Genomic DNA, 144,179 nt, shown 5'->3' with positions numbered 1-144,179 from the left:
CGCAGCTCTGTATTGGCATGAACCGCATTTTGAAGCTCATCTTGTAGACGCAATAACTTGGCTTGTTGTTGATTCTGTTTTTATGAAGAGAGAAGAAAGATTATATGTATTAAGATCACAACACAAGAGTTCTCAACAAACCTTAACAAATTTTGTGGTTTTATAACAAGTACGAAATTTGAATAAGAATGAAATGATAAAATTTAGCGCAACCGACTTTGGCCGACTCTGTATCCACTTCTTTATTAAATTTAACAAGTAAAAAAGCTAAAGTCGGGTGTCCCGACTTTGAAATACTCTGTACATATGTTTACAATAATTATAGAAAATAAAAAAAATTAAGAAAATAAAAAAAAAAATTTGATCGATTTTACCTCTCTCGGTATTCGAACTCACGTAAAGGGTGTATAATTGCACATTTACATAGCAATTGCGTCTGTGTGAGTGTATGTATGCCTATGCGCATCTATTCGTGTCTGTGTAAGCATTTTCACAGTCAACCAAACAGCAACATCAACAACAGCCGCGGGCAGCGCTTGAGCAGCGCTGCAGCAGCGCTGCATCAGCAAATATATTTATGGCTATAACTTCTTGTTAAATCGGTCTATCATAATGAAATTTGGCATACGGACACATAATAACTAACTGGGGGTATTTCCAAAATTTTAGTTCGAAATTCCAAGAATTACGGGAGTTACGATTTGCGGGGTAGAGGGGGGAGGGAGGGGAATTCCAAAATATACATTTTCTGCGTATTCACATAAGGCATCTGGGACTAAAAATTTGGTGTTCCTAGGTCTTATAGTCTCCGAGATATAGGCGATTATACGAATGGAAAATCGGGAAAACCCCCATAGGGGGGAAAATCAAAAAAATAAAACAAACTCGTATAGAATACACACATAACGCATCTTCGTGCAAAATTTGGTGTCTCTATCTCTTATAGTCTCTGAGATCCAGGTGTTCATACGGACGGACAGACGGACAGACAGACAGACAGGGCTAGATCGACTCGTCTCGTCATGCTGATCAAGAATATATATACTTTGTGGGGTCTGCCACGCCTCCTTCTGCCTGTTACATTTTTCAGCTCCCGCAAACCTAATATACTCTTGTACATTTCATGTACAGAGTATAAAAAGGTCCAATGGTATAGTTGCACTCGTTTGGCTACTATTCATATGGTTAATTCAGGTAATTAAGTATTTAGGAAAATTTTATTTTACATTTATTTATTATAAACCGATCGATAAAAACAGAATGATAGAGTCGAGTGGGCTCAAGAAATTTACAGGAGTATATTAGGTTTGCGGAAGGTGAAAAATGTAACAGGCATGAGGAGGCGTGACAAACTCCACAAAGTACACCGAGCCCTCGCTTAACACGACATCTTTTAACACGAACTTCGTCTAACACGATTAAATATTTGCTACCTTTTCTCTTTTAATACGATGAAAATCTCGATCTTTCAGGATAGAAGTTTAAAAATATTTAAAAAAGGAAGCCTATTACTGTAACCACCTTGTCTCGGTTAACACGATTTCGCTTAACACAAGGTTTTCTAGGAACGCAACTCTCGTGTTAAGCGGTGTACATAGTATGTACATATATGCATATATTCTTGACCAGCATGAAAAGACGAGTCGATCTGGGCTTTCAGCCTGTCGGTCCGCATGAACACCTGGATCTCAGAGACTATAAGAGGTATGTACGTATATGAATACGCAGAAAATGTGTGTTTAAGAATTTTCCTCCTTCCCCACTCTCCCGCTATTCATGATTTTCCATGGCTCCTTTAATTCTTGGAACTTTTCAATTATACCTGTAGTTTGCGATTATGTGTCCAAGTTTCATGTAGGATACAGAAAATTATAAGTAAGATGTGTATACATACCTCCTCTTCTTGGGATTTAATAGATTTCTGATCGCTTTTTTGTATCTGTTGCTTTTGATCATGACTGTCCAGATTGAGTTCCTCGTAAATTTTGGATATTGGGGTCTGCTTTTGCTGTAATTGATGTTCCGTGTTAAGTAGCAGCTGTACACTGGTAACATTAGGCAACTCTGGCTCCGACTTTATTCCATGGTGGTCGCTCTCCTGAAGCATCTTGACCTGCTGCTCTAATTCTGTTATTTCCATGCCCCTCTTTTTCAAATTCGCCGCGTACTTCTTAAGCTTTTCTCGCAGTTCTTTATTGCGCGCCTCGCTAGCCTCATACGCTGTTTTCAGCTCGTTCATTTGAGCTTCCAGTTGCACTTGGCGTTCGGAGAGCACCTGAGACTTATTATGCTCAGCATCAAGCTCACTTAGCGCTTCGGCACGCTGCTCCAAAGTCTCGTAGAGCTCCATGATATTCTGATTCAGTGAGTCGATCGTCTCCTGCTTATTTGCCAACTCAATTACTTGTTGCGATGCTAATGTCTTGTTAATCTTAAGCGCCTCACGTAGTTTACTGCACTCCTCGGCTAGAGCCGCCTCTTCTCCTTCACCCTCACTTCGACGCTGCTCAAGCTCCGCCCGCAGTGAAGCCAAATCTTCATGGCACTGCTGCAGCTCCAATAGTTTCATATTGAGCTTGTGCTCACTCTCACTGTACGCCTCAATGAGCTGTTGTTTTTGCTCCGCCACCAGCGTTTGCAGGATTTGCATCTCTGCTTCATAGGTCTCGTTTTTGCCCTCGAGCTCTCGGCGTACGCGCGTCAATTGCTCCACTTGCTTTTCGTGTGCCATCTCCTTCTTGTTCAATGTGTGATCGAACTGTTCCACTTGCAACTGCAACTGTCGCAGCTCATCACTCTGCTCGGTCAACTGTTGTAGACGTTCTGCATGGGCATAGTTTGCTTCGCGCAGCTGATTGCCAAGTTCCTCGACCGTGACCTGCAACTCAGCCACTTTTAATTCCGCCACCTTTTGTTGCCGATCTGTTTCGATCTGTGCATCATACGTTGCAATGGCCAAGTGCGCAGGCAGCGGCTCAGGCTCTTTACTATCCTCGTGATGATCGCGCAGTTCACTTAACTCTAGTTGTAGCGTCGCCAAAGTTGCCTTAAGTTCAGCATTTTGTGCCGTCAGTTGCTCGTATTCGGCCAGAGCCTTGCCATTAGGTGCGGTCACAGCCACTACGGTCTCAACTACTGTGACCGTTTCCACTGCATTGCTGGCCTCTTTTACCTTCTGCAGTAGTTCTGTCAGCTGGGTATGCACATTTTTGGCCTCTTTGGCCAACTTCTTGGACACATTGAATTTAGCATTACGATCGTTGGCCTTGCGGTAGGCCTGCAGCTCACTATTTAATTTACACAAGGATCGTTCGCACTTGTCGAATAGCGCGGTGCCTTCGCCACTGTCAAGGGCAGCCACGACTTCTGAAGATTTTTGCATGGAACTTAGCTCTTGCGTGAGATTGGACTTGCCCGTATTGGAGTCACTGCTCAGCTGTGATTGAGACATCACTAGCAGCTGCTTTTCTCTCTGCACATCTTCAAGCTCTTGCTCTAGCTTGCTTTTTGCGCTCTCCAGCTGCTGGGCCTCGCGTGCGTATTGCTCCAGTTTGGACTGCAAGTCCACGTTTTCTGCATTGAGGTGCTCCATTCTCTCCAGTACCTCGCGTCGTTCCGTTGTGAAGAGCTCTATCTTTGCTAACAGTTCAGCACCTTCACTCGCTTCAATGTTTGTGTCCGTTTGCGTTAGTTCGCTGACAAAACTTGGCAGCACCACAGCATCGGGCACACTACCATCGTCCTCCTCAGTCGGTGGCCTCTCGTCGCCCTCACTAACTGGTCGTCGCTTATTGAAGCGCTCTAGCTCAGCTCTTTCCTGTTGCGTAGGTCGCTCCACGATCTCAATAGACTCCGCTGAAGATGATGATTTGCTCAATTTCTCCAGCTTATCTAACAGCTCCATGTTTTCGTTTATGTAGTGCGATAGCTTCTTGTCTAGCTCCTCCTTTTCATTCTGTAGCATTTGAATCTTCTCCCTCTGCTCTTGCGCTTCGGATTCCAACTGTTGGACGCGTTGTGAGAGTTGTTCTTCTAATTGCACTTCACTAATCTCTGACTCCACGCGTGCTGACTCGCTGCCCTGCTGAAGCGCTTTTAGCGCTTGTTGCAACTCTAGTTTTTGCTCCTCAAGTAGGCGGATAGTTTCTTGTTGGGCTACACCAGTAATACTGGGCGTAATCTGCTCATCCTCCTCGCTACCATTGTTATCGTGCATTTGCACCAGCTGCCATTGGCCTTTCTCATCCTCTAGCACGGATACGCGTTGTTGCAACTCGTTATTTGCAGCGGTAAGGCGCGACAGCTCCTTGTGGAGCTCGCTGCTAGTTTTGAGCTTCTCCATTTGCTTCTCAGTTTGCTTGCAGCGCAGTTTAAGCTTGATGTTAGACTTGTTAGATTCGTCCAGCTTTTGTTTTAACTGTTGTAGCTCCGCCTTGAGTTCCTCGCTGGCCTCACTGACGTCTATGTCGGAGGCGGCAGCTAAGAAAATAGGCTTACTTTTAGTACTTTGCGCCAACTTCTCTTCCAGCAGCCGCAAATTAACATTGAGCACATTCAGTTCGGTTGTCTTCTCGGCCAAATCTTCCTCTTGGGCATTCAATTTTTGTGCACGCACTTCTAGCTCCACACGTTGCGTCTCTATGATAGCTTCTAACTCAGCCAGGCGTTCAGAAACCATGGTATCGGTTACGTCTAGCTTTGCACTGACATTGGCCGCATTCTCACTACGCAGTTCCTCATGCTGCTTCTGTAATTGTTCAAGCTTCTGTTCAAGCTCTTGCACTTGCTTGGCCAATTCTATGTTAACCTGCGACTCAGTGCTGCTGGAGGATTTGCTACTTTTTTCCTGCTGCGGCTCTAGTTCCAGGTTTTGTTGCTTTTCTTGTAGTGCATATAAGTCCGACTCCGTGGTGCTAAGCTTCTCCTGTGCTTTGCACAGTTCTTCTTGTAGTTCACGGCGCGTCGTCTCCAGCATGTCGTTTATATCTTCAAGCTCACTATTTCGCAGTCGCGTAGCAGCAATCTCATTTTGCAGATGCGTGTTGCCACCGCCGAGCTCAGAGGTTTGGCGCAGCGTCTCTAAATCCTCGTTCCTCTCCGTGAGTGTCTTTTGTAGTTGTTCCTTACACTGCTCTAATTCTTCGATGCGATTAACTTGCTTTGTTAGTTCGTTACGCAGCTCGTTAAGCTCTTGAGTCAATTCCTGCTCTTTGCGACTTTGTTTCATCTCATTGATTTTAATTTTGTTTTTCAACAGCTTCAGGCGCCCCTCGTCAAACTGCTCCCCCGTCTGCTGTTTCAGTTGTAAATCTGCCGCCGAGCGATGCCGCGACACTGGTACATTACCGGATGGCTCCGCCGTGCGCAAATCCGTCATCGAGGAGCCCAGCTCACCCGTTGTGCTAGCTAGCGAAGATTTTACGGACAACAGAGATTTTGCAATATCTCGCTTGCGCTGTTCTAGCAATGCTCGATTCTGTATGGTGCGTTGGGTAAGCATTATCAGTTTTTCATTGCCAGTGACCAGTGGGGGAGATGCTGGCGATATGTGGCTTCCAGCAGCATCTTTCGTTTTTGTTGTTATCGGTGTCGAAACATTTCGTTGAGCCATTTCGTTAAGAATACAGTGCGAGTCTGTCGATTCATTTCGGCTTGTACCTGAGCGCCCCTTGAGTACCGTGAACTTCTGTCCTAGTGATTTCAGCGATTCCATAGAGTCGCTCATACTGCTTTTGCGGCGACCACCCTCGGTTTTTCTGAGGGCCTGCTCACGCAACGCCGAAAGTCGTTCCTGAGGATAGTATAGTACACATAGGAATCATAAATTTTCTGGATTGGTATTCACGGTTACCTGTTGTTTTGACAAATTCTCGCGTAAGCTGTCCAGGCGCCCCTGGCCACTTCCGCCCCCAGATGTGATAATCGAAAGATTCTGTAAAAGAAATCACATTTAGTAATCTCCTCAATACAACCAAGCTAAAATATCCACCCACTTGTAACAATGACAAATCTGTGGAGCTGCCGGACACACGAATTTCATCCACATCGTCGTTGTTGCTCAGATCCTGCTGAAATGTCCAAGGTAAAGAGATTGAACGATTTAATTTTCCATTTAAGAATTTACACGACATACGCACCTCAACCATGGAAAAATCTAGGGAGTTTTCCAGGCCAGCATCCGTGGTATTATCTTGCGACATTCCGCGCTCCAGTTTACAAACAAATAGTACTAGCTAAATACCAGAAACGAAGAAATAAACCAGTAGCTACCTCCAAAAACATGCGTGTTTAGTAAGTTTCGTGCTTACTATCGTCATTGACTGCAGTTTGGGGAAAAGGAAAAATGGCTAAGTTATCTGAATGCAAATGATGAGGGCTGTTTGTGGCATAAGAAATTTAGAAATTCGTGGCACTGACGTGTGCGACTTCTTCGTTGTGTGAGTGCACGACCTGTGGGTGAGCCTGCTTGAAGCAATTATTTTGTAAACTGAGGCTGATGTGCAAATCAATGAACACTTGATGCACCTCGTTGAACCATAAAAAATTGCACACGACGCGGACCATCCCACTTGCAGTAACTTAATACTATTTACCAATTATTGTATATCTACCAACAAACACTAAAATTCCATGTCAGCAGTAAGTGTTGACTAAAGGGAGCAGTGCTGCACAACTCATATGAATACTCTCAACTCAGCTGTTTATAAAAAGCTGGGAAGCACTGAGGTGAGTAGAGTTGCCAGTAAATGAAAGTACAAAAATGTCTCTAATTGATGTAGCCAGACTGAGTTGCCGCACTGTTAAATTAATTGTAATTTACCCCAAGATATGGTCCGTTAAAAAATTGAAAAACTGGGCGGACGGATAATTAATTGCGCGTTATAGGTAGTGCGGTCACTTTCTTACACAAAATGATATTCAACAATGATCGTTTATCACCCGAGCAAATCAAGGCCTTCGCATAGTTTATTGTTATAATACACTTGAAGGCTGATTTATATTTGATACTTTACCCTGTAAGATTGGAACAATTTCAGAGCTATCTTTCGATTTTATATTTTATTAGTACACTTCAAAATATTGGCTTGAACTTATACAAATATTTATTAGGTTATTGTACAGAATTTATTTTTGAAAAGTCCAATTGATACGGCGTACATACTATGTGTGTATGCATTTTCAGATTTTCTGCTCTCAGTAGATTTCGCCACACGCTCAAATAGTTAAGTGGACCTTAAAATTACCCAAAATAATGTACATAATATGTAACTCTAAAGACAATAGGCATGATTGAGTGTCTCAAGAATTTGGTTACACATTGAAAGCTTCAGAATGACTATATACCCTGTACCTGAAGAGTATATAAATATGTATGTACATGTGTATATTCTTAATCAGCATGACAAGACGACTCAATGTATAAATGTCCACTTATCTGGATGAACGCATGGATCTAAGAGCTAGAATAACAAAACTTGATATTCAGATTCTCCTAAGCCCGAAAATGGACTAGTTTTTATAGCCTGTACCCAAAGGGTGAAAGGCTATACTAGTTTTGTGCGCATGTATGTAACACACAGAAGGAGGCGTGGCAGACCCCACAAAGTATATATAATCTTGATCAGGATGAGAAGACGAGTCGATATAGCCATGTCCGTCTGTCTGTATGAGCGCAAGGATCTCAGTTAGTACAAGAGCTAGGATAACCAAAGTTGGTATCAAGGTTCCTATAAGCCCTAGGCAGAACGAGTTTGTTTATTTTTTCTGATACATCCCCCACTCCCCCGCAATTCGTATTTTTTCTTATAACTTCCGTAATTCTCGGAATTTAAAAATCAATTTTGGTAGGTACATCCGGTTAGTACTAATGTGTCCGTTTCATCATGATAGGTCAATTCTGAAGAAAGTTATAGCCATAAGTAAAATCGCTGCTCATGCGCTGCCTGCAGCTCTGTCGGCAGCGCTGCCCGCAGCTGTTGTTGTTGTTGCTGCTTTGGTTCAACTTTGTGCTGCATACATACACGCATATAAACACGCATAGGTACGTGATGTAAATGTATGCTGTTTAAACTGAACATAAACATGTATTCTAATTTAATTTAATTAATTATTTTAATTAATTCATTCATTCATTTTTTTTAATAATTTAATTTTTTTTAATTTTTTTTTTTAAATTTTTCCTTTTTGTGGAGAGTACAGGCTATTTTACTGTCGGGCTTGCTCGACTGTAGCGTTCTATCTTGTTTTTTCTTGTGAGGTGAGCCCACTCGACTCTAGCGTTCTTTTTTGTTTAATATCGTAGTCAACCCTAGCCTATATTTACGAGCTTTAAATAATGCATAAATTATTTATGAGTGCACCAACTAATATCAGAAGGGGTTCAATTAAGTTTATTTTAGCTGAAGTTGGTGTATGAGAGGGAGCATTGTATACAAGAGTCGAGTTCGCGCCACTTTAGCGTTCTACTCGTTCACTTAAGCAAAATTTTCTAATTTCTATGTTTAGTAAATTAATAAAAACCCCGTTTATTATACATACATAAAAACAATTGTACAAAGTTACATTTCAAACAGCGTATTAGCACACCTATCTTTGGTTACAATAAACAGACTAGACCATTGAAAATAGATTATGCTAATTGTAGCTTAAGTTGAGCAAATCTTCGAGACTAAGGATACAAAAATGATAGGTTTAAATGATAATGGGCCCTTCCTCTCCGCCTTTCTGTAGTATTTCAACTTTTCATGGCATTGGATCATTTCAGACCTCCGTGTTTGTTTCAGTGTTAAGCATGCCCACAATGATCGTATGATTACCCCGTTTTGCATAGTCCAGAGCAGAAAGTCCTAACATGTCAGTTTCTTGTGGGTTTTCCATAAAGGGAAGCAAGTACTGCACCACCTCCAGAAACCCATGCAAAGCTGCCAAGTGCAACGCTGTCCGACCTGACGGATCTGGTTGTGATAGATCGGCGCCTGCACACTGATAAGATTGAAGCCGCTTTATCGAGCCACGCGCAGCCGCCGCACATAACTGCTCTCCAACGGCACGAGAGGACCCGGTCAAGTGGGCACCACAACTGATCAGAAGTTCTATTATCTCCTGATTGTCGATTGATATCGCCTCCAGAAGTGGTGTGCGATCGTAGCGATCGCGTATGTGTACTGAGACACCATTGCGCAGCAATTGACGCACAATCTTAACGTTACCCAGTTGACAGGCCAAGTGGAGCGCCGTGCGGTTGTCATGGTTCACGCCCGACAAATCTGCACCATACGTCTTTAAATTATTGATCTTTTTTATGTCACCGTCGACAACGGCGGCGTTGATCATGGCCGGAAATAGTGTGGCGCCCAGCTGGTCTAGCTCTTGAGGAGAGCTTAGGTGGAGTGAACGTGCAACAGCATCGACAAGATCATAGTCCTCCATTTTTGGCGCTGCCGTTGTAGTTAGTTCTCCACGAAGATTCGTTTGAAGCATCTGTAATGCCAAACAAACGCAGAGGGGGATAGACAGATTAAGTGTGTGTGTGTGTGTGAGAGAGAGAAAAGTTGTATGACACTCACCTGTCTTTTGACATCCAGTGTCCACTCCTGCTTTCCAATAACATAGGCCAATTTAGACAGCGCTGATTCTGGAGTCATGTCATACCCCGGAATGACGCCAAGATCAAAAAGCACTTTTCCCGTATCGTAGATTTCGGCAACGGACCCGGTCGGGCACTGAGTACAGTTGACAATAAGCACCCCACGTGCAGCAGCCGCACGCAGTTCCTCAATCAGATCATGACGATTTGATGGCACATTACCAGATCCAAACGATTGTAACACAACACCTTTAATTGGCGGAGCCAAAAATGCGCGGAACGTGGGTAGCGATATGCTTGGAAAAATCCTAAGCAAACCCACGTTTTCGTCCAGGTCCAAATGCACATTAAACCGTTCCACACTGCATGGTCGGAAGATAAGGCGATAGTCCACATTCACATTAATACCAATGCGCGCCAGTGGTGGAACATTGGGTGAATCAAAGGCGTCTAGCGCATTCGAACTGACCTTAACTGTCCGATTGCCTCGCATCAGTTTATTACCAAAAAAAACGCACACTTCAGGAATCACGTAGTTTCCGGCTATAATAAGAGCTGACGTGAAGTTGTCTTTGCCGTCAGTTCGTGTTTCGAAAATGGGTATTTGGGAGCCGGTTATGATGACCGTTTTTCCGAGATTTTCCAGCATGAACGACAATGCGGAGGCTGTGTACGAGAGCGTGTCGGTGCCATGAAGCACGACAAAGCCATCGAAAAACTCATAGGATTGCTGTAATACATCAATTATAAAACCCATGGGCCATTAGTATCATGCAGCGATGTGGGATGCAATAGAATGCAGAAACATTGATGTAAAAGCAATCCATAATTATAATTTTGAAGATAGAGTATTCACTTTGAAAGAAAGCAGTATATTTATACCCTGTACCCAAAGGGTGGAAGGGTATATGAGTTTTGTGCGAATGTATGTAACACGCAGAAGGAGGTGTGGCAGACTCCACAAAGTATATATGTACATATATTTTTGATCAGTATGAGAAGACGACTAGATATGGCGATTCTATTTTAAATGTATTCTGTTGAAATTGAACACTTATGTGTGTATGCATGTGTTGAATATTTTATGTTTAAAGAATACATTTTTTTAATAATTTTTTTTTTTTGTGGTATTTAAGAGTTTAGCCCGCTCGACTTTACCATTCCTTTCTTGTTCAATTTTAAGATAAGCTAACAAAATTAGCAATCTCATACAAACGTTGTAGATATAACAACAAAAAGTTGTACATAGTCTGGGAAATACATATGTACATATATAAAATTTGGTATATAAATACTAGTATCTTCAATGTGCAGTGTATTTGCAACATCGGTATGTTATTAAATCGTGGAAACATAAGTACTTCATACATACGGACAAGGCCTTCAACCACTTCTCTTTCTGTGCATTACAAACGCAAAACAGACGAAACTTCTGAATATCTATACAAAAAAATATATTTTGCGATTTTGCTCCCCAAAATTGTATAAAAGAGGTGAGGAACTACTAGTTTTATTTTAACCTATCTGATATCTTGTGTGACATATATAACTATTTATTGAAGCGTATGCGCAGCGGACTCACATGTATGTCCTCTGCGATGCGGGCCCAGTCATGCATGGTCATGTTGCTTGAATCCAAAAGGGGCGTGTATTCCGTGATCTGGTAGAGTACCCGTCGCGTTTCGCCTTGCACGTAGGGCAGCACCAGTGGCGCCATTGAAGCAGAGGCGCCAAACCGACGCAGCGCATATTCCTCATCATGGATGTTAGGGTATTTTCGTATGCTGCGCACCAGCGCATTGGATATAGGGGCGAGAACTAAATGGTGCAAAATTACTGCAGGTGCTAAATCGCTAGATGCATCATCCACTTACCGTTGCGCTCGTTGCGCATCATGCCAATGGTGCCGCCAGTGTAAATAACGCGGACACGCGCCTCCTTTACATCCTGCCCCACTAGATTGCCATCGCTCACATTGCGTCGCATAGACGGACTCTGCAAAGTGGGCGAGGCGGGTACCGTTCTGTCCATCGAGTTAATGGTGTTAAGCCGCAGCTTCGGCAGCTGCTGCTGATCGTTTTCGACGGCAGGAATGGGTATGGGCTTCGCAGAAGTAAGATGCGGGGACTGGCCATTGGCGTGCATTTCGGTTTACGTCTGGTGTATGTGTAGAGAATATTGTTATAGAGGTTCGATCATATATTTTATTCAAGAGATAAGACAAACTGTTATGATGAAGATTCTGAATAGATTAAGTGTTGCTATTTACTTAACAAATTGTAAACCATGTGCTAAGACAGATCGCACTCCACAAGTGTGAATATAGTACACAAACATATAAATACATACATACATACCTATGCACATACATATATAAATGTTCATACATACAAAAGTGTATATATATGTACTTGTTTTGTTTTCTAAACTAAAAAATACAATATTTCCAGTTGCTTACTTAAGGTGCACGTGCTGTTTTGTTTTCGAATACCTAAGAATCTTAACAACTTTTTCAACAACTTACAATCGGCAGCTGACATTCGACAGTTTATTTTTGTGCGCAAGTATTTCGCAAGCGCCTTGAATGTTTACAAAATAAAATTACGCACTCAGAGATAATATAAAAGAGTTAGTTGGAAACTGTTTTGCAACGTTGGTAGATGTGTCCATTATGTATACACGGATATATCAACGACTTACAGTCTCTTATTACCTTAACAATTTTCGTTAAGTTCTACACTAAATATAAGTACATTTAATTCACGCATATTATTATTGCAAATGAACTAGGGTGTAATATCAGCTGGTAAGCAATCGGGTTATCAGTTTCGATTATATCGATGTTTTTGAATTTTCTCTAGATGCGCGGTGTGCCTCAAATCGGTAATAGGGATGTAAGTCGAAGGGAAACATCGATGTTGATGTACATCGATGTCTCGTTATAAAAAATCGATGCATGGTCGATGCATCGCAAAAAAACATCGATGATGTTTTAAAAAATTAACTTTCCATAGAAAAAAAGCTATTATTAGGGAGCTAATCAGCAGAGAAGCTTGAAATAAAAAGTGTTTATATATCAAAAGAGACTGTCATAGCATTTTACTTAATGTTGTTAATCAAAATAGTACTCGTAATATTGACTTTTGATGAACTTGTATGGCTTACTTAAAAAAACTTATTATAACAGTTTTTAAAATAACGACGCGTTGCAGCTACACCTCTTAGGCATATTAAGTGTGACATTACATACGAAAAAAAGAAGATCAAATACTTAACAATCTAAAATTTATATTATAAAATACACATTTTAACGAAAACATCAAATAATTTATGATATAAATATACATACCATTTTCGGTAAGCCACACAAACAAAACATGAATAATGTTCGATGTTTGGACAAACATCGATGGATCGACGATGCATCGTTAGCAAAAAAACATCGGAAAACATCGATGCATCGTGGTAAAAACATCGTCGATGCTCGATACATCGATGTTTTTTTACATCCCTAATCGGTAATGCATAGTTACCAACGATTTTGAAACAGTGGAAAGAGAACAAAAGTACATATTTGATATGTATAAAATATTTTTTAAGTAAATTACGCTGTGTTGCTGAGAAAAGATTAAAATACCTTTCCATCAAGCCCATTTGGACAAATGAACTTGGAAACAAAACAGTATACAAAAGTATTTTAAACAAGAAAGGAATGCTAAAGTCGAGCAGGCTCAACTCTTAAATACCCTGTACCACCCACAAAAAAATATATTAATTTAATTTAATTATTTAATTAAATTAACTTAATTAATTAACAGCAAATTAATTTAATTAAATATAAAATATTCCATGCATGCATACATACATTTACATCAGAATCGTGTCTATTCGTGTTGGTGTACTTGTACATACAGATGTATGTATGTGTGCATTGGGCCTGGTTCTGATCAACCTATCATAATGAAACTTTACATACGGATATATAATCACGAACTGGATGTGTCCACCAAATTTTAGTTTAAAATTCCAAGAATTACGGGAGCTATAGAAAATCTTGAATAGGGGGGGAGTGGGGGGTGCATCGGGAAAAATGAACAAACTCGTCCTTTCTCGGGCTCAGGAGAATCTAGATACCAAGTTTAGTTATTCTAGCTCTTATACTTTCTGAGATCTTTGCGTTCATACACACAGACAGACGGACATGGCTATATCGGCTCGGCTTGTCATGCTGATCAAGAATATATATACTTTGTGGGGTCTGCCACGCCTCCTTCTGTGTGTTACATGTACACTCGCACAAAACTAATATACCCTTGTACCCTTTGGGTACAGGGTATAAATATATAATATACCCAGGAGGTGTCCGAACATTCGCGCTTTACCAAATGAAAGGGAATAGTTTTAGCCACCTGTTCTTGAAAATGTATGTATGTACATATGTACTATATTGAACATCTAAATCTAAAAATGTGCTTTAATATCTTTCGATTGACATATCGACCTCTCGATAGGTGCAGCACAAAAACACAAGAGAGGCAAACATTCTTTAAGAAATACACCAAGCCGAATGTTCTACCAAAAATGGGTCCACCTAAGAGTGGTGTCCAAATAAAACAGATATCATTAAGAGAGTTTTCACTGAAGCGGATGTGGTGGGGTGGAGAAAGGACTCAAGTATCTTTTCACAGTGAAGGTGAGCGATAAGATAAGTGTTTGTAAAATTCGAGCTCCCAAAGGGGGAAAACACGCTCCAAAGTCCGCATTTTCAACTGATCTACTTCAAACTTAATATGTACGTATGTACGTATGTACATATATACATACATACATATATGTATAGTACTCTGAAAAAATACAAAGAAGTGGAGAACCAAAAGCCGGGTGTCCCAACTTTGTAATTATCTGTACATATGTATGTATGTATGTGTAGAATATCCATAGAAATCTAAAAATTTAAGAAAATTGAAAAAAAGTAACAAAGTTTTACAAACAACTTTTGTTGATCGTGTGTCTTTGTGTCAGCATGTGTGCAGTACAGAGTTGATCAAAAGCAGAAACAACAGCCCTGGGCAGAGATTACATTTATGGCAATTAGAAAGTTTAAAGTAAACATGAATGGAATGCTAGAGCCGAGTGAAATCACACCCAAATAACATTTACGCATGTGGGTGGGCTGCTTTAAACTAAGGTGCTTTAGCTAAGATGTTCCTTGCTCCGATTTGATAGATTTAAGCGTCACTTGTGTGGTTCACTATTTAAAAATGTCTACTTTAAAGATAAAATAGTTGTCCACTAAGTGGACAACAACTAATTGCACTTTAAATGTCATTTGTTGCCTACTTCTACGCTGCCTCGAAAAGAGTTCGTAGTAACGAAAAGCGACCACTACAAACCCTTGTATTATTTCCAAAAATAGAAAGCCCTTTTAATTTTCAAAAATTTCAGACTAAAGATGCAAGTTTGAAATGGTTTGTTTTTTATTTAAATTAGTGAAAGCAATACCTGAATTTAGTAAGTAAAAATATCGCTGATCTATTCAAAATCGGCAAATGGGCCACACTGTTTACGTGCACATAAAAAAGTTCACGCTTTCGACCATAAGCTGGTAGCTATGAATTTTGGTGGCAGGCAGTGGCAATCGATTAGGGAGGGAGTGACGCATCAATTAGAGAATGACTTGAGGCTTTATTATTACACCACAACCGTTTTTAGTAGACTGGAAAGGTGTCTGTTTAGTCGAGACACAACCCATAAGCCGAAATATAGTAAACTGGCTCCTGATTCTGTACACTTTGTTATGGTGAGACCAGGCTCGACCATTACACACCCTGTACTAAAAATTGTATATAGGCGTGTAGAGATTGTATATGCATAATGCTCATAAATGTAATAAATAAATATAAATAATAGCATATGTATATATGCCGTACCACACCTTCTACCTTATGTTGCATACACTCTCAACAATCTGAAATGCCTTTTTAATTCGCTGGCTACAGGGTATCAACTCTACGAGTGGGTGGAATCCGCATCTCAATGGAAGCACGATATCTGTCCTGTATCCCCTTTCTTGGGAATTATGGGGAATTCAAATGGAATGATGCATTAAATTAATTGCAATGGGGTTTCTTCAAATTCAATTTCAATTTAATAATTCTTGTTTAGAAATGGTGGAAATAAAACTAATAAAACAAGACTTAATTATGGAATGATTCAATAATAAATTCACGTTTAAATAACTCTTTTAACCCCAATTAATTGATTCAGAAAATCTACTTTTTGAGAATGCTAAGAACAATTATGCGAGCTTCCATAATAAATAGGAATTGAATCCTACAAATACAAACGCTCCACACATGCTTATTTTATTAATATTTATTTGCGGCACATAAAACAATTATGTCGTTCATTTTCACCTTTTAAATCTTGTTGGACGGATCTCTCTTTTTTGAAATTTTATAGTTTCTGTGATCTACGGACGGACATGCAGGGCTAAATCGACTCGTCTTGTCGTGCTGGTCAAAAATAGATACACATTGTGGGGCCTGCCACGCTTCCATGTCTTACATTCGTACTAAAAAGTATACGCTTTTACTTTTTTAAAAAGTTGCCTTGTTTGTAAACAAAGTGCTGGTTCAATTTCTTAAACAACGGCTCACATGCCGCCCATGTTAACAATTGCTTCGTCTTCAAAACGAATTTAATGAAAATTAACACTTAGAGGATGCTCACAAGTTGTCTCAGATTTTTATCAAAAGTAAGTGAGCAAATAGCCAAATTTAGAAAGTAAGTTAATAGGCTCCAGTTTGTTAATAAATCGTTTGTTCCTGTGGCAATAACTTGTAAAAGCGTCTTTATGGGCAATTTATTAAAATGAAATTTTAGCAAATTTTAGTCCGTGTGTGATGTTGGCCGTGAAATATTTGGTGGTTTTTTCTTTGGTAATTATTCAGTCCAACGACGCAGATTCGCGCAGTAATGCACAATACTTAAATGGTGGCCCAAATGGTATCTATAGGCCGATCGGGCGGTAATAAGTCACGCTTGCACGATGTGGACTTAAAATAAGTCTCCCTCTCCTAGCTAGACCATTCATTAAATACAGCCATTTCAAAAGTATTTTGATGATAAGAATCAAATTTATTCAGAATTCAAACAGTCAATTTTGTAGCTGTATAAAATATATATCCTTGAGCCACATTTCTTTAAAAAATTAAATAATTGAAAACCACTTAAATAAATACATTGTTAATGCAAAAGGCCTAATTATAAGAAATATTAGGTAGTACGAGTAGCTCAAGCAGATTGCTGGCTAATGAGCAAATAAAAACAATGTTTATTGGAAAGAGTCTTTCGTACTTCATTGGCATACGAGTACACATGTAATTATACTATATTATGAGTGGAAGTGTGATACCCCTTTCAGACCCTGATGCATCGATTGTGTAGGTAGGTTCTGCCCACAATATTTCCATTTATATTTAACGAATGTTTATAAAACAATGCCTTCGTTAGCTCACCGTAGGATTGTTCTTGGTATTATGTTCCTCCACAAATTGTTGGCGATTTATTTTAATATTTTATTATATTATTAAATAATATTATAAAATAAAATAAAGATATTTAATAATACAAGTACAAGTGGTCAGAGACATTATAGACCTAACAGGCTAAAAATATAGTAATTACAGAAGGAAAAGTAATTCTACTTTACAGCTAATTAAACATAAACAGAAAGAGTAAAAGGGAAATCTCCAACCCGGTGGGGGAAAATTTGAAATTTTATTCCTCTATGCTTTTAGGACATATTAATTTTTCTGTTCCTTTCAGGCCAAAAAGGAACTTTCTGCCATGCACAATCCTTTTTGAGTATTATGCTCTAATTATAATACTTTTTACTTTTTAATCTCAAGTAAGCTCTGTCTCCCTTTCTCTCAATAAAATCTTCTATTTTCAGCTACCTCCGGCAGAATCACTGATCACTACTGCTGTGGGTACGGGCATAGCTTGCCGGACTGGCTAATAAACCTTCCCCCAATTGATCAGTGATTCTCCTCCTTTTGTCTTTTATTATTTAAGTAACTCAAGTTTAATTTAATCATACTTTTTATACTTGTATATCTCTTATTGCTATTTTTTTGTTAAGTCTCTGACTACTCTCTGCTGTGAATCGGGGCATAGCTGGCCGTTTGGCAAATAAAATTCCCATACCGAGTCGGATTCGTTATTAGAAATTTTTGTTATTTCTATAGGCTTTGTTCTTCTTTAGTTTTAACTAGTATAAGTGTAGTATTGTTTTGATTTTTTTTGCACATTGACAGCTCTGTTTGTCTATATTTTAAAACAAAATATAAATAAAATAAAAACGCATCGATTATGTATTGCTTACGTCTGTTTCTCACATTGTTCCGCTTTACCTTATAGTACTTGAACACGAGTGTTTTTTTCGATAAACTTTTCAGCTTTGACAAAATGAGCTGCAGAAGTAAGAAGACACTTCAAAATATGAACAGCGAAAAACAAGAGAGAACGCTACAGTCGAGCAAGCCCGACAGTGTAATACCCTGTACCCAGGTAAACTTCCGTCACTGAGTTATATGCGCCCATAGCAGCAGCAAAAAGAGGAAGAAGAAGAGCGAACTTGTTGCTGCAGTTTGGGGAGGTTGTACTGGCGAGAATTTGTTTGGCTAATAACTTTTCTTAGAATTGACCGAATTGAATAAAATTTTGAACAACAGTAGACAATTATATATAAATTATGTGTGCAAAGTTTGGTTTAGGTAGCATTTGAAATGTGGACGCTATTGACGAAATTCTGTAGCGGGGGAAGGGGGGGAAAATTCCAAAAAAAAAAAATAAACTCGTCCTTTCTCGGACCTAGGAGAATCTGGATGCCAACTTTGGTTATTCTAGCTTTTATAGTTTCTGAGATCCTCGCGTTCATCCAGACGGACGGACAGACGGACGGACGGACGGACATGTCTAGATCGATTTCTCTCGTCATGCTGATTCAGAATATATATACTTTATGGGGTCGGAGATGCTTCCTTCTGCATGTTACATACTTTGCACAAACCTAATATACCCTTTTTACCCTACGGGTACAGGGTATAACTAGGGAAAAGAATGCATTTTAAATTTTAAACAAATTTAAGGTTTGTTGCCAAAAATTACTTTTCAGCTAAAATAAAAAAACTAAAATTAAAATTGCGAAACCTCGATATTGAGAATATTTTCATAAAATATAAAGACCGTACATATATGTACATACATATTCATTTCAAAAATCAGAAAAAAATTCAGTAGTTTGGCGCGGGGTCTGAAAGGGATACAAACTTATATAAATTGGAGTACAAGTAAATCTCGCTATTTTAATGATACAGTACATTCAACTACATAGTATGTGACAATGTACACCATATATATGTACATATATTTACTTGCCTCGATAACATCAACCCGTAGCTGCAGACGCCACTTATTTCTGTTCTACGTCCACTGATAATTTTGCATGTCGTAACTTGTTTGTTTACGGACTGAGAGTGCGGCTGTAAACTGCGCTCGTTTACACCTCAAGTGTCAATCATGTTACCCCAAGCGCGTGCCGTGACGCCAAATGCGGCAAGACGCTCTCTAATCGACCAGGCACAGTTTTTGTTGGCTAGGTGACAAGCTAAGGGCTAAGGGTGTAAGGGCGTAAGGGCGGCGGCGGCGGCTTGGGATGTGCTTGACAACGCTGACAGCTGTGCGAGTCGTCGTCATTTATACTTCGCTCCAACACAGTGGAGGCATTGGCAACATATGTAAGTGTAAAGTGCGCACAAAAGAATTTATTTAATACTCACACACACACACTCGCGCGAACACGCCCAGACGCCCACACAAACACTTGCGAAATATGCCGCTGCTGCTGCTGATAATGATGGTTTTGCTGCTGATGACCCACAATAGAAATGTTTGTAATAATGTTCGTCAGCAATACCAACAACAACGACAACGACAACGACGACAACAACACCAACAGCAGGCAGTCTATACTCGTAGCAATGACAAGGCAAATAACATACACACATATAGTAAAGTAAATGGTGTGGGAGAAGGACCGAGGACTTAATTGTGCTCCATGCAGCATTCTGTCCACTCTACGCACAGAGTTTCCATCCCACCGCCCAGCTCAGCAGCGAGCCACGTCGACCACCTCGCAGATTTTGATTGACAGACAAGCGATACTTGTTACATGTGTGCATGTGTATGTGTGTACGAGAGTATGTACTTTATGTATTTACAAGTATATCTTATATGCAAGTTTTTAAATATCCAGATTGTAAGCAATTGGCCATTGGTGACATCTAGTCGGAAAAGAATGTCAGTCAGTCGAGAGGAATATCAAATTAAAGTCGGTCGAGTCGAATCGTTCTCTTCAGTTAGTCGCATCGTTTTCTTCAAGATATTGCTTCCATACTAATCGCGTTTTCGATAAAAGCTAACTCAACTTCTGCTTCTAACTTTTATTAGAATCGACCGATTAGAATATATGTACATATATAGAATATATACTATTGGTGAGTAATAGTGATGAAATTTCCTAGTGGGTGGAGGGAAGGAAAAATTGAAAAATAAAATAAACTTGTGTTGCCTAGGGACCAAGAGAGTCTACATACCAAGTTTTTTTAATGTTCGCTTAGCCGTTTCCGAAATCCAGGCCTTCATTCAAACGACCGGACGGGCAGACGGACACACGCAACGTCCGTTTTTTCAAACGATAATATAGAGGCCGCCAAAACCACAAATGTACTTGTATAAAACGGGGTTTCTCTGCAACATTGAATAATATTATAAATCCATTTCAAAGCCTGTTCAGAGCCCTTTGAAACGAGAGTGGTATGGTACAAGAGATTGATTATCGTTAGCTATACATGCTCGTACAAGTATTTTCGAAAGTATTATTAGCTAAATATGTTAAATAATACATATATATATATATATACCAAGTCCAGAAACAATTATGCTATACAAGACCAAAATGCAAAAATCCACATATTTGCTTAATACTTCTCAACGGATAGTCAGATTTTGACCTCGAATACGTGTAGGTCGTTGGATGTGGAATTACAAAGATCTTGATCTTATTGTATCTATCTATACATTCACAATACTATAATACTTACTAATACTATACACAATAGTCGATTTTCAACATTCCCATTGCTACATTTTGTACTTATTGTATCTATCTATGCATACACAATACTATTCAGTATGTTTAGTCTAGGTCTTTTGATATTAGCCTAATGTATTCTCATTATAATCAGGTCTCCGTTTGCTAATATATTAGAGAAAGCCACGCTTTCCCAGAAGTAAGAAAACGGCCGGTGAAAAACGGTTCCCCTAAATGACATCCTAATTATCGATTTAATATATGTAAGTATTCAGCATCCTCATATACTAGTGGGTGTACCTTGCTGCCTCGGGCTGTAGTTAATTTGAACAATATGCACACCACTCGGTCGTCTACGAGTCTGTGTCGCTGTCTCTATATATTTACAGGCTACTAAACAGTAATCGGGGCCACACTCCGGAAGTGGAAATGACTTGAAAATTTATTGCATTTGCTGTCGCTGTTGCTGTTACTATTGCTGTTGTTGTTGTTGTTGTTATGATGCTGTGCCGGCTGCCGGCTTCCGGCGCATTCATTCGCCAATCGTTTGACTGCCTTTGGTTGCTTGTTGCAGCCGTGTTGTCGTTGTCGTTGTCCATTCCAGCCGTCGATGTGGCACGGAAGTGGTGTGGTAGTCAATTGGCGCTACAAAACACGCGCGTCAGCCGCCGCCAAAGCTGAAGGGAACGACCTGGGCTCAGATTTGCTGCCTGAGTCTGCTGCAGGGTGAACCGGCGATTGCAAAATTGAATAAGCCGCTTCAATCTCAGAATGTCTATGGCTGGGCGGCACAAATTTACGGCGGATGTCTGGATGTCGCCACAGACTTCCCATACATAGGAGCATGCTCGTACATGCACATTCGCGTATAGTACATACCAAATAGTATGTATGTGTGTATGTATGTACTTGTATGTATTTGGTATGCATGCATGATTGTGTGTGTGTGTGTGTGTGTGTGTGTGTGTGTGTGTATGTGCCCGGCTAAAACACTTCTCCACGTTGGCATGGATTGCATTCCTTGTGGAAATGTTTTGACAGAATCCCGAAAACGAGCAACCAGCGGAGATTTGTGTGGACGGGATGGGGTGGGAAAAGTGGGGATGGCGGACTGGTGATGGGACCTGGAGTGCATTGAAACGTTTTACTGCTCGTAAAAATGCATTAAATTATTTAAATTGCAAAGCAAAACAGTTTGGTGGTGGCGCGGGTGTGCCCCCCGCACACCGTCAACCCAAACATACACACACATTTATGAGTCAGCTCAAACGTGCACTTGCAGCATAAGGGGCACATACGAGTATAGGACTTGGGGAAACATCTTTGACATCGTTCGACCACCGTCTCGGCGTTTTCATTTGTTTTTGGCTTTTCTCTTCGCCAAGCTAAGCGCGCAGCTTTACTCTGAAATTCGTTCTGCGACATATTTGGGCGTGGTTGTAAAGATTATATAGAGGGAAGGAAATTCCAAAATACAAATTTTCTGCGTATTCACATAAGGCATCTTGGACTAAAATTTGGTGTTCCTAGGTACGAATGGAAAATCGGGAAAACCCCCATTGGGGGGGAAGTGGGGGAAAATCAAAAGTCGATTTGATATAGCCATGCCCGTCTGACCGTCTGTATGAACGCAAGGATCTCAGAAAGTATAAGAGCTAGAATAACCAAACTTGAATAGAATAACCAAACTTCTCCTGAGCCCGAGGAAGGAAGAGTTTGTTATTTTTATAGCCTGTACCCAAAGAGTGAAAGGGTATACTAGTTTTATGCGAATGTATTTAAGAGGCAGAAGGAGTCGTGGCAGACCCCACAAAGTATATATATTATAGATCAGGATGACAAGTCGATATAGCCATGTCCGATTGTCCGTCCGTCCGTCTGTATGAGCGCAAGAATCTAAGGAAGTATAAGAGCTAGAGTGACCAATCTTGGTATCCAGGTTCCCCTGAGACCTAGGCAGATCAAGTTTATTTTGTTTATTCTGATACAACCCCCATTCTCCAGCAATTTATGTTTTTTCCATAACTCCCGTAATTCTAAACTACATACAAGCATATAAGCACGCAGGGACACGATACTGATGTAAATTTATTACTTTATTATTATATTATATTTATTATATTAATTTATTATTTATTACTACCGACCAACGCGCGGACTGGCGCCCCTATAACACAGAAGACATGGGCGATGTGATCCACTTAATAGTGGCAATTTACTTACGCAGGCGTCCCTAAGGGTGCTCCTTCAGAACGGAGTTGGAACACAAAATGGCGCGAGCGCTTTTGGAGCAGTGTAAATTCCTTTTGTGATTCGGAAGTCATCTTAATTTTATTAATTATTATTGTTGCGAAGAAGCGCGGCCAATTGTTTATCAGAATTAACACGCTGTCACTAACATATGGGAACTGATTCAATTTCCTCAACGGCCATAAAGGATTTGCAATGGGCACTTAGGCCACGGAAATGACCGAGCTAACCTTTGTCGCACTAGAGGGTGCCTAAATAGAAATGGGGCTCTGGCGGCGGAGTAGGGGCGGCATATCCCCCATCCCTCCGAAAGAAATCTTATGTCATTCTCTCCGTAGCACTGAGCCCAGTTACGTGCTACATATGGTATACTGGAAGCCCCTTATTGTTTTGACGATTCGAGCTGACGATGTTGGTATTCTGTTACCTAAGAACGTAGATTGACGCCCTCCCGAAATGGCTCGTAGGTTAATGCCACCATTGCCCCCGTATGTATATTTCTGACTAGTACCGATCTGGCTCTGAACTTTGTTTCCCATAAGAAGGGACAAAGGATCCCCAAATGATTTAAGAAGCCCTACAGGGCATCGGTGGGCATCGGTAAATGGAGGCCAGAGGCATATCAACCAGCTTGTTAAAGACGAACTGGCCAAGCTATTGCCTCTGTAAAAGGCGGCACTCCCCAGAGTGGACGAACACTCGTGGTCTTAAACTGCTTGAAATCTTCGCAAACATGGATATCTTGCACAGCTGCGGCTGGCATGCAACCGCGCGAGACGACTCGCCCAAAGACACAGAGGCGTTACCTTCCCAGCTAGCAGATTTTAGGAACGGCAGAATATCCCTGAAACGAGCCATTCGCATTAGCAAAAGGGACTGCTATCTTGTGCTATGCGATTGGGCAGACCACGACCCGTGGGGAAAGGTGTATAAATCAGCTTTGAAAAGAGTCAACGCATACAGCGTTGCACGCCCATTCCAGGAGACAACTGTGGTATCAGAAGCCGAAGTACTTGCAGTAGCAAGTTCTCTAAAGGACAAGGCACCCGACGCAATCCCAAATCGGGCGTTTAAGCTGGCACTAGTGTTGATCCCAGCAGTTTTGCAGCACTTCTTGAAAACTGCCTGAAGTCAGGGGTCTTCCCGGACGTTAAAAAGCTGTTATTGCTCCCGAACCCAGGTAGACCTCCTGGTGAGGCATCATCCTATAGACCAATTTGCCTGCTGAACACGTTGGGGAAAGTGTTAGAGAAGCTACTGGTGGACTAGCCCCAAACCAATATGGATTCTGCAAGGCGAGATCAACGATTGATGCCATCGGTAAAATGGCCGAGATAGCCTCCAACGCTAAAACAGGGACACTCTGGAAGGGTGCCACTAAGAATGTCTTATGGTAACGCTGCACGTAAAAACTGCTTTTAATTCGGCCGACTGGATATCCATACTCAACGCACTTGGAGAAAACAAGGTATCCCCGCGTACCTCTACCAATGTATTCGTAGCTATTTTAGCAATAGGGTGCTAATGTACGAAACGTCTTATCTTCAACAGATCCTCTCCTTTCATTCCACGAGGTCATCCACATATGGATGGTTTATAAGAGGCCGGTGTAAAGAGTTTTAACGCTCTCTTTTGCAAATACAAGTTTGTGGAAATGTCCACGCTGCTCTGCAAGATTGAGGCGTGCCTTAATCCAAGCCCAATCTCTCCTATGTCCGAGAGCTCAACTGACCTGCTGGCTCTTACTCCAGGTCACTTCCTAACTGACTGACTCCTTCTCCTTGGAAGAGCCAGAAATCAAAGAGGGTGCAGTCTCCATTTTCAACCGCTGGCCGCGTCTTAAGGCAACAGTTTTGTTTTCGTTGGCAAATACCTTAAAAAGCTCCATAAGCGCAACAAGTGGCAACAGCCCGCGCGGAATCTCCAATCAGGTGACATGGTGGTCATCAAGAAAGATAACGTTCCACCCAACGAATGGTGCCTGGTCCGTGCTCAATACACATTTCCTGGCTCGGATGGCATAGTCCGTGGCATCAAAAGGCTATCGTAAAACTAATCCTACTCCCGATCGAGGACAGCTCCACTGTCCAATTACTAATATTCATAACGTCCGTCTCCATGCATAATTGTTTGGTTATTGCATGGCACCATGCAACAGTCGGTCGCACGAGAGCAAGTGTCGCTCAGTAGTGGACTCGTTTCGCTGCCGAGTCTCTCGGGGAGTCCATCATCTCCGTAAGTGTTAGCGCTTCCTTCGGCTGAACGCGGAAAAGCGGCTCCGGGCAGTGCTGATCAGTCAGTATTGTCCCAATTGGCCCACGAGCAATCCGGGGATGATTGCCGGAGCGGTGACCGCTGTCGCATCTATGAGGGAGACAACCACACCTTGCTCCACATGCGCGAGCTCCTAGCTGCTCGCAGTCTTAAGACAAACAAAGCGCCAGGTCCGGATGCAATACCAAACTACGCCCTACACAGCGTCCACGCCGCTTCAGTTTCAGCACTAGTATAGTCGAACCAGAGTGCATTAGCTGCATATGCTAATATTCGCCATCATCATTTTACATTATATTCCTATTTTAAACTATATCATATATATTGGTACCGTTATCAATAATAAACATTCTATGATACACAAGATCACATACATATGTACAAGTACACTATAGACACGATTCTGATGTAAATGTAAATGTATGTATGCATGTATGGAATATTTTATATTTAATTTAACTAATTAATTAAATTAAAGTTAAATTAATTTCATTTCTTTTTTTGTGGGGTGGTACAGGGTATTTAATAGTTGAGCCTGCTCGACTCTAGCATTCCTTTCTTGTTTATTTTCTATAATTACTTATTGTAAACATATGCACAGAGTATTTCAGTCATTATTATTTAAATCTTATTCCAAATTAATTAGTCGTAATTGATTGTTGGAATTTTCTATTGCTGTAACACAAGCTCTTGATACTTAAAAATTATTTTCTACTTTTTAGTTCGGTTTGCTATTAAAGCGTATTTTGTTAGTTTTTTAAAATATAATTTATTTGAATATGAATGTTGTGTGTAAAATGCGTGTTTCTGCGTTTGTAAATCGCAAGAATACATTCACGGAATAAGCTTAACGCCTAATGTTTCCCAGAACTCTTCAGAATACATTTGCAGCATTGTTAGCTGACACAACCGTTTAACATGTGTCGCCTTTTTTTGGCCCGTCACTTCACGATCACGTAATTCGCTGTAAAAATACACGAATCCGTATGAACGATGAAATTCTTCTTTGTAAATCGAATTATTGGGAGAATGTCGATATTTAATTTATGATTGTATAAATGTGTATATGGTAGTCCAATTTAAAGGACTGATATTATTGTACATATGTATATATCAGCGATGGGCACGTAGTGGCTCTTTGGGCTCTTTCCGTTATGTTTTGGTAACTGGCGACAGCCAGACGCACAAGCAAAGTACCGATCTCGAGCAAACTTACAATAACAAAATACACGCAGTGTTGTCGCCAGCCAGACGCACAAGTAGAAGACCGAACTTACAAACCTATCGTGACAGAGTTTACAAAAACAAAATACATGCAGTGCTGTCGCCAGCCAGACGCACAAGTAGATCGATGCAATAACAAAATACACACAGTGTGTGTACTGATCGCAATACCCGCTGACGGTCACTTTTGCACTGACATTCAAAGTGTATTGACAAATTATAAATAGTGTTTCAGTAAAACTTTTATGATTTTCGTCAAGTTATTTACTTATAATCTTATATTTGATTTAAAACTGACAAAAGTGTGTGGCAAACAGTATCCATTATTAACATCTTCAATGCTTCAATTAGAAGCAAGTTTTGCCAGCACTTACATACATATGTGTGCGAAGCTGCATTTTCAAACATTAAATATATTAAAAATGTTTATAGGAATAAATTAAGTGACATAAATTTATCAGATTTATTACGAATTGCTTTAAGTGAAGAGGAAATAGACTTCGAAAAATTATTAAATGAATGTTCATAAATGTGATCAAAATTTTTTTCGGTGTATTTTTTTTTTCCTAATTTTTTGCTCGCAGTTTATGATGTTCTCATATCCCAAACGGTAGTTTTTGTTGTAGATGTTGTTGTAGGACTCCCAAACCACTAACCATACAACATATAGATGCGTCATTTCATACAACGAAAACGTCCCATCGAAATTGTTAGCGACAGCTCCCATAGCTGTTCGGGTATTTGCCGAATGGGAGCTGTCGCACTTCGGCTATGAGCCGACTGGGAGCTGTCGCATTCGTGCTCTCTGTGAGCGAATTTCATTTCATTCGCAGAGAGGCAGTCAACAGAGACGGTCGGTTCACGCCGCTTATGCTCTTTGTATGTGTGTGTGCACATATATACATGTATATGTTTATATGTATTTGTGCATTTGGTCTTTTGCTGTTTGCGAGCAGCAGCTTCAATTTCGTTTTCAGATTTTACCTGCTACATGGGCATGATAATTTCATACACTGTTGCCATATTTCTGTCGCATTGTATTTTTGGGATGCGAATGCAAGTGAAGTTTGTCAATAGTGTATGGGTTTCTCATAATGCCTATAAAAGCACACATACATACAATTACATACATATGTATGTGTGCAAATGTTGTGTTCATATGCAGACACTTCATATGTATGTATGTATATGAACGCGTGGCAGTAGCCTTGACGTTGTCATGACCTGCCTCAACTTATATTTATGCACAAGCATTTTTGTTGATAGACTATTTCTTATTTTTGTTTGACTTGCATATTAATTACAAAATATTTGGTAAAAATGTCAATTGGCATTTAAATCAAATTAATTCAAAAATATTAGTTTAAAAATATATTATTTTAATATAATATATTTAGTTTAAAAATATATTATTTTAAAAATGTCGGTTGGCAATTGGCCGATATTTAATATGAAAATAAGTACATTTAAGGGTCGCAAAATGTGGTAAAATTTGTAAAACAAGTGTAATTAAATAAATAAAAATACATATATGTTTATATGTATGTATGTACATCTTTTGATAATTTAATATATATTGTTTTTTTTTTAATTCGCCGCTCAAATTTGTTACCGATCTAATATTGTATATGAGCAAACATATTACATCGGTTGAGTTTAATCTCATCATGTCCAAAATGTTGTACATGAAAGTCTTGACATCAACAACAGTATCTGGGAACTGTGCCCCCGATGAAGATACTATGTTGATTAACATTATACAAGACTGTGGGTCAAATCAATCATCATCAGAGCTAACATCTTCTGAAGATGATGATTTGATTTTCATTGATGACGAATTAGAATTAGAATTGGCTATAGAAGCAACAGATTTGAATATTCAAGACGCTTTCAATGAGAATGCTTTGCGTTATTTTGCAGGGTATCTCTTGCATAAGCTCTTGAAGAAACACGACTGCAAAGTGTGTTCAAATCTGTTGAAACCGTCCGATGAAGTCCTATGCACTTCCGAGTATTTAATACTAAATAAAAACTTCGGTTACGTTAATAGTAACCTTAAACTTATGATGATTTTTTTACTTTAATTAAAATACACTTTGATGTTTTTAAACGGTATTTCGAGACAAAGTCTCACAGATTCCATTTGAAAAAAACAATAGTTCAAAAATGCGTATTCATTACATCAAAGTTAGATAAATACGCATGCTGGTTTTCAGAGTCTGGTCCGTGTTATAATCACAGAACTCAATTGCTTAATGAGTTCATTTTGATTTTAATTAGAAAAAATTTTAAATGGATAACAGATGGGATTGCTGGTAGTAAGAACTCCAGGGTACCTTTAAATAAATTAAAAATAATTAAGCAGTAGAATTTTTTCTTACTTTATGTTTAAATAATAGCAAATATTAAATATTTACATGTTAGTTAATACACTAAATAAGGTAATATTAAGTGGGGAACATGGATTTGACTTAATTTCAAACACTTATAAATAGTAATTAAAATGTTATGCATTTTTGAAATTAAGTCATTTCAAGTCGACTCAAAGGTCCTATTAATTTACGACCCCATTAAAATGTTGATGGCCTCCACGTGGTGTTCTCTGGATACCGATGTAATATGTTTGCTCATATACAATATTAGATCGGTAACAAATTTGAGCGGCGAATTAAAAAAAAAAACAATGTATATTAAATTATCAAAAGATGTACATACATACATATAAACATATATGTATTTTTATTTATTTAATTACTCTTGTTTTACAAATTTTACCACATTTTGCGACCCTTAAATGTACTTATTTTCATATTAAATATCGGCTAATTTGCCAACCGACATTTTTACCAAGAACATAAATCAAATAATATATTTTTAAACTAATATTTTTGAATTAATTTGATTTAAATGCCAACTGACATTTTTACCAAATATTTTGTAATTAATATGCAAGTCAAACAAAAATAAGAAATAGTCTATCAACAAAAATGCTTGTGCATAAATATAAGTTGAGGCAGGTCATGACAACGTCAAGGCTACTGCCACGCGTTCATATACATACATACATATGAAGTGTCTGCATATGAACACAACATTTGCACACATACATATGTATGTAATTGTATGTATGTGTGCTTTTATAGGCATTATGAGAAACCCATACACTATTGACAAACTTCACTTGCATTCGCATCCCAAAAATACAATGCGACAGAAATATGGCAACAGTGTATGAAATTATCATGCCCATGTAGCAGGTAAAATCTGAAAACGAAATTGAAGCTGCTGCTCGCAAACAGCAAAAGACCAAATGCACAAATACATATAAACATATACATGTATATATGTGCACGCACACATACAAAGAGCATAAGCGGCGTGAACCGACCGTCTCTGTTGACTGCCTCTCTGCGAATGAAATGAAATTCGCTCACAGAGAGCACGAATGCGACAGCTCCCAGTCGGCTCATAGCCGAAGTGCGACAGCTCCCATTCGGCAAATACCCGAACAGCTATGGGAGCTGTCGCTAACAATTTCGATGGGACGTTTTCGTTGTATGAAATGACGCATCTATATGTTGTATGGTTAGTGGTTTGGGAGTCCTACAACAACATCTACAACAAAAACTACCGTTTGGGATATGAGAACATCATAAACTGCGAGCAAAAAATTAGGAAAAAAAAATACACCGAAAAAAATTTTGATCACATTTATGAACATTCATTTAATAATTTTTCGAAGTCTATTTCCTCTTCACTTAAAGCAATTCGTAATAAATCTGATAAATTTATGTCACTTAATTTATTCCTATAAACATTTTTAATATATTTAATGTTTGAAAATGCAGCTTCGCACACATATGTATGTAAGTGCTGGCAAAACTTGCTTCTAATTGAAGCATTGAAGATGTTAATAATGGATACTGTTTGCCACACACTTTTGTCAGTTTTAAATCAAATATAAGATTATAAGTAAATAACTTGACGAAAATCATAAAAGTTTTACTGAAACACTATTTATAATTTGTCAATACACTTTGAATGTCAGTGCAAAAGTGACCGTCAGCGGGTATTGCGATCAGTACACACACTGTGTGTATTTTGTTATTGCATCGATCTACTTGTGCGTCTGGCTGGCGACAGCACTGCATGTATTTTGTTTTTGTAAACTCTGTCACGATAGGTTTGTAAGTTCGGTCTTCTACTTGTGCGTCTGGCTGGCGACAACACTGCGTGTATTTTGTTATTGTAAGTTTGCTCGAGATCGGTACTTTGCTTGTGCGTCTGGCTGTCGCCAGTTACCAAAACATAACGGAAAGAGCCCTGGGAGCCCAAAGAGCCACTACGTGCTCATCGTTGTTCTAAAGAGTTAATTTCCCAAATAGCAAGTATACTTGTAGTCAGGGTTCGTAAAATGTGCTCGCAACCCGTTTGGACCCGCGAGAAATTCTGCTGCAGGTTTTTTCGAGTCGCTGCCGACAGAGGCGGCGGGTATGATCGGGTCGTCTGGCAGAGGTAACGGGTCGTGAGGGTACGCCGTGCTTCGCCGCGGGTCGCTGTCGACAGCAGCAGTATCGTACGAGCCGGTCTGCAGAGCGCTCGTTCGTGGTAGGCAGGCATATGTACATATGTATGTGTGATGTGCGAAATTTGTATGATGGTATGCTTCTGTGTATATATTTTTTTAAGGCGAAATGTGCCCGATATCTTTCACTCTGTACCTGATGCCTACTCCGTTTCAGCTTGACCCAGCTGTTTTGCCTACGACTTTTTTACCTATATACTCCTATACCAATAAAACCTACAGTCAATTCGTATACTTCATTCACATAACATATTTTAGTAACAAGTTTATTTATTTGCAAATGATCTTTTTATTTCCTATAGCCAAAAAAATCGAAAGACATTCATTCTGAAATCTAGTATCAGGTACCACTATGCAAACGCAGACAAATCTGCTGAGTGAGGCTATAAGGGATGAAATGCATCGCGCACATTCTGCCTTGAAATATATACACACGACCCGATCGTACCCGCGGCCTCTGTCGGCAGCGACCCGAAAATACCCGCGGCAGAATTTCTCGCGGGCCCGAACGGGTTTTGCCCGCATTTTACGAACCCTTCTTGTAGTACAATAAATACTATGTATGCCGGGTACACTCTCAGTCGTCACTTATCTGTGCGCTTCCTCAGCACGCGGCACTCACGGTCGTGTTATCCCAAAAAAGCGGGACGGAGCCTGTCCCGCGCGACACATTTAATTTTGATTTAAAAATCGGGACGTCCCGCCAAAATCGCGATGTCCGGCAACGCTGATATGTACATACATTTTTTTCATGCAGGCGCTATCTACCTATGTATGTACAAATGTATATATTCAATTTTTAAGTTCAACACTAATATGTAGGTGTTTTCAATTTTAAATATGAATGTTGGGCCTAACGCTGAATGACTCCTAGAATTATGCAGAATACATTCGTAGCGTTGTTTGCTGCCGTTTGTATTAAACGGAAACGGCAAATCCTTGTAAATATGCGATCAGCTGAGACGCTAGAGATGGACATGTGTCGTCTTTTTTCTGCCCGTCACAGCGCGATCACGTAATTGACTGTAAAAATACACGAATCCGCATGCACGGTGAATGGATACAGAAATTTCGATATTTAATTTATGCTTTTATACTGTGTATGTGCTTTATTGAGTCAACACGAACACGCACGAAATTGGAATAGGAAACACGACACTCGGGTCCACGCAGTGCAGCGATGTGCCACGAAAAATAAGAAGCACAAACTTTGCTCCATTCTGTTTGTGTCTCCGAGTGTGTCACTGTGTAAGTGTGATTATGTGATGTCCCAATTTGTTTGATATTTTGCGTTCTTTGTTATTTATTGTTACTGCATATGCCAAGTAAAAAACATAATCTATATTTCGAAAACATTGAATGCCACTTCGTAGATATAGTTATGATGATTACGGATACCAAATTTGAAAGTAAAAAGGGTAGGTTAGGTTTGTGCAAAGTATGTAACATGCAGAAGGAAGCATCTCCGACACCATAAAGTATATACATATATTCTGAATCAGCATGACGAGAAAAATTGATCTAGACATGTCCGTCCGTCTGGATGAACGCAAGGATCTCAGAAACTATAAAAGCTAGAATAACCAAAATTGGCATCCACATTCTCCTAGGTCCGAGAAAAGACGAGTTTATTTTTATCTTTTTATAGCCTGTACCCAAAGGGTGAAAGGCTATACTAGTTTTGTGCGCATGTATGTAACACACAGAAGGAGGCGTGGCAGACCCCACAAAGTCTATATATTCTTGATCAGGGTGAGAAGACGAGTCGATATAGCCATGTCCGTCTGTCCGTCTGACCGTCTGTCCGTCTGTCTGTATGAGCGCAAGGATCTCAGTAAGTACAAGAGCTAGGATAACCAAAATTGGTATCAAGGTTCCTATAAGCCCTAGGCAGAACGAGTTTGTTTATTTTTTTTGATACACCCCCCACTCCCCCGCAATTCGTATTTTTTCTTATAACTTCCGTAATTCTCGGAATTTTAAAATTAATTTTGGTAGGTACATCCAGTTAGTACTAATGTGTCCTTGTGCCAAATTTCATCATGATAGGTCAATTTTGAAGAAAGTTATAGCCATAAGTAAAATCGCTGCTCATGCGCTGCCTGCAGCTCTGTCGGCAGCGCTGCCCGCAGCTGTTGTTGTTGTTGCTGCTTTTGTTCAACTTTGTGCTGCATACATACACGCATATATACACGCATAGGTACGTGATGTAGATGTATGCTGTTTAAACTGAACATAAACATGTATTCTAATTTAATTTAATTAATTATTTTAATTAATTCATTCATTCATTATTTTTAATAATTTAATTTTTTTTTAATTTTTTTTTTTTTTAATTTTTCCTTTTTGTGGAGAGTACAGGCTATTTTACTGTCGGGCTTGCTCGACTGTAGCGTTCTTTCTTGTTTTAATTTGTATTCTTTTATTGATTTTAGAAACAAAGTTTTAAGTCAATCGGTTGAAACATGTGGATTTTAAGAATAAACTTTGGAGCTCGAATTTTCAAAAATCCTAGTACGCACCTACACTATGATAGGATACTTGAGCCCAAATTTCATTTTCCTAGCTTTTAGCGTTTGGGCTGTGCGTTGATCACCAATCAGACAGTCAGTCAGGACAAACTGTTTTATATATATAGATAGAGATGTATGTCTGCCAGTCCTATATATTTCTTGCACATTTTTCCGCACGTACTACTTACTTACTTATTTTTTGTAAGTCCCAAAGGGTACAAGGGTATATTAGTTTTGTGCGAGTGCACATGGAACACACAGAAGGAGGCGTGGTAGACCCCACAAAGTATATATATTCTTGATCAGCATGACAAGCCGAGTCGATATAGCCATGTTCGCCTGTCCGTCTGTCCGTATGAACGCAAGGATCTCAGAAACTATAAAAGCTAGAATAACCAAACTTGGTATACAGATTCTCCTGAACCCGTTCGATGCACCCCTCCACTCCCCCCCCCCCCCCCCCCCCCCCCCCCCTATTCACGATTTTCTATAACTCCCGTATTTCTTGGAATTTTTAACTAAAATTTGGCAGACACATCGAGATAGTGATTATATATCTGTATACTAAGTTTCATTATGATAGGTTGATCATATGTACAAGTACACAAACACGCATAGACACGATTCTGATGTAAATGTATAAAAAAAAAAAATTTAAATGTATGTATGCATGTATGGAATATTTTATATTTAATTTATTTAATTAATTAATTAAATTAATTCGATATTTAATTTAAATAATTAATAATTAAATTAATCAAATTAAATTAATTAATTAATTAAATAAATTAAATATAAAATATTCCATACATGCATACATACATTTACATCAGAATCGTGTCTATGTGTGTTTGTGTACTTGTACATATTAATAAAATTAATTAATTAATTTCTTTTTTTGTGGGGTGGTACAGGGTATTTAAGAGTTGAGCCTGCTCGACTTTAGCATTCCTTTCTTGTTTTAATCTGCAGTGATAGGGAAAGAGTCAAGTCACTATCATAAAATAATTTTTGCTTAGCTGTTCTACTTTTCTGAATCCCTGCAGGTTTGTCGTAGCACATTTTGCTATTGTACAAAACCCGGACTGAAAGATTTCTTGATATCCCTGAGACTTACATCCTAAAATGTTCATATTTTGTACCTTAAAATGGTATTTGGGTATTTTTCACACAATTTAAAACAAGTGAAAACGCTAAATTCATACATATTTAATAGCCAAATATCGATACGATATATTCAAATAAATTATTTTCATTCTTTATATATGAGATCAATATTTTTGTTGAGAAATTTCAACTTATCTACGATTCTGCTCTTCAAGGAGCTTCTGTGATGAGTAATAATTTGGCCAGCTTTACTAAAAGTGCGTTCGGAGGAACATGATGTTGGTGCATTCACCAGGTACAACTGATAACTTGTGCAGTGATACTTTTGTGTATGTCACGGCGCCGTTAAATGCATGGCATAGAAGTCCTAAGTGCAACGACGTCAATTATTATTTGCGACGTAGAACTGTTGTATGAAAACAGTTGGTTTAACGAAAATCTGATTTCGAAAGGCAAGTCGATTGAATTTGTAATACAAAAATAACTTACTAATTGTTTTAATTATTTGAGCAGAAGATACCAAATGGGACATTAAATTGCTCCTAAGCCTATACTCCTATACTACGCAAAAAGGCAGAATTCCGCGACCCAAAGCAGAAGAAAACAAATAAAAAAGCTAAAGTCGGGTGTCCCGACTTTGATATACTCTGTACAATAATTATAGAAAATAAAAAAAATTAAGAAAATTAAAAAAAAATTTTGTTGATCCATTTTACCATTCTCGGTATTCGAACTCACGTAAATGGTGTATAATTGCACATTTACTTAGCAATTGCGTCTGTTTGAGTGTATGTATGCCTATGCGCATCTATTCGTGTCTGTGTAAACGTGTTAGCAGTCAACCAAACAGCAACATCAACAACAGCAGCAGGGGTATTTTTAAAATTTTAGTTCGAGATTCCAAGAATTACGGGAGTTAGAGAAAATCGCGATTTGCGGTGGAGAAGGGGGAGGGAGGGAAATTCCAAAATATACATTTTCTGCGTATTCACACAAGGCATCTTGGACTAAAATTTGGTGTTCCTAGGTTTTAAAGTCTCCGAGACATAGGCGATTATACGAATGGAAAATCGGGAAAACGCCCATAGGGGGGAAGTGGGGGGAAAATCAAAAAAATAAAACAAACTCGTATAGCGTACACACATAAGGCATCTTTGTGCAAAATTTGGTGTCTCTATATAACTTGTTAAATCGGTCTATCATAGTGAAACTTGTCATACGGACACATAACAACTAACTGGGGGTATTTGCAAAATTTTAGTTCGAAATTCCAAGAATTACAGGAGTTACGATTTGCATGGGAGAGGGGGGTGGGAGGGAAATTACAAAATACACATTTTCTGCGTGTTCACATAAGGCATCTGGGACTAAAATTTGCTGTCCGTAGGTCTTATAGCCTCCGAGATATAGGTGATTAAACGAATGGAAAATCGGGAAAACCCCCATAGGGGGAAAGTGGGGGGCAAAATCAAATAAATTAAACAAACTCGTGTAGAATACACACATAACGCATCTTTGTGCAAAGTTTCTTATAGTCTCTGAGATCCAGGTGTACATACGGACAGAAAGACAGGGCTAGATCGACTCGTCTCGACATGCTGATCAAGAATATATATACTTTGTGGGGTCTGCCACGCCTCCTTCTGCCTGTTACATTTTCAGCTCCCGCAAACCTAATATACTCTTGTACATTTTATGTACAGAGTATAAAACAAGATAGAACGCTACAGTCGAGCAAGCCCGACAGTAAAATAGCCTGCACTCTCCCCACAAAAAAGAAAAATTAAATTATTAAAAAAAATGAATGAATTAATAAATAAATTAAATTGGAATACATGTTTATGTTCAGTTTTAACAGCATACATTTGCATCATAAATACGCATAGGTGTTTATATGCGTGTATGTATGCAGCACAAAGTTGAACCAAAGCAGCAACAACAACAACAGCTGCGGGCAGCGCATGAGCAGCGATTTTACTTATGGTTATAACTTTCTTCAAAATTGACCTATCATGATGAAATTTGGCACACGGGCACATTAGAACTAACTGAATGTACCTACCAAAATTGATTTCAAAATTCCAAGAATTACGGAAGTTATAAGAAAAAACACGAATTGCGGGGGAGTGGGGGGGGTGCATCAGAAAAAAACACAAACTCGTCCTTAGGACTTAGGAGAACCTGGATACCAAGTTTGGTTATTCTAGCTCTTATACTTTCTGAGATCCTTGCGTTCATACAGACGGACGGACAAACAGACGGACGGACATCGCTATATCGACTCGTCTTCTCACCCTGATCAAGAATATATATACTTTGTGGGGTCTGCCACGCCTCCTTCTGTGTGTTACATACATGCGCACAAAACTAGTATAGCCTTTCACCCTTTGGGTACAGGCTATAACAAGAGAGAACGCTACAGTCGAGCAAGCCCTACAGTAAAATAGCCACAAAAAAGGAAAATAAAAAAAAAAATTAAAACAAAATTAAATTATTAAAAAAAATGAAGTAATTATTTAAGTAATTAAAGTATGTTTTTGTTCAGTTTTAACAGCATACAGTTGTACTAAAGCAGCAACAACAACAGCTGCGAGCAGCGCTGCCGGCAGAGCTGCAGGCAGCGATTTTATTTATGGCTATCACAATTGACCTATCATGATGAAACTTGGCACACGGACGCATTAGTACTAGCTGGATGTGCCTACCAAAATTAATTTCAAAATTTCAAGTATTACGGAATTTATAAACAAAAACACGAATTGCGTGGGAGTGGGTGGGTGTATCAGAACAAAAAACTTGACCTGCCTAGGACTTAGGGGAACCTTGATACTAAGTTTGGTTTTTCTAGCTCTTGTACTTCGTGAGATCCTTGCGCTCATACAGACAGACGGACGGACGGACATGGCTATATCGACTCGTCTTGTCATCCTGATCAATAATATATATATTGTAATATAATATTGTTCCTTTATATCGTTCCGTTTTGTTGCTGGTTCGGTGTTTTCTCTTGGATTTTCATGATCATATCAATGTCTTCAATGAAGTCTTCGATATCACCGTTATTTTACCCTGTACCCGTTGGGTAAAAAGGGTATATTAGGTTTGTGCAAAGTATGTAACATGCAGAAGGAAGCATCTCCGATCCCATAAAGTATATACATTCTTGATCAGCATGACGAGAGAAATCGATCGACACATGTCTGTCCGTCTGTCTATCTGTCTGGATGAACGCAAGGATCTCAGAAACTATAAAAGCTGGAATAACCAAAGTTGGTATCCAGATTCTCCTAGGTCCGAGAAAGGACGAGCTTATTTTAATTTTTGAATTTTCCTCCCCTTCCCGCGCTACAGAATTTCGTCAAAACTGTCCACATTTCAAAAGCTACATAAACCAAACTTTGCACACGCAATATACATGTATGTACAGTTATCTACTTTAGTTTGACCAATTCACTTCTGTTCCCATCAGGCCCTTTGAGCAAAGCGACCACACGTGGCCGCTTCCACTCTTCCGGGAAGTATCCACTTGCTAAACAGCGGGAATACAACGCTGCCAAGTGCTGGGGGATAGCTCTCCAGACCGCCTTTGCAACCGCTCCAGTGATCCCATCCAATCCTGGCGATCGCCTGCTCCTCAACCGCGCAATACATGCAGACACCTCCGAAACCTCGAGAGCTGGAGGGGCAATTTCGGCAATGGCTATGGGAGCTCTGGACTCCGCAACTGGGAAAAAGTTGCGGAGGAGCACTCGCGCACAATCGTTCCACGAAACGACTGTCTCGCCATTGGCCCGAAGCGACCCTATCTTGGCGTTTCCTCTTCGTCTGTTGTTGCATATGCGGTACACATGTCCCCACGGGTCGTCCCTGTGCTCCTTCACAAACTGCCTCCAATCATCCTCCTTCGCCTTCAGTATTTACTTCTTGTACTGAGCCAAGGCAATCCTCAACTCAGTAGCAAGAAGCCGCTCATCGCCGTTGTGATGACGACGCGCATACTGCCTCCGGCGTCGGATCCTACTCACCCGTCGGCGCATGTCGTCCAAGTCGGCCGTCCACCAGTTCACCCTCCGAACTGTGCTCGTCTCACGGCGTCCTATCGCCCTATCGCACGCTTGGTGTACGATAGACCGTAGGGCCGCTACCTGCTCGTCCATCGGTGCGTCTGCCGAGATCGCCTCTGCTCCTCCGATGACCTCCTCGTCGAACAGTCGCCAACGCGCTCTCGCGAGATTCCAGGACGGCACAGGAGTAATGGTACTCTCAAATGCGTTCTGGGGTCCAGGTGTCACCACAACAGAGATTCTGTTGTGGTCACTCAGGACCCACTCGTCTACTCTCCATTGGTATGAAGCCCACACCAATGCTGCGTCATTGGCGATTGTGACGTCGATGTCGCTCCTCCCGTTCGGTCCATCGAACGTGAATACATCGCTGTATTCGTTTAGAGCCCCAGCACTACGCCCCGTGATCCACTCAGCCAGCAGCTCACCCCGCTGTTCGTTTAAATGTCCCTGATTCACATCAGAAACTTTGCTAAACCACAGGGGGGATACTGCGTTTGCGTCGAGTCCGAGGATGGCAGGCGTGTTGCTAGCGCGCAACAACACTTCATCCAAGTAGCCTAGGTACGGCTCAATATCCGCTCCAAATTGGCAGTATACGGAGGACAGGTAGGCTGTGCCAAAGCCACCCGTCACTCTCACGCATACCCCAAGGTCCGTTGTCAGGTCCTCCATTTGGACGCACACGATGTTAGGGTCGTCCACAACGATGGCCGCCTTCTTCCTCCTATCTGCGTAGATTCGCATACTGGATGGCAGTCCAGTATTGCGATCCAAGTGGGGGCTAACACAGGGTTCCTGGATCAGAGCGAAGGTGTATCCAGAATTCCTTATCCTAATCCCACACCCTACTGTCGCGTTGCTGCATCTCGCACAGTTAGTTTGCAAGACACTAAACATTTTAGTGCCTTGCTTGCACCCTTGCTATGACAGCAGCATAGATCGGACATGCCTCCGAGAGCGTGCGATGCCCCGAAGGATGCCCTTTCATGCGGCAGTTGCAGCAGTCCGCCGGCTTTTGGCATTTGGCCGGTCTGCCCACATTGACGACACGCTGTGGTTGCGTTGCATTCCGCCACCTTGTGGTTGAAACTCATGCACCTATGGCATGCATATGTTCGCACCAGCTTCCTGCATCTAAAGGACTGGCCGGTCACGAAGATTCGGCCAGCCTTCTCCAGTATAGTTGCTGCTGCCTCATCCACATCCAGCGTGAGGTTGATCCTGCCATCGTCCGTGACAGATCACCTCTTGGTCTCCAATCTGACCGCCTCTTTATACTTCTCCAAGGTCATCTGCTCCTTGAAATTAAGGGCATACGCGTCCTCCAGGAACTGCTCCGGCGAAACCTCCGTGTCGACGTCGTACACAATCACAAGGCGCGTCAAGTTTTCCAAATTAGTATATTTGTACGCTTTCGATGTTTCATCATAGGCTACGTAAAACATAGGCCACTGTTGTGGTGTTCTAGAAAACTCAGGCAAATCCTGTAGTTTACGTACGTAAGGTTAACTGTGTGAGTTGTCGTGATAATTATTATTCTGTGATGACGAAGATGAGTCCAGAGACCTCGGCGGCATATGAGGGACAGGTTGCAACGAATGCGGCAAAAAATTCGTTGCTTGTAGAGACGTATAATCTGACGGCGGCGGCATAGCATTTGCAGCTTGTAGAACAGTGTGTTGTGGAGGCGGCGGCATTGTAATGGAATTACCCGGTTCGTTATTTCTAACTACATGCTGCTGCCTTTCTAAGTGCTTTTCTGGGAAAATGTTATGATCTACTAAGGGCATTACATTTTGAAACATACCTTTACTTTCGGCATCATTACGATTTAGTTTTTCTTCTAAGTACTGACTCAGCTCATCATTACGCTTGAGCACCTCTGCAAACTTATTTTTCAAGTCCAGAACCTTTTGCTGTAGTTGCTCAACCATGCAGGGGGCAACCACTGTAGCGTCGAGCTCATCTTCATTGTCTGACCTTTGAGACATGTTGTGTTCAAATCCTAAACGGACTGGCGGCTTTCCTTTAGTTGTTCGATGACTGACTCTTGGCATAAGAGCCGATGTCCGGCGGGCAATGCACAAAACTTTTATTCCACTGTGCGGCTGACGATGCACAAAACTTCTTTATATTCACCACACCTTGTATATCCACCACTGTGCGGCAGGCAATGCACTGTAAACGTAGATATATTTTGTGTACTCCAATCTGGCGTGACTTTTACAGGTTTCTCCAATTGTGCGACGATGCACAAACCTTATGTCAATCAGTGTGCGGCAGGCAATGCACAAAACTTTATATCAACCACTGTGCGGCAGGCAATGCACAAAACTTTTTCACCACTCCTTATATAGCCACCACTGTGCGGCAGGCAATGCACTGTGAACGTAGATATATTTAGTACTCCGATCTTTACGTGACTTCTTCAGGTTTCTCCAATTGTGCGGCTGCGATGCACATTCCTGAATGCAGCAACAACAAATTACAAAGAACTCAAATATCAAATAGTTGGGGACATCATCACTCCCACACAGAACAAGCAACAGTTCGTGGCCATGTATGAAAAAGTAAAGAGAAACATGCATGCATATGTACACACATATGTATGTATGTATGCCTGTGTACGTACATATATAGTATGTATGTACATTCGTATGTATGTATACATTGGACAATCGAGCACTGTTGTTTGATTGTAATAAATAATGTTCTATGGTTTTAAATCAAAATTTTAAAACTAACAAGAGAGAACGCTACAGTCGAGCAAGCCCGACAGTGTAATACCCTGTACCCAGGTAAACTTCCGTCACTGAGTTATATGCGCCCATAGCAGCAGCAAAAAGAGGAAGAAGAAGAGCGAACTTGTTGCTGCAGTTTGTGGGGGTTGTACTGTAGAGAATTTGTTTCGCTAATAACTTTTCTCAGAATTGACCGAATTGGATAAAATTTCAAACAATAGTAGTAGACAATTGCAGTTGTTGTTGTTTTTATACCCTGTACCCGTTGGGTAAAAAGGGTATATTAGGTTTGTGCAAAGTATGTAACATGCAGAAGGAAGCATCTCCGACCCCATAAAGTATATATATTCTGAATCAGCATGACGAGAGAAATCGATCTAGACATGTCCGTCCGTCTGTCCGTCTGGATGAACGCGAGGATCTCAGAAACTATAAAAGCTAGAATAACCAAAGTTGGCATCCAGATTCTCCTAGATCCGAGTAAGGACGAGTTTGTGTTTTTTTCTGATGCACCCCCCCCCCCCCCACCCACTCCCCCGCAATTCGTGTTTTTCCCACAATTCCCGTAACTCTCGTATTTCTTGGAATTTTGTACTCAATTGGCAAATACATCCATATATTTGATTATGTGTCTGTGTGCCAAATTTCATCCTGATAGGTTAATTATGAAGAAAGTTATAGACATAAACATAATCTCTGCCCAAGCTCTGCCGGCAGGGGTTGCTGCTTTGACTTATTATACTCTGCACATGAAATATACAGAAGTATATTAGGTTTGCGGGAACTGAAAAATGTAACAGGCAGAAGGAGGCGTGGCAGACCCCACAAAGTATATATATTCTTGATCAGCATGACGAGACGAGTCGATCTAGCCCTGTCTGTCTGTCTGTCCGTCTGTCCGTCCGTATGAAAACCTGGATCTCAAAGACTATAAGAGATAGAGACACCAAATTTTGCACAAAGATGCGTTATGTGTGTATTCTATACGAGTTTGTTTTATTTTTTTGATTTTCCCCCCACTTCCCCCCTATGGGGGTTTTCCCGATTTTCCATTCGTATAATCGCCTATATCTCGGAGACTATGAGACCTAGGAACACCAAATTTGAGTCCCAGATGACTTATGTGAATACGCAGAAAATGTATATTTTGGAATTTCCCTCCCTCCCCCCTCTCCACCGCAAATCGCAATTTTCTCTAACTCCCGTAATTCTTGGAATTTCGTACTAAAATTGGAAATAGAATGGAAATACCCCCAGTTGGTTATTATGTGTCCGTATGCCAAGTTTCACTATGATAGACCGATTTAACGAGAAGTTATAGCCATAAATATATTTGCTGCTGCAGCGCTGTTTAAGCGCTGCCCGCGGCTGTTGTTGATGTTGCTGTTTGGTTGACTGCGAAAATGCTTACACAGACACGAATAGATGCGCATAGGCATACATACACTCACACAGACGCAATTGCTATGTAAATGTGCAATTATAAACCCTTTACGTGAGTTCGAATACCGAGAGAGGTAAAATCGATCAAATTTTTTTTTTATTTTCTTAATTTTTTTTATTTTTTATAATTATTGTAAACATATGTACAGAGTATTTCAAAGTCGGGACACCCGACTTTAGCTTTTTTACTTGTTTTTACTGCATACAAGCACGCATAGACGCGATTCTGATGTAAATCTATGCTTTTGAAATTGTACATAAACACTTATGCATGCATAAATAAATATTTAAATATTTATATTTAAATATTTTATATTGAATTAAATTAATTAATTACATTTTTTGGTATTTATTTAATTTTTTTTGTGGGGTGGTACAGGGTATTTAAGAGTTGAGCCCGCTCGACTTTAGCATTCCTTTCTTGTTTTTTTTTTATTTTTAATTTCTAAAATTATTCTAAACATATATACAGAGTTTCTTGTTTTTTTTTTTATTTTTAATTTCTAAAATTATTCTAAACATATATACAGAGTTTTTCGAAGTCGGGACACCCGACTTTAGTTTTTTTACTTGTTTTCTGATGGCATTATATTTACCACCGGTTCAAGAATGCCGTAGTATTTTGATATAATGCATAGGCAGACTATAAAAACACTTTTACACAAAGCAGTATGTAGCAGAAATGCTTGATTTCTTGTAGATCCATTTTCTTCCATGTTCAGTTTTTCGAGTGCAACAATAATTTCGTTGAAACATTTTGTAAAATCGCGTATACTAGCATATTTTTCAGACCAGCGCGTTTCACAAATTGAGTGAACATTGGGTACATATTGTCGGCAAATGACCGATTCCTTAAAAAAGTTTATGACGTTCTTAATTGTCGAAATAGTGTTTCGAATTTCCGGAACCGAATTTAAATCGTTCAATTTAGCTAAATTTAGCCTGTGACTGGCGCAGTGAAAATATAGGCTCTTAGTGAACGTTTTCTTTAAAATATTTTGCACACCGCCAATTTTGCCAGCCATTGTAGTGCATCCATCAAAACCTAGTCCCACACATTTCTCAGATTGAAGATTTATTTCAGCAATTAAATGTTTTATATTGGCAGCTTTAGTGTCAGCATTCATAGCCTTAAGCTCCACAAATCCGATGAACTCTTCCCGAATAAGCAGTTTTCCTTCATCAAATTTCTGATTACAATAGATAACTGCTCTTTTCCAGACAAATCTGCTGTCTCGTCTGCCAGTATACTATGAGCTGCAGCTTTTCTTATGTCTTCACATATAAATGACTTGATGAGTTAATTTTTATATGGATTAACTTTATTTTACACGATTAACTTATTGTACGTGCGTCTGCTCTCTTGGTGTGCTGAATTACAAGTGAAGTTTATTCATTATCCAGTTCCGATGGTTCATTCATCGGAACCATTTAAATGCTATCGGACTTAATTACTAGTTGTCGGTTAGTTATTGAGTGCATATACAATCCAACAGACTTTAAATTTTTTGAACAGATATCAATAAGCTCGTTTTGAATACTTGGAGACAAATAAGATGCATTTTTTCTGCCTTCAAATTTTTTCATCATCAATAAGTCGTAAAGTACACCTGTAGATAAGACAAATATATTTAATAGAAATTTTGACCACAATAGGCAATAATGGCTACCTTCATCATTTTGTTTTCCTCGTAACGGAAGATCAAGCGTACCGTAAAATATTTTTGTGGAAACAATAGATTTTAAAAATTGTCTATCTTTTTAATTACTTTTTCATGTCCAGTTTGCATTTTGACATCCACTGGTATCTGCTCCAAAAATAATTTCACAGACTTTGCAGCTTCCTTGTTCACTGTGAGACTTGCAGTACTCATGAATATTTTTAAACTTCGTGAACGGTCGTATAACAAAAGAAGAAACCACTCCACATATTTTGTGTGGCTTAAACAAAACGCAGTATATGCAAAAAAAACTCCTTTTAGTCTGCCTGAATACACCAACCAGGGCTTATAGATTTCAAGCCAATTATAATTAAATTTGCGCTTTAGGTGAGTGGCATTAGCAGCGAAATCATAATTGGACGGTGGCACCCAGCATTTGGCGAGTAACTCACGCTTTTGTGCGGGAGTAATCACTAGGTGTTTTTATCCACATTCCTATATCATATAAATGATAGTCATCTTCACAATTGTCAACGGTAGCTGTAGTTGGGCCTGAATAATCAGGGCTTTTTGGTTGCCGCCGGAGTCGCTAGGGCTATGTTTTCTTTTTGATGCTACAACGTGTATAAGCTCTAAGATTTACCATGTTACAATGTAAAATATCACACTTACATGAATTACTAGTAAAAAAACTTTCTAATCTCCTTTTTATACCCTGTACCCGTAGGGTAAAAAGTTATTAGCGAAACAAATTCTCGCCAGTACAACTCCCTCAAACTGCAGCAACAAGTTCGCTCTAGGAGCTCATGCAGACAGACGGAATTTTTCTCGTCATGCTGATTGGGGTCGAAGATGCTTCCATCTACCTGCTACTAAACAAGAAAGGAATGCTAGACTCGAGGGGGTTCAACTCTTAAATATCCTGTACCCACACCGAAAAAAATAAAAAAAAAATAAAATAAACTCGTCCATTCTCTGGCCTAGGAGAATCTGGATACCAATTTTATTTTAGCTCTTCTTCTTCCTCTTTTTGCTGCTGCTATGGGCGCATATAACTCAGTGACGGAAGTTTACCTGGGTACAGGGTATTACACTTTCAGGCTTGCTCGATTGTAGCGTTCTCTCTTGTTTTTTTTTTAATTTTGTCAGGGTTGAGATTTGTAACACTTTAGTACTAGGGACAGATCAGCTTTCCTGTGGTCCATTTTCGACCACTGTGCGGGTCTCGTTCATAAGGCATGACCGAGCTTGGTCCATTGTCCCATATATGGCATGTGTAAATGGTTATGTACAAGTATGTTTGGAGCCCGTATGTATATATGCATAAATGGGTGTACCATCCTTTTCTTTCTGCCAGTGCTCGCTCACATTCTATTTACAGTCTGGTAAACTCAACAGTAGGTGTAATTATTTGCACACCTCGTTGCGGACTATGTTCTATACCACTCATTATATAAACGGCCGCGGGCTCGATACAAAAACTGATACATGCATACATATGTTAAGTATGTATGTATAAGCACTTGTATGATATACGCATGTACACAAATTTTTTTATGCCCTTATTTTCGCATCTAGCTGGGAGGCAATGCTCAGTTACCCCAGCAATCCTCCCATCGACATCATCATTGGCGCCATAGCCATTCGGCAGGACATTCAGCAACCCGGTTGCCTTTTACCATTTTTTGTGATCGCTGATGCCTCTCCCCTTCCCTCCCCTCCCCATACCTATTGTATTGTGCGAACACGTAATTACGCAAATTCATATCAGTGCCTGTGTGTGCGAGTGTAGTGAACTTGTGGGTGTGGGTGTCTGTTGGTGTTGGTGAATGCGTTCGCGTCGTTTCAAGGGCGCGGCGCAGTGAATACATCAAATGAGCGGAATGAAAGGCAGAGCTGCCCTGCCAACGATTCATAGCAAAGTTGCGCTGTGCGAACTGTGAACTTCTGGTAACTGGTGGCAGGTAGCTGGTGGCGGGTAGACAGCACTGAAGGCCAAGTCCGGCAGCAATGACAACAAGAAAGGACGCTACAGTCGAGCAAGCCCGACAGTGTAATACCCAGTACCCAGGTAAACTTCCGCCACTGAGTTATATGCGCCCATAGCAGCAGCAAAAAGAGGAAGAAGAAGAGCGAACTTGTTGCTGCAGTTTGTGGGGGTTGTACTGGCGAGAATTTGTTTCGCTAATAACTTTTATTATAATTCACTGAATTGAATAAAATTAAACAACAGTAGATATTAATTTATTTATAAATTATGTACAATATGCAAAGTTTGGTTTAGTTAGCATTTGAAATTTAAAAAACAAGAAAGGAATGCTAAAGTCGAGCAGGCTCAACTCTTAAATACCCTGTACCACCGCACAAAAAAGAAATTAAATTAATTAATTAATTAAATTAAACTCGTCCTTTCTCGGGCTCAGGAGAATCTGTATACCAAGTTTGGTTATTCTAGCTCTTATACTTTCTGAGATCCTTGCGTTCATACAGACAGACGGACATGGCTATATCGAATCGGCTTGTCATGCTGATCAAGAATATATATACTTTGTGGGGTCTACCAAGCCTCCTTCTGTGTGTTCCATGTACACTCGCACAAAACTAATATACCCTTGTACCCTTTGGGTACAGGGTATAAAAATAAACCAACTCGTCCTTTCTCGGACCTAGGAGAATCTGGATACTAACTTTGGTTGTTCCAGCTTTTATAGCTTCTGAGATCCTTGCGTTCATCCGGACAGCGACGGACGGACGGACATGTCTAGATCAATGTCTCTCGTCATGCTGATTCAGAATATATATACTTTATGGGGTCGGAGATGCTTCCTTCTGCATATTACATAATTTGCACAAACCTAATATACCCTTTTTACCCTACGGGTACAGGGTATAAAAACCACCAAAATTTCATATGTGAAAAGGCACCTGCTATATGTATATGTTTCCGTACAACGCGAATGCAAATAAAAATGAAAATCTAGCAGAAAAGTTGTTCCTAACAAGTAAAAAAGCTAAAGTCGGGTGTCCCGACTTTGAAATACTCTGTACATATGTTTACAATAATTATAGAAAAAAATTAAGAAAATTAAAAAAAAAATTTTTTGATCCATTTTACCTTTCTCGGTATTCGAACTCACGTAAATGGTGTATAATTGCACATTTACTTAGCAATTGCGTCTGTGTGAGTGTATATATGCCTATGCGCATCTATTCGTGTCTGTGTAAACGTGTTAGCAGTCAACCAAACAGCAACATCAACAACGGCCGCAGGCAGCGCTGCAGCAGCAAATATATTTATGGCTATAACTTCTTGTTAAATCGGTCTATCATAGTAATTACTAACTGAAGGTATTTGCTAAGGTTAAGTTCAAAATTCCAAGAATTACGGGAGTTAGAGATTTGCATAGGAGAGGGGGGAGGGAGGGAAATTCCAAAATACACATTTTCTGTGTATTCACACAAGGCATCTGGGACTAAAATTTGGTGTTCCTAGGTCTTATAGTCTCCGAGATATATGCGATTATATGAATGGAAAATCGGGGAAACCCCCATAGGGGGAAGTGGAGGGAAAATCAAAAAAATAAAACAAACTCGTATAGAATACACACATAACGCATCTTTGTGCAAAATTTGGTGTCTCTATCTCTTATAGTCTCTGAGATCCAGGTGTTCATACGGACGGACAGACGGACAGACAGACAGACAGGGCTAGATCGACTCGTCTCGTCATGCTGATCAAGAATATATATACTTTGTGGGGTCTGCCACGCCTCCTTCTGCCTGTTACATTTTTCAGCTCCCGCAAACCTAATATACTCTTGTACATTTCATGTACAGAGTATAAAAATGTATTAAAAAATTTAATTAATTAATTAATTTAAATATAAAATAGTCCATACATACATTTACATCAGAACCATGTCTATGCATGTTTGTGTACTTGTACATATATGTGTGCATTACATAATTATGTCAAAGCAGCAACAAATACAGCTGCGGACAGAGCTTGGTCTTGGTTATAAGGCTATAACTTACTTTCTAATCCACGCCTCCTGTGTGTTCCATGTACACTCGCACAAAACTAATATACCCTTGTACCCTTTGGGTACAGGGTATAAAAAGCGACGCAACCTTCCGACTTGTAGAGGGCTGTGGTTTTTGTGGGATGCTGCTTTGGTGCGCTGCTTGGGACTTGTTTTAGATGGTTAAAAGAGTTTGGGCAGGTCATTGTGTCATGCCCAAAGGGTGCGATTACTTGGAATGTGCATTATGCATGCGAGTGTGTGTGTGTGTCAGGGATAGAAACGCAATTTTAAATGGGATTTGGTTCAGTGGCTTGGATAATTTTTATACCCTGTACCCAAAGGATAAAAGGGTATATTAGGCTAGTGCGAAAGCATGTAACACATAGCAGCAAGCGTGGCAAAGTATATAGGTATATTCATGATCAGTATGACAAGAGGAGTCGATGTAGTCATGTCCGTCCGTCGGATTATCCGTTACAGGGTATTTAAAGGTCCACGGACCAGTGATACAGTACAACTTAATTTGTATACTGTTCCCAAAGGATAAAGGGCATACTAGAAAGGCCAAGTATGGTTTTTTTTGTGATGCAACCCCAATTCCCACGCTAATACCGATTTTCCATAGCTCCCGCAATTCCTGGAATTTATAGCCATAAATGTAATCTCTGCCCATGCTCTGCCTGAATCTGTTATTGTTCTTGCTCCGATAATAAGGGTTTTCCGGATAGCCGTCCGTATAAGCGCCTATATCTCGGAGACTATAAGATCTAACATCAAATTTTAAGTCCAAGATGCCTTATGTGTATACGCAGAAAATGTGTTTTTCGGTAATTCCCTAAACTCATGAATAATACTATGTGAAGGCCAAAATTTTAAATTACATATAATTGTAAAATCCGCAGTTATTTTAAACGACGCTATTTCACGGGGCTCAGCAAAACTGAGCTTCGAAATAGATACACTAGCCGGCGATTTATTAGCGATATAGGCTGCTATATATTCACAAGTAGTATCAGAAGATAATCTAGATACAAAAACTTATTTTCGGGGAGCTATCACAGTAAGAGACGGGGGCTAAGGAAGACCTGGAATTGACGCACTCTCTGCAGTTCCTGATGAAACTGCAGGGGATAGTGCTAACAATTTGTCAGAGCAAGCTTTCTTAGCTGCTTTTGAGGCAACTGCTGTCTTGCTTACTGCAGGAGGTTCCATTAATGGGGCTAAGGTGACCTGAGCAGGAGAAGGCATAGGGAAAATTTCAAACAAATTTCCAGGGGAAGCAGACAACGAGATTGCTGGCGATAAATCAAGATCCACTGGAGAACTTGGGCGTAATGATGTTGACGGGGCTTAAAGTTGCTTAGTTATCTTTTGCAATTTTGAAAATTTATTTCTCAGGTTATTACACATACGTGAGAAATTAAATTGGATGTCAATGCATACAGGGCATGACCACTTCAAACCACCACAGCCTTTTTTAGGTGAGTAAATTTTGTCAAGGTCACGACCACTTAATCCAGCATATTTAATGCATGTCCAACATGTCGAAGTACTATTCCCCTCCGGACCGGTTGAATGAGAAGTCAAGGACAGCGCTGCACCCCCAATTCTGGAGACAACGGTGGTAACGGAAGCCCAACTGCTTGCAGTGGAAAGTACTCTTAAGGACAAGGCACCAGGTCCTGACACCATCTGAGCATTGAAGCTGGCTCTAGCGTTGCATCCTCGCTCCTTCGCTGTACTCTTTGGTAACTGTATAAATGCAGGAGTTTTCCCAGACTGTTGGAAGGTCCAGAAGCTACTACTACTCCCGAAACCAGGGAAACCTCCGGACGCGCCTCGTCTTATAGACCCATTTCCTTGCCAGAAAAAACGACTTCTGGACCATAGTGCAAAGGGTGAAAGGCTATACTAGTTTTGTGCGAATGTATGTAACACACAGAAGGAGGCGCGGCAGCCATATAGCCATAAACAAGTAAAAAAGCTAAAGTCGGGTGTCCCGACTTTGAAATACTCTGTACATGGTTCACTTCTAGTTTGTGCCTCTTCGCCAAGTTCATCGAACAGAACGTCCCGTTTTTCAACTATTTGCTTCGATTCTGGATCATATAAACGATATCCTTTTGCTTGCCTCGAGTACCCGACCATACGGTACTCTTTGCCTTTTGGTTGAAACTTGCCCTTCGCATGACCTTTGTCGAGTGCTACTGCAACGGAACCAAAAACTTTTAAGTGGCTTATTGACGGTTTCTTACCAGTCCACGCTTCCATCGGTGTCATATCTGTCAGCGCCATTGTATGCGACCGATTACGCAAATACGCTGCAGTGCTTATAGCCTCAGCCCAAAGCGCTTTGCAAAGTTTGGACTCCACCAACAAACACCTCGCTATTTCCACCAGGGTACGGTTAGCTCGCTCTGCAACTCCGTTCTGTTGCGGTGTGTATGCAACGGTCAGCTGACGTGCAATACCATGTTGTGTAAGGAATGCATCAAACCTTTTGTTTACATATTCGCGCCTGTTGTCGCTACGAAAACATTTAAGCTTCTTGCCGGCTTGACGCTCCACAAGATTCTTGTACTCAACGAACTTTTCAAATGCTTCATCCTTGGATTTTAAAAAGTACACTAATATACGCCTAGAGAAGTCATCAATGAAAGTCAAGAAATATCTGGATTCGCCAAATGAACATGTTTCAAATGGCCCACAAACGTCTGTATGAACCAGCTCCAGTAGTTCTTTTGTCCGACTTTCGGCAGCTTTTGGGAAGGGATGAACGTGAATCTTGCTCACCATGCACGTTTTGCATTGTTTCTCTGACGAAAATTCAGCCGCTTCCATACCTCGTACCATGCCGTTCTTTGTCGTTTCCGACAAACTTGCGTAATTTAAATGGCCGTATCTTCTATGCCACAAGACTCCATCGACTTGCACAGCAGCATAACATTGGTTTAATTTGTCTTCAAACATGTACAAATTACCAACTTTGTTTACTTCCAGTATGCAATCACCGTTTTGAATTATTTTGGCTTTTGCCGGGCCAAAATTAACCAAACATTTGTTTTCAACAGCTCGATTTACAGAAACGAAATTGCCCGTCAGCTGCGGTACATACAGAACGTCGATCAGCTTAAGTGCATATAAACCACCGTTCAATCCCACTTCTCCTTTTCCTTCTGCTTGAAAAACCCCACCATTTGCCAAACCTATCATTTCTGAATGTTTCTCAAAACTTGTAAACATTTCTCTCGGGCAACACATATGACTCGTTGCGCCGCTGTCCAAACACCATTGCGTTCGATGAAAACGATCTGCGTCCAACGCATTTAGTGAGCTGAAGTGTTTATATTATTGGTTCTTAAGGATGCACTAAAACGTAGTTTTTCAAATAAATAGCCCGGTTCTCTGGTATATATAACTAGCAGGTCTTGCCCGTCTTTGCTGGGCTAAGTAAAATGTGCTTAAAATTATAAGTTTACTATATGATATTCTTCTTTCGACGCTCTCTAACGTTTTTTAAAGAGTTCATTTTCCAAATAGCAAATATAGTACAATAATAATAACAATACAATGGTTATACGTACATACATACATATGTACCTATCTTCGTTACGCACCGGGCGGACTGCCAGTCCTGACTTTCTCAGCATGTTGTACGCACGGTCGAGTTATTCCCGAAAAGTCCGACGCTGGACATTTAATTTTGATTTATAAATCGGGACGTCCCGCCAAAATTGGAGCGTTCGGCAACGCTGATATGTACATACATTTAAATTTTTCATGCAGGCGTTATCCGCCTATATACTTGTACATACATACATATATAAGTATGTATTAAATTTTTTAATTCAACACTAATTTGTGTCTTCAATTCCAAATATGATTGTTGTGAATGTAAAAGGTGTGTTTCTGCTTTTGTAAATCGCATGAATACACTCACAAAATAGGCTTAATGATAAATGACTCTTGGACTTGTTCAGAGTATATTTGTAGCGTTGTTAGCTAACACTAAAACGGTAAGTCGCTGTAAATATGCGATCAGCTGAGATGCTAGAGATGGGCATGTGTCGGATGCTCTATGTGTTAGAGCATCAAAACTATCGATAGTTGAATCCGTCGATACCATCAATAATTCCATCGAAGTTTGAATGCAATTTACAGAAAATTTAAATAATAACATCTTATAATTTATTGAGATCAATTAGAACAAATCATATACAAACATACATACATATGTACATCTGCCCGCAACGTGAAGAAGAATATGCGTAGGTCCGCTTTCGGGTTCTTCTTTACTATCGCTTACGCAGTCGTTGCCTAGCGACGGTAACTGTAAGCTTTTGACATTTTGCCTTTGAAATTAACAGGCGTAAATGATCAAAACGAAAGAAGAATTGCGAGCCAATGACTTGTAGTTGTTGTTGTTTTTATACCCTGTACCCAAAGGGTGAAAGGGTATACTAGTTTTGTGCAAATGTATGTAACAGGCAGAAAGAGGCGTGGCAGACCCCACAAAGTATATATATTTTTGATCAGGATGACAAGGCGAGTCGATATAGCCATGTCCGTCTGTCTGTCTATCTGTCCGTCTGACCGTCTGTCCGTCTGTCTGTATGAGCGCAAGGATCTCAGTAAGTACAAGAGCTAGGATGACCAAAATTGGTATCAAGGTTCCTATAAGCCCTAGGCAGATCGAGTTTGTTTATTTTTTCTGATACACCCCCCACTCCCCCGAAATTCGTGTTTTTTCTTATAACTTCCGTAATTCTCGGAATTTTGAAATCAATTTTGGTAGGTACATCCAGTTAGTACTTCATCATGATAGGTCAATTCTGAAGAAAGTTATAGCCATAAATAAAATCGCTGCTCATGCGCTGCCTGCAGCGTTTAGTTGCACTGACAGAGCAAGAAATGTTAATTAATTAAAAATTATTGAACATTTTTAAAAGTAATTTTTTCTTTGTTTAGTACATTTGGCATTACGGTTTTCATTAGTAAAAGTAAAGAGAAAGTAAAGAGAAACATGCATGCATATGTACTATATATGTATGTATACATTGGACTATCGAGCACTGTTGTTTGCTTGTAATAAATAATGTTCTATGGTTTTAAATCAAATTTTTAAAACTAACAAGAGAGAACGCTACAGTCGAGCAAGCCCGACAGTAAAATAGCCTGTACTCTCCACAAAAAGGAAAAATTAAAAAATTTTTTTTTTTTTAAATTAAATTATTAAAAAAAATAAAGAATGAATTAATTAAAATTAATTAATTAAATTAAATTAGAATACATGCTTATGTTCAGTTTTAACAGCATACATTTACATCACGTACCTATGCGTGTTTATATGGGTGTATGTATGCAGCACAAAGTTCAACCAAAGCAGCAACAACAACAACAGCTGCGGGCAGCGCTGCCGACAGAGCTGCAGGCAGCGCATGAGCAGCGATTTTATTTATGGCTATAACTTTCTTCAGAATTGACCTATCATGATGAAGTACTAACTGGATGTACCTACCAAAATTGATTTCAAAATTCCGAGAATTACGGAAGTTATAAGAAAAAACACGAATTGCGGGGGAGTGGGGGGTGTATCAGAAAAAATAAACAAACTCGATCTGCCTAGGGCTTATAGGAACCTTGATACCAATTTTGGTTATCCTAGCTCTTGTACTTACTGAGATCCTTGCGCTCATACAGACAGACGGACAGACAGACAGACGGACATGGCTATATCGACTCGTCTTCTCATCCTGATCAAGAATATATATACTTTGTAGGGTCTGCCACGCCTCCTTCTGTGTGTTACATACATGCGCACAAAACTAGTATAGCCTTTCACCCTTTGGGTACAGGCTATAAAAACCAAGTATACAGTTTTTCTTGGAATTTTTCTGAGAGTAAACAAACTAAGTTTAAAGTTAAACAGATGAAAATTGTAGATTTTTCATAAAAACTTTGGAGCTCGATTTCCCCCCTTTGGAGCTCGAATTTTGCAAAATCCTTAGTGGGCACCTACACTATGAAAGGATACTTAAGTCCAAATTTCAGCTTCCTAGCTTTTACCGTTTGGGCTGTTCGTTGATCACCAATCAGTCAGTCAGGACAAACTGTTTTATATATACTTGTATAGAGATTTGTAAATTGCGTGTGCTACTAATAGGTAAAAGATTCTTACTATGCACACTAATATAAGCAGATCCACAGCGAATAGTAAAACTCTAATCAAGGTTCTTGCAAAGCAAAAAAACGGTTTACAAATATGCCATATAAATGCACAAAGTCTTTGCAACAAAATTGAAGAGCTTAGGTATTTGTTTGTAAAGTCCAATGTTAATGTTATATGTGTGGCGGAAACGTGGTTTGTCTCTCTATTGAGTGATGTCTTAATTTCATGTGATGGCTATGACCTTTATCGATCCGATCGAGAAGGCCATGCAGGAGGGGTTGCTATATATATTGCCAAAAAACTAAAATCAAAAGTAATAAGCAAACAACCCATTGGGAGTACGATTGAGTACCTGTTCCTCGAAGTCTGTGGTAATGGAAGCTCAACAGGTATGCTAATTGGCTGTCTTTATAGACCTAATCGTTCCATAGATTACTCAGAAGCCATTGTATCAATGGCTATCGTATCGATTACGACACTGTCGTTAAGATATGAAGACATAGTCATAACTGGAGACGTTAATAGCAATATGCTAACTGAGCGGCACCTCGCCTATGAAATGTCTTCACTGGGCTTAAATCTTGTCAATTCGTCTATGCCAACCCATTTCTCCAACACGATTAATACGTTACTTGACGTTTTTTTTGTTAGTGATACTAATAAGATTCTCCTATATGACCAAATTGACGTACCAGCATTTTCTAAGCATGATTTAATTTACGTGACGTATGACTTTAAATCACATCTGACTGACCAAATCGTATGTATACTTAAGGGACTTAAGGAGCATTAATCTTGGACTACTGTGTAGCGAAATTGACCTATGTAATTGGAACTCAATATATTTACTGACGGACGTAAACTCTCCATTAAGACAACTGTCCATTTACATTGACGCATTATATGATAGGCATGTACCTTAAAAAAGACCATTTTTAAAGCTAGTCATAAACCATGGTTTAATCATGGTATTGCTACTATAATTAGGGAATGCGATACTGCGTACTCTAGGTGGAAGCGATACAAAACTCCAGAACTTTGCCAGCAATTTAAAATTTTAAGACGGTCAGTAAATAAAATGATTTGTACGGAAAAGTGTCACTATTACTCTGTCAAATTCAAAAAGAGTGGTATAGGAAAACGAAAAGTTTCCCCAAAAATTACAGCTGATGTCAATGACCTGAACAGAAAATTTCTGCAATCGACTGTACCGGATATCTTGATTAACCCTTACATTGACGCCGTAGTAAATACTGTCTGTGATAATAGCTTTAGTTTTATGTGTGTAACTCCCTGTGATGTCCTGAGCTCTGTTCTTAGAATTAAGTCGAACGCCATTGGTATGGATAATATGCATCCAAAATTTCTTAAATTAATTCTGCCCAAAATAATTAATCACACAACGCACATATGTAACACTGCGCTTACGACTTCGTGTTTTCCCGATACTTGGAAATTAGCCAAAGTAATTCCCGTTCACAAGGGTAAGGATGAATACAGACCAATATCCATTCTGCCATTTCTATCCAAGGTTTTCGAAAATATTATGGCTAATCAAATCAATAAATACCTAGCACAACATTCATTACTGTGCAATAAACAATCTGGTTTTCGCAAATTTAGAAGTTGTACTACTGCCATACTAGACGTTACAGAAAATATTAGAGAGCAACTTGACGATAGTATTGTTACATTTATGATGCTTCTAGACTTTAGCAAAGCTTTTGACATGGTAGATCATAATATCTTATGTACCAAGTTACACAAATTCTTTAATTTTACAAGCAGTGCTGTAAAATTAATATCGTCCTATTTACATGGACGAAGCCAAGCTGTGACAACCGATAGTGCTATATCAACATTTCTACCTGTAAAACGTGGAGTACCCCAAGGTTCAATCCTTGGTCCACTCGTTGTCCAATTGCAGTGTTCATATGTACGCTGATGATGTCCAAATGTATGTTAGTTGTATAAAAAGTTACTGAGTACGGAAAATTTGCCTAAGTTAACAAGGGTGTATTAGGTTTGTGCAAAGTATGTAACATGCAGAAGGAAGCATCTCCGACCCCATAAAGTATATATATTCTGAATCAGCATGACGAGAGAAATCGATCTAGACATGTCCGTCTGTCCGTCCATCTGGATCTGGATGAACGCAAGGACCTCAGAAACTATAAAAGCTGGAATAACCAAAGTTGGTATCTCGTAGGTCCGAGAAAGGACGAGTTTATTATAGCCTGTACCCAAAGGGTGAAAGGCTATACTAGTTTTGTGCGCATGTATGTAACACACAGAAGGAGGCGTGGCAGACCCCACAAAGTATATATATTCTTGATCAGGATGAGAAGACGAGTCGATATAGCCATGTCCGTCTGTCCGTCTGTCCGTCTGACCGTCTGTCCGTCTGTCCGTCTGTCTGTATGAGCGCAAGTATCTCAGTAAGTACAAGAGCTAGGATAACCAAAATTGGTATCAAGGTTCCTATAAGCCCTAGGCAGAACGAGTTTGTTTATTTTTTCTGATACACCCCCCCACTCCCCCGCAATTCGTATTTTTTCTTATAACTTCCGTAATTCTCGGAATTTTAAAATCAATTTTGGTAGGTACATCCAGTTAGTACTAATGTGTCCGTGTGCCAAATTTCATCATGATAGGTCAATTCTGAAGAAAGTTATAGCCATAAGTAAAATCGCTGCTCATGCGCTGCCTCTGTCGGCAGCGCTGCCCGCAGCTGTTGTTGTTGTTGCTGCTTTGGTTTAACTTTGTGCTGCATACATACACGCATATAAACACGCATATAAACACGCATATAAACACGCATAGGTACGTGATGTAAATGTATGCTGTTTAAACTGAACATAAACATGTATTCTAATTTAATTTAATTAATTATTTTAATTAATTAATTCATTCATTTTTTTTAATAATTTAATTTAAAAAAATTTTTTTTTTTTTAATTTTTTCCTTTTTGTGGAGAGTACAGGCTATTTTACTGTCGGGCTTGCTCGACTGTAGCGTTCTATCTTGTTTTATTGTTGGGAATTAACCCGCAATTAACTGTAGCGTTCTCCCTTGTTAGTAGCTGCGATAGTGCCTCTCAGCACAAACTAAATGTAGCATATAATAATATAGACCGATATGTTTATAATGTAAAGACGGGAGAGCACATGTCCAGTTTGGCACACAGCATTTACCATATGAAGTTTAGAACATGGGTAGATTCTAGAAACTTAATTATGATTATGCAGCTGATGTTCGCGAGCAATGTTCGCCACGTTAGTACAGTAAAATCTCCCTTCGTCGGACACTCTCGGTCGGCCAATTTTTGTCCGCCCAAGGCGAATGTTCCCTTAAGGGGATACTTAAATACTTTATACAACGATCGATTGTTTTAGAAAAAGTGTCCGGATGAAAGAGGTGTCCATTAAGGGAGTTTTCACTGTAGTTCTGTCGAACATATTCAGAGCTCATTGTAAGTCGCAAGAGAACATCGAACATAGGATATGTCACCTACATATCTCTATATATATAAAACAGTTTGTCCTGACTGACTGATTGGTGATCAACGTACAGCCCAAACGGTAAAAGCTAGGAAGCTGAAATTTGGACTTAAGTATCCTTTCATAGTGTAGGTGCCCACTAAGGATTTTGCAAAATTCAAGCTCCAAAGGGGGGAAAACGAGCTCCAAAGTTTGTTTGAAAATTCTGAATTTCTGCACCGATCAACTTTAAATTTGATTTTATAATCTATAAAAGAATACAAACAAAACTGCATACTCGGATTTTCGAAATTTGTGGTGGAGCTTGAATTATTGGGATTTTAATATTTATTCACCTTTTCAAATGAAAAGTTTGTGTTATACATTTTTTCCGATCGATTTCAAATTTGGGGACTGTAATCTACGTAACTAAATCTATAACTTTGCGTTCAAGGATTTTCAAAATATGCATTCTACAAATGCAGGCAGAACAAACAATACAAAATATCAAACAATTGGGGACAACTAAGTATGCATACACACACACATACAAGCACCTGTTCGTTTAGTTGCACTGACAGAGCAAGAAATGTTAATTAATTAAAAATTATTGAACATTTTTAAAAGTAATTTTTTCTTTGTTAAGTACATTTGGCATTACGGTTTTCATTAGTAAAAGTAAAGAGAAAGTAAAGAGAAACATGCATGCATATGTACACACATATGTACTATATATGTATGTATACATTGGACTATCGAGCACTGTTGTTTGATTGTAATAAATAATGTTCTATGGTTTTAAATCAAATTTTTAAAACTAAAAACAACAACAACTGCAAGTCATTGGCTCGCGCTTTTTCTTTCGTTTTGATCATTTACGCCTGTTAATTTCAAAGGCAAAATTTCAAAAGTTTACAGTTACCGTCGCTAGGCAACGACTGCGTAAGCGATAGTAAAGAAGAAACCGAAAGCGGACCTACGCATATTCTTCTTCACGTTGCGGGCAGATGTACATATGTATGTATGTTTGTATATGATTTGTTCTAATTGATCTCAATAAATTATAAGATGTTATTATTTAAATTTTCTGTTAATTGCATTCAAACTTCGATGGAATTATTGATTGTATTGTTTTGATGCTCTAGCACATAGAGCATCCGACACATGCCCATCTCTAGCATCTCAGCTGATCGCATATTTACAGCGACTTACCGTTTTAGTGTTAGCTAACAACGCTACAAATGTATTCTGAACAAATCTAAGAGTCATTTACCGTTAAGCCTATTTTCTGAGTGTATTCATGCGATTTACAAAAGCAGAAACACACCTTTTACATTCACAACAATCATATTTGGAATTGAAGACACAAATTAGTGTTGAATTAAAAAATGTAATACATACTTATATATGTATGTATGTACAAGTATATAGGCGGATAACACCTGCATGAAAAATTTAAATGTATGTACATATCAGCGTTGCCGAACGCTCCAATTTTGCCGGGACGTCCCGATTTATAAATCAAAATTAAATGTCCAGCGGACTTTTCGGGGATAACTCGACCGTGCGTACAACATGCTGAGAAAGTCAGGACTGGCAGTCCGCCCAGTGCGTAACGAAGATATGTACATATGTATGTATGTACGTATAACCATACATAGTACTTATTGTACTATATTTGCTATTTGGAAAATGAACTCTTTAAAAAACGTTAGAGAGCGTCGAAAGAAGAATATCATATAGTAATTAAACTTATAATTTTAAGCACATTGATTCCGCAACTTCCAAATCAGATGCGGATCGAACATTCTCGCAAATAAAAAGCCGATTGGCTGATGATTTAACTAAGTCGGAAACGAGTTTTTATTCTAATGATGATGCTTAGCCTAGGTGTGGGCGTGTGCCTTTTATGCACACAATCGATACAACTCCAATACATCGATATCTGTTACATTTCAATTACATTCGTGGGTTTCTTATCAGTCAGCTATTTACATAAACAACGAAATATCGGTTAAGTAATTCAAATCGGTTTACAATACTACTAATAATTATAGCAAGGCATCTTCTTTACATAAATATTCCCCCGGCCATGAGGAATTAATGTGAATTTAATTTATATCAGCTTTCGGCGTCAACACACATTTTACTTAGCCCAGCAAAGACGGGCAAGACCTGCTAGTTATAAATAAATTTAGTAACCTAACATTAATTTCACAACATGTATTTCTAACAGAACTAACATCGTACATACATACATATGTATATAAAAGAGCAGAAGAGAGCATAAATCTAACGAAAGCTATCATTACAAATATTATTCCTGTAATGACTAGCGTAATAATTTAAAAGTAACCTGATACTTGTAACGCTAGGATAAGGTTAACAAATAAAATAAAATAAATAAATAAATATTGTCAGCTTTAAAATATGTATGCAAAATCTCTTCACTGTATGCCATCAATATGCAGAAACGTTCAACAGAAAGCCGGCGACCAACAAAATTTCATACACGCCACGGAAAAGAATGCAGACATAACAGTCACCTAGGCTAGCAACCAATTAAGCAATGACGCCCGCCACAGTGACGCCAAAAAATTACAGTTGTGTGAAAGAGAGTTGAATTTATTAAGAAAAGAGTACGAATTGTTGAAGAGAGAGCAGAAAATGCTGCGGAAAGAGAACGAATGGTTGCAGTCCGCTAATAAAAAGTGTGCTAGCTGTTCGGCTATGAGCCGAATGGGAGCTGTCGCACTTCTGCTGAGCCGAATGGGAGCTGTCGCATTCGTGCTATCTGTGAGCGATTCATCATTTCATATGCGGAGGGGCAGTCAACAGAGACGGTTGATCTGCGTCGCTTCTGCGCAGTTAATTTGTATGTGCACATGTATTTATACAAATACATATGTATGTATTTGTGCATTTTGTTCTTTTGCTGTTTTGCAGCTTCAACCGCAGCCGCAGCTTCAATTTCGTTTTCAGACTTTACCTGCAGCGCTTGGGCAGCAAATATATTTATGGCTATAACTTCTTGTTAAATCGGTCTATCATAGTGAAACTTGGCATACCGACGAATTACGAGAGTTATGTGAGACCACGAATTGTGGTACACATTTTCTGCTTATTCACATAAGGCATCTTGGCCTGGTATTTTTACATCCTTTTCTATTTTAAAGGCTATGGACTTTATGGTTTTGGCTTTTTATTTGCCTTTAACTTTTATTTTTTCGTTCTGACATCTTTTCCGGCATCTAGTTCGGATGGGACCGCTTTTGCCGACCTCGTTTTCCTTGCTCGAAGGACAAAAGATGTAAATAGTTGCTTGCTAATTTAATTCTGATTTTATTCCTGAAATTCCTTCAGTATTTATATAATTTTTATACTCTGTACATGAAATGTACAAGAGTATATTAGGTTTGCGGGAGCTGAAAAATGTAACAGGCAGAAGGAGGCGTGGCAGACCCCACAAAGTATATATATTATTGATCAGCGTGACAAGACGAGTCGATCTAGCCCTGTCTGTCTGTCTGTCCGTCCGTATGAACACCTGGATCTCAGAGACTATAAGAGATAGAGACACCAAATTTTCCACAAAGATGCGTTATGTGTGTATTCTATACGAGTTTGTTTTATTTTTTTGATTTTCCCCCCCACTTCCCCCCTATGGGGGTTTTCCCGATTTTCCATTCGTATAATCGCCTATATCTCGGAGACTATAAGACCTAGGCACACCAAATTTTAGTCCAAGATGCCTTGTGTGAATACGCAGAAAATGTATATTTTGGAATTTCCCTCCCTCCCCCCTCCCTCGCAAATGCTTTTTTTTCTAACTCCCGTAATTCTTGGAATTTCGAACTAAAATTTTGAAAATACCCCCAGTTAGTAATTATGTGTCCGTATGCCAAGTTTCACTATTATAGACCGATTTAACAAGTTACAGCCATAAATATATTTGCTGCTGCAGCGCTGCTCAAGCGCTGCCCGCGGCTGTTGTTGATGTTGCTGTTTGGTTGACTGCGAAAATGCTTACACAGACACGAATTGATGCGCATAGGTATACATACACTCACACAGACGCAATTGCTATGTAAATGTGCAATTATACACCCTTTACGTGAGTTCGAATACCGAGAGAGGTAAAATCGATCCAATTTTTTTTAGCTTTTTTACTTGTTTAGCTTATGTACTAGTTTCTACTTATGTACTAACAATTAAATATTTTTCTTTTATTCTCTAAACATTGCACTCACTGTAATTTTACATTTTTTGTCTTATTCTATCCTGACCGTGTCAAGTGGTGTTCCCCTCCATATGTATTTCAATCATTTTCCTTATTTAGTGCATTGTGCACCCGCCCTTAACCGCTGTCGCTCCATATGCATGCGTTGGTCCGAAGCGCTGCTGAATGCGGCCATTTTTAGACCGAGATTTTGTTTAGCCTACCTACTGCTTGTGTTCCCTATGATAATCTCTGAAACCTTGTTCACTTTTGTGAACACAGCTCAACTCTTGAATAAAAGAATAAAATTTAACAAGAAAGGAATGCTAAAGTCGAGCAGGCTCAACTCTTAAATACCCTGTACCACCCCACAAAAAAGTATTTTAATTAATTAATTAAATTAAATTAATTAACTAAATTAATTTAATTAATTAACTAAATATTAACTAATTAAATATAAAATATTCCATGCATGCATACATACATTTACATTTACATCAGAATCGTGCCTTATGCGTGTTTGTGTACTTGTACATATGTATGTATGTGTGCATTGGGTCTGGTTATATGGCTATAACTTTCTTTCCGATCATTCTATCATAATAAAACTTGGTATACGGATATATAATTACTAACCTAATATGACTACCAAATTTTAGTTCAAAGAATTCCAAGAATTACGGGAGTTATAGAAAATCGTTAATAGGGGGGGAGTGGGGGGGTGGATCAGAAAAAATGAACAAACTCGTCCTTTCTCGGTCTCAGGAGAATCTGTATACCATATAGTTTGGTTATTCTAGCTCTTATACTTTCGGAGATCCTTGCGTTCATACAGACAGACAGACAGACAGACGGACAGACAGACGGACATGGCTATATCGACTCGGCTTGTCATGCTAATCAAGAATATATATACTTTGTGGGGTCTACCAAGCCTCCTTCTGTGTGTTCCATGTGCACTCGCACAAAACTAATATACCCTTGTACCCTTTGGGTACAGGGTATAAAAAACAAATTATGTCTGCCACTCTTTGAAGAACAAAAACAAATCTGGCTACCATGGACATGAGGACCTCAGGGCGTTACTTTTCAGCGGTTACTGAGCGCATGTAGGGTCAAGAGTTGTCGGATCAGATGGCTATGAACATGACACTATCTTTAGAAGCATACCGGGAGCACCACGGTGTGTTGCCGGAACGCATTCTCTTTTACCGCGATGGCGTTGGTGATGGCCAACTCCATCAGGTTGACAACATCGAAGTGAAGCAGCTGAAGAGAAAACTGGACGATATTTACAAGTCAGCTGGCAAACCGGAACGGTGCCGTTTGGCATTTATTATTGTAACGAAGAGTTTCTCAAACTGACCTTTTATGTATTAGTGTAAGGAGTTTGGAGTTGCATATGGAAAAGTGCCACCCGCTAAAGCTCCTTTGTCGCAGTTCTCAACGGCTGGAAAGTTTTTAGCAAGCAGTTTTCACATGGTTTCACAGTATTTGTTTCAGTTTATCAGTGGTATTTTATTTCATTTAATCTTAGTAAGAGTTTACATTTTTTGTATACCCGCAGGTACATGTGGACAACCCTGCACGTAAGCATACGTACACTTTTATTTAGTCATACACTTACATTTTTGTACCTGCGTATATTTGTTCTTAATTATATAGTAAATAAGTTATGCTACATATGAGCGACAGATTTTCTTATTATACGCTGCACATGAAATTTACAAGAGTATATTAGGTTTCCGGGAGGTGAAAAATGTAACAGGCAGAAGGAGGTGTGGCAGACCCCACAAAGTATATATATTCTTGATCAGTGTGACGAGACGATTCGATCTAGCCCTGTCTGTCCGTATGAACACCTGGGTCTCAGAGACTATAAGAGCTAGAGACACCAAATTTTGCACAAAGATGCCTTGTGTGTACGCTATACGACTTTTTTTTTTTAATTTTCTTAATTTTTTTAATATCTACAAATATTCTAAACATATTTACAGAGTATTTCAGAGTCGGCACACCCGACTTTAGCTTTTTTACTTGTTTATCTTAAGCTTTATATTTTCCGCTTCTCTTAAAAAACTATTTCGCTCTTTCCCTTTAGTGATTAAAACTAGTTGAATAGTTTCTTTTAATTTCTTTCTTAGTTGTACCCTTTTGCCTCCACGTTATTATGCCCTGTACCCGTAGGGTAAAAAGGGTATATTAGGCTTGTGCAAAGTATGTAACATGCAGAAGGAAGCATCTCCGACCCCATAAAGTATATACAAGGTGTGTTCCAAAGTAAACAGGACTTTAAAAAAAAAAACAGAACAAATGTTTTTTTCGGCAAAATCAATTTATTTTAATCGAAGTAGTCTCCTTCTGCTCCAATACAGCTTTTTGCACAATCCAAAAGCATGTCGATCGAGCGTTTTAGCTCGTTGGCCGGTATGGCCGCCAGTATGCCGGTGCAAGCCTTTTGAATGGCCTCTACGTCTGCATAACGCTTTCCTTTCATGGGCAAATGCATTTTTCCGAAAAGGTAGAAGTCGCACGGTGCCGTATCAGGTGAATACGGCGAGTGGATAATGGTTAAAATGTGATTTTTGGTCAAATAATCTGTCACAAGCGTCGATTGATGAGAGCAATTTTTGGTCGTCAATCAATTTGTGCGGAACAAACCGTGCACACACCTTTCGTAAGCCCAAATGTTCGGTCAAAATGCGATAAATCGATGTTTTGGAGATGTTCAATTCCATTCCCATCAATTTCAATGATGATTTCGGCTGATTTTTGATGAATTCACGCAATGTTTGATTGGCCCACATTGGCCCATTTATGTCCTCACGACCACTTTGAAAACGTTGAAACCACACGAGTGGTTTGCTACGGGGTAAGCAATCATCACCATAAACTTGTTCCATCTATTGAAATGTTTCGGTTAAAATTTTACCAATTTTAAAACAAAATTTAATGTTGGCTCTTTGTTCGAAGCTCATTTTCGCACCGATAACACAAACCTACTGACACTTAAAACGCAATAACTTCACTTGAAATCGATGAAATGTCATGAAATTCTCACCGGGCAATCGATAAAGATAGCAGATTCTAACTCACCAGTCGACATATAAAAGCGCCACCGGGGGGCGCTAGATTCAAAAAGTCTTGTATACTTTAGAACGCACCTTGTATATACTGAATCAGCATGACGAGATAAATCGATCTAGTCATGTCCGTCCGTCTTTCACTGTTGGGCTCGCTCGACTGTAGCGTTTCTCTTGTTTCTTACATCTGCACCTTACATCTGTCAAAGGCCCTCTTTTTGTCTTCGTCCAGAAATTTATTGGCCACCTCCTGCTGTCAGAAGAATGACCAGGTCACACTGCTGAGCCTTATGAGTCGCAGTGCTGGACTTATTGACCTCAAAGAGGGAACACCTAGACCCCCATCGTTGAGGGATGCATGAAAGAATGCGTTGCACACGTCGTTAGATAGGCCCAACCATCTCCAAACCGTGCTACGCACTAACGTGTCTGTCTTTCTCAGGACGCCCAATTCCACACTCCCAAGGGTTAGCTTGTGATAAAGCTGTGGAATCAGGACAGTCCGTTGAGCGAACATTCTCTTGCGGCTTAAGGGGGACTGCGTTAATATCTCCAACTTCGGACCCAGGTCCTTATAAGGATTGTAACGAGCCCTCCCATCTGCGGTGAAATTGATGCCTAAATACTTCCACTCCTCCGAGCGTTTCAGTGCCGGACACTCGCGATTACCAACCTTAAATGCACGCGGGTAAACAACCGTATATTTTTGTTTGGGTTGGCCCTTAATACTTACAGTGAAACACTTGTCAGAATTAAAGGTTAGTCCGACTGATCCCATAAAGGAAACAGTGGTATCCAACAGCGACTGAAGGCCGTTTGGCGTGGAAGCAAAAAGCACAATAACATCCGCAAATATAGCAGCGTTTACCGTGGCTTGTCCAAAATGATCGTTGCCTCGGATCCCAGTCTACAGCTAAAGTAAGCCTCCTACTGAGAATGGCGTTTAGCTGCCTGACTATGATGGATGGTACCGATATCGGCCGAAAGTCTTGCGGTCGTGATGCCGTCGCCATCTTCGGGATGAAGATGGTTCGGGCCATTCGGAAGTGAATGGGAATCCAAAGGAACCACCTTCATTGTTTGAATTCAAAATTTGAACTGTTTTATTATTGAAAATATTGCTTATTTTATACACAATTGTTACTTAAGATCTTCACTTATTTTCTATATTCTACATCTACTCTCTCTTTCTGCAGTTCCCTTTGATTTACATTGGTTTTATAATTCCTTCTCTTATGTGTATGTGGGCTGTATTTCCTATTGGTGGTTTCAATCTGTGACCTGCATATGATATCGCACTAGTCGTTAGCGTTACTCCACGGCCAACTCCCTTCGCACACGCGTCTACCTGGCTGCCAATTTTTACATCGATTCAGCGTAGATTCCGTCATTAAGTGGTAAGAATCTATCTCGAAATTGTAAACTAAGCACTCTGACTTCAGATCTACTATTATTATTTCATTCCTTTGTTCGACTGGTACCGGAATCATTCTGTATAATTGAGATGGGTGCCTACTAAATAACGGAATCTTAGCGCTGATAACTAATTTTTTATCAATGAAAATTCCTTTTGCTTTAAGTAGTGTATATACTTCTTTCAGCTCGGTACCTGTCCTCTTGCCTGGCAAGACTAACTTTTCTGATAATCTTTCCTTTATTTTTATAATTTCATTGTTTAATTGATTTGGTTTAAGGATGTTTGGATTCAGCCTACCATGGTTGATATCAATAAGCAGATTTATGACCGATGTTTGAATTTTTTCCCATTCTTCGAGCAAGGAGCTCAATTGTTTTGTAATCATGAAGAAGTTGATTGATTCTTTGTATACATAGTAGTTCTCCTTTAGGATTTCTGTCATGTTTTCAATCCTTTCATTCATACCTTTAAAATTCATGTTTATTTCCGTAGTTGTTCTTTTGAGGACATTTACCGTAGAATCTACCACTGTTTGCCTTTTCGCTAGTTCTTTTAAGTTATGTTGATTCTCTAAAAGGTTTATCATATTTTCTTCCATTTGTTTTCTATCTTCCTCATCCATTATACCAAATAATATATGGTACAGGGAGCCCATAAATTCGAACGGTGCCCGTCTATTCCTTGATTTGCTTTGTGTCATGAAAAGTTGATTATCGTATCCTAAACTTCTGATTTGTTTTTGCATGTTGTCAAGGACTAAATTGCACTGGTATTCAAAACTATGGAGTTAGTCGCAAACAGCTCGCATTTTTTGTAATAATTGACTACCTTTTACTAGCATTTGAAAATATACGTTCATGTCATAAAATATAACAAGATCCCAAGAAGAGGCTGTTATTTCCACTTCACCCATTGAGTCCAAATATATAGCTGTGCTATTATTGAGTTTTTCTATTGTCCACTTTTTCTCTTTAGATTCAAGAGTTGAGCTTGACGCATGGCTAAATAGCAATAACATCGCTATGACGACCCCTAATTTAGATAATTTATGTCCTCTAATAGGTCTATCTTGCCTTGGTTCTACTTTTTGCTTTTCCTTATGTGTGTATTCTATACGAGTTTGTTTTATTTTTTTGATTTTCCCTCCACTTCCCCCCTATGGGGGTTTTCCCGATTTTCCATTTGTATAATCGCCTATATCTCGGAGACTATAAGACCTAGGAACACCAAATTTTAGTCCCAGATGCCTTATGTGAATACGCAGAAAATTTATATTTTGGAATTTCCCTCCCTCCCCCCTCTACCCCGCAAATCGTAACTCCCGTAATTCTTGGAATTTCGAACTAAAATTTTGCAAATACCCCCAGTTAGTTAAAATGTGTCCGTATGCCAAGTTTTACTATGATAGACCGATTTACCAAGAAGTTATAGCCATAAATATATTTGCTGCTGCAGCGCTGCTCAAGCGCTGCCCGCGGCTGTTGTTGATGTTGCTGTTTGGTTGACTGCGAAAACGCTTACACAAACACGAATAGATGCGCATAGGCATACATACACTCACACAGATGCAATTGCTATGTAAATGTGCAATTATAAACCCTTTACGTGAGTTCGAATACCGAGAGAGGTAAAATCGATCACATTTTTTTTTTATTCTCTTAATTTTTTTTATTTTTATAATTATTGTAAACATATGTACAGAGTATTTCAAAGTCGGGACACCCGACTTTAGCTTTTTACTTGTTTTTGTCCACGATTTCTGGAACATTTTATATAATAAGGTCCTGCATAATCGACTGCTGTATTCAAAAACGGAAATGCAACTGTAACCCTATGCTTTGGAAGATTTCCCATTATTTGCTCTGCGGTATTTTGCTGATACCTTGAACAAGTAACACATCCTTTCAAATACTTTTTCAAGGAATTTTTAACCCAAATATCCAATATTTCCTTTGGATATAATTCTTCATTAGGTTAATTTCCACCATGTAACGTTTCCGTGTGCGCATTTTTAATTATTAGTAACGATAAATGGCACTTATTCAAAATAAGTGGATGTTTAACCTCGAATCTTGCATTGGCGTTCTGCAGCCTACCACCTACTCGAAGTAACCCATTTTCGTCCAAGAAAGGGTTCAAGCTCAATATTTTATTTTTTGTTTCAATTCCCCTTTTTTGAATTAAAGAGTTTATTTCTGAGCTAAATTGAAGAGCTTGCTGTTGTTTTATTATTTGGACTCTGGCTTCCTTAAACTCCTTCAAAGTCGAATATGAAGGGTAAGTCATTTTTTTGACTACAATGTCAATAAATCTCAATATGTAAGCTACTATTTTTTGTAATTTTTGTATACAAGAATATTTTTCTAAAACTTCCGTTATAATGCCATTTTCTGTATTTTTTAATATTAAACTGACTGTAACTTTGTCTTCATATGTTTTCTGCTGAGGCCAATCTTTTATAGGTTTGCTTAGCCATTTAGGACCTGTCCACCAAGTTTCGCAATTTTTTAACTTAATAGAACAAATCTTGAGGCTATATCAGCAGGATTGTCTTCAGATGCCCCTGTTATGGATTCTTTGATCCTTTCAATTAGTTTCGCTAATAGATGGGCGGCACATAATTCTAACTTTGGGATGGTTTTTCTATTCTTTTTTGGATTGACTTTAGTTTTGCTCGCTATTATCATAACTGAGGTACCTACTTTAGCGTATACTACAGAAGCGTATGCTTTTTCAGATGCATCCGCAAACCTATGTATCTCCAACTTGAGATTGACGTGAGTCTTAATCCATCTTGGTATTCTAATTCTTTCCAGCATTTTTAAATTATCTTGGTATAATTTCCATTCGTTAGCAACATCATTAGATACCTCTTGATCCCAGCTTTGTTCGTCAACCCATAGTTTCTGCATAAATAGTTTTCCCACAATTGTCACTGGAGACAACCAAACTAAAGGATCGTAAATTTTGGCTAGTGTAGACAAGACAAGTCTCTTATTTACTTTTTTGGAGCTATTATAATTGACGTGAAACTTGAATTCATCTTTGATAAGTTCCCACTGAAGTCCTAGTGTTTTTATAGACTAATTTTCTTCAATACTCAATACTTGATTTTCCCTTGTGTTGTCAACGGTTTCTAAAATATCTGATACATTTGCTATCCACTTTCTTAAGGTGAGTCCGAACCTTTGCAACTCTTCAAAGACATTTTTAGCTTTGAATTTTGCATCTGCTACCGAGTTCGCTCCTGTCAGAAGATCGTCCATATACTTGTAAAAATCATTTAAAATTATTTCTCCAATTTCCCTATTTTTGCATTTATCAGCAATATCCTTAAGGACTTTGGTGGCCAAATATGGTGCCGAAGCTGTACCTACACAAAATGTGTAGGTATTGCTGGTCGTCCTTATGTATATTTACTTGACGGTACATTTTCTCAATGTCCGCAGATACTACAAACTGCCATTTTCGCCATTTGGTTAATATATCAAATATATCTCCTTGGATTCTTGGACCGATCCACATGATGTTATTTAGACTTTTATTGTTTGTGGTTTTGGCTGATGCATCAAAAACCACTCTTAATTTAGTTGTAAGGTTTGAGTCTCTGATCACTGCCTGATGGGGTAAAAAATAAGCCCCTTCCCTATTCGATTCAACCATGTGCCCTAATTCCATATATTCTTTCATGAACTTTAAATAATAAAATTTCTTCTCAAGGTTGACAAAACGTGCCATCGCTTGTGCTTTGGAATCTCCCAAGTTCTAGTCTTCTTTAAACGGAATTGTAACAATATACCTTCCACTGACATCTCTTTTTGTGGTTTCAATAAAATTGTTCTCGCAAAGATCTGCTTCTGTTTCCTCATTATCCTCACTTTCTAATTCCCAAAATCTTTCGAGGTCTTTAACCTCAATAGTTGCTGACATTATGGTATTTTCGCCTTTTGATTTGGTGCATCCGGATATAATCCAGCCAAAATCTGTGTTTTGCCCAAGAAGCCCATCCATTTTCACAGCCCCATTCTTTAGAATATGAGTATACAAGTCGGCATCTAATATAACATCTACTCTACTTGGTTTATCAAAATTAGGATCAGCTAATACATAACTGTGCCACTTTGTTTTATCGATATTCATCGATGTAGACGGAAGAGCCTTCATGAGTTTTGGCAGGACAATTGCTTCAACTTTTAAAGGCTGCTTATAGTTGTCTCGAGTTCCTTTGCATAGCGCTACTTTGTTTTTAGATATAATTGTTTCCGTGGAGGATACTCCACTTATTTCTGTTTGAGTTTTTATTCTGGGCAGTTTTAAAATTTGGGCTGCTTCCTCTGAAATAAGTGTACTTAAGGCACTTAGAGTTTCATAGAGTGCTTAAGGCACCTTGAGCATAATTGTACTTTCTTTGCTATCTCAGCTCTTTCAAATGGACTCATTCCCTTAAATTTATAGCACTGTACTATGCTATGTCCCTGCATTTTGCAAACCGGACAATTCTCCTTTACATTCATAAATGTCTTTTTGACTGTTTTCTTCTCCTCGTCGTTCACCGAGCTTAACGAATTAAATCGTTGCTCTAAATATCCTATTACATCGCCCAATAACTGAATTTCTTTGGTTCGCTTTACATGGTTTTCGTAGGACTGCAGTGTCTCTCTATTAAATTTTCTCAAAACCATGTGGGCAAAGATCACATCAACTTCTTCTGATAACTGTGATTTCATTTTAATTAAATGTATTGATTCATTTAACGTATCGATAAAAATTTTGACATGTTTAGCTGAATCGTTGTTTAGGATGGGAAGGTCCATCAAACGATTAAGCTGATCGAAAAATATTTTTCTTTTATTTTCATACCGCTTGGTTAGTAGGTCCCAAGCGGCTTCATAGTTCTCACCCGAACCTGATAATAAATGAGCGACCATGCTCCTTGCTTCTCCTTTGAATGCGGTTTTTAAATAATTAAACTTCAGAGAGCGAATGAGGTCCTCTCTTGCATAAATGAGTTCTATAAATAACTCCGAAAATAGGTCCCACTCTTTTGGGTCACCATAAAAGATAGGTACCTGTATTTTTGGAAGTATCGGGAGGTCATCAAATTTTTCCTTGATACCTGCTCCTTCAATCTTCCCTTCGTCCACCAAATTTACTTTAATTTTTTTCTCTACAGCGCTTACAATATTTTAACATCAAACTCTAATTCACATACTCCTTCTTCAAAGTATGCATTAGTCTCGAATTTTCTAAGCTCACATATTTTCTTGTGAGTCCTTTGCCACAAAAACTCCACCTTGTTTTTTCTAATGTCTAATATTTCCGTATTTCCTTCTCTGAGGTCATTCTTAACCTCGTCCAAATAGCTCCTTAGCTGATCGACATTTTCTTTAAAATCTTTTTTTAGCTGCTGATAATTTACGTCTTGCTTGGTTTGGTCCATATTTTCTTTAACTACTTTTTATAGCCTGTACCCAAAGGGTGAAAGGCTATACTAGTTTTGTGCGCATGTATGTAACACACAGAAGGAGGCGTGGCAGACCCCACAAAGTATATATATTCTTGATCAGGTTGAGAAGCCGAGTGGATATAGCCTTGTCCGTCCGTCCGTCTGTCTGTCCGTATGAACGCAAGGATCTCAGAAAGTATAAGAGCTAGAATAACCCAACTTGGTTTCCATATTCTCCTAAGACTGAGAAAGTACAAGTATGAGTTTATTTTCGATGCACCCCCCCACTCCCCCGCAATTCGTGTTTTTTCTTATAACTTCCGTAATTCTCGGAATTTTGAAATCAATCCAGTTAGTACTAATGTGTCCGTGTGCCAAATTTCATCATGATAGGTCAATGCTGAAGAAAGTTATAGCCATAAGTAAAATCGCTGCTCATGCGCTGCCTGCAGCTGTTGTTGTTGTTGCTGCTTTGGTTGAACTTTGTGCTGCATACATACACGCATATAAACACGCATAGGTACGTGATGTAAATGTATGCTGTTAAAATTGAAATCTGCTTCCGCTGCCGATTCCGTGTCGTCGCCTCCTCTTTATGCACGCTGCACGTACACGTCGCCGATCGCCTGGGTCCTTGCTACTTGCTCCGTCGCTGCTTCTTTGTGCACGCTACACGTATACGTCGTCGACCACTTGATTCTCTCCCTGCTCCGCCGCTGTCGACCACTTGATTCTCCCCCATGCTCCGCCGCTACTTCTTTATGCACTGTAACGACGCGTTACGTAGCTGGCAGCCGTGCGTCGTCACGATGCCGAAAGTACTTGTAGTTTTAAGTTGATGATTTAGTTCGATGCCGAAAGTAGTTGTAAGTTGATGAATATGGTTTTTTTAGGGAGTTCTTTTCTGGTTTTGCCCAAAGTAAAACGCGCACTGAAGCGCGGGCTGTAAATTTTAGTTAAATAAAGGAAAACGTGAAACGGATTTCGGCATACCGCCCTCTTTATTTAAGCGGACGCCTCGGCACTTTGGGGTGCCTAATATTTATTATTATTTCAGTAAACTCTGGCCGGCGAGCATACCCGCGGCAGAGTAACAACGTTAAAGCACCTGCACGTGCGTCGTCGATCGCCTGGCTTTAATCGGCACACACACTTTACTTTTTTTCTAGCGGTTTTTTGGGCCTCGGGAAACGCCTTTTTTTTCAAACAATTTTTCAAACAAAATTTATATATTTTTCACTCTCCCGATGTTCTGGAGCCGCACTTGTTAAATCAATTTATATACATATATATATATATATATATATATATATATATATATATATATATATATATATATATATATATATATATATATATATATATTTATTTATTTTTTGTATTATTTTTATACTTTGTATCTTACCACTGGTGGGAGAGAATAGAGTTTTTTATTTTTAGCTAACTGGTGGGGGAAAAAAACAGATTGCCACAAAGGCTCGAAGGACTAAAATGAATGGGAATCCAAAGGAAACACCTTCATTGTTTGAATTCAAAATTTGAACTGTTTTATTATTGAAAATATTGCTTATTTTATACACAATTGTTGCTTAAGATCTACACTTATTTTCTATATTCTACATCTACACTTTCTTTCTGCAGTCCCTTTGATTTACATTGGTTTTATAATTCCTTCTCTTATGTGTATGTGGACTGTATTTTCTATAGGTGGTTTCAATCTGTGACCTGCATATGATATCGCACTAGTCGATACCAGATGCTTACATTGTTTATGGTCTGTCTGTCTTGGGTTTCAGCGACCCTTTTTCCTTGCACTCACTTGTGCGTGTACTGACTTTTATGATCTGCTTATATGTACATATATGCGCAAGTGACATATTTATAGATTTGTGTCTGGTTTCAAAAAGGAAACTACATTCTCTTAACTTAAATTTTACATTTTCACATAAAAACAATACCTTGGTATTGTGCATGTTTATATTTAAACATTTACCGTTAAGCCTATTTTGTGAGTGTATTCATGCGATTTACAAAAGCAGAAACACACCTTTTACATTCACAACAATCATATTTGGAATTGAAGACACAAATTAGTGTTGAATTAAAAAATGTAATACATACTTATATATGTATGTATGTACAAGTATATAGGCGGATAACACCTGCATGAAAAATTTAAATGTATGTACATATCAGCGTTGCCGAACGCTCCAATTTTGCCGGGACGTTCCGATTTATAAATCAAAATTAAATGTCCAGCGTCGGTCTTTTCGGGGATAACTCGACCGTGCGTACAACATGCTGAGAAAGTCAGGACTGGCAGTCCGCCCGGTGCGTAACGAAGATATGTACATATGTATGTATGTACGTATAACCATTGTATTGTTATTATTATTGTACTATATTTGCTATTTGGAAAATGAACTCTTTAAAAAACGTTAGAGAGCGTCGAAAGAAGAATATCATATAGTAATTAAACTTATAATTTTAAGCACATTGATTCCGCAACTTCCAAATCAGATGCGGATCGAAAATTCTCGCAAATAAAAAGCCGATTGGCTGCTGATTTAACTAAGTCGGAAACGAGTTTTTATTCTAATGATGATGCTTAGCCTAGGTGTGGGCGTGTGCCTTTTATGCACACAATCGATACAACTCCAATACATCGATATCTGTTACATTTCAATTACATTCGTGGGTTTCTTATCAGTCAGCTATTTACATAAACAACGAAATATCGGTTAAGTAATTCAAATCGGTTTACAATACTACTAATAATTATAGCAAGGCATCTTCTTTACATAAATATTCCCCCGGCCATGAGGAATTAATGTGAATTTAATTTATATCAGCTTTCGGCGTCAACACACATTTTACTTAGCCCAGCAAAGACGGGCAAGACCTGCTAGTTATAAATAAATTTAGTAACCTATCATTAATTTCACATGTATTTCTAACAGAACTAACATCGTACATACATACATACATACATATGTATATAAAAGAGCAGAAGAGAGCATAAATCTAACGAAAGCTATCATTACAAATATTATTCCTGTAATGACTAGCGTAATAATTTAAAAGTAACCTGATACTTGTAATGCTAGGATAAGGTTAACAAATAAAATAAAACAAATAAATAAATATTGTCAGCTTTAAAATATGTATGCAAAATCTCTTCACTGTATGCCATCAATATGCAGAAACGTTCAACAGAAAGCCGGCGACCAACAAAAATTCATACACGCCACGGAAAAGAATGCAGACATAACAGTCACCTAGGCTAGCAACCAATTAAGCAATGACGCCCGCCATAGTGACGCCAAAAAATTACAGTTGTGTGAAAGAGAGTTGAATTTATTAAGAAAAGAGAACGAATTGTTGGAGAGAGAGCAGAAAATGCTGCGGAAAGAGAACGAATGGTTGCAGTCCGCTAATAAAAAGTGTGCTAGCTGTTCGGCTATGAGCCGAATGGGAGCTGTCGCACTTCTGCTGAGCCGAATGGGAGCTGTCGCATTCGTGCTATCTGTGAGCGATTCATCAATTCATATGCGGAGGGGCAGTCAACAGAGACGGTTGATCTGCGTCGCTTCTGCGCAGTTAATTTGTGTGTGCACATATATTTATACAAATACATATGTATGTATTTGTGCATTTTGTTCTTTTGCTGTTTTGCAGCTTCAACCGCAGCCGCAGCTTCAATTTCGTTTTCAGACTTTACCTGCAGCGCTTGGGCAGCAAATATATTTATGGCTATAACTTCTTGTTAAATCGGTCTATCATAGTGAAACTTGGCATACCGACGAATTACGAGAGTTATGTGAGACCACGAATTGTGGTACACATTTTCTGCTTATTCACATAAGGCATCTTGGCCTGGTATTTTTACATCCTTTTCTATTTTAAAGGCTATGGACTTTATGGTTTTGGCTTTTTATTTGCCTTTAACTTTTATTTTTTCGTTCTGACATCTTTTCCGGCATCTAGTTCGGATGGGACCGCTTTTGCCGACCTCGTTTTCGACCTCGAAGGACAAAAGATGTAAATAGTTGCTTGCTAATTTAATTCTGATTTTATTCCTGAAATTCCTTCAGTATTTATATAATTTTTATACTCTGTACATGAAATGTACAAGAGTATATTAGGTTTGCGGGAGCTGAAAAATGTAACAGGCAGAAGGAGGCGTGGCAGACCCCACAAAGTATATATATTATTGATCAGCGTGACAAGACGAGTCGATCTAGCCCTGTCTGTCTGTCTGTCCGTCTGTCCGTCCGTATGAACACCTGGATCTCAGAGACTATAAGAGATAGAGACACCAAATTTTCCACAAAGATGCGTTATGTGTGTATTCTATACGAGTTTGTTTTATTTTTTTGATTTTCCCCCCCCCACTTCCCCCCTATGGGGGTTTTCCCGATTTTCCATTCGTATAATCGCCTATATCTCGGAGACTATAAGACCTAGGCACACCAAATTTTAGTCCAAGATGCCTTGTGTGAATACGCAGAAAATGTATATTTTGGAATTTCCCTCCCTCCCCCCTCCCTCGCAAATGCGTTTTTTTCTAACTCCCGTAATTCTTGGAATTTCGAACTAAAATTTTGAAAATACCCCCAGTTAGTAATTATGTGTCCGTATGCCAAGTTTCACTATTATAGACCGATTTAACAAGTTACAGCCATAAATATATTTGCTGCTGCAGCGCTGCTCAAGCGCTGCCCGCGGCTGTTGTTGATGTTGCTGTTTGGTTGACTGCGAAAATGCTTACACAGACACGAATTGATGCGCATAGGCATACATACACTCACACAGACGCAATTGCTATGTAAATGTGCAATTATACACCCTTTACGTGAGTTCGAATACCGAGAGAGGTAAAATCGATCCAATTTTTTTTAGCTTTTTTACTTGTTTAGCTTATGTACTAGTTTCTACTTATGTACTAACAATTAAATATTTTTCTTTTATTCTCTAAACATTGCACTCACTGTAATTTTACATTTTTTGTCTTATTCTATCCTGACCGTGTCAAGTGGTGTTCCCCTCCATATGTATTTCAATCATTTTCCTTATTTAGTGCATTGTGCACCCGCCCTTAACCGCTGTCGCTCCATATGCATGCGTTGGTCCGAAGCGCTGCTGAATGCGGCCATTTTTAGACCGAGATTTTGTTTAGCCTACCTACTGCTTGTGTTCCCTATGATAATCTCTGAAACCTTGTTCACTTTTGTGAACACAGCTCAACTCTTGAATAAAAGAATAAAATTTAACAAGAAAGGAATGCTAAAGTCGAGCAGGCTCAACTCTTAAATACCCTGTACCACCCCACAAAAAAGTATTTTAATTAATTAATTAAATTAAATTAATTAACTAAATTAATTTAATTAATTAACTAAATATTAACTAATTAAATATAAAATATTCCATGCATGCATACATACATTTACATTTACATCAGAATCGTGCCTTATGCGTGTTTGTGTACTTGTACATATGTATGTATGTGTGCATTGGGTCTGGTTATATGGCTATAACTTTCTTTCCGATCATTCTATCATAATAAAACTTGGTATACGGATATATAATTACTAACCTAATATGACTACCAAATTTTAGTTCAAAGAATTCCAAGAATTACGGGAGTTATAGAAAATCGTTAAGTGGGGGGGAGGGGGGGGGTGGATCAGAAAAAATGAACAAACTCGTCCTTTCTCGGTCTCAGGAGAATCTGTATACCATATAGTTTGGTTATTCTAGCTCTTATACTTTCGGAGATCCTTGCGTTCATACAGACAGACAGACAGACAGACGGACAGACAGACGGACATGGCTATATCGACTCGGCTTGTCATGCTAATCAAGAATATATATACTTTGTGGGGTCTACCAAGCCTCCTTCTGTGTGTTCCATGTGCACTCGCACAAAACTAATATACCCTTGTACCCTTTGGGTACAGGGTATAAAAAACAAATTATGTCTGCCACTCTTTGAAGAACAAAAACAAATCTGGCTACCATGGACATGAGGACCTCAGGGCGTTACTTTTCAGCGGTTACTGAGCGCATGTAGGGTCAAGAGTTGTCGGATCAGATGGCTATGAACATGACACTATCTTTAGAAGCATACCGGGAGCACCACGGTGTGTTGCCGGAACGCATTCTCTTTTACCGCGATGGCGTTGGTGATGGCCAACTCCATCAGGTTGACAACATCGAAGTGAAGCAGCTGAAGAGAAAACTGGACGAAATTTACAAGTCAGCTGGCAAACCGGAACGGTGCCGTTTGGCATTTATTATCGTAACGAAGAGTTTCTCAAACTGACCTTTTATGTATTAGTGTAAGGAGTTTGGAGTTGCATATGGAAAAGTGCCACCCGCTAAAGCTCCTTTGTCGCAGTTCTCAACGGCTGGAAAGTTTTTAGCAAGCAGTTTTCACATGGTTTCACAGTATTTGTTTCAGTTTATCAGTGGTATTTTATTTCATTTAATCTTAGTAAGAGTTTACATTTTTTGTATACCCGCAGGTACATGTGGACAACCCTGCACGTAAGCATACGTACACTTTTATTTAGTCATACACTTACATTTTTGTACCTGCGTATATTTGTTCTTAATTATATAGTAAATAAGTTATGCTACATATGAGCGACAGATTTTCTTATTATACTCTGCACATGAAATTTACAAGAGTATATTAGGTTTCCGGGAGGTGAAAAATGTAACAGGCAGAAGGAGGTGTGGCAGACCCCACAAAGTATATATATTCTTGATCAGTGTGACGAGACGATTCGATCTAGCCCTGTCTGTCCGTATGAACACCTGGGTCTCAGAGACTATAAGAGCTAGAGACACCAAATTTTGCACAAAGATGCCTTATGTGTATACGCTATACGACTTTTTTTTTTAATTTTCTTAATTTTTTTAATATCTACAAATATTCTAAACATATTTACAGAGTATTTCAGAGTCGGCACACCCGACTTTAGCTTTTTTACTTGTTTATCTTAAGCTTTATATTTTCCGCTTCTCTTAAAAAACTATTTCGCTCTTTCCCTTTAGTGATTAAAACTAGTTGAATAGTTTCTTTTAATTTCTTTCTTAGTTGTACCCTTTTGCCTCCACGTTATTATGCCCTGTACCCGTAGGGTAAAAAGGGTATATTAGGCTTGTGCAAAGTATGTAACATGCAGAAGGAAGCATCTCCAACCCCATAAAGTATATACAAGGTGTGTTCCAAAGTAAACAGGACTTAAAAAAAAAACAGAACAAATGTTTTTTTCGGCAAAATCAATTTATTTTAATCGAAGTAGTCTCCTTCTGCTTCAATACAGCTTTTTGCACAATCCAAAAGCATGTCGATCGAGCGTTTTAGCTCGTTGGCCGGTATGGCCGCCAGTATGCCGGTGCAAGCCTTTTGAATGGCCTCTACGTCTGCATAACGCTTTCCTTTCATGGGCAAATGCATTTTTCCGAAAAGGTAGAAGTCGCACGGTGCCGTATCAGGTGAATACGGCGAGTGGATAATGGTTAAAATGTGATTTTTGGTCAAATAATCTGTCACAAGCGTCGATTGATGATCACGACCACTTTGAAAACGTTGAAACCACACGAGTGGTTTGCTACGGGATAAGCAATCATCACCATAAACTTGTTCCATCTATTGAAATGTTTCGGTTAAAATTTTACCAATTTTAAAACAAAATTTAATGTTGGCTCTTTGTTCGAAGCTCATTTTCGCACCGATAACACAAACCTACTGACACTTAAAACGCAATAACTTCACTTGAAATCGATGAAATGTCATGAAATTCTCACCGGGCAATCGATAAAGATAGCAGATTCTAACTCACCAGTCGACATATAAAAGCGCCACCGGGGGGCGCTAGATTCAAAAAGTCTTGTATACTTTAGAACGCACCTTGTATATACTGAATCAGCATGACGAGATAAATCGATCTAGTCATGTCCGTCCGTCTTTCACTGTTGGGCTCGCTCGACTGTAGCGTTTCTCTTGTTTCTTACATCTGCACCTTACATCTATCAAAGGCCCTCTTTTTGTCTTCGTCCAGAAATTTATTGGCCACCTCCTGCTGTCAGAAGAATGACCAGGTCACACTGCTGAGCCTTATGAGTCGCAGTGCTGGACTTATTCACCTCAAAGAGGGAACACCTAGACCCCCATCGTTGAGGGATGCATGAAAGAATGCGTTGCACACGTCGTTAGATAGGCCCAACCATCTCCAAACCGTGCTACGCACTAACGTGTCTGTCTTTCCACACTCCCAAGGGTTAGCTTGTGATAAAGCTGTGGAATCAGGACAGTCCGTAGAGAGAACATTCTCTGTTGCGGCTTAAGGGGGGGCTGCGTTAATATCTCCAACTTCGGACCCAGGTCCTTATAAGGATTGTAACGAGCCCTCCCATCTGTGGTGAAATTGATGCCTAAATACTTCCACTCCTCCGAGCGTTCCAGTGCCGGACACTCGCGATTACCAACCTTAAATGCACGCGGGTAAACAACCGTATATTTTTATTTGGGTTGGCCCTTAATACTTACAGTGAAACACTTGTCAGAATTAAGGGTTAGTCCGACTGATCCCATAAAGGAAACAGTGGTAATATATATAATATATGTTCTATGTTTTTCATTTGACGTTAAACGATGTAAACCGAGTTTATTATTTTCATTCTCACCCTTTCATTAAACAAACATTGTATCGTATTAAATAATGCTGTGTGGCCGGTCTCTCCACACCGGCGGCAAACCACAGTTGCGCGGTATTCCGACACTTTATGGTCGAAACTGACGCACCTGTGGCAGGCATACGTGCGTATAAGCCTACGGCACCTGTATGCATGGTGTGTGATATACACCTTGTCAGTCCTCTCTATGATGGCTGCTGCAGTTTCGTCCAACTCTATCGTCAAGTTGACTGTTTCTCCATCCGTAACAGACCACCTCTTAGTCTCCAAGTGGACGGCTTGGCGAGAGTGGAGTGGTTAGCCCTGCTTCTTTAAACTTCTTGTGGGTCACTGCCTTCCACATCTCTTTGTCGGACGGCGTGCGCAGAATAGCTTTGCCACGCTTCGTCTCGTGAATCCCATGTACACGAATGTGTACATCCGGCATCACCTCACTCTTCATTTTTTCAACGATCTCCTTCGGCGAGACGCTGGGGTCCCGGCTGGCAACTATGGCCGAATAGGTCTCGACCGGCTTCTTGGTGAGGCGCGGTAGGGGCGTAGGAACCACCTGGGTGGCATATGTCTGCGCTACATGAGCAGCATTAGCAGGCGCAGCTGGTGGTGGCATAATGGTGCTTCTTGTCCTTTCCTCAAGCAGCGCGACTCTTAGCATGAGCGACAAAACCAAATCATCATATGGCATCATGGCAGCGGCGTCAAGCACATCTATAGAAGCATCAGGCTCCATGCGCGCCCTCGCCACAGCATTGCGCACCTGCCGCTTGATGCCGGACAGCTCTGCTTGTATTGCAGAACTGCCACCAGCCACGATGCTCTCGACAGAGCACCGCGGTACGGCCGGGACAGCGGAGGTGGCAGCCCTCGCAGCAGTGTCTGCGTACGAAGCGACTGTGGGAGGCGGCAGAGCGACTGTGGGAGGCGGCAGAGCGACATTTGACGCGGACAACGCTGGCAGCGCTCTCGCGACGGCGGCAGATAACCGGCTTCGCGACGGCGGCGGACGCGTCGGCTGCGGCAGCGATGCCGGCAGCGATCGCGGCTGCGGCTGCGACAGCGGATGACGTCGTTGCTACGTCATTTTCGGTCTCGGTGACCACGGGCACGGCGACTGCGACGGGAACGGCACACTACGATGACGTAGCGCCGGCGGCCATGGCAAGGGACACGGAGGGGGCAGCTATAATGCTGGCCTTCTCCTTGACCCTTTTCTTGGCCTACGTCACCATACAGGTCTGGCGTCGACGCCGCTTTTTGGCGGGGGCAACCGCGACGGGCAGTACCACCAGACATACTGACGTCACTTGCGTCGCTCGTACTACCAGAGCGGCTACGGACACTCATAATTGTTCAACAAGCACACTTATTGTTCGCACTTATCGCAGCTTCTTATCTCAATGTCTATTTTTAAAACAGCTTGTTGTCGTAAACAAGTTGTTTACGTTTTGCGGGCACTTTTACCGTAATTTGCTTATCAGCAAATTGATAATTTCGACTATGCGCGCACTCGATTTACACGTCCGCTCGCGACGACCGTCTAAAGCAAACTCAGTAGATAGGGACAGTAGGAATCTCGTTAATCCAGTCATGCGCGTCACTAATTAGATGACGAGGCATTTTGCTATTTTTTTTTCTTTAATCCGGAATGTCACCTTTGTCTGGTCCTTCCAGCGCCTACACCACCGCATACCAGTAGGTTTCTGGTACTTAGTAGTGACGACAGGTGTTAGGACCGAATTCCGTTATTACTTTATACCTTGTTTGGGTGTTATACCAAGGTAGCAAGCATCCGTAGAAACGTGAATAACCGACACGGTCACTCCTAATAACCGGAGTGAAACATGAAGGTCTTGAAGCCGAAGACTCCGCACGAAACTACTCTGGCACTGATGATATTGCTATCATCAGCGTTTAAGACATCCAGAGCGATCAAACCTTTTATGGAATGACCGCTCCAGATGCCCCGCCAGTTTAGTGTTGCGGTTGCAAATTTGATGTTCACACGTGCCTGGTAGTCACGCCGCAAGCTTTCTATCCAGTCTTGACGATTGTATTTGTGGACTTTGCTCGCGTGAGCTCCGTCCAAAGATATGCCGTCCGTCACAACCTGTACATCGATCACTATTGTGTACGAGACCGCGTAGGAAGCGCGTTAATCCGCAATTTGATTCCTTTATGATAAGCCTTTCCCGTAAGTAAACGCGTGGGTGCACCAACCCACCGATTCTGTGGTTTGTAGCGCGCTGCTTCGCTCAAACCTTTACCGTCAACAGAGAATTGCAGCTTGTTCGCCCAGTAGACATCACATTTTTAACGTGTGTCAACGATTCCTTCATGCATCTTACATCTATCAAGGGCCCTCTTCTTCTCTTCGTCCAGAAATTTATTGGCCACCTCCTGCTGCCGGGAGAATGACCAGGTCACATTGCTGAGCCTTATAAGTCGCAATGCTGGGCTTATTGACCTTAAAGAGGGAACACCTAGACCCCCATCGTTGAGGGATGCATGAAAGAATGCGTTGCACACGTCGTTAGGAAGGCCCAACCACCTCCTAACCGTGCTGCGCACTAATGTATCAGTCTTTCTCAAGACGCCCAATTCCACACTCCCAAGGGTTAGCTTGTGAAAGAGCTGTGGAATCAAGACAGTCCGTAGAGCGAACATTCTCTGTTGCGGCTTAAGGGGGGACTGCGTTAATCTCTCCAACTTCGGACCGAGATCCTTAGAAGGATTGTAACGAGCCCTTCCATCTGCAGTGAAATTGATACCTAGATTCTTCCACTCCTCCGAGCGTTTCAGTGCCGGACACTCGCGATTACCGACCTTGAATGCACGTGGGTAAACAACCGTGCATTTTTGTTTGGGTTGGCCCTTAATACTGACAGTGAAACACTTATCACTTATCGGGCTAACTCTTAAAGCCCGACTGATCCCATAAAGGAAACAGTGGTATCCAACAGCGACTGAAGGCCCTTTGGCGTGGAAGCAAAAAGTACAATGTCATCCGCAAATACAGCTGCGTTTACTGTGGCATGTCCAAGACGAACACCAATCTCGCCGGGTAAGGATTTGAGAAACCGATCAATGATCAAATTAAACAAAACTGGTGACAGAGGGTCACCCTGCTTTACGCCGCGAGCAGGAGTGAATTCCTCTGAGCACCAGCCCCCTCTATTGAGCGTTGTGCTGCCTTTTTCGTTTAAAACCGAAGCGTGATATAGTATCAAACGTCTTGCTAACATCGAGGCCTTCTTATGCCATCTTATGGTGATAACGCAGAACAAGGTCTACAATCGTCGCGTTATCGGCACATCCGTCAGTCGGCTGGAATCCTCGTTGCCTCGGATCCCAGTCTACAGCTAAAGTAAGCCTCCTACTGAGAATGGCGTTTAGCTGCCTGACTATGATGGATGGTACCGATATCGGCCGAAAGTCTTGCGGTCGTGATGCCGTCGCCATCTTCGGGATGAAGATGGTTCGGGCCATTCGGAAGAGTAGCGGTAAATCTCCACACCAGAGAATCAGGTTCCAGGAGAAGAAGTTAATGACACTCGCGAGTCTAAGATATCTCGATTAGTAATCGGACTCCAGACTCGTTCTAATAAATGATCCATATTTAATGGGGAGTAGGCGTTCGAGCAAGAGGTGTTATGTTGTGTCATTACTTCCCTCCAATAGGGTTCCATCATCTCTCTGGGTGGCATTACCGACTCATCGGGGCCCTCAAGCAATGATTTGATGCAGCGACCTTTATGTTTATCCCAGTTACGCTGGACCATTGCGTACTGTTGCCTTCTAAAATCTCTCCTGTTTGTAGGTACACGACGATTTGTACTACGCCGAGCTGGGCGGAAGCTCGGCCTCGGGAATATCCCTTGGAGGTAATTCGATAAACATTCGAGAGTTGCTTCTTTGCCCGATGTCTGTGCTCTATATTAACTCTTCAATCAGTCGTTTATACTCGAATATGACAATATAGAGTATTCATTTTTGTTACTCTGAATAAAAATAACCTGCAAAATTATCATACAAACTTGCTACAACTCCAAATTGTGTATAAATTAATGAGAAATAAAATTTAAAACCTCATAAAGTGCAACGAATTTAATTTTCAAAGCAACTATTTTTTTACACTTTTTGTTCCTGTGCCACAAAAATCTCTCTCTGAGAGTAATATACATTGAAAATATTTTTTTATAAATTTTTTTCTGTGCCAAACAACTATAAAAAGTGTCCATACAAAGTGTCTGCATCGTAAAAAGACAAGGAAATTATTTTACAAATTTTTCCTTGCCCCGGCGCCAGCATAAGTCAATGTACAATTGATAAAAGCCTTCGAAAAATACGTTCTAAAATTACAAATGTGAATCTGTGCTAGTGCACTACACCAAAACGAGTACGCCCTAAACGTCCTGCATCTAAATCGCCTAACCAATTATATGCGCAAAACCAGGCTACAGACGCCTCCTCAAATCCTCCTGGCTCGCCAGTATACTCGGCTCCCACTACATCTGCTGCTGCGGCGGCTGCAGCACTCCTAGCAGCAAAAGCTAAAAAACTTGCTAGTGCTACTAAGGCACTAGACAAAGGCAGTGCTCCTCGCTCCTCTGGAGTTGCTGCTCTACTTAACCCAGTGAATGTTGGTGTGCCTATCCGACATATCACTTTTCAAGAGCTAAGTATGCAGCTTAAAGGGCTTGTGGCAAACAAGGCTCCAGGATATGATTCCATTGATGCTAGAGTTGTCCGTGCATTGCCTAAGAGAGGCGTCCTCTACTTGCTTCTGCTTTATAACCGGATGCTGCAGCTGTGCCATTTTCCTACGCAATGGAAATGTGCAAATGTGGTTATGGCGCTTAAGCCAAACAAGTCACCCCCCATTTGTGATTCATACCGCCCCATTAGCCTGCTTCCGATATTCTCAAAAATATTCGAAAGAATACTTTTAGTAAGAGTATTGGAAGAGGTGGAAATAAGCGGCGGTATCCCTTCCCACCAGTTTGGCTTTCGACAAGGACACGGTGCTCCTGAACAAATACATAGGGTTATTGACCATATCAGAAAAGCAACTGACAGAAGAGAGTTCACCTCAGCGATCTTCATTGATGTCCAACAAGCCTTTGACCGTGTCTGGATTGATGGGCTTATCTACAAACTTAAGCAGATTCTTACTGGAAATCTTTACAGAATCATGTGCAGTTATCTAAATGATAGACGGTTCTTTGTGTTGGACAGAGGAACAGTATCTGCTATCACTAATATCCGAGCAGGAGTCCCGCAAGGAAGTGTACTTGGGCCAGTACTATACACTATTTACACAGCTGATATGCCATGCCCACCAGCTACTAAAAAGGGCCAGCTCCTGGCCACATACGCTGATGATGTGGTCTTTCTTGCCAGCAACTCTGTGGCCAATACTGCATCGCGCGAGACACAGACTTACTTAGACACATTCCACTGTTGGTCCACTAAGTGGAATCTTCTGGTCAATGGCAGCAAATCCACGCATGTTACTTTTGGCAACAGAATTGGTGATTGCCCTGCTGTAACTCTGGGCGGCACAATTATACCCCACAAGCCAAAAGTCAAGTATCTTGGCATGATTCTAGATAGACGCCTTACCTGGAGTGCCCACACAAATCATCTCAAAGGGGCTACCACTAGCCGTATGAATCAACTACGCTGCCTATTCAATGCTCACAGCGGGGTATCTCTCGCCAATAAACGCCTTATCTACGTGCAAACCATTGCACCAATATGGCAGTACGGCATAGGGGTATGGGGTTCAGCTGCCGCCTGCCATATCAACAAGTTGGAGGTGGCACAGAACAAGTGCCTCCGGCTCATGACTGGTGCCCCATGGTACGTTCGAAATGAAATATTGCGTCGTGACCTGCGCATTGATACCGTGTGTGACCAAATAAATTTCCACACAAGCCGGTATAATGATCGACTTTCGCGACATGATAATCCATTAGCCAGGATCCTGGCAAACCAATCCAGACGACAAAACACTAGCCGCCCTCGGAGGCAGAACAGTCCAGCCCTACCAGATGACCTTCCTCACGTCCACGTCGCAAGGCGAAACCCAAACATCATTATATTGTGATTTTATTCTTGCAATGTAATCTTAAGTATTAAATGTATTACCTTTTAAATCATCTTGTCAAATAATCTTGTCAATCTTTGTTTATAATATGTTCATACTGTCTAAAATCAATTTCATGTTAAAACATAGTACATGTGGAATATGGCACACTAGTGCTGCTGGCCACTTAATAAAATAGAGAAAAACAAAAAAAAAAAGCGACGCAGTTGCTCCGTCGTCCAAGTCAGGGGACGAGGAGGAGGAGGCTGCTACACCTGCCTTCTCCTTGATCCTCTTCTTGGACGGCGTTACGTCCTCTGCCTCGCAATATGGTGGCGACGTCGTTTTCGGCCTGACTCTTTGGAACGCCCACGAGTGGCTTTACCACCTCCTCGGCTACTATTCCGCGCATGGAGATGGTCATCGGCCATCTCCACGTCACTGCAACTGTTGATGTTGTTGCTGCCCCGGCTATTTGACCGGCTTCGCACCATGTTGGTGCTCTCAATTTTGTTATTTTGCACGAATGCACTCACACGTACACACACTATTGCAGTCTGTTATCTGCTTGTTCTATTTATAGAACTTCTTTCCGCGTAAACAAGTAAGCAACTTGTTTACTTGTCGCTGATTGGTCTGTTGCTGATAAGCAAACTCACTATCAAAAAATGCGATGCGCGCACCAAAATCACACGTCCGCTCGCGACGACCGTTTAAAGCAAACTTGAGTAGATAGGGACATTCGTCACGGATCTCTCCGGGATTTATTTTAAGTGGCGTGTGCCACGACAAAGGGTTTACTACCACAACACTCAAATCAGACAAGTGTGCATACACACTGTGCATGCACAGTGTGTATGTACACAAGACCGACTACAGTGCACGGGTTTTGGTACGATGCGCCAAACCAGTCGCCCCAGCTAACAACCACCAGCAAATACAATGGGAGCTTCGCCAGTACCAATTCGGGATGTATGCTTGTCAGGCATATATCCCCCTCTTGGATGGGAGGCGAAGTGCATCTAAACACCTCTGCTGCTCTCAGGGTCGCAGCGCCCGGTTGGAAAACGCAACTCCACGCCGGATAAAGGCCGAAGCCAATACCCTACCCGCGATATGGGTGATAACCACAGCCACTACGATACTCCCACAAGGGGACCTACCTCAATGGGGAGCCCTTGGAGAACTCCCCAACCCGTAGTACCGAAACTTCAACTCATACCGCCCTGAACAGCGGCATGAGTAGGACTCGGTGAGCCCTGGTCCTTTTGCCCGACAGCACGGATGGGTTAACCAGCTTTTTGCCATATCAGTCGCCTCATACGACAAGCCGTGACCGCTGAGATGGTATTCTAAGCCCCGCCATCACACGGGGGAGGTGCCAGTTTTGGCTGATTTTAGCCCGGGACTGGCAGCCCAATATTCACCGGCTGTTCATCACGTTGCCGACGCCGTGCGAACACAGCGTCAGCGAACGCCTCCAGCCTCTGCATCCTCTCTGGCGTCTCCGTCACACCAGACACCCTCCAGATGCCGCTCCTCCACTCAATCCCGAGTCCTTCGAGGTCACGAAGATCCGCGTACAGCGGGCATACACACAAGATGTGCAGCCAATCCTCCTCCTCAGCGCCGCATGAGCATGCAGGCGCGTCGGCGATGCCTCTTCTGTGCAGAAACTCGTTCATCGAGCCATGGCCCGTCAGCAGGAATCCAGCACGCAGGCTGAACCTGAAGTTCCTGCGACTGTAGACGAAGCCTGCGTCTGGGAAAAAACGATGGGTCGTGCGCCCGCACTCACCGTCGTCATCCCATCGGAGCTGCCACTCACGTAGCAGGCATTCGTCTAGCAGCGCCTTCATCCGCCAAGTCCTGGCCGTGCAGCCACTCTCCCTCCTCCAGCGGGTAGCCCTTGCGCAGTTTGAACATGATTGCCAATTGCTTGGCAACCAAGTCAAACGGTGCGGCTCCTGCCAGCACCTGTAGCGCGACCGTCGAGACTGTGCGACACACTGGCAGTGTTGCCAGTAGCGTCACTCTTTGGCAGGACATGAGGCGCCTCTTGGGCGCAACCTGCCCTGCCTGCCGGTACCATACCGACGCACCAAACAGTCCCCAGTCAACGCGAAGAACTCACGCCAATCGTCCCGCGACGCCCAGCATCTTCCCGCGTAGGGACACTATGTGCGGCATGAAGCTCATCCGCTCGCCGACCATAATGCCCAGGTACTTTGTGCAGGGCACGTACGGCAGAGCCATCCCCCGGTAACGTACCCAGGGAGGTCTGCTGTGTGCCAAAGTACCTTTCAGCAGCATGATGTGCGTCTTGGTGGTGGATACTGAAACGCCTGCTTCGGCACCCCACTCTCCGACGATGCTCATCAGCCGCTCGCTCTCCTCTTCCAACGCACGTCTCGCGTTCGCCTCCACGAGGATGAGCAGGTCATCAGCATAAGCGCTGAAGGTGCACTCCTGCTCCAGCCTCCTCAGCAACACGTCCATTGCTAGGTTCCAGATATATGGACCGCTAATGGACCCCTGTGGGCAACCTCGAGCTACCGACACAGTCTCCTCTCCGCAATTGCTCAGCATGGACGCGCTCCTGCCAGAAAAATAGCTCTGCCACAAGCTAATTTCTCGGCATCCCGCGTCGTCCAATCGGCGCATTAACTCCACTCCAAGTGGTGGAAGGCTCCCTTGAAGTCCACGAATAATCCAAGCACGTATCGGGCCGGGCTGGCCGCGACCGTGCTTGTCACGTGCCTCCACGCGTCCTCCACGCAGCGTCCTGGCTTAAAGCCGAACTGCCATCTGCAGCCTTCCGGCACTGCCTCCTTGAGACGGTCCACCATGATCGCCTCCAGCACTTTACCGAACACCGGCAGCAAGCAGATACCTCGATAGGAAGCAGGATCGTTCCTGTTCCCATCAGGCCCTTTGAGTAAAGCGACCACACGTGGCCGCTTCCACTCTTCCGGGAAGTATCCACTTGCTAAACAGCGGGAATACAACGCTGCCAAGTGCTGGGGGATAGCTCTCCAGACCGCCTTTGCAACCGCTCCAGTGATCCCGTCCAATCCTGGCGATCGCCTGCTCCTCAACCGCGCAATACACGCAGACACCTCCGAAACCTCGAGAGCTGGAGGGGCAACTTCGGCAATGGCTATGGGAGCTCTGGACTCCGCAACTGGGAAAAAGTTGCGGAGGAGCACTCGCGCACAGTCGTTCCACGAAACGACTGTCTCGCCATTGGCCCGAAGCGACCCTATCTCGGCGTTTCCTCTGCGTCTGTTATTGCAGATCCGGTACACATGCCCCCACGGGTCGTCCCTGTGCTCCTGCACAAAACGCCGCCAATCATCCTCCTTCGCCTTCAGTATTTGCTTCTTGTACTGAGCCAAGGCAATCCTCAGCTCAGTAGCAAGAAGCCGCTCGTCATCGGTGTGATGACGACGCGCATACTGCCTTCGGCGTCGCACTCTCCTCACCCGTCGGCGCATGTCGCCCAACTCGGCCGTCCACCAGTTCACTCTCCGAACTGTGCTCGTCTCACGGCGTCCTATCGCCCTGTCGCACGCATGGTGTACGACAGACCGTAGGGCCGCTACCTGTTCATCCATCGGTGCATCCGCCGAAATCGCCTCCGCTCCTCCGATGACCTCCTCATCGAACAATCGCCAACGCGCTCTCGCGAGATTCCAGGACGGCACAGGAGTAATGGTACTCTCAACTGCGTTCTGGGGTCCAGGTGTCACCACAACAGAGATTCTGTTGTGGTCACTCAGGACCCACTCGTCCACTCTCCATTGGTATGCAGCCCATACCAATGCTGCGTCGTTGGCGATTGTGACGTCGATATCGCTCCTCCCATTCGGTCCATCGAAGGTGAATACCTCGCTGTATTCATTTAGGGCCCCAGCACTACTCCCCGTGATCCACTCAGCCAGCAGCTCACCCCGCTGTTGGTTTAAATGTCCCTGATTCGCATCAGAGACTTTGCTAAACCACAGGGGGGATACTGCGTTCGCGTCGAGTCCGAGGATGGCAGGCGTGTTGCTAGCGCGCAACAACACTGCATCCAAGTAGCCTAGATACGGCTCAATATCAGTTCCAAATTGGCAGTATACGGAGGACAGGTAGGCTGTGCCAAAGCCACCCGTCACTCTCACGCATACCCCAAGGTCCGTTGTCAGGTCCTCCATTTGGACGCACACGACATCAGGGTCATCCACAACGATGGCCGCCTTCTTCCTCCTGTCTGTGTAGACTCGCATACTGGATGGCAGTCCAGTAACGCGATCCAAGTGGGGGCTAACATAAGGTTCCTGGATCAGAGCGAAGGTGTATCCAGAATTCCTTATCCTAACCCCACACTCTATTGTTGCGTCGCTGCATCTCCCACAATTTGCCTGAAGGACACTAAACATGTTAGTGCCTTGCCTGCACCCTTGCTATGACAGCAGCATAGATCGGACATGCCTCCGAGAGCGTGCGATGCCCCGAAGGATGCCCCTTCATGCGGCAGTTTCGACAGTCAGCCGGCTTGTTGCATTTGGCCGCAATGTGGCCGGTCTCCCCACATTGTCGACACGCTGTGGTTGCATTACATTCCGCCACCTCATGCACCTATGGCATGCATATGTTCGCACCAGCTTCCTGCATCTGAAGGAATGGCAGCTCACGAAGATTCTGCCGGCTTTCTCCAGGATGGTTGCTGCTGCCTCATCCACATCAAGCGTCAGATTTATCTTGCCACCGTCCGTGACAGACCATCTCTTGGTCTCCACTCTGACCGCCTCCTTATATTTTTCGAGGGTCATCCCCTCCTTGAAGTTGAGGGCGTACGCCTCCTCCAAAAACTGCTCCGGCGAGACCTCAGTGTCAACGTCGTATACGATGACTTTTTGGCGCAGTCCTCTGTTCGGCTGGACGACCAGTCCGGCCTCCTTAAACTTCTCGCTGCTCAGAACGCTCTTCATGTCGCCTTCGGACATCATTCGCAGCACCGTTTCCCCATGCTTCGTTTGGTGGATGCCGTGGACACGGTAGTTGAATTTTGGCATCACCTCCTTCTTCATTGTCTCCACCACTTGCTCGCTCGTGACCGTCGGGTCTTGACTGGCCAGCACTGCTGAGTATGTATCAGCAGGCTTCTTGGGGCGCGGCAGGGCTGTGGGCACAGCCTTGGTGGCAGCAGTGGCCGTCTTTGGCACCGTTGGCAGCGTGGTGGGGGGCACCGCTTGCGAGCTCTTGGTTGCTCCAACTCTGCACTCCAGTTGGCTCACTCGCAGCATGAGAGCCGTGATAAGGTCTTCATATTTGGCGGTCGCATCCGCAACGGCCTTCGACTGCGCTGGCTTCATCTGCGCCTCCAGTAGGGCATCCCTTGCCATTTTCTTAATGGCCGACAGCTCTGCCATAACGGCAGAGGTGCCACTAGCCACGATACTCACTACTGAGCATCGTGGTACAGCGGGAGCAGCGGTGGCGGCAGCGGCGTCAGTGGCCGGCTTCGCGGAAACTCCCTCGGCATTTGTGCCGGCGGCTATGTCGGCAGCGAGCGACGCGGTACTTATCGCGACGGCGCTGTCGGCGGCGACAGCGTTGGCAGCAGAGTTGGCGGCAGAGTTGGCGGCAGAGTTGGCGGCAGAGTTGGCGGCAGAGTTGGCGGCAGCGACGTCGGCAACCCATTGCGACGCAGTTGCTCCGTCATCCAAGTCAGGGGACGAGGAGGAGGAGGCTGCTACACCTGCCTTCTCCTTTATCCTCTTCTTGGTTGGCGAAACATCCTCTGCCTCGCAATCCGCTGGCGACGCCGTGTTCAGCCCTCTGTCACCAGACTTTCGCGTTTTGGATCGCTCGCGAGTGGCTTTACCACCTCCTCGGTTATTGTCCCGCTCATGGAGATGGTCATCGGCCATCTCCACGTCATTACAACTGTTGTTGTTGTTGCTGCACCGGCTATTCGACCGGGTTCGCACCATGTTGGTGCTCTCAGTTTTTGTTTTCCACGAGTGCACTTACACGTACACACACTAATGCAGTCTCTTATCTGCTCTGTTCTATTTTTAGAACGCTGTTTGTCGTAAACAAGTAAACAACTTGTTTACTTGTCGCTGATTGGTCACTTCAGATAACCACTTGCTGATAAGCAAACTCACTCTCCAAAAAATACGATGCGCGCACCAAAATCACACGTCCGCTGGCGACGACCGTCTAAAGCAAACTGAGTAGATAGGGACAGTAGGAATCTCGTTAATCCATTCATGCGCGTCACTAATTAGATGACGAGGCATTTGGCTATTTTTTTTTTCTTTAATCCGGAATGTCACCTTTGTCTGGTCCTTCCAGCGCCTACACCACCGCATACCAGTAGGTTTCTGGTACTTAGTAGTGACGACAGGTGTTAGGACCGAATTCCGTTTTTACTTTATACCTTGTTTGGGTGTTATGCCAAGGTAGCAAGCATCTGTAGAAACGTGAATAACCGACACGGTCACTCCTAATAACCGGAGTGATACATGAAGGTCTTGAAGACGAAAACTCCGCACGAAACTACTCTGGCACTGATGATATTGCTATCATCAGCGTTTAAGACATCTAGAGCGATCAAACCTTTTATGGAATGACCGCTCCAGATGCCCCGCCAGTTTAGTGTTACGGTTGCAAATTCGATGTTCACATGTGCCTGGTAGTCACGCCGCAAGCTTTCTATCCAGTCTTGACGATTGTATTTGTGGACTTTGCTCGCGTGAGCTCCGTCCAAAGATATGCCGTCCGTCACAACCTGTACATCGATCACTATTGTGTGATCACCTCGACTTGCCACTAAGTCCGGCTTACCAATCCCAGAATCTCCTCGCAGCACAGGTTCGGCCAAGACAGTGTAGTTTTTCCCCTCAAGCTTTCGCTTGACGAAATCCGCTACACTGTTGTGTCTAGCTACACGCCTCCCATGCGTTCTGTAGCACTGTTGTAGGATGTGATTTAATGTTTCGGGAGCATCACACCCCGCACGACACTGCCTCCCCTGTTCGCGCCTTCCCCGTGTGGTACGAGACCGCGTAGGAAGCGCGTTAATCCGCAATTTGATTCCTTCATGATAAGCCTTTCCCGTAAGTAAACGCGTGGGTGCACCAACCCATCGATTCTGTGGTTTGTAGCGCGCTGCTTCGCTCAAACCTTTACCGTCAACAGAGAATTGCAGCTTGTTCGCCCAGTAGACATCACATTTTTGACGTGTGTCAACGATTCCTTCATGCATCTTACATCTATCAAGGGCCCTCTTCTTCTCTTCGTCCAGAAATTTATTGGCCACCTCCTGCTGCCGGGAGAATGACCAGGTCACATTGCTGAGCCTTATAAGTCGCAATGCTGGGCTTATTGACCTTAAATAGGGAACACCTAGACCCCCATCGTTGAGGGATGCATGAAAGAATGCGTTGCACACGTCGTTAGGAAGGCCCAACCACCTCCTAACTGTGCTGCGCACTAATGTATCTGTCTTTCTCAAGACGCCCAATTCCACACTCCCAAGGGTTAGCTTGTGATAGAGCTGTGGAATCAAGACAGTCCGTAGAGCGAACATTCTCTGTTGCGGCTTAAGGGGGGACTGCGTTAATCTCTCCAACTTCGGACCGAGGTCCTTAGAAGGATTGTAACGAGCCCTCCCATCTGCGGTGAAATTGATACCTAAATACTTCCACTCCTCCGAGCGTTTCAGTGCCGGACACTCGCGATTACCAACCTTGAATGCACGTGGGTAAACAACCGTGCATTTTTGTTTGGGTTGGCCCTTAATACTGACAGTGAAACACTTATCAGAGTTAAGGGTTAGCCCGACTGATCCCATAAAGGAAACAGTGGTATCCAACAGCGACTGAAGGCCCTTTGGCGTGGAAGCAAAAAGTACAATGTCATCCGCAAATACAGCTGCGTTTACTGTGGCATGTCCAAGACGAACACCAATCTCGCCGGGTAAGGATTTGAGAAACCGATCAATGATCAAATTAAACAAAACTGGTGATACCGCAGGACAAGGTCAACAATCGTCGCGTTATCGGCGCACCCGTCTGTCGGCTGGAATCCTCGTTGCCTCGGATCCAAGTCTACAGCTAAATTAAGCCTCCTACTGAGAATGGCATTTAGCTGTCTGACTATGACGGATGGTACCGATATCGGCCGAAAGTCTTGCGGTCGTGATGCCGTCGCCATCTTCGGAATGAAGATGGTTCGGGCCATTCGGAAGAGTAGCGGTAAATCTCCACACCAGAGAATCAGGTGCATTATGCGAAGCATAATGCCCATGGGAATCCCCCTCGCCTTCTTAGGGGTTATCCCGTCTGGTCCAGGAGAAGAAGATAATGACACTCGCGAGTCTAAGATATCTCGATTAGTAATCGGACTCCAGACCCGTTCTAGTAAATGTTCCATATTTAATGGGGAGTAGGCGTTTAAGCAAGAGGTGTTATGTTGTGTCATTACTTCCCTCCAATAGGGTTCCATCATCTCTCTGGGTGGCATTACCGACTCATCGGGGCCCTCAAGCAATGATTTGATGCAGCGACCTTTATGTTTATCCCAGTTACGCTGGACCATTGCGTACTGTTGCCTTCTAAAATCTCTCCTGTTTGTAGGTACACGACGATTTGTACTACGCCGAGCTGGGCGGAAGCTCGGCCTCGGGAATATCCCTTGGAGGTAATTCGATAAACATTCGAGAGTTGCTTCTTTGCCCGATGTCTGTGCTCTATCTACGATAGATTGCAAGACATCGAATCTCCAAAGGCCACTACATCTGACAGGCCGAAGCGCTGTCATCATTTGCATGAGGACTCCGTCCGAATGTAGAGATGGTTCAATTGGAACTGTCGCTGATCTTGGTACCGGGAGATTTCGCTCACTTGAACTAGGGCGGCGCAGTATGGCATCGGAATTGTTAACTTCTTGCCCTCTTAGATGTGCGATCTTCTGCTTATAATTCTCCCTCTGCCGACACTTTTTAATGGCATCGACAGTGCGGTTAGGAAAAGCCACCGCCAGCTCTTTGTTAATATTCCGAATGCCGTTTGCTGTGAGTTCAATCTCCTTTCTCGCCATCATTGACAGCTCTTCATCGTTCCATCTGGCTTTCACGTCAACCCGGAGTCGATCTGCATCTAACCGATCCTTATGTTGACGTGACATGTGAACACCCAGTCCAGTCTTCGTACTGAAGGACCGACTGCATTCACTGCACGGATATAGTAGTGACGTAAGTCTACTATTCCGTTCCTGTTGGGCCCCCAGACTTGACGTCGTAGGGGAATTAGAATTTAGTATCCGAGGCTGATTTACGTTATTTGCACCAACAGTTTCTTCGAACATATGGGCTGGTAACCCATATGCTCTGCCCCGCCGCTCACATTTGCTACTAGAACTCCTTGCGGAGATCCAGCACCCAGTAGATACCACGAGGAGGTTGTGAGTCGACTTGCCATGACTTACGAATTTCGGGATTGCACCAATTCTACATGACCATATCCACCTTAAGAGAATCATAGTTACTCCCGCCGTTGACCCGCGCTTACTTGAATTTCTTCACGTTGACATTCAGAGCACTGGGCAGAAATCACATTGTGTCAACACCCGCTAGGGCCATCACAATGCTTTGTTTTAATTAGACAGTCGGATTCCCCAAGTCCGTGCCAGTTCTGAATTGATTGTTAATTGATAATCGTTATAATTTAAAAGAGCTAACACTGAAAGGTTTAACCCCTCCAGATTAGTATTCTTAAAAATTTAAGCAAGAAAGTTCCACAATTGGCTACGTAACTAACAATCCGGGGAACAAATGACGATCATTAAAAATAATCGAAATTCTATTTACCCAGAACGAGAACATAAGCCATGCTATTGTTTCCCAGTAAAGCTCGATTATCTCAATCTTCAAAGCCAATCCTTATCCCGAAGTTACGGATCTAATTTGCCGACTTCCCTTACCTACATTATTCCATCGACTAGAGACTCTTCACCTTGGAGACCAGCTTCGGACATTGGTACAGCCTGTTGAGAAGTTTGCGTGTCCCCACCATAAATTTTCAAGGTTCGAGTATATATCAGGAAGACGTCCAGCAGTCGTTACAAAGAGGTTGAACTCGACAGACGTGTGGAGCAAAAGACGACGAATGCATTTTTCATTTGACGTTAAACGATGTAAACCGAGTTTATTATTTTCATTCTCACTCTTTCATTAAACAAACATTGTATCGTATTAAATAATGCTGTGTGGCCGGTCTCTCCACACCGGCGGCAAACCACAGTTGCGCGGTATTCCGACACTTTATGGTCGAAACTGACGCACCTGTGGCAGGCATACGTGCGTATAAGCCTACGGCACCTGTATGCATGGTGTGTGATATACACCTTGTCGGTCCTTTGTATGATGGCTGCTGCTGTTTCGTCTAATTCTATCGTCAAATTCACCGTCTCTCCATCCATAACTGACCACCTCTTAGTCTCCAAGTGGACGGCTTTTTCGAAGGCGCTTGGCGAGAGCTCATTTTTAAAATTCAGCGCATACATCTCCTTCAGGAACTCCTCCGGCGATATGTATGTGTCCACATCGTATACCGTCATCCTGGGTCGCGGCGGCTTGTTGGGCTGGATGGTTAATCCGGCTTCTTTAAACTTTTTATGCGTAACTGCCTGCCACATCTCTTTATCCGACGGTGTGCGCAGAATGACTTCGCCTCGCTTCGTCTCATGCATTCCGTGTATGCGTATGCGTACATCCGGTATCACCTCGCTCTTCATTTTTTCTATGATCTCCTTCGTCGAGACGCTGGGGTCCCGGCTGGCAACTATGGCCGAATATGTCTCGACCGGCTTCTTGCCAAGGCGCGGTAGGGGCGTTGGGACCACCTGGGTGGCATGGGTCTGCGCTACTTGGGCAGCATAAGTGGGCGCAGCTGGCGGTGGCATAATGTTGCTCCTTGTTTTTTCCTCGAGAAGCGCGAATCGAATCATGAGCGACATCACCAAATCATCATATTTGGCTGCGGCGTCCATAACATCTATGGCAGCATCCGGCTCCATGCGCGCCCTCATCACTGCATTGCGCACCTGCCGCTTGATGCGGGACAGCTCTGCTTGTATTGCAGAGCTGCCACCAGCCACGATGCTCTCGACAGAGCACCGCGGTACAGCCGGAACAGCGGAGGTGGCAGCGCTCGCAGCAGTGCCTGCGTACGTAGCGACTGTGGGAGGCGGCAGAGCAACATTTGCAGCGGACAACGCTGGCAGCGCTCTCGCGACGGCGGCAGAGGCAGCATACGAAGGCTTCTCGACGTTGGCAGCGATCGCGGCTGCGGCTGCGGCTGCGACAGCGGATGACGTCGTTGCTACGTCATTTTCGGTCTCGGCGACCACGGGAACGGCGACCGCGACGGGAACGGCACACTGCGATGACGTAGCGCCGGAGGCCATGGCAAGGGATACGAAGGGGGCAGCTATAATGCTGGCCTTCTCCTTGACCCTTTTCTTGGCCGACGTCACCTCTACGTCACCATATAAGTCTGGCGTCGACGCGGCTTTTTGGCGGGAGCGACCGCGACGGGCAGAACCACCAGTCATACTCACGTCACTTGCGTCGCTCGTACTGCCGGAGCGGCTACGGACACTCATAATTGTTTCACTAGTGTGGCTCGTAAATTTGTAATTTACGCTCAGTTTTCACACTTTAGCGCAGCTTCTTATCAGCTGAGTCTATTTTTAGCACAACTTGTTTTCGTAAACAAGTTTTTTACGATGTACGGGCACTTTTACCGTTAGCTGCTTATCAGCAAACTAATACACTCAACTATGCGCGCACTCGATTCACACGTCCGCTCGCGACGACCGTCTAAAGCAAACTGTGTAGATAGGGACATTCGTCACGGATCTCTCCGGGATTTGTTTTATGTGGCGTGTACCACAACAAAGGGTTTACTACCACAACACTCAAGTCAGACAAGTGTGCATACACACTGCATTCACAGTGTGTATGTACACAAGACCGACTACAGTGCACGGGTTTTGGTACGATGCGCCAAACCAGTCGCCCCAGCTAACAACCACCAGCAAATACAGTGGGAGCTTCGCCAGTACCAATTCGGGATATATGCTTGTCGGGCATATATCCCCCTCTTGGATGGGAGGCGAAGTGCATCTAAACACCTCTGCTGCTCTCAGGGTCGCAGCGCCCGGTTGGAAAACGCAACTCCACGCCGAATAAAGGCCGAAGCCAATACTCTACCCGCGATGTAGGTGACAACCACAGCCACTACGATACTCCCACAAGGGGCCTACCTCAATGGGGAGCCCTTGGAGAACTCCCCAACCCGTAGTACCGAAACTTCAACTCATACCGCCCTGAACAGCGGCATGAGTAGGACTCGGTGAGCCCTGGCCCTTTTGCCCGACAGCACGGATGGGTTAACCAGCTTTTTGCCACATCAGTCGCCTCATACGACAAGCCGTGACCGCTGAGATGGTATTCTAAGCCCCGCCATCACACGGGGGAGGTGTCAGTTTTGGCTGATTTTAGCCCGGGACTGGCAGCCCAATATTCACCGACTGTTCATCACGTTGCCGACGCCGTGCGAACACAGCGTCAGCGAACGCCTCCAGCCTCTGCATCCTCTCTGGCGTCTCCGTCACACCAGACACCCTCCAGATGCCGCTCCTCCACTCAATCCCGAGTCCTGCGAGGTCACGAAGATCCGCGTACAGCGGGCATACACACAAGATGTGCAGCCAATCCTCCTCCTCAGCGCCGCATGAGCCTGCAGGCGCATCAGCGATGCCTCTTCTGTGCAGAAACTCGTTCATCGAGCCATGGCCCGTCATCAGGAATCCAGCACGCAGGCTGAACCTGTAGCTCCTGCGACTGTAGACGAAGCCTGCGTCTGGGAAAAAACGATGGGTCGTGCGCCCGCACTCACCGTCGTCATCCCATCGGAGCTGCCACTCACGTAGCAGGCATTCGTCTAGCAGCGCCTTCCTCTGCCTCCTATCCACATCCGCCAAGTCCTGGCCGTGCAGCCACTCTCCCTCCTCCAGCGGGTAGCCCTTGCGCTGTTTGAACATGATTGCCAATTGCTTGGCAACCAAGTCAAATGCTGCGGCTCCTGCCAGCACCTGTAGCGCAGCCGTTGGCACAGTGCGACACACTGGCAGTGTTGCCAGTAGCGTCACTCTTTGGCAGGACATGAGGCGCCTCTTGGGCGCAACCTGCCCTGCCTGTCGGTACCATACCGACGCACCAAACGGTGCGCACGGTATCATTAGTCCCGCATAAATCGTCCTCTTGGCCTCTGGACTGAGTCCCCAGTCCACGCGCAGCACTCGCGCCAGTCTTCCCGCGATGCCCAGCATCTTCCCGCGTAGGGACATTATGTGCGGCATGAAGCTCATCCGCTCGCCGACCATAATGCCCAGGTACTTTGTGCAGGGCACGTACGGCAGAGCCATCCCCCGGTAACGTACCCAGGGAGGTCTGCTGTGTGCCAAAGTACCTTTCAGCAACATGATATGCGTCTTGGTGGTGGATACCGAAACGCCTGTTTCGGCACCCCACTCTCCGACGATGCTCATCAGTCGCTCGCTCTCCTCTTCTAACGCGCGTCTCGCGTTCGCCTCGACGAGGATTAGCAGGTCATCAGCATAGGCGCTGAAGGTGCACTCCTGCTCCAGTCTCCTCAGCAACACGTCCATTGCTAGGTTCCAGATATATGGACCGCTAATGGACCCCTGTGGGCAACCTCGAGTTACCGACACAGTCTCCTCTCCATGTTTACTCAGCATGGACGCGCTCCTGCCAGAAAAGTAGCTCTGCCACAAGCTAATTTCCCGGCATCCCGCGTCGTCCAGTCGGCGCATCACATAACTCCACTCCAAGTGGTCGAAGGCTCCTTTGAAGTCAACGAAGATTCCAAGCACATATCGGGCCGGGCTGGCCGCGACCGTGCTTGTCACGTGCCTCCACGCGTCCTCCACGCAGCGTCCTGGCTTAAAGCCGAACTGCCATCTGCAGCCTTCCGGCACTGCCTCCTTGAGACGGTCCACCATGATCGCCTCCAGCACTTTACCGAACACCGGCAGCAAGCAGATACCTCGATAGGAAGCAGGATCGCTCCTGTTCCCATCAGGCCCTTTGAGCAAAGCGACCACACGTGGCCGCTTCCACTCTTCCGGGAAGTATCCACTTGCTAAACAGCGGGAATACAACGCTGCCAAGTGCTGGGGGATAGCTCTCCAGACCGCCTTTGCAACCGCTCCAGTGATCCCATCCAGTCCTGGCGATCGCCTGCTCCTCAACCGCGCAATGCACGCAGACACCTCCGAAACCTCGAGAGCTGGAGGGGCAACTTCGGCAATGGCTATGGGAGCTCTGGACTCCGCAACTGGGAAAAAGTTGCGGAGGAGCACTCGCGCACAGTCGTTCCATGAAACGACTGTCTCGCCATTGGCCCGAAGCGACCCTATCTCGGCGTTTCCTCTGCGCCTATTATTGCATATCCGGTATACATGGCCCCATGGGTCTGCGCTACTTGGGCAGCATAAGTGGGCGCAGCTGGTGGTGGCATAATGTTGCTCCTTGTTTTTTCCTCGAGAAGCGCGACTCGAATCATGAGCGACATCACCAAATCATCATATTTGGCTGCGGCGTCCATAACATCTATGGCAGCATCCGGCTCCATGCGCGCCCTCATCACTGCATTGCGCACCTGCCGCTTGATGCGGGACAGCTCTGCTTGTATTGCAGAGCTGCCACCAGCCACGATGCTCTCGACAGAGCACCGCGGTACAGCCGGAACAGCGGAGGTGGCAGCGCTCGCAGCAGTGCCTGCGTACGTAGCGACTGTGGGAGGCGGCAGAGCAACATTTGCAGCGGACAACGCTGGCAGCGCTCTCGCGACGGCGGCAGAGGCAGCATACGAAGGCTTCTCGACGTTGGCAGCGATCGCGGCTGCGGCTGCGGCTGCGACAGCGGATGACGTCGTTGCTACGTCATTTTCGGTCTCGGCGACCACGGGAACGGCACACTGCGATGACGTAGCGCCGGAGGCCATGGCAAGGGATACGGAGGGGGCAGCTATAATGCTGGCCTTCTCCTTGACCCTTTTCTTGGCCGACGTCACCTCTACGTCACCATATAAGTCTGGCGTCGACGCGGCTTTTTGGCGGGAGCGACCGCGACGGGCAGAACCACCAGTCATACTCACGTCACTTGCGTCGCTCGTACTGCCAGAGCGGCTACTAGTGTTTCACTAGTGTGGCTCGTAAATTTGTAATTTACGCTCAGTTTTCACACTTTAGCGCAGCTTCTTATCAGCTGAGTCTATTTTTAGCACAACTTGTTTTCGTAAACAAGTTTTTTACGATGTACGGGCACTTTTACCGTTAGCTGCTTATCAGCAAACTAATACACTCAACTATGCGCGCACTCGATTCACACGTCCGCTCGCGACGACTGTCAAAAGCAAACTGAGTAGATAGGGACATTCGTCACGGATCTCTCCGGGATTTGTTTTATGTGGCGTGTACCACAACAAAGGGTTTACTACCACAACACTCATATATCGGACATGCGTCCGAGAGCGTGCGATGCCCCGAAGGATGCCCTTTCATGCGGCAGTTGCGGCAGTCCGCCGGCTTGTTGCATTTGGCCGCAATGTGGCCGGTCTCCCCACATTGTCGACACGCCGTGGTGGCGTTGCACTCCGCCACCTTGTGGTTGAAACTCATGCATCTGTGGCATGCGTACGTGCGTACTAGTTTCCTGCATCTGAAGGACTGGCCGGTCACGAAGATTCGGCCAGCCTTCTCCAGGATGGTTGCTGCTGCCTCATCCACATCAAGCGTCAGATTTATCTTGCCACCGTCCGTGACAGACCATCTCTTGGTCTCTAATCTAACCGCCTCCTTGTATTTTTCAAGGGTCATCCCCTCCTTGAAATTAAGGGCGTACGCCTCCTCCAGAAACTGCTCCGGCGAGACCTCAGTGTCGACATCGTACACGATGATTTTCTGGCGCAGTCCTCTGTTCGGCTGGACGACCAGTCCGGCCTCCTTAAACTTCTGACTGCTCAAAACGCTCCTCATGTCGCCTTCGGACATCATTCGCAGCACCGTTTCCCCACGCTTCGTTTGGTGGATGCCGTGGACACGGTAGTTGAATATTGGCATCACCTCCTTCTTCATTATCTCCGCCACTTGCTCGCTCGTGACCGTCGGGTCTTGACTGGCCAGCACTGCTGAGTATGTATCAGCAGGCTTCTTGGGGCGCGGCAGGGCTGTGGGCACAGCCTTGGTGGCAGCAGTGGCCGTCTTTGGCACCGTTGGCAGCGTGGTGGGGGGCACCGCTTGCGAGCTCTTGGTTGCTCCAACTCTGCACTCCAGTTGGCTCACTCGCAGCATGAGAGCCGTGATGAGTTCTTCGTATTTGGCGGTCGCATCCGCAACGGCCTTTGCCTGCGCTGGCTTTATTTGTGCCTCCAATAGGGCATCCCTTGCCATTTTCTTAATGGCCGACAGCTCTGCCATAACGGCAGAGGTGCCACTAGCCACGATACTCACTGCTGAGCATCGTGGTACAGCGGGAGCAGCAGGGGGGACGTCAGCGCTCGCAGCAGCGGCTGCATACGTCGCAGCAGCGCATGGCGGCAGAATGGCTCCGGCAGCGGGCAGCGCCCTCTCTGCGACTGCGGCATACGACCTCGCGACGGTGGTCGGTGCCAGTGGCTTCTTAAAAACAGCCTCCATTGTGGGCTTCGCGACGGCGGCGTCGGCTATAGTAGCCAGTTTCGCGGCGGCAGCGGTGGCGGCAGCGGCGTCAGTGGCCGGCTTCGCGGAAACTCCCTCGGCATTTGTGCCGGCGGCTATGTCGGCAGCGAGTGACGCGGTACTTCTCGCGACGGCGCTGTCGACGGCGACAGCGTTGGCAGCAGAGTTGGCGGCAGCGACGTCGGCAACCCATTGCGACGCAGTTGCTCCGTCATCCAAGTCAGGGGACGAGGAGGAGGAGGCTGCTACACCTGCCTTCTCCTTTATCCTCTTCTTGGTTGGCGAAACATCCTCTGCCTCGCAATCCGCTGGCGACGCCGTGTTCAGCCCTCTGACACCAGACTTGCGCGTTTTAGATCGCTCGCGAGTGGCTTTACCACCTCCTCGGTTATTGTCCCGCTCATGGAGATGGTCATCGGCCATCTCCACGTCATTACAACTGTTGTTGTTGTTGCTGCACCGGCTATTCGACCGGGTTCGCACCATGTTGGTGCTCTCAGTTTTTGTTTTTCACGAGTGCACTTACACGTACACACACTAATGCAGTCTCTTATCTGCTCTGTTCTATTTTTAGAACGCTGTTTGTCGTAAACAAGTAAACAACTTGTTTACTTGTCGCTGATTGGTCAGATAAGCAGTTGCTGATAAGCAAACTCACTGTTAAAAAAATACGATGCGCGCACCAAAATCACACGTCCGCTCGCGACGACCGTCTAAAGCAAACTGAGTAGATAGGGACAGAATTGAACCAGGATCACTCCTAATTTGTTTTATGTGGCGTGTACCACACTGAAGGGTTTACAACCACAGCACTCTAATACAGACAAGTGTGCATACACACGAGTGTGTATGTACACAAGACCGTATCTAGTGCACGTGTTTAGAACAATGCGCTAAACCACCGCCCCAGCTAACAACCACCAGCAAATACAGTGGGAGCTTCGCCAGTACCAATTTGGGATGCATGTTTGTCGGACCCTTGGATCAGGAGCGAAGTGTATCTAAGCACCTCTGTTTGTCTACCTTAGTCGCCTCGTACAACAAGCGTTGACATACTGCGATAGAATTCTAAGCCCCGCTATCGCACAGGGGAGTAGATAGGGACAGTAGGAATCTCGTTAATCCATTCATGCGCGTCACTAATTAGATGACGAGGCATTTGGCTATTTTTTTTTTTTTTTTTTTTTTTTTTTTAACCCGGAATGTCACCTTTGTCTGGTCCTTCCAGCGCCTACACCACCGCATACCAGTAGGTTTCTGGTACTTAGTAGTGACGACAGGTGTTAGGACCGAATTCCGTTTTTACTTTATACCTTGTTTGGGTGTTATGCCAAGGTAGCAAGCATCTGTAGAAACGTGAATAACCGACACGGTCACTCCTAATAACCGGAGTGATACATGAAGGTCTTGAAGACGAAAACTCCGCACGAAACTACTCTGGCACTGATGATATTGCTATCATCAGCGTTTAAGACATCTAGAGCGATCAAACCTTTTATGGAATGACCGCTCCAGATGCCCCGCCAGTTTAGTGTTACGGTTGCAAATTCGATGTTCACATGTGCCTGGTAGTCACGCCGCAAGCTTTCTATCCAGTCTTGACGATTGTATTTGTGGACTTTGCTCGCGTGAGCTCCGTCCAAAGATATGCCGTCCGTCACAACCTGTACATCGATCACTATTGTGTGATCACCTCGACTTGCCACTAAGTCCGGCTTACCAATCCCAGAATCTCCTCGCAGCACAGGTTCGGCCAAGACAGTGTAGTTTTTCCCCTCAAGCTTTCGCTTGACGAAATCCGCTACACTGTTGTGTCTAGCTACACGCCTCCCATGCGTTCTGTAGCACTGTTGTAGGATGTGATTTAATGTTTCGGGAGCATCACACCCCGCACGACACTGCCTCCCCTGTTCGCGCCTTCCCCGTGTGGTACGAGACCGCGTAGGAAGCGCGTTAATCCGCAATTTGATTCCTTCATGATAAGCCTTTCCCGTAAGTAAACGCGTGGGTGCACCAACCCATCGATTCTGTGGTTTGTAGCGCGCTGCTTCGCTCAAACCTTTACCGTCAACAGAGAATTGCAGCTTGTTCGCCCAGTAGACATCACATTTTTGACGTGTGTCAACGATTCCTTCATGCATCTTACATCTATCAAGGGCCCTCTTCTTCTCTTCGTCCAGAAATTTATTGGCCACCTCCTGCTGCCGGGAGAATGACCAGGTCACATTGCTGAGCCTTATAAGTCGCAATGCTGGGCTTATTGACCTTAAAGAGGGAACACCTAGACCCCCATCGTTGAGGGATGCATGAAAGAATGCGTTGCACACGTCGTTAGGAAGGCCCAACCACCTCCTAACTGTGCTGCGCACTAACGTATCTGTCTTTCTCAAGACGCCCAATTCCACACTCCCAAGGGTTAGCTTGTGAAAGAGCTGTGGAATCAAGACAGTCCGTAGAGCGAACATTCTCTGTTGCGGCTTAAGGGGGGACTGCGTTAATCTCTCCAACTTCGGACCGAGGTCCTTAGAAGGATTGTAACGAGCCCTCCCATCTGCGGTGAAATTGATACCTAAATACTTCCACTCCTCCGAGCGTTTCAGTGCCGGACACTCGCGATTACCAACCTTGAATGCACGTGGGTAAACAACCGTGCATTTTTGTTTGGGTTGGCCCTTAATACTGACAGTGAAACACTTATCAGAGTTAAGGGTTAGCCCGACTGATCCCATAAAGGAAACAGTGGTATCCAACAGCGACTGAAGGCCCTTTGGCGTGGAAGCAAAAAGTACAATGTCATCCGCAAATACAGCTGCGTTTACTGTGGCATGTCCAAGACGAACACCAATCTCGCTGGGTAAGGATTTGAGAAACCGATCAATGATCAAATTAAACAAAACTGGTGACAGAGGGTCACCCTGCTTTACTCCACGAGCAGGGGTGAATTCCTCTGAGCACCAGCCCCCTCCATTGAGCGTTGTGCTGCCTTTTTCATACAGGTTGTGAACATATCTCACCATGCCCTGCGGAGCACCATAGGCAGCCAGGTTGTTTAAAACCGAAGCGTGTGATATAGTATCAAACGCCTTGCTAACATCGAGTGTAGCGATGTAGCATGAAGCTGCCATCTTATGGTGGTACCGCAGGACAAGGTCTACAATCGTCGCGTTATCGGCGCACCCGTCTGTCGTTAGTCTACAGCTAAATTAAGCCTCCTACTGAGAATGGCATTTAGCTGTCTGACTATGACGGATGGTACCGATATCGGCCGAAAGTCTTGCGGTCGTGATGCCGTCGCCATCTTCGGAATGAAGATGGTTCGGGCCATTCGGAAGAGTAACGGTAAATCTCCACACCAGAGAATCAGGTTCATTATGCGAAGCATAATGCCCATGGGAATCCCCCTCGCCTTCTTAGGGGTTATCCCGTCTGGTCCAGGAGAAGAAGTTAATGACACACGCGAGTCTAAGATATCTCGATTAGTAATCGGACTCCAGACCCGTTCTAGTAAGTGTTCCATATTTAATGGGGAGTAGGCGTTTGAGCAAGAGGTGTTATGTTGTGTCATTACTTCCCTCCAATAGGGTTCCATCATCTCTCTGGGTGGCATTACCGACTCATCGGGGCCCTCAAGCAATGATTTGATGCAGCGACCTTTATGTTTATCCCAGTTACGCTGGACCATTGCGTACTGTTGCCTTCTAAAATCTCTCCTGTTTGTAGGTACACGACGATTTGTACTACGCCGAGCTGGGCGGAAGCTCGGCCTCGGGAATATCCCTTGGAGGTAATTTGATAAACATTCGAGAGTTGCTTCTTTGCCCGATGTCTGTGCTCTATCTACGATAGATTGCAAGACATCGACTCTCCAAAGGCCACTACATCTGACAGGCCGAAGCGCTGTCATCATTTGCATGAGGACTCCGTCCGAATGTACAGATGGTTCAATTGGAACTGTCGCTGATCTTGGTACCGGGAGATTTCGCTCACTTGAACTAGGGCGGCGCAGTATGACATCGGAATTGTTAACTTCAGGGAGAAGCACATCTTGCCCTCTTAGATGTGCGATCTTCTGCTTATAATTCTCCCTCTGCCGACACTTTTTAATGGCATCGACAGTGCGGTTAGGAAAAGCCACCGCCAGCTCTTTGTTAACATTCCGAATGCCGTTTGCTGTGAGTTCAATCTCCTTTCTCGCCATCATTGACAGCTCTTCATCGTTCCATCTGGCTTTCACGTCAACCCGGAGTCGATCTGCATCTAACCGATCCTTGTGTTGACGTGACATGTGAACACCCAGTCCAGTCTTCGTACTGAAGGACCGACTGCATTCACTGCACGGATATAGTAGTGACGTAAGTCTACTATTCCGTTCCTGTTGGGCCCCCAGACTTGACGTCGTAGGGGAATTAGAATTTAGTATCCGAGGCTGATTTGTGTTATTTGCACCAACAGTTTCTTCGAACATATGGGATGGTAACCCATATGCTCTGCCCCGCCGCTCACAGATCTCCTTGCGGAGATCCAGCACCCAGTAGATACCACGAGGAGGTTGTGAGTCGACTTGCCATGACTTACGAATTTCGGGATTGCACCAATTCTACATGACCATATCCACCAACCTTGTGGTTGAAACTCATGCATCTGTGGCATGCGTACGTGCGTACTAGTTTCCTGCATCTGAAGGACTGGCCGGTCACGAAGATTCGGCCAGCCTTCTCCAGGATGGTTGCTGCTGCCTCATCCACATCAAGCGTCAGATTTATCTTGCCACCGTCCGTGACAGACCATCTCTTGGTCTCTAATCTAACCGCCTCCTTGTATTTTTCAAGGGTCATCCCCTCCTTGAAATTAAGGGCGTACGCCTCCTCCAGAAACTGCTCCGGCGAGACCTCAGTGTCGACATCGTACACGATGATTTTCTGGCGCAGTCCTCTGTTCGGCTGGACGACCAGTCCGGCCTCCTTAAACTTCTGACTGCTCAAAACGCTCCTCATGTCGCCTTCGGACATCATTCGCAGCACCGTTTCCCCACGCTTCGTTTGGTGGATGCCGTGGACACGGTAGTTGAATATTGGCATCACCTCCTTCTTCATTATCTCCGCCACTTGCTCGCTCGTGACCGTCGGGTCTTGACTGGCCAGCACTGCTGAGTATGTATCAGCAGGCTTCTTGGGGCGCGGCAGGGCTGTGGGCACAGCCTTGGTGGCAGCAGTGGCCGTCTTTGGCACCGTTGGCAGCGTGGTGGGGGGCACCGCTTGCGAGCTCTTGGTTGCTCCAACTCTGCACTCCAGTTGGCTCACTCGCAGCATGAGAGCCGTGATGAGTTCTTCGTATTTGGCGATCGCATCCGCAACGGCCTTCGACTGCGCTGGCTTCATCTGCGCCTCCAGTAGGGCATCCCTTGCCATTTTCTTAATGGCCGACAGCTCTGCCATAACGGCAGAGGTGCCACTAGCCACGATACTCACTGCTGAGCATCGTGGTACAGCGGGAGCAGCAGGGGGGACGTCAGCGCTCGCAGCAGCGGCTGCATACGTCGCAGCAGCGCATGGCGGCAGAATGGCTCCGGCAGCGGGCAGCGCCCTCTCTGCGACTGCGGCATACGACCTCGCGACGGTGGTCGGTGCCAGCGGCTTCTTAAACACAGCCTCCGTTTTGGGCTTCGCGACGGCGGCGTCGGCTATAGTAGCCGGTTTCGCGGCGGCAGCGGTGGCGGCAGCGGCGTCAGTGGCCGGCTTCGCGGAAACTCCCTCGGCATTTGTGCCGGCGGCTGTGTCGGCAGCGAGCGAGTTGGCGGCAGAGTTGGCGGCAGCGACGTCGGCAACCCATTGCGACGCAGTTGCTCCGTCATCCAAGTCAGGGGACGAGGAGGCTGCTACACCTGCCTTCTCCTTTATCCTCTTCTTGGTTGGCGAAACATCCTCTGCCTCGCAATCCGCTGGCGACGCCGTGTTCAGCCCTCTGTCACCAGACTTTCGCGTTTTGGAGCGCTCGCGAGTGGCTTTACCACCTCCTCGGTTATTGTCCCGCTCGTGGAGGTGGTCATCGGCCATCTCCACGTCATTACAACTGTTGTTGTTGTTGCTGCACCGGCTATTCGACCGGGTTCGCACCATGTTGGTGCTCTCAGTTTCTGTTTTCCGCGAGTGCACTTACACGTACACACACTAATGCAGTTCTTATCTGTTTTTCGTTCTATTTATAGAACTTGTTTTTGCACAAACAAGTAAACAACTTGTTTACGACTTTTCGGCACCGTTTACAGCTATTCGCTTATCAGTGAATATTTCGATCAGCTATGCGCGCACTCCGTAAACACGACCTTTCGCGACGACTGTCAAAACGCAACTGTGTAGATAGGGACATTCGTCACGGATCTCTCCGCGGTTTGTTTAATGTGGCGTGTACCACAACAAAGGGTTTACTACCACAACACTCAAGTCAGACAAGTGTGCATACACACTGCATACACAGTGTGTATGTACACAAGACCGACTATAGTGCACGGGTTTTGGTACAATGCGCCAAACCAGTCGCCCCAGCTAACAACCACCAGCAAATACAGTGGGAGCTTCGCCAGTACCAATTTGGGATGCATGTTTGTCGGACATGTATCCCCCCCTTGCATCAGGAGCGAAGTGTATCTAGGCACCTCTGCTGCTCTCAGGGTCGCAGCGCCCGGTTGGAAAACGCAACTCCACGCCGAGTAAAGGCCGAAGCCAATACTCTACCCGCGATGTAGGTGACAACCACAGCCACTACGATCCTGCCACTAGGGCGCCAACCTCAATCCAGTACTCTAAGTACTGGAATCCGTAGTACCGAAACTTAAACCCATACCAAAGTATGAGTAGGACTCGGTAGGCCCTGGCCCTTTTGCCCGACAGCACGGATGGGTTAACCAAAAGTGTCTACGTTAGTCGCCTCATACGACAAGTGTTGACATTCTGCGATGGAATTCTAAGCCCCGCCATCACACAGGGGTGTAGATAGGGACATTCGTCACGGATCTCTCCGGGATTTGTTTTATGTGGCGTGTACCACTACAAAGGGTTTACTACCACAACACTCAAGTCAGACAAGTGTGCATACACACTGCATTCACAGTGTGTATGTACACAAGACCGACTACAGTGCACGGGTTTTGGTACGATGCGCCAAACCAGTCGCCCCAGCTAACAACCACCAGCAAATACAGTGGGAGCTTCGCCAGTACCAATTCGGGATATATGCTTGTCGGGCATATATCCCCCTCTTGGATGGGAGGCGAAGTGCATCTAAACACCTCTGCTGCTCTCAGGGTCGCAGCGCCCGGTTGGAAAACGCAACTCCACGCCGAATAAAGGCCGAAGCCAATACTCTACCCGCGATGTAGGTGACAACCACAGCCACTACGATACTCCCACAAGGGGGCCTACCTCAATGGGGAGCCCTTGGAGAACTCCCCAACCCGTAGTACCGAAACTTCAACTCATACCGCCCTGAACAGCGGCATGAGTAGGACTCGGTGAGCCCTGGCCCTTTTGCCCGACAGCACGGATGGGTTAACCAGCTTTTTGCCACATCAGTCGCCTCATACGACAAGCCGTGACCGCTGAGATGGTATTCTAAGCCCCGCCATCACACGGGGGAGGTGCCAGTTTTGGCTGATTTTAGCCCGGGACTGGCAGCCCAATGTTCACCGGCTGTTCATCACGTTGCCGACGCCGTGCGAACACAGCGTCAGCGAACGCCTCCAACCTCTGCATCCTCTCTGGCGTCTCCGTCACACCAGACACCCTCCAGATGCCGCTCCTCAACTCAATCCCGAGTCCTGCGAGGTCACGAAGATCCGCGTACAGCGGGCATACACACAAGATGTGCAGCCAATCCTCCTCCTCAGCGCCGCATGAGCATGCAGGCGCGTCGGCGATGCCTCTCCTGTGCAGAAACTCGTTCATCGAGCCATGTCCCGTCATCAGGAATCCAGCACGCAGGCTGAACCTGAAGCTCCTGCGACTGTAGACGAAGCCTGCGTCTGGGGAAAAACGATGGGTCGTGCGCCCGCACTCACCGTCGTCATCCCATCGGAGCTGCCACTCACGTAGCAGGCATTCGTCTAGCAGCGCCTTCCTCTGCCTCTTATCCACGTCCGCCAAGTCCTGGCCGTGCAGCCACTCTCCCTCCTCCAGCGGGTAGCCCTTGCGCAGTTTGAACATGATTGCCAATTGCTTGGCAACCAAGTCAAACGGTGCGGCTCCTGCCAGCACCTGTAGCGCGACCGTCGAGACTGTGCGACACACTGGCAGTGTTGCCAGTAGTGTCACTCTCTGGCAGGACATGAGGCGCCTCTTGGGCGCAACCTGCCCTGCCTGTCGGTACCATACCGACGCACCAAACAGTGCGCACGGTATCATCAGGCCCGCATATATGGTTCTCTTCGCCTCCGGACTGAGGCCACAGTCAACGCGAAGCACTCGCGCCAATCGTCCCGCGACGCCCAGCATCTTCCCGCGTAGGGACACTATGTGCGGCATAAAGCTCATCCGCTCGCCGACCATAATGCCCAGGTACTTTGTGCAGGGCACGTACGGCAGAGCCATCCCCCGGTAACGTACCCAGGGAGGTCTGCTGTGTGCCAAAGTACCTTTCAGCAGCATGATGTGCGTCTTGGTGGTGGATACCGAAACGCCTGCTTCGGCACCCCACTCTCCGACGATGCTCATCAGCCGCTCGCTCTCCTCTTCCAACGCACGTCTCGCGTTCGCCTCCACGAGGATGAGCAGGTCATCAGCATAAGCGCTGAAGGTGCACTCCTGCTCCAGCCTCCTCAGCAACACGTCCATAGCCAAATTCCAAATATATGGACCGCTAATGGACCCCTGTGGGCAACCTCGAGTTACCGACACCGTCTCCTCTCCATGATTACTCAACATGGACGCGCTCCTGCCAGAAAAGTAGCTCTGCCACAAGCCAATTTCACGGCATCCCGCGTCGTCCAGTCGGCGCATCACATAGCTCCACTCCAAGTGGTCGAAGGCTCCTTTGAAGTCCACGAATAATCCAAGCACGTATCGGGCCGGGCTGGCCGCGACCGTGCTTGTCACGTGCCTCCACGCGTCCTCCACGCAGCGTCCAGGCTTAAAGCCGAACTGCCATCTGCAGCCTTCCGGCACTGCCTCCTTGAGACGGTCCACCATGATCGCCTCCAGCACTTTACCGAACACCGGCAGCAAGCAGATACCTCGATAGGAAGCAGGATCGCTCCTGTTCCCATCAGGCCCTTTGAGCAAAGCGACCACACGTGGCCGCTTCCACTCTTCCGGGAAGTATCCACTTGCTAAACAGCGGGAATACAACGCTGCCAAGTGCTGGGGGATAGCTCTCCAGACCGCCTTTGCAACCGCTCCAGTGATCCCGTCCAATCCTGGCGATCGCCTGCTCCTCAACCGCGCAATACACGCAGACACCTCCGAAACCTCGAGAGCTGGAGGGGCAACTTCGGCAATGGCTATGGGAGCTCTGGACTCCGCAACTGGGAAAAAGTTGCGGAGGAGCACTCGCGCACAGTCGTTCCACGAAACGACTGTCTCGCCATTGGCCCGAAGCGACCCTATCTCGGCGTTTCCTCTGCGTCTGTTATTGCAGATCCGGTACACATGCCCCCACGGGTCGTCCCTGTGCTCCTGCACAAAATGCCGCCAATCATCCTCCTTCGCCTTCAGTATTTGCTTCTTGTACTGAGCCAAGGCAATCCTCAGCTCAGTAGCAAGAAGCCGTTCGTCATCGGTGTGATGACGACGCGCATATTGCCTTCGGCGTCGCACTCTCCTCACCCGTCGGCGCATGTCGTCCAACTCGGCCGTCCACCAGTTCACTCTCCGAACTGTGCTCGTCTCACGGCGTCCTATCGCCCTGTCGCACGCATGGTGTACGACAGACCGTAGGGCCGCTACCTGTTCATCCATCGGTGCATCCGCCGAAATCGCCTCCGCTCCTCCGATGACCTCCTCATCGAACAATCGCCAACGCGCTCTCGCGAGATTCCAGGACGGCACAGGAGTAATGGTACTCTCAACTGCGTTCTGGGGTCCAGGTGTCACCACAACAGAGATTCTGTTGTGGTCACTCAGGACCCACTCGTCCACTCTCCATTGGTATGCAGCCCATACCAATGCTGCGTCGTTGGCGATTGTGACGTCAATGTCACTCCTCCCGTTCGGTCCATCGAAGGTGAATACCTCGCTGTATTCATTTAGCGCTCCAGCACTACTCCCCGTGATCCACTCGGCCAGCAGCTCACCCCGCTGTTGGTTTAAATGTCCCTGATTCGCATCAGAGACTTTGCTAAACCACAGGGGGGATACTGCGTTCGCGTCGAGTCCGAGGATGGCAGGCGTGTTGCTAGCGCGCAACAACACTGCATCCAAGTAGCCTAGATACGGCTCAATCTCAGCTCCAAATTGGCAGTATACGGAGGACAGGTAGGCTGTGCCAAAGCCACCCGTCACTCTCACGCATACCCCAAGGTCCGTGGTCAGATCCTCCATTTGTACGCACACGACATCAGGGTCATCCACAACGATGGCCGCCTTCTTCCTCCTGTCTGTGTATACTCGCATACTGGATGGCAGTCCAGTAACGCGATCCAAGTGGGGGCTAACATAAGGTTCCTGGATCAGAGCGAAGGTGTATCCAGAATTCCTTATCCTAACCCCACACTCTATTGTTGCGTCGCTGCATCTCCCACAATTTGCCTGAAGGACACTAAACATGTTAGTGCCTTGCCTGCACCCTCGCTATCACCGCTGCATATATCGGACATGCCTCCGAGAGCGTGCGATGCCCCGAAGGATGCCCTTTCATGCGGCAGTTGCGACAGTCCGCCGGCTTGTTGCATTTGGCCGCAATGTGGCCGGTCTCCCCACATTGTCGACACGCCGTGGTTGCGTTGCACTCCGCCACCTTGTGGTTGAAGCTCATGCATCTGTGGCATGCGTACGTGCGTACTAGTTTCCTGCATCTGAAGGACTGGCCGGTCACGAAGATTCGGCCAGCCTTCTCCAGGATGGTTGCTGCTGCCTCGTCCACATCAAGCGTCAGGTTTATTTTGCCACCGTCCGTGACAGACCATCTCTTGGTCTCCACTCTGACCGCCTCCTTATATTTTTCGAGGGTCATCCCCTCCTTGAAATTAAGGGCGTACGCCTCCTCCAGGAACTGCTCCGGCGAAACCTCCGTGTCAACGTCGTATACGATGACCTTTTGGCGCAGTCCTCTGTTCGGCTGGACGACCAGTCCGGCCTCCTTAAACTTTTGGCTGCTCAAAAGGCTCTTCATGTCGCCTTCGGACATCATTCGCAGCACCGTTTCCCCACGCTTCGTTTGGTGGATGCCATGAACCCGGTAGTTCGTGCCTGGCATCACCTCCTTCTTCATAATCTGTACCACCTGCTCGCTCGTGACCGTCGGGTCTTGACTGGCCAGCACTGCTGAGTATGTATCAGCAGGCTTCTTGGGGCGCGGCAGGGCTGTGGGCACAGCCTTGGTGGCAGCAGTGGCCGTCTTTGGCACCGTTGGCAGCGTGGTGGGGGGCACCGCTTGCGAGCTCTTGGTTGCTCCAACTCTGCACTCCAGTTGGCTCACTCGCAGCATGAGAGCCGTGATCAGGTCCTCGTATTTGGCGGTCGCATCCGCAACGGCCTTCGACTGCGCTGGCTTCATCTGCGCCTCCAGTAGGGCATCCCTTGCCATTTTCTTAATGGCCGACAGCTCTGCCATAACGGCAGAGGTGCCACTAGCCACGATACTCACTGCTGAGCATCGTGGTACAGCGGGAGCAGCAGGGGGGACGTCAGCGCTCGCAGCAGCGGCTGCATACGTCGCAGCAGCGCATGGCGGCAGAATGGCTCCGGCAGCGGGCAGCGCCCTCTCTGCGACTGCGGCATACGACCTCGCGACGGTGGTCGGTGCCAGCGGCTTCTTAAACACAGCCTCCGTTTTGGGCTTCGCGACGGCGGCGTCGGCTATAGTAGCCGGTTTCGCGGCGGCAGCGGTGGCGGCAGCGGCGTCAGTGGCCGGTTTCGCGGTAACTCCCTCGGCATTTGTGCCGGCGGCTTTGTCGGCAGCGAGTGACGCGGTACTTATCGCGACGGCGCTGTCGGCGGCGACAGCGTTGGCAGCAGAGTTGGCGGCAGAGTTGGCGGCAGCCACGTCGGCAACCCATTGCGACGCAGTTGCTCCGTCATCCAAGTCAGGGGACGAGGAGGCTGCTACACCTGCCTTCTCCTTTATCCTCTTCTTGGTTGGCGAAACATCCTCTGCCTCGCAATCCGCTGGCGACGCCGTGTTCAGCCCTCTGTCACCAGACTTTCGCGTTTTGGACCGCTCGCGAGTGGCTTTACCACCTCCTCGATTATTGTCCCGCTCGTGGAGATGGTCATCGGCCATCTCCACGTCATTACAACTGTTGTTGTTGTTGCTGCACCGGCTATTCGACCGGGTTCGCACCATGTTGGTGCTCTCAGTTTTTCTTTTCCGCGAGTGCACTTACACGTACACGCACACTATTGCAGTCTCTTATCTGCTTGTTCTATTTATAGAACTTAAATTCGCACAAACAAGTAAACAACTTGTTTACGACTTTTCGCTGCATTCACAGTGTGTATGTACACAAGACCGACTACAGTGCACGGGTTTTGGTACGATGCGCCAAACCAGTCGCCCCAGCTAACAACCACCAGCAAATACAGTGGGAGCTTCGCCAGTACCAATTCGGGATATATGCTTGTCGGGCATATATCCCCCTCTTGGATGGGAGGCGAAGTGCATCTAAACACCTCTGCTGCGCTCAGGGTCGCAGCGCCCGGTTGGAAAACGCAACTCCACGCCGAATAAAGGCCGAAGCCAATACTCTACCCGCGATGTAGGTGACAACCACAGCCACTACGATACTCCCACAAGGGGGCCTACCTCAATGGGGAGCCCTTGGAGAACTCCCCAACCCGTAGTACCGAAACTTCAACTCATACCGCCCTGAACAGCGGCATGAGTAGGACTCGGTGAGCCCTGGCCCTTTTGCCCGACAGCACGGATGGGTTAACCAGCTTTTTGCCACATCAGTCGCCTCATACGACAAGCCGTGACCGCTGAGATGGTATTCTAAGCCCCGCCATCACACGGGGGAGGTGCCAGTTTTGGCTGATTTTAGCCCGGGACTGGCAGCCCAATGTTCACCGGCTGTTCATCACGTTGCCGACGCCGAGCGAACACAGCGTCAGCGAACGCCTCCAACCTCTGCATCCTCTCTGGCGTCTCCGTCACACCAGACACCCTCCAGATGCCGCTCCTCCACTCAATCCCGAGTCCTGCGAGGTCACGAAGATCCGCGTACAGCGGGCATACACACAAGATGTGCAGCCAATCCTCCTCCTCAGCGCCGCATGAGCATGCAGGCGCGTCGGCGATGCCTCTCCTGTGCAGAAACTCGTTCATCGAGCCATGTCCCGTCATCAGGAATCCAGCACGCAGGCTGAACCTGAAGCTCCTGCGACTGTAGACGAAGCCTGCGTCTGGGAAAAAACGATGGGTCGTGCGCCCCGCACTCACCGTCGTCATCCCATCGGAGCTGCCACTCACGTAGCAGGCATTCGTCTAGCAGCGCCTTCCTCTGCCTCTTATCCACGTCCGCCAAGTCCTGGCCGTGCAGCCACTCTCCCTCCTCCAGCGGGTAGCCCTTGCGCAGTTTGAACATGATTGCCAATTGCTTGGCAACCAAGTCAAACGGTGCGGCTCCTGCCAGCACCTGTAGCGCGACCGTCGAGACTGTGCGACACACTGGCAGTGTTGCCAGTAGTGTCACTCTCTGGCAGGACATGAGGCGCCTCTTGGGCGCAACCTGCCCTGCCTGTCGGTACCATACCGACGCACCAAACAGTGCGCACGGTATCATCAGGCCCGCATATATGGTTCTCTTGGCCTCCGGACTGACTCCCCAGTCCACGCGCAGCACTCGCGCCAGTCTTCCCGCGACGCCCAGCATCTTCCCGCGTAGGGACACTATGTGCGGCATAAAGCTCATCCGCTCGCCGACCATAATGCCCAGGTACTTTGTGCAGGGCACGTACGGCAGAGCCATCCCCCGGTAACGTACCCAGGGAGGTCTGCTGTGTGCCAAAGTACCTTTCAGCAGCATGATGTGCGTCTTGGTGGTGGATACCGAAACGCCTGGTTCGGCACCCCACTCTCCGACGATGCTCATCAGCCGCTCGCTCTCCTCTTCCAACGCACGTCTCGCGTTCGCCTCCACGAGGATGAGCAGGTCATCAGCATAAGCGCTGAAGGTGCACTCCTGCTCCAGCCTCCTCAGCAACACGTCCATAGCCAAATTCCAAATATATGGACCGCTAATGGACCCCTGTGGGCAACCTCGAGTTACCGACACCGTCTCCTCTCCATGATTACTCAACATGGACGCGCTCCTGCCAGAAAAGTAGCTCTGCCACAAGCCAATTTCACGGCATCCCGCGTCGTCCAGTCGGCGCATCACATAGCTCCACTCCAAGTGGTCGAAGGCTCCTTTGAAGTCCACGAATAATCCAAGCACGTATCGGGCCGGGCTGGCCGCGACCGTGCTTGTCACGTGCCTCCACGCGTCCTCCACGCAGCGTCCAGGCTTAAAGCCGAACTGCCATCTGCAGCCTTCCGGCACTGCCTCCTTGAGACGGTCCACCATGATCGCCTCCAGCACTTTACCGAACACCGGCAGCAAGCAGATACCTCGATAGGAAGCAGGATCGCTCCTGTTCCCATCAGGCCCTTTGAGCAAAGCGACCACACGTGGCCGCTTCCACTCTTCCGGGAAGTATCCACTTGCTAAACAGCGGGAATACAACGCTGCCAAGTGCTGGGGGATAGCTCTCCAGACCGCCTTTGCAACCGCTCCAGTGATCCCGTCCAATCCTGGCGATCGCCTGCTCCTCAACCGCGCAATACACGCAGACACCTCCGAAACCTCGAGAGCTGGAGGGGCAACTTCGGCAATGGCTATGGGAGCTCTGGACTCCGCAACTGGGAAAAAGTTGCATCCAAGTAGCCTAGATACGGCTCAATCTCGGCTCCAAATTGGCAGTATACGGAGGACAGGTAGGCTGTGCCAAAGCCACCCGTCACTCTCACGCATACCCCAAGGTCCGTGGTCAGATCCTCCATTTGTACGCACACGACATCAGGGTCATCCACAACGATGGCCGCCTTCTTCCTCCTGTCTGTGTATACTCGCATACTGGATGGCAGTCCAGTAACGCGATCCAAGTGGGGGCTAACATAAGGTTCCTGGATCAGAGCGAAGGTGTATCCAGAATTCCTTATCCTAACCCCACACTCTATTGTTGCGTCGCTGCATCTCCCACAATTCGCTTGGATGAAGCTAAACATGATTAATGTCTAGCTTGCACCCTCGCTATCACCGCTGCATATATCGGACATGCCTCCGAGAGCGTGCGATGCCCCGAAGGATGCCCTTTCATGCGGCAGTTGCGACAGTCCGCCGGCTTGTTGCATTTGGCCGCAATGTGGCCGGTCTCCCCACATTGTCGACACGCCGTGGTAGCGTTACACTCCGCCACCTTGTGGTTAAAACTCATGCACCTATGGCATGCATATGTTCGTACCAGCTTTCTGCATCTGAAGGAATGGCAGCTCACGAAGATTCTGCCGGCTTTCTCCAGGATGGTTGCTGCTGCCTCGTCCACATCAAGCGTCAGGTTTATTTTGCCACCGTCCGTGACAGACCATCTCTTGGTCTCCACTCTGACCGCCTCCTTATATTTTTCGAGGGTCATCCCCTCCTTGAAATTAAGGGCGTACGCCTCCTCCAGGAACTGCTCCGGCGAAACCTCCGTGTCAACGTCGTATACGATGACCTTTTGGCGCAGTCCTCTGTTCGGCTGGACGACCAGTCCGGCCTCCTTAAACTTTTGGCTGCTCAAAAGGCTCTTCATGTCGCCTTCGGACATCATTCGCAGCACCGTTTCCCCACGCTTCGTTTGGTGGATGCCATGAACCCGGTAGTTCGTGCCTGGCATCACCTCCTTCTTCATAATCTGTACCACCTGCTCGCTCGTGACCGTCGGGTCTTGACTGGCCAGCACTGCTGAGTATGTATCAGCAGGCTTCTTGGGGCGCGGCAGGGCTGTGGGCACAGCCTTGGTGGCAGCAGTGGCCGTCTTTGGCACCGTTGGCAGCGTGGTGGGGGGCACCGCTTGCGAGCTCTTGGTTGCTCCAACTCTGCACTCCAGTTGGCTCACTCGCAGCATGAGAGCCGTGATCAGGTCCTCGTATTTAGCGGCTTCTTAAACACAGCCTCCGTTTTGGGCTTCGCGACGGCGGCGTCGGCTATAGTAGCCGGTTTCGCGGCGGCAGCAGCGGCGTCAGTGGCCGGCTTCGCGGAAACTCCCTCGGCATTTGTGCCGGCGGCTGTGTCGGCAGCGAGCGACGCGGTACTTCTCGCGACGGCGCTGTCGGCGGCGACAGCGTTGGCAGCAGAGTTGGCGGCAGAGTTGGCGGCAGAGTTGGCGGCAGCGACGTCGGCAACCCATTGCGACGCAGTTGCTCCGTCATCCAAGTCAGGGGACGAGGAGGCTGCTACACCTGCCTTCTCCTTTATCCTCTTCTTGGTTGGCGAAACATCCTCTGCCTCGCAATCCGCTGGCGACGCCGTGTTCAGCCCTCTGTCACCAGACTTTCGCGTTTTGGAGCGCTCGCGAGTGGCTTTACCACCTCCGCGGTTATTGTCCCGCTCGTGGAGATGGTCATCGGCCATCTCCACGTCATTACAACTGTTGTTGTTGTTGCTGCACCGGCTATTCGACCGGGTTCGCACCATGTTGGTGCTCTCAGTTTCTGTTTTCCGCGAGTGCACTTACACGTACACACACTAATGCAGTTCTTATCTGTTTTTCGTTCTATTTATAGAACTTGTTTTTGCACAAACAAGTAAACAACTTGTTTACGACTTTTCGGCACCGTTTACAGCTATTCGCTTATCAGTGAATATTTCGATCAGCTATGCGCGCACTCCGTAAACACGACCTTTCGCGACGACTGTCAAAACGCAACTGTGTAGATAGGGACATTCGTCACGGATCTCTCCGCGGTTTGTTTAATGTGGCGTGTACCACAACAAAGGGTTTACTACCACAACACTCAAGTCAGACAAGTGTGCATACACACTGCATACACAGTGTGTATGTACACAAGACCGACTATAGTGCACGGGTTTTGGTACAATGCGCCAAACCAGTCGCCCCAGCTAACAACCACCAGCAAATACAGTGGGAGCTTCGCCAGTACCAATTTGGGATGCATGTTTGTCGGACATGTATCCCCCCCTTGCATCAGGAGCGAAGTGTATCTAGGCACCTCTGCTGCTCTCAGGGTCGCAGCGCCCGGTTGGAAAACGCAACTCCACGCCGAGTAAAGGCCGAAGCCAATACTCTACCCGCGATGTAGGTGACAACCACAGCCACTACGATCCTGCCACTAGGGCGCCAACCTCAATCCAGTACTCTAAGTACTGGAACCCGTAGTACCGAAACTTAAACCCATACCAAAGTATGAGTAGGACTCGGTAGGCCCTGGCCCTTTTGCCCAACAGCACGGATGGGTTAACCAAAAGTGTCTACGTTAGTCGCCTCATACGACAAGTGTTGACATTCTGCGATGGAATTCTAAGCCCCGCCATCACACAGGGGTGTAGATAGGGACATTCGTCACGGATCTCTCCGGGATTTGTTTTATGTGGCGTGTACCACTACAAAGGGTTTACTACCACAACACTCAAGTCAGACAAGTGTGCATACACACTGCATTCACAGTGTGTATGTACACAAGACCGACTACAGTGCACGGGTTTTGGTACGATGCGCCAAACCAGTCGCCCCAGCTAACAACCACCAGCAAATACAGTGGGAGCTTCGCCAGTACCAATTCGGGATATATGCTTGTCGGGCATATATCCCCCTCTTGGATGGGAGGCGAAGTGCATCTAAACACCTCTGCTGCTCTCAGGGTCGCAGCGCCCGGTTGGAAAACGCAACTCCACGCCGAATAAAGGCCGAAGCCAATACTCTACCCGCGATGTAGGTGACAACCACAGCCACTACGATACTCCCACAAGGGGGCCTACCTCAATGGGGAGCCCTTGGAGAACTCCCCAACCCGTAGTACCGAAACTTCAACTCATACCGCCCTGAACAGCGGCATGAGTAGGACTCGGTGAGCCCTGGCCCTTTTGCCCGACAGCACGGATGGGTTAACCAGCTTTTTGCCACATCAGTCGCCTCATACGACAAGCCGTGACCGCTGAGATGGTATTCTAAGCCCCGCCATCACACGGGGGAGGTGCCAGTTTTGGCTGATTTTAGCCCGGGACTGGCAGCCCAATGTTCACCGGCTGTTCATCACGTTGCCGACGCCGTGCGAACACAGCGTCAGCGAACGCCTCCAACCTCTGCATCCTCTCTGGCGTCTCCGTCACACCAGACACCCTCCAGATGCCGCTCCTCAACTCAATCCCGAGTCCTGCGAGGTCACGAAGATCCGCGTACAGCGGGCATACACACAAGATGTGCAGCCAATCCTCCTCCTCAGCGCCGCATGAGCATGCAGGCGCGTCGGCGATGCCTCTCCTGTGCAGAAACTCGTTCATCGAGCCATGTCCCGTCATCAGGAATCCAGCACGCAGGCTGAACCTGAAGCTCCTGCGACTGTAGACGAAGCCTGCGTCTGGGAAAAAACGATGGGTCGTGCGCCCGCACTCACCGTCGTCATCCCATCGGAGCTGCCACTCACGTAGCAGGCATTCGTCTAGCAGCGCCTTCCTCTGCCTCTTATCCACGTCCGCCAAGTCCTGGCCGTGCAGCCACTCTCCCTCCTCCAGCGGGTAGCCCTTGCGCAGTTTGAACATGATTGCCAATTGCTTGGCAACCAAGTCAAACGGTGCGGCTCCTGCCAGCACCTGTAGCGCGACCGTCGAAACTGTGCGACACACTGGCAGTGTTGCCAGTAGTGTCACTCTCTGGCAGGACATGAGGCGCCTCTTGGGCGCAACCTGCCCTGCCTGTCGGTACCATACCGACGCACCAAACAGTGCGCACGGTATCATCAGGCCCGCATATATGGTTCTCTTGGCCTCTGGACTGAGTCCCCAGTCCACGCGCAGCACTCGCGCCAGTCTTCCCGCGACGCCCAGCATCTTCCCGCGTAGGGACACTATGTGCGGCATAAAGCTCATCCGCTCGCCGACCATAATGCCCAGGTACTTTGTGCAGGGCACGTACGGCAGAGCCATCCCCCGGTAACGTACCCAGGGAGGTCTGCTGTGTGCCAAAGTACCTTTCAGCAGCATGATGTGCGTCTTGGTGGTGGATACCGAAACGCCTGGTTCGGCACCCCACTCTCCGACGATGCTCATCAGCCGCTCGCTCTCCTCTTCCAACGCACGTCTCGCGTTCGCCTCCACGAGGATGAGCAGGTCATCAGCATAAGCGCTGAAGGTGCACTCCTGCTCCAGCCTCCTCAGCAACACGTCCATAGCCAAATTCCAAATATATGGACCGCTAATGGACCCCTGTGGGCAACCTCGAGTTACCGACACCGTCTCCTCTCCATGATTACTCAACATGGACGCGCTCCTGCCAGAAAAGTAGCTCTGCCACAAGCCAATTTCACGGCATCCCGCGTCGTCCAGTCGGCGCATCACATAGCTCCACTCCAAGTGGTCGAAGGCTCCTTTGAAGTCCACGAATAATCCAAGCACGTATCGGGCCGGGCTGGCCGCGACCGTGCTTGTCACGTGCCTCCACGCGTCCTCCACGCAGCGTCCAGGCTTAAAGCCGAACTGCCATCTGCAGCCTTCCGGCACTGCCTCCTTGAGACGGTCCACCATGATCGCCTCCAGCACTTTACCGAACACCGGCAGCAAGCAGATACCTCGATAGGAAGCAGGATCGCTCCTGTTCCCATCAGGCCCTTTGAGCAAAGCGACCACACGTGGCCGCTTCCACTCTTCCGGGAAGTATCCACTTGCTAAACAGCGGGAATACAACGCTGCCAAGTGCTGGGGGATAGCTCTCCAGACCGCCTTTGCAACCGCTCCAGTGATCCCGTCCAATCCTGGCGATCGCCTGCTCCTCAACCGCGCAATACACGCAGACACCTCCGAAACCTCGAGAGCTGGAGGGGCAACTTCGGCAATGGCTATGGGAGCTCTGGACTCCGCAACTGGGAAAAAGTTGCGGAGGAGCACTCGCGCACAGTCGTTCCACGAAACGACTGTCTCGCCATTGGCCCGAAGCGACCCTATCTCGGCGTTTCCTCTGCGTCTGTTATTGCAGATCCGGTACACATGCCCCCACGGGTCGTCCCTGTGCTCCTGCACAAAATGCCGCCAATCATCCTCTTTCGCCTTCAGTATTTGCTTCTTGTACTGAGCCAAGGCAATCCTCAGCTCAGTAGCAAGAAGCCGTTCGTCATCGGTGTGATGACGACGCGCATACTGCCTTCGGCGTCGCACTCTCCTCACCCGTCGGCGCATGTCGTCCAACTCGGCCGTCCACCAGTTCACTCTCCGAACTGTGCTCGTCTCACGGCGTCCTATCGCCCTGTCGCACGCATGGTGTACGACAGACCGTAGGGCCGCTACCTGTTCATCCATCGGTGCATCCGCCGAAATCGCCTCCGCTCCTCCGATGACCTCCTCATCGAACAATCGCCAACGCGCTCTCGCGAGATTCCAGGACGGCACAGGAGTAATGGTACTCTCAACTGCGTTCTGGGGTCCAGGTGTCACCACAACAGAGATTCTGTTGTGGTCACTCAGGACCCACTCGTCCACTCTCCATTGGTATGCAGCCCATACCAATGCTGCGTCGTTGGCGATTGTGACGTCAATGTCACTCCTCCCGTTCGGTCCATCGAAGGTGAATACCTCGCTGTATTCATTTAGCGCTCCAGCACTACTCCCCGTGATCCACTCGGCCAGCAGCTCACCCCGCTGTTGGTTTAAATGTCCCTGATTCGCATCAGAGACTTTGCTAAACCACAGGGGGGATACTGCGTTCGCGTCGAGTCCGAGGATGGCAGGCGTGTTGCTAGCGCGCAACAACACTGCATCCAAGTAGCCTAGATACGGCTCAATCTCGGCTCCAAATTGGCAGTATACGGAGGACAGGTAGGCTGTGCCAAAGCCACCCGTCACTCTCACGCATACCCCAAGGTCCGTGGTCAGATCCTCCATTTGTACGCACACGACATCAGGGTCATCCACAACGATGGCCGCCTTCTTCCTCCTGTCTGTGTATACTCGCATACTGGATGGCAGTCCAGTAACGCGATCCAAGTGGGGGCTAACATAAGGTTCCTGGATCAGAGCGAAGGTGTATCCAGAATTCCTTATCCTAACCCCACACTCTATTGTTGCGTCGCTGCATCTCCCACAATTCGCTTGGATGAAGCTAAACATGATTAATGTCTAGCTTGCACCCTCGCTATCACCGCTGCATATATCGGACATGCCTCCGAGAGCGTGCGATGCCCCGAAGGATGCCCTTTCATGCGGCAGTTGCGACAGTCCGCCGGCTTGTTGCATTTGGCCGCAATGTGGCCGGTCTCCCCACATTGTCGACACGCCGTGGTAGCGTTACACTCCGCCACCTTGTGGTTAAAACTCATGCACCTATGGCATGCATATGTTCGTACCAGCTTTCTGCATCTGAAGGAATGGCAGCTCACGAAGATTCTGCCGGCTTTCTCCAGGATGGTTGCTGCTGCCTCGTCCACATCAAGCGTCAGGTTTATTTTGCCACCGTCCGTGACAGACCATCTCTTGGTCTCCACTCTGACCGCCTCCTTATATTTTTCGAGGGTCATCCCCTCCTTGAAATTAAGGGCGTACGCCTCCTCCAGGAACTGCTCCGGCGAAACCTCCGTGTCAACGTCGTATACGATGACCTTTTGGCGCAGTCCTCTGTTCGGCTGGACGACCAGTCCGGCCTCCTTAAACTTTTGGCTGCTCAAAAGGCTCTTCATGTCGCCTTCGGACATCATTCGCAGCACCGTTTCCCCACGCTTCGTTTGGTGGATGCCATGAACCCGGTAGTTCGTGCCTGGCATCACCTCCTTCTTCATTATCTGTACCACCTGCTCGCTCGTGACCGTCGGGTCTTGACTGGCCAGCACTGCTGAGTATGTATCAGCAGGCTTCTTGGGGCGCGGCAGGGCTGTGGGCACAGCCTTGGTGGCAGCAGTGGCCGTCTTTGGCACCGTTGGCAGCATGGTGGGGGGCACCGCTTGCGAGCTCTTGGTTGCTCCAACTCTGCACTCCAGTTGGCTCACTCGCAGCATGAGAGCCGTGATCAGGTCCTCGTATTTGGCGGTCGCATCCGCAACGGCCTTCGACTGCGCTGGCTTCATCTGCGCCTCCAGTAGGGCATCCCTTGCCATTTTCTTAATGGCCGACAGCTCTGCCATAACGGCAGAGGTGCCACTAGCCACGATACTCACTGCTGAGCATCGTGGTACAGCGGGGGCAGCGGGGGGGACGTCAGCGCTCGCAGCAGCGGCTGCATACGTCGCAGCAGCGCATGGCGGCAGAATGGCTCCGGCAGCGGGCAGCGCCCTCTCTGCGACTGCGGCATACGACCTCGCGACGGTGGTCGGTGCCAGCGGCTTCTTAAACACAGCCTCCGTTTTGGGCTTCGCGACGGCGGCGTCGGCTATAGTAGCCGGTTTCGCGGCGGCAGCGGTGGCGGCAGCGGCGTCAGTGGCCGGCTTCGCGGAAACTCCCTCGGCATTTGTGCCGGCGGCTGTGTCGGCAGCGAGCGACGCGGTACTTCTCGCGACGGCGCTGTCGGCGGCGACAGCGTTGGCAGCAGAGTTGGCGGCAGAGTTGGCGGCAGCGACGTCGGCAACCCATTGCGACGCAGTTGCTCCGTCATCCAAGTCAGGGGACGAGGAGGCTGCTACACCTGCCTTCTCCTTTATCCTCTTCTTGGTTGGCGAAACATCCTCTGCCTCGCAATCCGCTGGCGACGCCGTGTTCAGCCCTCTGTCACCAGACTTTCGCGTTTTGGAGCGCTCGCGAGTGGCTTTACCACCTCCTCGGTTATTGTCCCGCTCGTGGAGATGGTCATCGGCCATCTCCACGTCATTACAACTGTTGTTGTTGTTGCTGCACCGGCTATTCGACCGGGTTCGCACCATGTTGGTGCTCTCAGTTTCTGTTTTCCGCGAGTGCACTTACACGTACACACACTAATGCAGTTCTTATCTGTTTTTCGTTCTATTTATAGAACTTGTTTTTGCACAAACAAGTAAACAACTTGTTTACGACTTTTCGGCACCGTTTACAGCTATTCGCTTATCAGTGAATATTTCGATCAGCTATGCGCGCACTCCGTAAACACGACCTTTCGCGACGACTGTCAAAACGCAACTGTGTAGATAGGGACATTCGTCACGGATCTCTCCGCGGTTTGTTTAATGTGGCGTGTACCACAACAAAGGGTTTACTACCACAACACTCAAGTCAGACAAGTGTGCATACACACTGCATACACAGTGTGTATGTACACAAGACCGACTATAGTGCACGGGTTTTGGTACAATGCGCCAAACCAGTCGCCCCAGCTAACAACCACCAGCAAATACAGTGGGAGCTTCGCCAGTACCAATTTGGGATGCATGTTTGTCGGACATGTATCCCCCCCTTGGATCAGGAGCGAAGTGTATCTAGGCACCTCTGCTGCTCTCAGGGTCGCAGCGCCCGGTTGGAAAACGCAACTCCACGCCGAGTAAAGGCCGAAGCCAATACTCTACCCGCGATGTAGGTGACAACCACAGCCACTACGATCCTGCCACTAGGGCGCCAACCTCAATCCAGTACTCTAAGTACTGGAACCCGTAGTACCGAAACTTAAACCCATACCAAAGTATGAGTAGGACTCGGTAGGCCCTGGCCCTTTTGCCCGACAGCACGGATGGGTTAACCAAAAGTGTCTACGTTAGTCGCCTCATACGACAAGTGTTGACATTCTGCGATGGAATTCTAAGCCCCGCCATCACACAGGGGTGTAGATAGGGACATTCGTCACGGATCTCTCCGGGATTTGTTTTATGTGGCGTGTACCACTACAAAGGGTTTACTACCACAACACTCAAGTCAGACAAGTGTGCATACACACTGCATTCACAGTGTGTATGTACACAAGACCGACTACAGTGCACGGGTTTTGGTACGATGCGCCAAACCAGTCGCCCCAGCTAACAACCACCAGCAAATACAGTGGGAGCTTCGCCAGTACCAATTCGGGATATATGCTTGTCGGGCATATATCCCCCTCTTGGATGGGAGGCGAAGTGCATCTAAACACCTCTGCTGCTCTCAGGGTCGCAGCGCCCGGTTGGAAAACGCAACTCCACGCCGAATAAAGGCCGAAGCCAATACTCTACCCGCGATGTAGGTGACAACCACAGCCACTACGATACTCCCACAAGGGGGCCTACCTCAATGGGGAGCCCTTGGAGAACTCCCCAACCCGTAGTACCGAAACTTCAACTCATACCGCCCTGAACAGCGGCATGAGTAGGACTCGGTGAGCCCTGGCCCTTTTGTCCGACAGCACGGATGGGTTAACCAGCTTTTTGCCACATCAGTCGCCTCATACGACAAGCCGTGACCGCTGAGATGGTATTCTAAGCCCCGCCATCACACGGGGGAGGTGCCAGTTTTGGCTGATTTTAGCCCGGGACTGGCAGCCCAATGTTCACCGGCTGTTCATCACGTTGCCGACGCCGTGCGAACACAGCGTCAGCGAACGCCTCCAACCTCTGCATCCTCTCTGGCGTCTCCGTCACACCAGACACCCTCCAGATGCCGCTCCTCAACTCAATCCCGAGTCCTGCGAGGTCACGAAGATCCGCGTACAGCGGGCATACACACAAGATGTGCAGCCAATCCTCCTCCTCAGCGCCGCATGAGCATGCAGGCGCGTCGGCGATGCCTCTCCTGTGCAGAAACTCGTTCATCGAGCCATGTCCCGTCATCAGGAATCCAGCACGCAGGCTGAACCTGAAGCTCCTGCGACTGTAGACGAAGCCTGCGTCTGGGAAAAAACGATGGGTCGTGCGCCCGCACTCACCGTCGTCATCCCATCGGAGCTGCCACTCACGTAGCAGGCATTCGTCTAGCAGCGCCTTCCTCTGCCTCTTATCCACGTCCGCCAAGTCCTGGCCGTGCAGCCACTCTCCCTCCTCCAGCGGGTAGCCCTTGCGCAGTTTGAACATGATTGCCAATTGCTTGGCAACCAAGTCAAACGGTGCGGCTCCTGCCAGCACCTGTAGCGCGACCGTCGAAACTGTGCGACACACTGGCAGTGTTGCCAGTAGTGTCACTCTCTGGCAGGACATGAGGCGCCTCTTGGGCGCAACCTGCCCTGCCTGTCGGTACCATACCGACGCACCAAACAGTGCGCACGGTATCATCAGGCCCGCATATATGGTTCTCTTGGCCTCTGGACTGAGTCCCCAGTCCACGCGCAGCACTCGCGCCAGTCTTCCCGCGACGCCCAGCATCTTCCCGCGTAGGGACACTATGTGCGGCATAAAGCTCATCCGCTCGCCGACCATAATGCCCAGGTACTTTGTGCAGGGCACGTACGGCAGAGCCATCCCCCGGTAACGTACCCAGGGAGGTCTGCTGTGTGCCAAAGTACCTTTCAGCAGCATGATGTGCGTCTTGGTGGTGGATACCGAAACGTCTGCTTCGGCACCCCACTCTCCGACGATGCTCATCAGCCGCTCGCTCTCCTCTTCCAACGCACGTCTCGCGTTCGCCTCCACGAGGATGAGCAGGTCATCAGCATAAGCGCTGAAGGTGCACTCCTGCTCCAGCCTCCTCAGCAACACGTCCATTGCCAAATTCCAAATATATGGACCGCTAATGGACCCCTGTGGGCAACCTCGAGTTACCGACACCGTCTCCTCTCCATGATTACTCAACATGGACGCGCTCCTGCCAGAAAAGTAGCTCTGCCACAAGCCAATTTCACGGCATCCCGCGTCGTCCAGTCGGCGCATCACATAGCTCCACTCCAAGTGGTCGAAGGCTCCTTTGAAGTCCACGAATAATCCAAGCACGTATCGGGCCGGGCTGGCCGCGACCGTGCTTGTCACGTGCCTCCACGCGTCCTCCACGCAGCGTCCAGGCTTAAAGCCGAACTGCCATCTGCAGCCTTCCGGCACTGCCTCCTTGAGACGGTCCACCATGATCGCCTCCAGCACTTTACCGAACACCGGCAGCAAGCAGATACCTCGATAGGAAGCAGGATCGCTCCTGTTCCCATCAGGCCCTTTGAGCAAAGCGACCACACGTGGCCGCTTCCACTCTTCCGGGAAGTATCCACTTGCTAAACAGCGGGAATACAACGCTGCCAAGTGCTGGGGGATAGCTCTCCAGACCGCCTTTGCAACCGCTCCAGTGATCCCGTCCAATCCTGGCGATCGCCTGCTCCTCAACCGCGCAATACACGCAGACACCTCCGAAACCTCGAGAGCTGGAGGGGCAACTTCGGCAATGGCTATGGGAGCTCTGGACTCCGCAACTGGGAAAAAGTTGCGGAGGAGCACTCGCGCACAGTCGTTCCACGAAACGACTGTCTCGCCATTGGCCCGAAGCGACCCTATCTCGGCGTTTCCTCTGCGTCTGTTATTGCAGATCCGGTACACATGCCCCCACGGGTCGTCCCTGTGCTCCTGCACAAAATGCCGCCAATCATCCTCTTTCGCCTTCAGTATTTGCTTCTTGTACTGAGCCAAGGCAATCCTCAGCTCAGTAGCAAGAAGCCGTTCGTCATCGGTGTGATGACGACGCGCATACTGCCTTCGGCGTCGCACTCTCCTCACCCGTCGGCGCATGTCGTCCAACTCGGCCGTCCACCAGTTCACTCTCCGAACTGTGCTCGTCTCACGGCGTCCTATCGCCCTGTCGCACGCATGGTGTACGACAGACCGTAGGGCCGCTACCTGTTCATCCATCGGTGCATCCGCCGAAATCGCCTCCGCTCCTCCGATGACCTCCTCATCGAACAATCGCCAACGCGCTCTCGCGAGATTCCAGGACGGCACAGGAGTAATGGTACTCTCAACTGCGTTCTGGGGTCCAGGTGTCACCACAACAGAGATTCTGTTGTGGTCACTCAGGACCCACTCGTCCACTCTCCATTGGTATGCAGCCCATACCAATGCTGCGTCGTTGGCGATTGTGACGTCAATGTCACTCCTCCCGTTCGGTCCATCGAAGGTGAATACCTCGCTGTATTCATTTAGCGCTCCAGCACTACTCCCCGTGATCCACTCGGCCAGCAGCTCACCCCGCTGTTGGTTTAAATGTCCCTGATTCGCATCAGAGACTTTGCTAAACCACAGGGGGGATACTGCGTTCGCGTCGAGTCCGAGGATGGCAGGCGTGTTGCTAGCGCGCAACAACACTGCATCCAAGTAGCCTAGATACGGCTCAATCTCGGCTCCAAATTGGCAGTATACGGAGGACAGGTAGGCTGTGCCAAAGCCACCCGTCACTCTCACGCATACCCCAAGGTCCGTGGTCAGATCCTCCATTTGTACGCACACGACATCAGGGTCATCCACAACGATGGCCGCCTTCTTCCTCCTGTCTGTGTATACTCGCATACTGGATGGCAGTCCAGTAACGCGATCCAAGTGGGGGCTAACATAAGGTTCCTGGATCAGAGCGAAGGTGTATCCAGAATTCCTTATCCTAACCCCACACTCTATTGTTGCGTCGCTGCATCTCCCACAATTCGCTTGGATGAAGCTAAACATGATTAATGTCTAGCTTGCACCCTCGCTATCACCGCTGCATATATCGGACATGCCTCCGAGAGCGTGCGATGCCCCGAAGGATGCCCTTTCATGCGGCAGTTGCGACAGTCCGCCGGATTGTTGCATTTGGCCGCAATGTGGCCGGTCTCCCCACATTGTCGACACGCCGTGGTAGCGTTACACTCCGCCACCTTGTGGTTAAAACTCATGCACCTATGGCATGCATATGTTCGTACCAGCTTTCTGCATCTGAAGGAATGGCAGCTCACGAAGATTCTGCCGGCTTTCTCCAGGATGGTTGCTGCTGCCTCATCCACGTCGAGCGTCAGATTGATCCTGCCACCGTCCGTGACAGACCACCTCTTGGTCTCCAACCTGACCGCCTCCTTATATTTCTCCGAGGTCATCTCCTCCTTGAAATTAAGGGCGTACGCCTCCTCCAGGAACTGCTCCGGCGAAACCTCCGTGTCAACGTCATATACGATGACTTTTTGGCGCAGTCCTCTGTTCGGCTGGACGACCAGTCCGGCCTCCTTAAACTTTTGGCTGCTCAAAAGGCTCTTCATGTCGCTTTCGGACATCATTCGCAGCACCGTTTCCCCACGCTTCGTTTGGTGGATGCCATGAACCCGGTAGTTCGTGCCTGGCATCACCTCCTTCTTCATTATCTGTACCACCTGCTCGCTCGTGACCGTCGGGTCTTGACTGGCCAGCACTGCTGAGTATGTTTCAGCAGGCTTCTTGGGGCGCGGCAGGGCTGTGGACACAGCCTTGGTGGCAGCAGTGGACGTCTTTGGCACCGTTGGCACCGTTGGCAGCGTGGTGGGGGGCACCGCTTGCGAGCTCTTGGTGGCTCCGACTCTACACTCCAGCTGGCTCACTCGCAGCATGAGAGCCGTGATAAGGTCCTCATACTTGGCGGTCGCATCCGCAACGGCCTTCGACTGCGCTGGCTTCATCTGCGCCTCCAGTAGGGCATCCCTTGCCATTTTCTTAATGGCCGACAGCTCTGCCATAACGGCAGAGGTGCCACTAGCCACGATACTCACTGCTGAGCATCGTGGTACAGCGGGGGCAGCGGGGGGGACGTCAGCGCTCGCAGCAGCGGCTGCATACGTCGCAGCAGCGCATGGCGGCAGAATGGCTCCGGCAGCGGGCAGCGCCCTCTCTGCGACTGCGGCATACGACCTCGCGACGGTGGTCGGTGCCAGCGGCTTCTTAAACACAGCCTCCGTTTTGGGCTTCGCGACGGCGGCGTCGGCTATAGTAGCCGGTTTCGCGGCGGCAGCGGTGGCGGCAGCGGCGTCAGTGGCCGGCTTCGCGGAGACTCCCTCGGCATTTGTGCCGGCGGCTATGTCGGCAGCGAGCGACGCGGTACTTATCGCGACGGCGCTGTCGGCGGCGACAGCGTTGGCAGCAGAGTTGGCGGCAGAGTTGGCGGCAGCGACGTCGGCAACCCATTGCGACGCAGTTGCTCCGTCATCCAAGTCGGGGGACGAGGAGGAGGAGGCTGCTACACCTGCCTTCTCCTTTATCCTCTTCTTGGTTGGCGAAACATCCTCTGCCTCGCAATCCGCTGGCGACGCCGTGTTCAGCCCTCTGTCACCAGACTTTCGCGTTTTGGACCGCTCGCGAGTGGCTTTACCACCTCCTCGGTTTTTGTCCCGCTCATGGAGATGGTCATCGGCCATCTCCACGTCATTACAACTGTTGTTGTTGTTGCTGCACCGGCTATTCGACCGGGTTCGCACCATGTTGGTGCTCTCAGTAATATACGTCCACTTCACAAGTCTATTATTAGGCCACAATTGTTTGTCACTATTGCTAGCGATCTTATAACCGTCTTTAGCAGCAACTGTTTGTTCTCACAGTGGAAAATTCCACTCAGTACACATGCACTCGCACAACGCGTAAACAACTTGTTTACTAGTTGCGGCACCGTTCACCGCTACTTGCTTATCAGCAGTATGACGTCACTTGTTTACAAGTAAACGACTTGTTTACTTGTTTACCACTTTTCGGCACCGTTTACAGCTATTCGCTTATCAGTGAATATTTCTAGCGACTATGCGCGCACTCCGTAAACACAACCTTTCGCGACGACCGTCAAAACGCCAGTGTGTAGATAGGGACATTCGTCACGGATCTCTCCGGGATTTGTTTTATGTGGCGTGTACCACTACAAAGGGTTTACTACCACAACACTCAAGTCAGACAAGTGTGCATACACACTGCATTCACAGTGTGTATGTACACAAGACCGACTACAGTGCACGGGTTTTGGTACGATGCGCCAAACCAGTCGCCCCAGCTAACAACCACCAGCAAATACAGTGGAAGCTTCGCCAGTACCAATTCGGGATATATGCTTGTCGGGCATATATCCCCCTCTTGGATGGGAGGCGAAGTGCATCTAAACACCTCTGCTGCTCTCAGGGTCGCAGCGCCCGGTTGGAAAACGCAACTCCACGCCGAATAAAGGCCGAAGCCAATACTCTACCCGCGATGTAGGTGACAACCACAGCCACTACGATACTCCCACAAGGGGGCCTACCTCAATGGGGAGCCCTTGGAGAACTCCCCAACCCGTAGTACCGAAACTTCAACTCATACCGCCCTGAACAGCGGCATGAGTAGGACTCGGTGAGCCCTGGCCCTTTTGTCCGACAGCACGGATGGGTTAACCAGCTTTTTGCCACATCAGTCGCCTCATACGACAAGCCGTGACCGCTGAGATGGTATTCTAAGCCCCGCCATCACACGGGGGAGGTGCCAGTTTTGGCTGATTTTAGCCCGGGACTGGCAGCCCAATGTTCACCGGCTGTTCATCACGTTGCCGACGCCGTGCGAACACAGCGTCAGCGAACGCCTCCAACCTCTGCATCCTCTCTGGCGTCTCCGTCACACCAGACACCCTCCAGATGCCGCTCCTCAACTCAATCCCGAGTCCTGCGAGGTCACGAAGATCCGCGTACAGCGGGCATACACACAAGATGTGCAGCCAATCCTCCTCCTCAGCGCCGCATGAGCATGCAGGCGCGTCGGCGATGCCTCTCCTGTGCAGAAACTCGTTCATCGAGCCATGTCCCGTCATCAGGAATCCAGCACGCAGGCTGAACCTGAAGCTCCTGCGACTGTAGACGAAGCCTGCGTCTGGGAAAAAACGATGGGTCGTGCGCCCGCACTCACCGTCGTCATCCCATCGGAGCTGCCACTCACGTAGCAGGCATTCGTCTAGCAGCGCCTTCCTCTGCCTCTTATCCACGTCCGCCAAGTCCTGGCCGTGCAGCCACTCTCCCTCCTCCAGCGGGTAGCCCTTGCGCAGTTTGAACATGATTGCCAATTGCTTGGCAACCAAGTCAAACGGTGCGGCTCCTGCCAGCACCTGTAGCGCGACCGTCGAAACTGTGCGACACACTGGCAGTGTTGCCAGTAGTGTCACTCTCTGGCAGGACATGAGGCGCCTCTTGGGCGCAACCTGCCCTGCCTGTCGGTACCATACCGACGCACCAAACAGTGCGCACGGTATCATCAGGCCCGCATATATGGTTCTCTTGGCCTCTGGACTGAGTCCCCAGTCCACGCGCAGCACTCGCGCCAGTCTTCCCGCGACGCCCAGCATCTTCCCGCGTAGGGACACTATGTGCGGCATAAAGCTCATCCGCTCGCCGACCATAATGCCCAGGTACTTTGTGCAGGGCACGTACGGCAGAGCCATCCCCCGGTAACGTACCCAGGGAGGTCTGCTGTGTGCCAAAGTACCTTTCAGCAGCATGATGTGCGTCTTGGTGGTGGATACCGAAACGTCTGCTTCGGCACCCCACTCTCCGACGATGCTCATCAGCCGCTCGCTCTCCTCTTCCAACGCACGTCTCGCGTTCGCCTCCACGAGGATGAGCAGGTCATCAGCATAAGCGCTGAAGGTGCACTCCTGCTCCAGCCTCCTCAGCAACACGTCCATTGCCAAATTCCAAATATATGGACCGCTAATGGACCCCTGTGGGCAACCTCGAGTTACCGACACCGTCTCCTCTCCATGATTACTCAACATGGACGCGCTCCTGCCAGAAAAGTAGCTCTGCCACAAGCCAATTTCACGGCATCCCGCGTCGTCCAGTCGGCGCATCACATAGCTCCACTCCAAGTGGTCGAAGGCTCCTTTGAAGTCCACGAATAATCCAAGCACGTATCGGGCCGGGCTGGCCGCGACCGTGCTTGTCACGTGCCTCCACGCGTCCTCCACGCAGCGTCCAGGCTTAAAGCCGAACTGCCATCTGCAGCCTTCCGGCACTGCCTCCTTGAGACGGTCCACCATGATCGCCTCCAGCACTTTACCGAACACCGGCAGCAAGCAGATACCTCGATAGGAAGCAGGATCGCTCCTGTTCCCATCAGGCCCTTTGAGCAAAGCGACCACACGTGGCCGCTTCCACTCTTCCGGGAAGTATCCACTTGCTAAACAGCGGGAATACAACGCTGCCAAGTGCTGGGGGATAGCTCTCCAGACCGCCTTTGCAACCGCTCCAGTGATCCCGTCCAATCCTGGCGATCGCCTGCTCCTCAACCGCGCAATACACGCAGACACCTCCGAAACCTCGAGAGCTGGAGGGGCAACTTCGGCAATGGCTATGGGAGCTCTGGACTCCGCAACTGGGAAAAAGTTGCGGAGGAGCACTCGCGCACAGTCGTTCCACGAAACGACTGTCTCGCCATTGGCCCGAAGCGACCCTATCTCGGCGTTTCCTCTGCGTCTGTTATTGCAGATCCGGTACACATGCCCCCACGGGTCGTCCCTGTGCTCCTGCACAAAATGCCGCCAATCATCCTCTTTCGCCTTCAGTATTTGCTTCTTGTACTGAGCCAAGGCAATCCTCAGCTCAGTAGCAAGAAGCCGTTCGTCATCGGTGTGATGACGACGCGCATACTGCCTTCGGCGTCGCACTCTCCTCACCCGTCGGCGCATGTCGTCCAACTCGGCCGTCCACCAGTTCACTCTCCGAACTGTGCTCGTCTCACGGCGTCCTATCGCCCTGTCGCACGCATGGTGTACGACAGACCGTAGGGCCGCTACCTGTTCATCCATCGGTGCATCCGCCGAAATCGCCTCCGCTCCTCCGATGACCTCCTCATCGAACAATCGCCAACGCGCTCTCGCGAGATTCCAGGACGGCACAGGAGTAATGGTACTCTCAACTGCGTTCTGGGGTCCAGGTGTCACCACAACAGAGATTCTGTTGTGGTCACTCAGGACCCACTCGTCCACTCTCCATTGGTATGCAGCCCATACCAATGCTGCGTCGTTGGCGATTGTGACGTCAATGTCACTCCTCCCGTTCGGTCCATCGAAGGTGAATACCTCGCTGTATTCATTTAGCGCTCCAGCACTACTCCCCGTGATCCACTCGGCCAGCAGCTCACCCCGCTGTTGGTTTAAATGTCCCTGATTCGCATCAGAGACTTTGCTAAACCACAGGGGGGATACTGCGTTCGCGTCGAGTCCGAGGATGGCAGGCGTGTTGCTAGCGCGCAACAACACTGCATCCAAGTAGCCTAGATACGGCTCAATCTCGGCTCCAAATTGGCAGTATACGGAGGACAGGTAGGCTGTGCCAAAGCCACCCGTCACTCTCACGCATACCCCAAGGTCCGTGGTCAGATCCTCCATTTGTACGCACACGACATCAGGGTCATCCACAACGATGGCCGCCTTCTTCCTCCTGTCTGTGTATACTCGCATACTGGATGGCAGTCCAGTAACGCGATCCAAGTGGGGGCTAACATAAGGTTCCTGGATCAGAGCGAAGGTGTATCCAGAATTCCTTATCCTAACCCCACACTCTATTGTTGCGTCGCTGCATCTCCCACAATTCGCTTGGATGAAGCTAAACATGATTAATGTCTAGCTTGCACCCTCGCTATCACCGCTGCATATATCGGACATGCCTCCGAGAGCGTGCGATGCCCCGAAGGATGCCCTTTCATGCGGCAGTTGCGACAGTCCGCCGGATTGTTGCATTTGGCCGCAATGTGGCCGGTCTCCCCACATTGTCGACACGCCGTGGTAGCGTTACACTCCGCCACCTTGTGGTTAAAACTCATGCACCTATGGCATGCATATGTTCGTACCAGCTTTCTGCATCTGAAGGAATGGCAGCTCACGAAGATTCTGCCGGCTTTCTCCAGGATGGTTGCTGCTGCCTCATCCACGTCGAGCGTCAGATTGATCCTGCCACCGTCCGTGACAGACCACCTCTTGGTCTCCAACCTGACCGCCTCCTTATATTTCTCCGAGGTCATCTCCTCCTGTTCGGCTGGACGACCAGTCCGGCCTCCTTAAACTTTTGGCTGCTCAAAAGGCTCTTCATGTCGCTTTCGGACATCATTCGCAGCACCGTTTCCCCACGCTTCGTTTGGTGGATGCCATGAACCCGGTAGTTCGTGCCTGGCATCACCTCCTTCTTCATTATCTGTACCACCTGCTCGCTCGTGACCGTCGGGTCTTGACTGGCCAGCACTGCTGAGTATGTTTCAGCAGGCTTCTTGGGGCGCGGCAGGGCTGTGGACACAGCCTTGGTGGCAGCAGTGGACGTCTTTGGCACCGTTGGCACCGTTGGCAGCGTGGGGGGGGGCACCGCTTGCGAGCTCTTGGTGGCTCCGACTCTACACTCCAGCTGGCTCACTCGCAGCATGAGAGCCGTGATAAGGTCCTCATACTTGGCGGTCGCATCCGCAACGGCCTTCGACTGCGCTGGCTTCATCTGCGCCTCCAGTAGGGCATCCCTTGCCATTTTCTTAATGGCCGACAGCTCTGCCATAACGGCAGAGGTGCCACTAGCCACGATACTCACTGCTGAGCATCGTGGTACAGCGGGGGCAGCGGGGGGGACGTCAGCGCTCGCAGCAGCGGCTGCATACGTCGCAGCAGCGCATGGCGGCAGAATGGCTCCGGCAGCGGGCAGCGCCCTCTCTGCGACTGCGGCATACGACCTCGCGACGGTGGTCGGTGCCAGCGGCTTCTTAAACACAGCCTCCGTTTTGGGCTTCGCGACGGCGGCGTCGGCTATAGTAGCCGGTTTCGCGGCGGCAGCGGTGGCGGCAGCGGCGTCAGTGGCCGGCTTCGCGGAGACTCCCTCGGCATTTGTGCCGGCGGCTATGTCGGCAGCGAGCGACGCGGTACTTATCGCGACGGCGCTGTCGGCGGCGACAGCGTTGGCAGCAGAGTTGGCGGCAGAGTTGGCGGCAGCGACGTCGGCAACCCATTGCGACGCAGTTGCTCCGTCATCCAAGTCGGGGGACGAGGAGGAGGAGGCTGCTATCTTGCTTGCAAACAGACGTGTTTTTTATCGCTCCGATCAAATCTTTAATTTGTTAAGTTCTATGGGACATTTTACGCCCTTAGTGAAGTTACAGTGAAACTTGAAACTGTTCGTGTAAAATTTAATTAAAGGCATTAATAATAATAACAATAATAAGAATATTCGCACGAAAGCATTTTTCAAGCGCGCAAAATTTTACATACAAATAGAACAATACCAACACTGAAACACTGAGTCATACCCTCACAAATACTCTCGCATCAGCGTTCAACGAATCACTCAATAAAATACAAACCGAGAAATCGAATTTCGAACTACACTAAACAACATGGCACCGCAACCCAACAAACGTGCACGTGAAAACACCAGCACTGACCTTAAGGAGGGCCGCCAGTCGGAAGCTGTTTCATCGAAGATAATGGCAATGATGAATTTGCGTTTTGAAGAGCAGGCCAGCCTCTTCACCACTCATATGGGAGATACTGAGCAGCGCATCCTCAATGTGGTGCTGGAGCGGTTCGATCGCATGGCTGATGAACTGAAGCAGCTACATGAGCGTGTGAATAACATTGAACGCGAGGTTGAAGAGCTGTCCTTGTTGAGGGAGCGGGTGGGTGTGCTTGAGACGAAGCTCGCTGCGCAGCTCGATGCCGCCAATGCCGCTTGCGACTTGCGTGTACAGGTGGGTGACCTGAAATCCAGATTAGAATATCAGCTTTCTAAGCAGGAAAACGCAGATATAGCAAATAACTTGCGTTTCCACGGTGTCCCGTATGTAGAAAATGAAAATCTTAAGGCGATTTTCAACTCTCTCTGCTTCGCCTTAGGAGTAACTCCGGCACCCAAGTTGAAAGAAATCTATCGGGTCAAGCAAAGCAGGACCAATAATTCCATTGTTGATCCGGTGATAATAATTAGACTCGAACATATGCGCGATAAAACTTCACTTTTGCGGGCAATTGGCACATACCGGCGAGAAACTCAACAACAACTAAACTTGCTGCTCCTAGGTTTTGACTCGCCAACCCCAATTTACATAAATGAGCAACTAAGCAAACGAAATTATGATATTTTTAAAGAGGCAATGAAAATGAAGAGACAGAAGTTGCTCTTATCAGTATTTACTCGCCGCGCATTAGTGCATGTTAAAACACCTACTTGCGATACAGTTGTTCGTGTTGATGGCATGCAAACGCTCTTGGCACTGCAGAATAACTGCATAAAAGCTTTAACCCCCCTTGCCGTGCCATCGGCTGAGACGGACGGCGTTGGAGCTTTAGGGGAACACCTTAGCAATAGTAACTTTCGCACTTAAGAAACTTCTGTTATGCTTTAATTTTAACATTGTTATTTGTAGTAGTAACTGTCATGCTTGTTTTAAATTAATCTATTCTTTCTATTTATATTTTACATCGTATACTTCGAGTGCGTTTCTGAAACGACTTCAAATACTTAAATATGCAAATTAGTAATAGTAGTTTAGATGCGAGCAGCCATACAATGCTAAAAGTTCTTTGCAACCGAAAGCCAGGCTTACATATTTGTCATATCAATGCGCAAAGCCTAACGAACAAGATAGAAGAATTTAGGAATATGTTTGTAAATTCCAAGGTTGATGTTATATGTGTGTCTGAAACTTGGTTTATGTCTGACATGTGTAGTTCGTTGATTAATTGTGATGGATTTAATGTTTTCCGATCTGATCGTGCAGGCCATGCGGGCGGAGTTGCAATATATGTAAGTAAGAAAATCAAAGCCAGAATTATATGCAAACAACCTGAGGGGTGTGCAATTGAATACCTTTTTATCTCACTATATCACCTAAAAAACTGCCGAAACATCTTAATTGGCTGCATTTATCGACCTCACCGCAACACAAACTACACTGATCTGATCAGTATATTTTCTGACATCTCAATGAACTATGAAGACGTAATTCTAACGGGTGATTTCAATTCCAATGCTCTGTGTGACGCTCGTCTAGTTGATGATATAGAGGCATTAGGCATGAAAATTGTTAATGCAACACAACCAACACATTTCTCACAAACCTCTAACACATTACTTGACCTTTTTTTTATTAATAATTTAAAGAAAATCTTACTATACGACCAACTTTCTGTACCTGTGTTCTCTAAACATGACCTTATCTTCTTGACACTTGACACTTTTATTGATAAAACTGACCATAAAATAGATTATAGAGATTTTAAGAATATTGACATTGCACAGCTAAATGACGAATTTTCTTTACTTGATTGGGACGATATTTACCGGTTACCCACGGTCGATTCTCAACTGCAACAATTCGAACACAAAATAAGCTACCTCTACCACAAATTCGTACCACTACGAACGAAAATCGTTAGACCCACACAAGAACCTTGGTTTAATGACACAATTAGACTTGCCATTAAAAAACGTAATGATGCATATGAAAAGTGGAAAAGATATAAATCTGAATATCACTATTCTAAGTTCAAATACCTCAGAAAGCAAGCATCTTGCTTGATAAATGCTGCCAAACGAGCTTATCATACTTCACAATTTAGCAATGCGATTTCAAGCAATCAGACGTGGAATAAGCTTCGTAGAATGGGTATTGGTAAAACGAAATCATTTCTTCCCTCCGATGTTGACGTGAATGAATTAAATAATAAATTTGTACAAATTGAAGTACCTGTCATTACGCATAATACATATGTAAACGCTGTACCTAATGTAACCTGTGATAGTAGTTTTAGCTTTCGTTGTGTCAGTCAATGTGATGTCCTAGAATCAGTTCTTAAAGTTAAGTCAAACGCGGTCGGATTTGATGACCTACACCCAAAATTCATCAAAATGATTTTACCTAAAGTCTTAGCACATATTACACACATTTTTAACACATCAATTATGACTTCCTGCTTTCCTGATAAGTGGAAAATGTCAAAAATCTGTCCTATTTCTAAGACTAACAATGAATACCGTCCTATTGCTATTCTTCCTTATCTCTCAAAAGTTTTCGAGAATCTAATAGCAAACCAGATTAGTGACTTTCTAAACAAAAACCTTCTCTTATGCGATGACCAATCTGGTTTCAGAAAGCACAGAAGTTGTACCACAGCTGTCCTAAATGTGGTTGAGGATATTCGCAGTCAAATGGATACTGGCTGTGTTACTTTTTTAAGCTTACTCGACTTCAGTAAGGCATTTGATTGTGTTAATCATGAAATAATGTGCACTAAACTTAATAGAATGTATTACTTCTCAAAAACGGCAACAACTTTTATACATTCTTATTTGTCCAATAGGCGTCAAGCTGTTGTAATATCGTCTGATCATTCTTCGTTGTTACCTGTTAGTCGCGGTGTTCCACAGGGATCTGTTCTTGGTCCACTATTGTTCACCTTGTACGTGAATGACCTCCCTTATGTCTTGTCTAACAGTAAAGTCCACCTGTATGCTGATGATGTTCAAATGTATGTTAGTCGTCCTGTTACTAAATTAAATGAGTGTATAAGTGTTAGTAATGGTGAACTAGGTAAAATCTCTGACTGGGCTAAAAACAATGGGTTAAAACTCAATCCCACTAAATCTAAATGCCTAGTAATCTATAAAAACCAACTAAACACTTCAAACTTCAACTCCCTTGTGATTGGAGACACTCCGATTGAATATGTCGATCAAGCTAATAACTTAGGCTTCTGCTTCAACAGGAGCTTGACATGGAACAATCATATAAATAAGGCTGTTGGTAAGGTTTATGGTGCGTTAAGACTTCTGAACTTGACTCAGCAATTCCTACCTGTAAATCTGCGAATGATGATAGCGAAAACATTCATACTTCCAATGCTATCTTATGGTGTTGAGGTATATGCAAATTGTGACGCAATTTCATTCCGAAAACTAAAAGTCGCTTACAATAGTGTCGCTCGTTATGTTTTCGGTCTAAGACGCTCTGATCATGTCACCAGCTATGCATACCAACTTTTGAACTTAAGTATCATGTCTTGGATAAACTTTCGAGTTTTATTATGTCTACAAAAATTGATAAATACTAAGGAACCAGCATACCTGTATCAAAGAATTAAATTTTCCACATCTCTAAGAACTCATAACTTAGTATGTCAGCGCCACAGGCTTCTTTTATCCGACAGACAATTTTTCATATATGCTGTTCGCATTTGGAATGGACTACCAACACACATAAAAAACATCAGAAACGCTACTCAATTTCGAAGTAATCTAAAAAAATATCTTCAAAATTAGCATTAATAAACTGTCACGATAACAAGCATGACATATACAATCATTTTACAATGTAATTTAGTTTTAAGAAAAATATAAATTTTATTAAACTTATTTTAATTCTCTGTCTCAAATTTTATTATAATCTCATTATAAACTAACTAGTTTAGTACATATGTAAAACTCTTTATGTGACTAGTGCTATAACATATAAGTAACTCTACTTGTTGCGCTAGGAAGTAATTAACAATAAATAAATAAATAAATAAATAAATAAATAAACACCTGCCTTCTCCTTTATCCTCTTCTTGGTTGGCGAAACATCCTCTGCCTCGCAATCCGCTGGCGACGCCGTGTTCAGCCCTCTGTCACCAGACTTTCGCGTTTTGGACCGCTCGCGAGTGGCTTTACCACCTCCTCGGTTTTTGTCCCGCTCATGGAGATGGTCATCGGCCATCTCCACGTCATTACAACTGTTGTTGTTGTTGCTGCACCGGCTATTCGACCGGGTTCGCACCATGTTGGTGCTCTCAGTAATATACGTCCACTTCACAAGTCTATTATTAGGCCACAATTGTTTGTCACTATTGCTAGCGATCTTATAACCGTCTTTAGCAGCAACTGTTTGTTCTCACAGTGGAAAATTCCACTCAGTACACATGCACTCGCACAACGCGTAAACAACTTGTTTACTAGTTGCGGCACCGTTC

The 144,179-nt window shown here is 45.4% G+C and overlaps 3 protein-coding genes across 8 annotated transcripts in view; all 3 read right to left on the bottom strand.

The window, feature by feature from the left end:
* The window catches only part of LOC115629178 (protein lava lamp), a 14,650-nt gene extending 8,312 nt beyond the window's left edge, over nt 1-6,338 (bottom strand). For 2 of the 3 annotated variants that reach the window (XM_030525552.1, XM_030525555.1), the window contains exons 1-5: nt 6,138-6,338; nt 5,994-6,068; nt 5,852-5,932; nt 1,895-5,791; nt 1-74 (exon numbers count right to left, since the gene is read on the bottom strand). The exon at nt 1-74 is cut by the window's left edge and continues 4,013 nt beyond it. In XM_030525552.1, the coding sequence (XP_030381412.1) occupies nt 1-74; nt 1,895-5,791; nt 5,852-5,932; nt 5,994-6,068; nt 6,138-6,200 (4,190 nt within the window). In that variant the 5' untranslated portion in view covers nt 6,201-6,338. The remainder of the gene's footprint in view (nt 75-1,894; nt 5,792-5,851; nt 5,933-5,993; nt 6,069-6,137) is intronic. The other variant, XM_030525554.1, reaches the window with a different exon arrangement.
* Nucleotides 6,339-8,347: 2,009 nt separating this feature from the next.
* Nucleotides 8,348-12,316, bottom strand: LOC115629105 (L-asparaginase). 4 transcript variants are annotated; one of them, XM_030525430.1, is made up of 5 exons: nt 12,300-12,316; nt 11,461-11,743; nt 11,169-11,404; nt 9,567-10,316; nt 8,348-9,480 (listed from the first exon to the last, which is right to left on the bottom strand). In XM_030525430.1, exons 2-5 carry the CDS (start codon nt 11,729-11,731, stop codon nt 8,761-8,763), a joined length of 1,977 nt encoding a protein of 658 aa, XP_030381290.1. In that variant the 5' UTR covers nt 11,732-11,743; nt 12,300-12,316; the 3' UTR covers nt 8,348-8,760. The 4 variants fall into 4 exon arrangements, with proteins under 4 accessions (XP_030381290.1, XP_030381289.1, XP_030381287.1 ...); XM_030525429.1 differs by lacking the exon at nt 12,300-12,316 and adding an exon at nt 12,045-12,278; XM_030525427.1 differs by lacking the exon at nt 12,300-12,316 and adding an exon at nt 12,111-12,278.
* A 28,863-nt stretch (nt 12,317-41,179) lies between these two features.
* Nucleotides 41,180-104,530, bottom strand: LOC115629194 (ice-structuring glycoprotein-like). Its single transcript, XM_030525593.1, has 6 exons — nt 104,244-104,530; nt 103,977-104,180; nt 101,786-102,502; nt 98,113-98,912; nt 81,589-82,029; nt 41,180-41,229 (listed from the first exon to the last, which is right to left on the bottom strand). Exons 1-6 carry the CDS (start codon nt 104,528-104,530, stop codon nt 41,180-41,182), a joined length of 2,499 nt encoding a protein of 832 aa, XP_030381453.1.
* Nucleotides 104,531-144,179: the final 39,649 nt, after the last annotated feature.

Source organism: Scaptodrosophila lebanonensis, unplaced genomic scaffold, assembly GCF_003285725.1.
Source record: "Scaptodrosophila lebanonensis strain 11010-0011.00,11010-0021.00 unplaced genomic scaffold, SlebRS2 tig00000136-arrow-arrow-pilon, whole genome shotgun sequence".
Taxonomy (NCBI): Eukaryota; Metazoa; Arthropoda; class Insecta; order Diptera; family Drosophilidae; genus Scaptodrosophila; species Scaptodrosophila lebanonensis.
Note: the sequence above shows the minus strand (reverse complement) of the source record. Positions and strands in the feature narration are given on the sequence as shown.

Coding starts and splice junctions, on each gene's coding strand:
- LOC115629105 (XM_030525430.1), bottom strand. CDS start 11,731: ATGCACGCCAATGGCCAGTCCCCGCATCTTACTTCTGCGAAGCCCATA. Junction 10,317..11,168: donor GCATCGCAGAGGACATACAT/GTGAGTCCGCTG, acceptor GATGTATTACAG/CAATCCTATGAGTTTTTCGA. Junction 9,481..9,566: donor CACTGGATGTCAAAAGACAG/GTGAGTGTCATA, acceptor TTGGCATTACAG/ATGCTTCAAACGAATCTTCG.
- LOC115629194 (XM_030525593.1), bottom strand. CDS start 104,530: ATGGTGCGAACCCGGTCGAATAGCCGGTGCAGCAACAACAACAACAGT. Junction 98,913..101,785: donor GCGCAGACCCATGGGGCCAT/GTATACCGGATA, acceptor GAGCCACACTAG/TGAAACAATTATGAGTGTCC. Junction 82,030..98,112: donor AACGCCCCTACCGCGCCTTG/GCAAGAAGCCGG, acceptor CTTCGTACGCAG/ACACTGCTGCGAGGGCTGCC.